This window comes from Amphiura filiformis, chromosome 15 (genome assembly GCF_039555335.1).
Source record: "Amphiura filiformis chromosome 15, Afil_fr2py, whole genome shotgun sequence".
Taxonomy (NCBI): domain Eukaryota; kingdom Metazoa; phylum Echinodermata; class Ophiuroidea; order Amphilepidida; family Amphiuridae; genus Amphiura; species Amphiura filiformis.
This window is the reverse complement of record NC_092642.1, coordinates 41,583,194-41,702,464: the sequence shown is the minus strand read 5'-3', so window position 1 is coordinate 41,702,464 and position 119,271 is coordinate 41,583,194. Positions and strand designations below refer to the sequence as shown.

General features: G+C 38.6%; 4 protein-coding genes across 4 annotated transcripts; 2 read left to right on the top strand and 2 right to left on the bottom strand.

Annotated features, from left to right (window-relative positions):
- Nucleotides 1-18,410: 18,410 nt before the first annotated feature.
- On the bottom strand, nt 18,411-26,282 carry LOC140171649 (protein fem-1 homolog B-like). Its single transcript, XM_072194940.1, is given in 6 exon segments — nt 18,411-18,954; nt 18,957-19,731; nt 19,734-19,799; nt 19,802-19,851; nt 19,854-20,615; nt 26,097-26,282. Coding segments are annotated over 6 exon segments (1,938 nt in total). The 5' UTR covers nt 26,200-26,282; the 3' UTR covers nt 18,411-18,772.
- Nucleotides 26,283-34,670: 8,388 nt separating this feature from the next.
- Nucleotides 34,671-75,330, top strand: LOC140171648 (myelin expression factor 2-like). Its single transcript, XM_072194939.1, has 16 exons — nt 34,671-34,864; nt 41,539-41,780; nt 51,055-51,107; nt 52,542-52,549; nt 53,126-53,219; nt 53,552-53,692; nt 54,829-54,982; nt 56,021-56,070; nt 56,619-56,682; nt 58,143-58,313; nt 59,443-59,589; nt 60,169-60,192; nt 65,167-65,615; nt 67,341-67,392; nt 69,204-69,305; nt 70,511-75,330. Exons 1-16 carry the CDS (start codon nt 34,707-34,709, stop codon nt 70,570-70,572), a joined length of 1,971 nt encoding a protein of 656 aa, XP_072051040.1. The 5' UTR covers nt 34,671-34,706; the 3' UTR covers nt 70,573-75,330.
- Nucleotides 75,331-83,230: 7,900 nt separating this feature from the next.
- On the bottom strand, nt 83,231-100,001 carry LOC140171999 (long-chain fatty acid transport protein 2-like). The gene is made up of 11 exons (XM_072195347.1): nt 99,793-100,001; nt 96,885-97,515; nt 96,240-96,455; nt 95,912-96,070; nt 95,250-95,402; nt 94,293-94,297; nt 93,916-94,116; nt 93,539-93,632; nt 85,981-86,179; nt 85,062-85,159; nt 83,231-84,265 (listed from the first exon to the last, which is right to left on the bottom strand). Exons 2-11 carry the CDS (start codon nt 97,381-97,383, stop codon nt 83,940-83,942), a joined length of 1,950 nt encoding a protein of 649 aa, XP_072051448.1. The 5' UTR covers nt 97,384-97,515; nt 99,793-100,001; the 3' UTR covers nt 83,231-83,939.
- A 273-nt stretch (nt 100,002-100,274) lies between these two features.
- Nucleotides 100,275-106,293, top strand: LOC140171647 (uncharacterized). Its single transcript, XM_072194938.1, has 2 exons — nt 100,275-100,302; nt 103,005-106,293. The coding sequence occupies exon 2, from the start codon at nt 104,469-104,471 to the stop codon at nt 105,549-105,551; it is 1,083 nt and encodes a 360-aa protein (XP_072051039.1). The 5' UTR covers nt 100,275-100,302; nt 103,005-104,468; the 3' UTR covers nt 105,552-106,293.
- The last annotated feature ends 12,978 nt before the right edge of the window (nt 106,294-119,271 follow it).

Sequence of the window (119,271 nt, the reverse complement as noted above, 5' to 3'; positions counted from 1 at the left end):
TAAACAGGGACATGAAAAAGACAATGGGAGTTTTTACTATCCAACCATGGACACACGTTTGAGGTTTTTTCCCTTACCTTGGATGTGGTCAAGTTTTTTGCTATCCATGTGTGGACTAGCCCTATACCTGTAAGTTCTGACAACTGCAACCTTTAAACCTCTGTTTTCTTATGGTGTTTTACATCTAGAAACACAGGAAGTGTGGACATCACAGTTCATGTGTTTTACATCTAGAAACACAGGAGCAGTGGATGTCCAAAATTCCAGTCCACAGTTGTACAAAACTTCTCATGTGTGTGTCCTTGTTTGCCGGTGTTTACAAATGTATCATTTTGTGTCAATGTGCTATTCCAGTTGAAATCCATACACCCACTATTACTTTGGAAGACATTACCTTAATCTCCCACACAGGGAGTGTGAATTTCAAAAGGAGTTACCTAAATGAGTGAGTCTGTTTAAAATTCACACCCCCATGTGCAAGATTAGGGTTGTGTCTTCCATAGAGCTACATATACACTAAGCCAAAAAAGAAACTTATAATTTTTCACAAGGTCATATCTTAAAATCCTCTCCATAAAAATGAACAAAAATTGTACACAGGATTACTTCAATACTCTACTCTAAACACTGGTCAGTAACCAAACAGTTGTCCAACTGACACAACAGCAAAATGCACTGACATGCAACACCTTCCTGGACCACATTCACAGCGCAACATATTTCTTTGGCTGGGTTCCAATTATTCGCCTGTACATGAACAAAAATTATGCACAGGATTACTTCAATACTCTACTCTAAACACATGTCAGTAACCAAGCAGTTGTCCAACTGACACAACAGTAAAATGCACTGACACGGAACAGCTTCCGGGATCACATTCACAGGCGAATAATTGGATCCCAGCCAAAGAAATCTGTTGCGCTGTGAATGTGGTCCTGGAAGGTGTTGCATGTCAGTGCATTTTGCTGTTGTGTCAGTTGCACAACTGCATAGTTAGTGACATGTGTTTAGAGTAGAGTATTGAGGCAATCCTGTGTGTAATTTTGGTTAATTTTGATAGACAGGATTTTAAGATATGACCTTGTGAAAAATTATAAGTTTCTTTTTTGGCTTAGTGTATATAAGGGGTGTATGGGTGTCAACTGGCAAAGCTCAAGGTTTCCCAGATGAAACCTAAAGTTAAGTTACAGATTAAAACTTCCAAGATTCTGTGAATAAACTTTATAGATCTACAAATTAATATTGTGTTTTTGACTGCTGTATCACTTGTCCTGTTTTACTGCTACAGGGTATATGGTCAAATACAGTAAGCCAAAGGTACCAGTTATGTTAACCCCTGTATAATCTAAACAAAGACAGATATGTCACAATTGGAACTAACAGCCAATAGCTGCATCTTTTAGCTCGAATTTAAGACCTCATTTGTTGAAGAAATAAGGACACAACAATCCAAAAACCCAATGAAGATGCCAATTTAAAAGTTGCAGTTTGCTCCATTGCAGGCCCTATTGATTTGTACACAAAGCGTTCGCGAACAAGAGAACTAACGCAGTGCTTCCATTGATTAGCATGTTAAAACTAGCGTTGTGTTTTCATTGATTAGAACACGGAAGTGCAACTTTTGATTTAGTTTCTTCATTGGGTTTTAGATCACCATTTCTTTAATTCTCAACCAATTTCAACAAATAAGGTCTTAAATCAGAGCTAAAGAGTACAGGTATTGGCTGCTTCTTTTAATCTTACATATTTGTCTTTATTTAGGATATACAGGGGTGAACACAACTGGTACCTTAATTCTTTGGCATACTGTAGATTGGCTTATTGTTACCAGACATCACAATATATGTTAATTTTCATGGGGAAAACAATTCTACGCCTCAAAATTTTAATTTTTAAAAAGAATTTTGGACAAATTGATTATGTGTATATTAAAATTTGTACATATCGTTGGCTGTGGTTTGGCCATTGTACAGCTCCGAAATGTACATGTTTAGTAAACATAGCAAAAGAAGGTGTATTTGGCGCAAACATTTGAAACGATTTTGGCCCTCAGTCGCCCACAAGCTAATATAATTGAGTACCTGTAGACCCTGCCTCGAAACAATTTAGACAATTTGATAGAACTAAAGGATCAGAGGGTAGTCTGCCTCAGGGGAACTCAACTGAGCTACTAGTTAGGTGAAAAAGTTCACTTTGGTGACCACTCTCTGGCTAGTAAGGTTTGACGATTGATTAGACTTCTGTGGACCATTTAGAAAAAAATAGCCACCATGTCCCTCATGAAAATCCCGGCATTTTTTAAGCTAGAGGCCAAAATCCAAAATGGCCGCCGCCACCATTTTGAAAATTTAAGTTTTGAACCAGAGCACCTATAATCATGCACAAAAACACTTTTTAGGATATGTCGAGTACAAGGATTCGATTCTGACATTAGTTTGACATTACGGCATCATTTTCACCCAGAAATCCAAGATAGTGGCCGGCACCATCTTGAAAAATTTAGTTTTGAACAAGAGGACCTTAAATCGTGTACAAAGACACTTTTTTTGGATAAGTCGACCACAAGGATTTCAAATTTGACATTACTTTGACATTACGAACTCATATTTACCCAGAAATCCAAGATGGTGGCTGCCGGCGCCATCTTGAAAAAAATAAGTTTTGAACCAAATTACCTAAAATCGTGTACAAAGACACTTTTTCCGGTAAGTCGACCCCAAGAAATCCTAATCTGACATTAATTTGACGTTACAAAATAATTTTTGCCCAGAAATCCAAGATGGCCCCCATTTGGTAGAGCGTAAATGTGATTTTTGAATGGGAGCAGAAGCATAAGTGTGTCATTTCCTCCTTATCTGGGGTTCATGTCCCTTATATGGGGATTAAACTGTCTTATCGTGGGTTTACATCCCTTACCTAGGGATAAGGCGCCTTACCTGTGGTTTAGACGGCCTTATCCTGGGTTTACGTTCATTACCTGTGGCTAAGATGCCTTAACCTTAGCATATCGCAGTCTAAACCCAGATAAGGCATCTAAACCCCAGATAATGCGCCGTAACCCCAGATAAGGGACGTAGACAGCCGATAAAGCAGTCTAAACCCCAAATAAGGCGCTTTAACCCTAAATGAGGAACATAAACCTAAGATAAGGCATCTAAACCCCACATAAGGTGCCCAAACTCTAGATACGGTCGTTAACCCCAGATAAGGGTCGTAAACCTCAGATAAGACATCTAAACCCAAGATAAGGCGCCTTAACCCCAGATAAGAGACGTAAACTCAGATATGACAGTTTAAACCCCCGATAAGGCGCCGTAACCCCAGATAAGGGACGTACACCTCAGATAAACCAGTCCCAACCCCAAATAAGGCGCCTTAATCATAAATAAGGAACATAAACCTAATATAAGAGAAGTAAAAACCAGACGGCGCCTTATCTGGGGTTTAGACTGTCATATCTGAGTTTACGTCTCTTATCTGGGGTTAAGGCGCCTTATCTTGGGTTTAGATGCCTTATCTGAGGTTTACTACCCTTATCTGGGGTTAACAACCCTTATCTAGAGTTAAGGCACCTATGTGGGGTTTAGATGCCTTTTCTGAGGTTTATGTTCCTTATTTAGGGTTAAGGCGCCTTATTTGGGGTTTAGACTGCTTTATCTGGGGTCTACGTCGCTTATTCTGGGTTACGGCGATTATCTGGGGTTTATATGCCTTATCTGGGTTTAGACTGCGATATGCTAAGGTTAAGGCATCTTAGCCACAGGTAAGGAACGTAAACCCAGGATAAGGCCGCCTAAACCACAGATACGGCGCCTTATCCCTAGATAAGGGATGTAAACCCCATATAAGAGACATGAACCCCAGATAAGGCGGAAATGACACACTTATGCTTCTGCTCTCATTCAAAAATCACATTTATGCTCTACCAAATGGGGGCCATCTTGGATTTCTGGGCAAAAATTATTTTGTAACATCAAATTAATGTCAGATTCGGATTTCTTGGGGTCGACTTACCGGAAAAAGTGTCTTTGTACACGATTTTAGGTAATCTGGTTCAAAACTTATTTTTTTCAAGATGGCGCAGCTGCCACCATCTTGGATTTCTTGGTAAGTTCGTAATGTCAAAGTATTGTCAAATTTGTTATCCTTGTGGTCGACTTATCCAAAAAAGTGTCTTTGTACACGATTTAAGGTCCTCTTGTTCAAAACTAATTTTTCAAGATGGTGCCGGCCACCATCTTGGATTTCTGGGTGAAAATGATGCACGTAATGTCAAACTAATGTCAGAATCGCAATCCTTGTAGACATATCCAAAAAGTGTCTTTGTGCATGATTATAGGTGCTCTGGTTCAAAACTTAAATTTTCAAAATGGTGGCGGCGGCCATTTTGGATTTTGGCCTCTAGCGAAAAATGCCGGGATTTTCGCGAGGGACATGGTGGCTATTTTTTTCTAAATGGTCCATAGAAGTCAATCAATCGTCAAACCTTACTAGCCAGAGAGTGGTCACCAAAGTGAACTTTTTCCCTAACTATACATTTAGGCAAGGGGAGCAGTGGTATAGCCAAGGAAACACCCCCCCCATCAGATGTCTTGCGGACTCTTGCCTCTCCTTATGGGATGTTGGCTGCTCTGATATTTAAGATTTTTTGGGCCTTTGTTGTACTTTTAGCCCATTTTTGTCGGTCCCCCTACCCCTGTAAAGTTGCCTTGCCCCCTATGAAACTGTCCTGGCTATGCCACTGCAGGGGAGGGATGCTGTTATGCAGTTAGCTCTTGTGTGGCTCCTCATGAGACTCTTATGGTTAATTTTAACCTGGCTGGCACCTTTGTCCAAAAATGCTGCACGAAAACCTTAATTAGAGCCAATAGACAGATAGCTACAGATGTGGCCTCTACTACGAAGAGGATATGGTGAAGATGAGCACATTGTGCATTACATCGTATGTCTGAGTGTCAAAGCATTAATTTTGCCAGGACCACACTCCCTGTCTAAAATGATGAGCAGACGGGTGGCTAGTTAAGACACTGATCTTCTCCCAACATTGATTGGTGAGGAAAGTGGAGGGGGTATACCAACAGGCATGAGAATTTTCAGGCTTTTGCCTGAATTCAGGCAGTTTTGTTGTCCAAATTTACGCTTTTTTTTTCAGCCTGTTTTGGGCCTTTTAAGGCTGAATTCACTCATTTTATTGGGCAAACAATTCTCATGCCTGATACCATTGTGAAAATTGCAGCAACACTGATTTGTGTCCAATGACTCGTATACCGGTACATGTAGTATACATGGTAAGAAGAACATGGGAATGAGTAAGTTGTGGGAATTTTTACACCAAAATATCAGATAATGAAACAATAATAATAAACCTGGAAATACTGAACCTTTTGGGTGAAAAACACAATGAACATTCACATACTTTACTTTGTAAAAACATAATACAATTTATTCAACTCTGAGCAAAACAAATTGACATTAAATATACACGCATATTTATTTGCATCCAGTCACCACCATGTGTACAGAACTTAAATTATGTACCATATTGCATTGATGCTGAGGCAGATGTACAATTATTATAGTAATTATAATAAATAAACAATAAACCTATATACTGAGTACCAACTACTATTTTAATTGCTTACAGTGTATGTGATCGTCATTGATCATGTATTATTAGTCCAATTGATTTCAGTTTTTATGCATTACAATCGTGCAAATCATGTTAAAGTTGTTACATTTGGCAGATGAATAGTACTTATAGTGGTAATCTACATGTATGCTATGGAGGCTATATTTTAACAGTACCCCCTAGTAGAAAAAGGTCATTGAACTTTGCAGAGGTTCAAGTTCAAAACTACTCAGACCTGTTCAAAACTCACACCATCATGATCCACTGGTAATAAGGATTCAGAAAAAGTATACTTTGACCTATCTATGGTGTACGGTTGTGGAGTTATGAGCAAAAGAGTAACATGTGACATCACCCTCGCTGATGGGGGCGAAAATGAAATTTGCTCCGATTTTGATGAAACTGGTCTAAATTATTTGTCTTGTTGCAAGAAATCAGAAACAGTATAGTTTTAACTATCTTGGGTGCTTTCTTATCCAGGTAAAATAACAATTTGTCAAGGTCAAATTGATTCAATATAGAACTCAATGCGACTCAAATAGTTATTGTCGATTTTGATGTGTTACAGAGGTAACGAAACATCCTACATAGCACATTCTGATTTATCATGCATAGAAAGCCCAATAATTTGGGACCATTTAAAACAAAATCGGAGCATTTTTCAATTTTGCTCCATGTGGTGCAAAAATTGGACTTGTATACATCACAATTTTACATTTTTGCTCATAACTCCATAACCGTACATCGTAGATAGGTCAAACTATGCTTTTTCTGAATCCTTGACTAGATGAACACATTGTTTGTGTTTTTAACCAAGTTTGAGCAAATTTGAACTTGACCTCTGTGTAAAGGTTCAATGACCTTTTCCCACCAAATAAGAGTGCTGTTGAAAGGCCTCCATAGCCTATAATGATAAGCGCTATAAATACTGTATCTCTGCCAAATACGGCAAATTTATTATGATTTGCACGATTGTTACAGGAATTATTGGAGTATGTAAACTGTCATGTAAAACAATCATTCAGTCTAGTAGTGCATATGGGGAAGCAGAAGGGGGGCAGATGCCTCTTACCAGGATGGCCAGCCCTATCTACTTGTACCTGGAAGAAATTGACCAGAATTGCCCTGTGTAACTTCTTTTTGGCCAAGTTAAGTGTGGCCTAAACACCAAATTCACCTCAATTTTGAGCTAAAATTGACCCTTGCAAAGATCTGCCATCTTGCTACCAAAACGAGGTCCTCCCTGCAAACACATGCAGCCATGCACAAAGAGTGCATTTTTGTTTCTCACGCTTTTCTAGCAACGCGCCAGAAGGTTTTTGAAAAACGTTCACGGTAATTAAAGCACGCATTTGACAGGCGTACACACATGCAACACACACTTTGCGGGTAGAATCTCGATTTGAAATGACCGTGCAATCGGCAAATAGTGTCAAACAAGTTGCAAATTTCAATTATACTGTTGAACAAGTCAGCAGGAAGAACAATCCCACCCTGTATGTGTATGTATGCTAGTGAGTGCACCAGGCAAAATGGGGAGGGGGCTAAAAAATGAGAAAGGGGTATCATCCATGAACATTGACTTTCAAACAGCACCCTAAAAACATGTTTACATTTTAATCATATTGCTCCATGAACAAGTATGGCAAGTCTCATTTCTACACTTAGTCCTATATCCTAAACAAGTATTGACATTTTTCTCAACTCTGGCCTTGATTTGAGACACAAATTCCTGATTATCCCAACTGTAAAAACACTTAAACTCACAAGGTCAGAAAGTTTACCTGATTTTTTCTCAAAAGACCATTAATACATTAATTCAAGCAAGGAAAGCCCTTCTGGATGAAGAGACCCTTATGCATGTCACATATCACAAGTGCTTTGTTCTCAAAAATAACCATTTTTGCATAAATCTTTGTTCATGGATGATACCAATCTGTTAATGAACAGTGCCCCCTGGGAGTCGGGACATAAGGGCAGTGGCGGCGCCAGGATTTTTTTTTGGGGGGGGCATTAGGGGCAAAGTAAATTTCAGGGGGAGGGACAAAATCAACAAATTTTGCACAAAATTGCCGCTATAAGTGGAAATTTTTGTAATTTTGGGTTTTTCCTGGGGGGCACTGCATAAGGGTCTCTTCATCCAGAATGAACCTGAAAGACAAATATTACAGCAGGTATTTCAAGTACCGGTATGTGTGTAATTGTATCAAAACTTGTATACCTCGTGGGGATATTTTAAATGTTGCTTACGTTCCTTGTTGAGAACTTATTAATGTCTTCACAGAGCTAATTGACAAAGTGTACAAATTTATGCTAAATAGTATAAGCTGATGCCAAGAGCAAATTTGCCCTCGTAAAGCCATCAATTGCTCCTGGTCCTTGTAAAATTCACAAGAACCAGGAGCAATTTTCTAAAACAAGTTGCTCCTGGTTCCAGTTTTGCACTTGACGCAGTAGTGCTGGTATGCTGTATTGTATATATATATATGCAGAAAAGGATTTACTATTTGAAAATTGCTCCTGTTCTTCAGAAATTGCTCATGGTTCTTGTAAAATCCCAGTGAACCAGGAGCAATGTTCAAAAACAAATTACTCCTGGTTCCAGTCTGCTTATTTCAAGGCTTGAATAGTATGGAATAAAACTAACTATATTACACTATATTCCATAATATATCAAAACAATAATTGTTTAGCCTTGTATGCTGTAACCTTAATGCAAGTGCACCCCCTCTCCTCACTTGATACATGTATGCAAGCTCCTGTGCGCTTCTAATAACTATTAAACATTCTTACAGTTTTCCACCTGCTTTTTAGATTGGCATCAAACATGTTTAAAGTGCTGTTTATTACTTGATACTAGGGCTCAACCAATTATCAGATCGGATTCGGATATCGTATCGGCATGATATTTGTAAATTTGCAATATCGGTATCAGATCAGATATCGGTTAAAAAAATTACTTTTTTAACCAAATTTTCGACGACTTTAGAGTAACTACATGTATTGGACCTATTCTGAAGTGCTAGGATCACTTTCAGGTAATTTGAAAAAAATTTGAAAAAAAAAATTATTGTTTGTTTATGATGTTATCCTTAATATGTGAAGTAATATACAGACACGGTTATGATATATAATAATGATATTTATTATCACTGCCCTGGTATGATGTTCATCATGATTGGTCTTAAGTTTTGGCTGCCCAGATTAGGTAGCTTCACACCTAGAGTTCTGTATGCGCTTACGGCGTAAGATAATAGTTCCTGGATGATATCACAACATCCCCCTTTCTTTGGATTAGCACACTGGGGAATAATTAAATTGAAATCATCAGATGTGAAATATGTTGAAAAACATTCTAATGGCAGTTGTATTGAATGTGATTGAATTGTGGTTACTAATATTAATTAGGATCAAAAGTTTTAAAATTTGTTGTATGAAATGCAGTGTATATTTGCGATTGAACTTTACCAATAAATTTTGATTTTGCTTAACTTTATTGTCATGTCTGCGTTGTGTATTTGCATCTTGGTAAATTGTGAATCATTTATGCACAACACTTTAGTAACAAATTCTAACATATAACAAGTAACGATTACAACGACTTGTTAGAACAGACACGCATTACGCGTAAACAACAGTGCTGCTGTTTCTGCATTCAAACAACCGATCGCTTGCAGCATACCGTGCAGATGAGGACACATACCACTCACATTTCATCTCTGAGTCGTTTTGGTTTACGGCTTAAGCGTCCATATCTGGTTCGAATTTGTTGATCTGGCGGCTTAGGATCTGCTTTCTCCTGCTGTGGTTGGGCGTCCTTGTTTGTGCTATGCGCAAGTAGGTCTGGTGCGAAATGCACGTGTTTGGAGATACTTGTGTCTTTAGGTGCGTTCTTGCCACTCTCCTTGACAGCACTTTGCACTTCGCGAATCTGCGACCTGTTTCTGCGTATCGTTGCCCCTCCTGGTGTTTCCACCTCATATGATCGTGGTTCCTTGCATAGTCTAGTGATTTCTGCTGGGTTCCACTTGCCTTGCTGGTCTTGTAACCTTACTTCTTGACCAACGTGAAGTGGCGGAAGCTCCGGACCAGCACTCCTGTCATGATCCTCTTTCATCTTCTCCTTTCTCTGGTGAAGTTTCTCTGCAATGTCTTGTGCTTGTTGCAGATTTCTAGGGTTCTGGTAGCTCGGTAGTGTTGTCCTGATTTGTCTTCCCATCAATATCTCCGCTGGAGATGGGAGATTGGAATTGATGGGTGTTGCTCTCAAGTTCAGCATGGCTACTTGTAGATCTTGTTTGGTAGCTTTGCATTTTTTGATCAACAATGCTTTCACTGTTCTAACCGTGCGTTCAGCTAGTCCGTTCGACCTGGGATACCTGGGTGAAGAAGTTGTATGTTGATCGCCCATTTCTACTTTTATGGCTTGGAGCGGTTGTCCTGTGTACTGGGGTCCGTTGTCAGACATGATCTCTGCTGGTGCTCCCAGTAGGCTGAATGTAGCTGCTGCTGCCCGTGACACCGTCTCGCTTCGGTGTTGGTTAGTTTGTGTAGCACGGAAACTTGGAGTGGTAGTCTGTGATGAGAAGGTAATCTTAAGTCATCCAGAGTGAACAGATCAGATGCTAGTTTGGTCCATGGGGTTGTTGGTATCTCGTGAGGTTCCAGTGGTTCTTTGCGTTGGCTTGGTTGGTTTTCCTGACATAACGCACAGTTTTTCACGAGGTTTTCTATATCCTGGTTGATTCCAGGCCAGTATACCGACTCTCTAGCCAGTCTTCTGGTCTTCTCTATCCCCATGTGACCTTCATGGAGTTGTGTAAGAATGTCCTGGCGTATTGGCTCGGGTATCACCACTTGGCATCCTTTGAATATTACTCCATTAGACACACCTAGTTCGCCCGACATCCCCAATATGGTCGGATGTCTTTTGGAAGTTCCTTGATGGTGTCTGGCCACCCATTGTTGATCACTTGTCCTAGTGTTCTAAGGACTGGGCTCCGTGCAGTTTCTTGCTGCATGGCTTCTTGTTTGTTGCGACCGAAGTTGATCAGATCGACTTTGTATACATCTTCCACATCGTCACAGTCTGCGCCTTCGACTTGGATGTCGGGTGGGGTGTCCGCGGATTTATTCGGGTTTGGCAGGCGACTTAGTGTGTCTGACAGTACCATTTGCTCCCTGGCTTGTACACCACCTCGAAATTGTATCCCTGGACCTTGACTAATAGCCGCTATAGTCGGGGTGGTGCACTTGCCAGGGGCTTCTTCCATATCATTTCGAGTGGTTTGTGGTCGGTTTCCACTATGAAGTCGATTAGCAAAACAAGTATGTATGAAATCTGGTGATTCGAACACAAGTCCGAGTGTTTCTCGCTCGATGTTTGAATAGCTGGATTGGCATTCAGTTAGGCTTTTTCAAGCAAACGCGACAGGTTTGTTGTCTTGTAGCAAGCATCGCCTAGTCCTTTCTGTGATGCATCTACTTCGAGAGTGGTAGGTTTCTCAGTGTCGTAGTATCGTAGATACGTTTCTGCTGACATGAGGCTCTTTAGTTCTTCATAGACTGATTGGTGGTCTTCCTGCCACAGGAAAGGTATGTCCTTTAGCTAGTCTCTTAGCGGGTTAGCTTTCGTTGCTAAATGTGGTATATATGCGGCTAGATAGGTGATTACACCTAAAAATCGCTGAAGATCTTCCTTATCTTGAGGTGTTGGCATAGCTTTCAGATCTTCGACCTTCTTGGTCCGGTTTGATACCGTCGGCCGTGTACACTGATCCGAAGAAACTGATCTGGCTCTTAGCGTATGGTGCATTTCACACTGTTAAAAACTAGACCTTCTTTCTTGGCCACCTCCATTAGCTGGACTAGGTTGTTATCGTGTTCTTCTAGGGTTTCCCCAAAGACTACGATATCATCAGCTATGCACACACATCCGGGGAACCTGCTCCACGATCCTGTCCATCTCCATCTGGAAGATGTCCTGGCTTATGGACAAGCCAAATGGGAGTCTCTTGCGAAACAGTAGCGTCCAAATGGTGTGCGGAAAGTGGTGAGGTCTTGCGAATCCTCCGTAAGGTGGATAGACCAATAACCGACCTTAGCGTCTAGCTTAGAAAAGTGTTTAGCTTTTGCGAGCTGTGGATTGATTTCTTCTAAGGTGGGCATTTTGTGTGGACACCTTTTGAGGCTATTATTGAGGCGCTTAGGATCCAAACACACCCGCAATGTCCCATCCTTTTTTTTGCTGGTGGTGATGCTGCTGCACCAGTCAGTGTGGTAGTTCACCTTCCTTATTATGCCTTGCTGTTCCATCTTGTCTATTTCGTCCTTTAGTTTACCTTTCAGGTGGACTGGATACTTCGGCGCGTCAACCGGCGCAGGCGCGTCTTCAATAAGATGGATCTTGGCTTTGCGTTTGAAGTTGCCAATTTTGTCAAACTGGGCAGGGTATTCAGTCTTCAAGTCTGCCACGGTGTTGATGTTGATGGTATTGATGCTGTTTGCATCAACTGCAGAACTATTTGCCGGCATGGCATTGATGGTCACCAGATTCGTTTTCACGCACAGGGGGAGTCCTGCCACTGCCGGCCCCTTCACGTCAACTACATAGAACTTCTGTGTGATCCACTGGGGGTCTACACCCCTGCATTCCAAATGTATGCTTCCAAAACATTTGATCTTTGTGCCGTTATAGGCTGTGAGCCGTGCTCTTGTCTTTTTTACGACGTTCTTCCATTGATGCTTATACATCTGCTTAGCCGTCCGCAGAGGTAGTGTGTTACCCTCTGCGCCCGTGTCGAGTTTCAGCTTAAGCTGGTGTTGACCCGTTTTCCTCGGGCAGGTTATATCTATGGTGGCGTATGCTTCCGTGTCGTCGTCTTCTAGACACAGGTTGGAAACTTTGGCGCTGTAGAATGTGTGATGTTCTAGATCGTCATCCAATTCTCCTGATATTTCGTTCACGGCAGTGTTTGTCTTGGACCCGTAGTCTTGTCGGCTTCTCCGGGGTTGCTGTCTTCCGAACCTTCTGTTACCAGGGCCTGGGGATTTGCTTCTGGGTCTGGGCCTCGGTTTCTTGGGACCCGAGCTGCTGGGGCGGGGTGGTTGGACCGTGAGTTCCTACACTTCTTCGCCCAGTGCCCCTTGAGCCACAAGACTTACATGTGTCCGTGTATGCAGGGCACTTCCTGGGTGGATGTGTGAGTCCACAGTTCCTGCACTCTATCTGGCGTTGGTTTACACCCGCGAGCTTTGTTTCATCCCTGTTGTAACTCCGTATCCTCTGGCCGCCCGGCCTGCAAGGCTTCATATTTGCGGCCCTCTTCTAGTAGTTTGGCCAGCGTAAACCCTTTAGGTTCCTCTAAGAGGTCTTTCCGGAATAGTTGGATGGGGGTTGATGCAATGACTAACTCTCTACGATGCGTTCGACCATCTCATCTGTCGTGAACTCACAGTAAGTTGCTTTGTTTCGGCATCGATTTATGAAATCGTCAAGCTTTTCTTGGGGTCGCAGTTTAAACTGCATCAATTCGAGTCTGTGTATTCTAAAGTTGACGTTGACATTTAGCTGGGCATCAAAGATCTTCCAGAGTTTTTCTGGGTCCTTTTGGTCCTCATCGCTGAGGCCAGAAGTGTTTATTTTTTTCAATCCTATGTTACCCACAGCGATTTTGATCTTCACTGCTTGTTTTTCTTTGTCCGTCACTTCTTTGTCCACCATCGTCAGTTCGAGTCTTTGTTTAAATAATTTAAACTCCTCGCTTCGTCTGGTACATCCCAGTTCATTACTGGATATTTGGATGTCATGTTGGATGGTATTTATCTCAAATACTGCGGCTGCGCAAGGTATGGTTTACCTGAATACAGGAACAGCAACGGTATTTAGGGGTAGGTTAAAGAGAAAACAAGACTTAAGAAATGGTTAGTACAAACAACGGGTTACAAGATATTGGTACCAAGGTCACGGTGTTTGTGCATAACTAAAACACTCAATATTGAAAGCATAACAAAATTAACTGTGTAAAATATTGAGAAATCTGGTTCCAAACAAAGAAAATAATCACTGTTTTTTATTATAACCACACAAAGGTTTAACTTTAAAATCTTTTCAACAAAGGTTTTTTCTTTGTTAAAAGTTGTTTCAGTAAAAAGTCTCTTGGAGCACAGTTGATCTAGTTCTTGAATATGCTCAATGTTTCTCTTGGTATCGCTTTATTTATCTGAGTAAACAGCTGACAGTCCGTTGGTAATGTTTATAAAGTCTCGCTATAAATAGATTGATTTCTCAGAATCCTAGTAGGTAACCATGGCAACATCTGTTAAGGCCTTGGAACTGGTAATCCACACAGCATGCCGTCCGTTTCTATGTGTAAAAGTTAGCAATGCATGTTCCTCCGGCTGTGCGTAGTGATCCTCTGTGATTAGGCTAAGGCGTGGCGCATCAGCTCTGGGCTGGGGTCTCCTCATTCCAGGCTCACTGCACTCGGCGGGAAAATTGGGGTTCGTCAGCACTTTGTCGGTGAAAAGTTTTCATGACAATTTATAGCAAAGTAGCTCAAATTCACACAGAAGATTCAAAGTTCTATTTGCTACGGGCTTAGTTGCAGTTCTTTAGTTCTATAAAAACTTACTCGTTAACTCGTCGAGTTTGATGTTTGACCAGGGCAGGGCACACAAAAAATAAGACCACGATGTACTATGATATGGTTGAAACTTTCTAAATCAACCTGAAGGTGACAATCGAAGCACAGATTTCGGCGACGATATAAAGTTCCTTTATAATCCGTTATAGTCAAGCGGTAACAAAATTTCCACCGGTATATTTCCATAAATACGGTACCGAAGGATGTGAGTGTTCGCTTTAAATAGTGTGCCGTCGTTACGTGTTTAAAACATGTTGCAGTTCAACTCTTGGTTCAACGAGTGACTCGCTCGATAGCAGAATTAAGTGGCCTGCGGCGATATTCCCTGTGGCGAGGATGGTCTGCTGAACTTGACCATGGTGATGTGGCGATGAGTCAGGAAATTGTCCAGATTTAGACGAAATCCTCCGTTGATTTGGATCAGAGTTCCTCTGTCAAATCCATGGAATTAATCCCACATGCTGCCACCATGAAGTAATATACAGACACGGTTATGATATATAATAATGATATTTATTATCACTGCCCTGGTATGATGTTCATCATGATTGGTCTTAAGTTTTGGCTGCCCAGATTAGGGCGCTTCACACCTAGAGTTCTGTGTACGCTTACGCGTAAGATAATAGTTCCTGGATGATATCACAACAATATGCAAACCACAAACTAATATTTAGCTCTTCATCTATCACATATATTATAAATGCATGGAAAACCAATGGAACTGTTTCCCATTTTTTTCCCAAATTAACTGTGAATGATCCTAATGATCTTAGCACTTCAGAATAGGTCCAGTGGTTCTCCAAAGTTGTTGAAATAAAAAAAAAAATTATTTTTACCAATATCAGATCAGATTGGGTATCGGCAGATATTATAAAATCGATGTTGGATATCAGATAGGTAGACAAATGCCATATCGGTTGAGCCCTACTTGATACTAAAGTTGGAATCCTGTAATGGAAATAAAGACATTGAAACTGCATCTGAAAGATTGACGTAATATGTTTTTTTAAAACATGTACAAGTTAAGAAGGTAATAATGTGACCTGCTCCCACAAAATGAGTAATGTTGCAAGTTGGGAGTTTTGAGGCGTTCCAATTGTTGAGTTGCTGTTCTTTCTTTGAAGACACCTGTATTGGCAGTGGTATGTCCTTTGTGAATGGGGACATGCTGTTCTAGCTGAACATCAACTCAACAGTTGGTACGTCTCGAAACTCCCAACTTGAGACTTTAGGCTCTTTTCGTGGGAGCAGGTCAATGATCATTAATCCTTTACAATGTTTACAATGTGAGGTGTACATGTACCAGTACCCTATTACAATGTAAAGGTATACATGTAAAGTAATATTCAGATTTCCTTTGACAGCATAACCATCGCGTATACGCGCGCGACGTCAAGCGCGTGCATTGGACCTTGTGCAAAATAATACGCGCTGGACAGCTAGCAGTACGCTTAATTTGTAAAAGGAAATCTGAATATTACTTTAGGAAGGTTTTAAAAGCCAATTGCTATAAGACTTTGTCATTACTGTTCTGGTTTTAGTTACATGTACTTTCATGTAAATGCACCATCATTCCAAATATTATTTCATTAGACCATTTGATATTAATTAACTAATTAAATTAGCCTTACATTACATAACATAAATTTTATGCATTTTATTTTGTATTACATACATTCTGTGGCAAGATGATTGTACGGTAACCATCGAGTTATAAATATCTTGATGATTTGTACACAGCAAATTAGTTACAAAACTTGAATTTACCATAAAACATCATTCTTTTTGATTTACAAAACGTTTGTGAAGGTTGTCATATAAACTCCTCAAAAAAAGTTTGGAAACTTGCAAAAACGGCTTTATATCAGAGGGATTTGAAATCTATTTCCATATTGTTTCATATCAATACAAGCATTGTTCTTTCCTGTCAAAAATGACACCAAATTTGTGACCGTAACCTGTTTTATTGTTGAGTAACTGTCTTTGAAAGACAAGGAGGTCTCGAACAAAATGTGCCAAATCTGCCATTGTCTGCGCCATTTGCATCAGTAAACATGAATAAGGAATACCACACTGTTTCATTAAAAACGGTTTTTGTACTGTCAGTCTCACGTACCGGTCTTCTGCAGCCATTGTTTTTCTTCGATGGCCACTTCTGGGTCTGTCTTTGACATCTCCGGTCTGACGAAACTTGACTTTTAGCTTGGAGATCATACTGCAGGAAAATCCAAATGTTGCCGTGATTCTGAGGTATGCCAGCCTCAAGCTGACCAATAGCGCAAGCCTTATCCAGGTCTGGTAATCGAACCATGTTTGCTTAGAAATTTCTTGCAAATGACCACTATGAAGAAGTGACCAGCAAGATAGGTTGACTTGCGTTGATCTGTTTGAATCCACAAGTAGTAGAACGGCTAATCCCATCCTAGCACTTTTCATTCAACATGATGTACTGCAAACAACTGTTCATTCATTCTTTTATTCATGCATTAAACCACTCGTTCATTCATTCAGAGCAATAAGATGAGCGCAGATAATGGTCAGTTTCGCACATTTTCTTTGAGACCTCTCTGTCTTTCAAAGCAAGTTACTCAGCTGTGGAATGGGCTATCGTCACAAATGAGGTATCATTGTTGACAGAAAAGAACAATGTTTTCGCTGGTATGGAGATAGATTTCAAAATTTTCTGATATACAACCGCTTTTGAAAGTTTCCAAACTTTTTTTTGAGGAGTTTATATATTCATCCTGGTATAATTAAATTAAATTGGAATCATGAAACTAATCAACTGGATTCACTTTTATTTTGAGAGGCTACGGTATCGCAGAATCTTCTGAACACATCAGATCCCTGTCTCGTCAAACCAACTAACACTAAAAGACAGAAGCTGGTTCACCCAAAAGACAAGCCGCATTTAAGACAAACAAAGCAACATAGTCTATGCCATACATGTACAATGGAAGGATGCTGATTGCCAGGACTTGTACAGTATAGGTGAACCAAAAGATGTGCTGGTGCTACATTGTAGTTGCGGGGATTCAGCCATGTGCAGTTGCGTAGCATCATATAGGGGCACGTGCCCCCCAATTGATCTGAAATTTTAAAAAATCCCATAGGAAAATTGCCAAAAAATGGCTTGTGCCCCCCAATCAGACCCAGTGCCCCCAATCATGGTCTGTGCCCCCCAATGTGATGACCCACGCTACATGTACGCCACTGGCCATGTGCACACATTTGATAGCACAAATCACACCTTTGACAAACACGATGAACTTTGTGATTTTGGACAGAGAACGCAGGTGGTACGACAGGGGCGTTTTAAAAGAAGCGATCCACATATTAACAACCTTCACTACACAGGGGAGGCGGTATGCTCCATTACTTGGCGGGGGCCTACAATTCTGTGATCAATAATAACATTCCTTAGAAGTTTGACTCAAAATCAATGACCTCTGGCAATACCACCTTGTCACAGGTCAATGATCTTTTGCCGTTAGATCATTAGACGGCCTGATGATGCACCTAGGATAAGGAAATAAAAGTGAGTCTAGTTGATTAGTGTTATGAATCCAATTTAATACATGTAGAAACTTTAAGAAACAAGGCTTCACTAACAGAAAATGGTCTAATTTCATGGCATATCCATCTTGGATGCATGACCTTGACCTCCAATCCCATTTAATGAGAACTCAGTCAATTTGTGTTAAATTTGTCCGAAAATTGTGACTTCTGGTATACATGTATCGATAGGTCCAAATTTCTTGAAGAATTGGTGGTACACAATGTACTAGTATATACACTGGTAAAGTTATGTAATAATCGGATTACCTACCATAGCAAAAGGTGAAAACAAGTTTTGAATACACCGCGCTGCACTGATACGTTCACACGGTAGCTCTTGAACCATATCATGCTGATCCCTTGCACAGTTGCACCTGTCAGATTAGTATCTTTGAAAAGACCAGTATTGTATTCAATCTATGATTGCAGACATACACACGTGATGAGTGTAACCTGCTTGCAGTGCAGCGCGATATGTTCAAAATTGTTTCACCTATTGCTATGGTAATTCATCCGATTAATTACGTAACTTCGTCAGCGTATTGATGGGTCCACTTTCAAATTCTCTGTTGCACATCCAAATTTAAGGACTCCCTCTTTCCCTGGGGCTCAAGAGGCTACAATATAACTTGACAAGTTTGTCTATCATAAATTGAGAGTTGAAGGTGATGTCAGAGCTTTTACATGGTTGCGATGCAGGTCTATCGACAAACCGCCCTCATACCCAGCTGTACATGGTATTTGCTCTGCACGATAACATGTACAATTTGAAACTGCAAACAACTAAATACGCACTAGCAACACCTTCAACTCCTGACGCACTAGCAACACCTTCAACTCCCGATGGTATTATAGGTTCTTGATAATCCAACGGTAACAGTAAGGTGCAAGAAATGGGGCATCTTTTTAAAACCGATTATTTCAGATATAAAATTTACCATCAATGCATCTCTATAAATTCTTCAAGACACACAGGCACAGTTCCTTTGTATTCTAGTCCATGTTTCCTAACAACTTTGGCGGCTATGCATTTCAAGTTCGGATGTACCTGTGCTTTAAGTATAATCTCTGCTACACCAGTTGTTGATGCTTCGATGGCTGTCTCGCCGCGTTTGTTCACCGGTCTATATGACATCCTTCCTCGGATAGAAGCACGATGATCGAATGTAGCGTCATGAAATCGCTGATTGGTTTGTTGTACTTCACAATCACATGAAGCGCTGTTTGGTTCTCCTTGTCGATCGCATCGGGATCGGATCCGCATTCCAGAAACAATCGTACTAGATCTATACTGGGAAACTTGCACACCGTATTTGTGTGAAAGTCGTCTATAGGTGTTTGATGGTTCACAACAAGGTGGAGTGGCGTAGCACCACTTGGTGTTCGTGGATCTAACATGAGAAAGCGATAAACCCATTTCTTGTACGTGAAATCTTGAAGCAGATTTCTCTAACTTCTTATCGTAAGAACGGACAGGAGATACAAAATGGTCAGGATATCATTCTGGTATACATTTTGAGCCTCAGGCCTTTCAGCTTCACTACACATTTTCAACTTCGCTTGATACGATTCCACCTCGGCTACAGCTACTTTGAGAACTTCGCAGACTTCAGCGAAATTCACAACTTCTCTGAGGTGGAGCATCTGAGAGAACACTTGTGCGAAACGTAGCAAGTCTTTCTGCACTGTTCTGTTCATGGTTTGTCGTAGATGCATCGCATGAAGCCACAAGGCAACACATTTAACAAATTGCATGCTATCAGCGCACACTGCGCCCCTGAAGACTATTGCATGTAGTAAATCGGGATTATTACGTCCAAGTATCCGTTCTCGTATCATAAGAGCTTCCATCTGCAATGCATACTGGTCACCTTTAATGCCTTTGAGTTCAATTAGTGTATACGCACTTCTGTCCTGTTGCCGTATGCTGCGATTGGATCTTTAATGGCTTTCATTATTATATCACCCGATCCATGATTCTATGTAGCATTGCAAGATACAAGTAGTGATACGTTTTGCTAGGTTATAATTGTCTTTATCATTAGCATAAGACGCACCTAGGAGCTCCAAAGCTTGAATCCTATCTTCTTTGGAGACATTCTCGAGGGACATCAGATACTCTGCAACTTCTGCTTGACTATTCTCACAGGCAACCATCAAGGGGGTTAAGTTCTGTTCGTTTGCAACATTTTCCGCTTTATAGATGATCAACTCTTTGACAATTTCCAGATGACCGCATTCGGCTGCAAAATGCAAGGCAGTCGCTCCGCAGTTTGCCTTCGCATTGACATCGGCACCCTGCTCCAACAAATACCGTATGACGCTCATGTGCCCTTTGTAGCACGCGATCATGAGACACGTATTTCCGTATTTGTTTGGAACGTGAATATCAGCATCGTGCTCTACGAGAAACCTCACAATAGCAAGTTTGCCATCGAAACAAGCCGATCTTAGCGGGGTAGAATTTGTTACTGTTGCATGATTTACGTCGGCCTCGTGTTCTAGTAGAATCTTAACCACCTCAAAGTGACCTGCTCCAGCTGCAGCCCACAAAGCCGATGCGCCCTCGATGGTATAACCATTGAACTTAACCGTTCCAGTTTGCTCGATATTCACCCCATATTGTCCGAGTAGTAATTTCACCACCGTGTGGTGACCATTTCTTGATGCTATAACCAATGGTGTGCACTTCTGTTCCTCACTTTCATGAATGTCAGAGAGAACATGAGCGATGTCAGGAAAAGATTTATCATGGAGGAGCGCACCCAGTGTGATTGGTTTGCCTGGAACAAAATAAGATAAGGAAACTTTGTTAAATTCATGCTGCTTATAATATGAAAAGTGTCTTCCCACTGTTGGTAACCCACGCTTTAGAAAGGGTGGGTTTGAAGGGTCCACAAAATGCTTTAAAAAGGGTGGGTTTGAAAACTTTCTGGTTAAAATGCGTGTCCAAATATAAAGCGCAATTGCAATCTCAAAGCTTACTGTAATTTCCAATGGAATGACACTAAAATGAAACACAAAAAAATATTGGAATCCCATTCTGTTTGGTAATCTAAACCTTATGTAAATCTCTTTGGATGCAAATCTGCACCTCCTGGACCACCATAACCACTTATATCTATGATCAGTAACCAAGCTTAGAAAGGGTGGGTTTCAGAGTTTTGGTATAAAGGGTATAAAATAAAAAGGGTGGGTTTGAAATAAAACGGGTGGGTTTGTATCACCACTGCCAACTATGGAATCTTCCACAGTGCAATGAGAACACATGTAGTGCAATGAGAACACGTATGTGCGCTGCCAGAATTGTGCAGTAATTAATTCTATAAATTGTGACTAAACCTTTACTCAAAACTAATCCTATATCCAGCAATATTGAAGGAAATTGGTCCAAATTTAATACAAGGAACTTAGCGATTACCGAATGGGTGCACCGTGCAACTCTACTAGTCTTACAAGACTGCCCTACCCCAACCCCAGACAGGGTCTAATTCTGCATAAAACCGGGCAACGTTATTTCTATAGATCTGCTGCGCATTCAAATTGCATTGTATTGCATCGTAATTTCATTTGTGTCTATGCTAATTATGTTTACACAACATGAACTTCGCGTGTTTTCAAGCAAATTCGCCGATAATAGGTGATCAAAAGCGATCGGAATGTTACAAAAGTACAGATCGCATTCAGCTTACTTCATATGAGATGATCTTTGGAAAAATACGGCATAATTTGTCTTGGTGTTTGCGGAATGCCATGCAGTAAAATATTAATACGTTGCGGCAATTCATGATTAACAACTAACAATCGGCATGTCCTTCATATCCTCCACTGTCAATTTCTTATCCACTCACTAATCCTCACAAAAGCTTTGTGTTGATTACGTAATGTGTGGAGGCAAATTGCAATAAGTACAATGAAATAATGAGTAGAGCGGGCTCCGAGGCGGGTTTCTTCTTCATCTTACGTAACAGTATTGTTCTCCAAAAAAACCCGGAAGCTTGTCGTTTGGAGCTCTAGCTGAAATACAGCAAGATAATGTAAGATAGTAAATGTAAACCTGTATTTTAGCTAGAGTATCTCGAGCTACCCAACCCTAAACCCTAACAAACTCCGTAAACAAGGACTGAACTCAAGTTGTACCCTAGTATTTGGTAATTGTACCAAAGGAACTAGATTCATGTAGCTGCACTTACAAGGAGTTTGTCAAAATGTCTGAATATTTTTACAAACCTGTATCAGGTTTCATGTATGCCACGGGTCACTAGCCCTGGAGGCACTACAACGATATCGGAGCGTGTGAAAATGAAATATCACCCACAGAGTGCTAGTATTCCTACAAAGCATGCACACCGTCATCATCCCTATATCTTCGTGTTAAAAATTGCCGTGGTAGTACGATAAATCCTCACGTTTTTCAACAACTACGCATGGTGATTTTGTTCGAGATAGGCCGTATGACTCAGGCTATGCATACAATTTGAGATTTTGAGAGCCGCCACACTGTTTCTATTCTATGTTTTACGATTTTCGCGCATGATCAGTATATGGCTGGCCGTAACCGCCACAACGTGGAGCTGCTACTCGTAGCTTACTTCTCGCTTCGCGGAGCTAAAGTGACCAATCACGCTAGATCTTCTCATTCCTCGCAGCCAGTTGATGCATCATCGTTCCAGAGAAAGAAAACTCTTGCCAAAATTAATGTTTACTATGTGGATTTTAAATTAATCGAATGTAAATAAACCACCAACAGTTGTACAGGATCAATACCATTGTTTGATTAGTGTATAGTCAATGTTACCTTGCATGCATGTGCCATGTGTGTGGCGTGTTTGTTTGTTTGTCTACTGTGTCAGGCCAGGATCACTGACACCCACGGTACTGATACTGTCATACTATCACGGTGATCATATTGTTGAATGTTGTTGACTTTAAAATAATCATGATGCAGTCATGTCTACAGTAGAATTCACCACGACCTTTGAAGGACTTAAACCCCATTAAAAGCTATTAAACCAAGATAACACTCAATGAAAACAGCTCAACTATGTTACATCAGATCTTCTCTGGTTATATACACACTGCACTTGTGTCTGTTTTACCCCCGGGGGGGGTACTCAAGTTTGGTTTTGGTAGGGACGTGCCGCTGAGATTTTGGAAGAGGACCCATAAATATACCAATTTTTCAAGAAATTTGGACCCATTTATATACCAAAAGTCAAAATTTTCGGCCGAATTTAACCAAAATTGTCTTAGTTTTTACAAATTTTCCCAAAATTTTGGGAAAATTTTGAAAATTTTGGCTAGATTAAGGAAAAATTGGGCTGTTTTCCGAAAAAAATTTGAAAAAAGGACCCATTCATATACCAAAATAGGCTTTGAAAAAGGGGTCATTGATATACCAGAAGGCCGAAAATGCTACCCATGTTTGCGGCACGTCCCCGTATGGTCATTTGTACTGAGTACCCCCCCCGGGGTTTTACCTGTGCAATGAACAATGAGCTGGTATTATAGTTTCAGTTGGGTGAATGATTATAAAGCTTAACGCATAAGGTAACAATACTGTCTGGGCTTTTGTTTACGAAATGAGACAATAGTCTGCTTATTGTTAACCAGCGTTCTTGAAAATGAGAAGCATAATGGTTTGCAGACTTAACACGGTTTAGAAATAATTTGTTCATATTTTTTGGTGTTATCTGTCGTTTACATATCCTTCCTAAAACACAAAAGTACCAATATTTCCAAACACCTAAATTAGCTAAAAATTTAGGAAATGTTACAAAACTATATTTTCTAGAATTTCAGAGAATACTTTAAATATTGACTGGTTATTTTTTACACAGTGACGTCATATATAGGCAATGGCATAATACTTCTAACATACACTAGGTCACGCGTCAATGGTGAGCGCACTGAGTATTGTGTATAGGAAAACGGGCAGTACCGTAACTACAGTATGTATGGCCTACTACTAGTATAAAGTAAATCCGAACTGGTTTGCTGAAGGTCGAATTCCACAAGCCACGCCGCGCAAGATGTACAAATCAGCTCCCGGCGATACACTGCAGATCGCAGAATTGTGTGCATGGTTTACCACCACTCTGCCTAGCTATATAGTTGTGTACAATACTGTATGAGTTTCTTGTGAGTGCATGTCCATCTTAATAATAAGTCGGTTCGTACTTTTCATAAATTACTTTTTGAATCATAACTATCGTCTCCGAGGATCTCTTGCAACTACGTGAAGCTCGTCTGGCAAATTCTTAATGACTAATTTTGCTTCACGTAATGAGTAAGTCGTACTTCATTGGTCAGTTTTACCTCCGAGTAATGAAAAACTCTAACATGATTGGTCAATTTGGCTCCACGGAACAAAAAGTCAGCTACGCGTAGCAGCTCCACGTTGTGGCGGTTGCGGCCTACCATATCAGTATCCCATATGATATTTCTATTGTAAGAAAATTTTATTTGTTGTCACGTAAATCACAGGTTTCGTTTAAATGTACTAACTGGAAATTAAATGTACTAATTAGTGAGGACCGGTATTTTGCTGTGGATATGTTTAACTGCAATTTTGATGTAAAACATTTGAAATCCGCTGTAAAAATTTTGATAATATTTAACTCTTTGAGAAAATTATTTTATAAAGGAATGCTGGTAAAACCAGGTGCAATACAATGTACATTATTGACACACTATCACGCTCTTTATCTTCGTCGTCAATAATAGAATAATCGATTTCAATCGAATTGAATGCATGAGTTTGTAGTTGACTACTGAGCGACCTAAGCGATCGATTGCTAGCCAATCAGATAGAACTCCTTTTCTTGCGTTCAGTGAAATACCACTCGCCTGTCGCTCACTACCACTCGCCCGTCGCTCACCAACGGAGTATTAAATTTATATTTATCGTATAGGACGTCGACGGTGTGGCATGGGTTGAATGACGCGCCAAAGATTCACAGAGGATGATAATAGTTTGTTAAACATGTTTGTCCTCCAGCGTCACTTGACCGACTCTCAATGCAGGTCATTTTTATCAACCTTATCACCCTATATGCCAGCTCAGGCATTTTAGGCATAGTTTAATTTCCGCAATGAACCATGCTGCATGAATGCACACATTCTTTTTTGGACAAGATTTTGTCAACACCGATCCTGGCATCCCCCAAATGAAAACATCAACTATATACATCATCAGTCCCAGAACAACGCCAAATATGGATTAAAAGACCTTTGACCTTGGATGTACAACAGCATGTTATGATCTAATGGGAAACTGTGCACATCAACAAACACCATTTCTATCAAAAAGGCAACGCCTGATATAATTTGAAACCACATAAATTACTAGAGTTGGTTCTTCTCTTGGATTTGGACCAAGCTTTAGAATATCGAATGTTCCCCTTGGAAAAATTGCATATTTGGGCCCCTGCTGGGAAAAAAGAGAGGCAAATAAGTAGTGAAATCCTAATTGCACAAAAAGCACCAAAAGTAAAAATACAACAACTATAAAAGGGTCTGCCTACCACCCCCCTCCCTCCTTTTTGACCTGCCAAAAAATGCTTTTTGCAGATGATACTAATATAATTTGGACCAATTAAAGATCCTAGCTGTGAAATCCTAAATAAAAGATTTTCAAATACTCTCACGGGGGGCCGGAGGGGGGGGGCATGGGTCTCGTTTTTTATAATGTGCATGTGTTGACAAACCCTTTGCAATTGCAATTTAATTCAGAAATAGTAAATTTGACATTTGTAACACATTAAAAACAAATAATATAAGGCTATTCGCCTCCCTCATCAGCAGCATGCATGTGCTCAGCAAATTTTGAGAAAGTCCAGATGAAATAAATGTTAATAATTGTTAATTATTTTTTTATATTAGGGGTGCGGGTGGTGCAATAATTATGTGTACCCCCAGGTGGTGAATTATAGGGGGGCATAGATTTTTGGCAGGCCACAAACATGCAAAAGGAGGGGGCAGATCATTTTGAGCCATCAACTTTGGCCTGCCAAAATCTCCCCCCTCTCGAACTCACTACCCCGGACATGCCGGAGGTACACTTTAATACTACACTATTCTTGCAACACTTGACTGAGCATGACTTGAGAGGCGGTTCATGCATGCCATGGGTTGAGCATGTTCATGCGTAAATAAATTGTCATGGGTTGTTGAGCATGTTGCATGGTTGAGTAAGCTTACGATTTTACGTTAGTGTTTACGATTTAAATCCGATTTAACAATTATTAACTTGGGACATTTACCATCTTTAGCAGCATTGAAGACTCTTTTACTTAATACTGCTAGATTTTGCTGTCGGTTCTCCCTAAGTGGGGCCCTTATATCGTAGGACGAAGTTCTGTTCATTTCTGCATTTCAGCTCACTGATCTTCCATCGCCCAAAATAATTTCCGGGTGAAAAACATAACAACATGCATGGATAATTTCCCTTTTGCTCAGTCCCACTTGCAGCCTATGTGTAAACAAAATAGTGGCGTTTTCAACGCACAATTATACTTGGTGACAAATTGCGTATGCTACGAATATTAAAGAAACTTACTTTATATCGCCACCACGTGGTTTGGATCTCGTCGTTGTATCGGTTCCCAAAGGTAACTTCTAAAAACAAACTCGTTCCAAACGAACTCGCAGGGGATGCTGATGCAAAAAATTTCATCGCGAAATTTTTCGGGGCCCCTTTTAGTCAGATCTCAAAACTTCAGGGCCTCCCTTTTGACATGCGCGGGCGGATGGGTCAACCCCCTTTATACCCGACCGAAGCATCATTCATATGGCCTATAAACTCAATTTTCCCAAGAAAATTTGTCAGTTTTTTCAGGGCCCCCTTCAATGATAGGAGGGCCAAAACTTCCCTTCTTTTTGCATCAGGCCCCCCTACGAGTGTTTGTGAACCCCAGTTCCGCAGAGACTATGTTCTCTGAAAGGTTCTTTTATTTTAAACCTCAGTTGTTGTTTTTTTCGGGCCTTTTTGCATGCGGCAATGATAAATTATATGAGGCTATTTCAAGTTGGGCCCGGAAAATCCCCTCGGGGGGGGTACAGTGTACCATCTCCGCCAATTTCCTTTTAATTCCCCTTTTTTTTAATTTCCCTTCTTTTTTTAATTTCCCTTTTTTTAATTTCCTCTTTTTTTTTTTAATTTCCTCTTTTTTTAATTTCCCTTTTTTAATTTCCTTTTTTAATTTCCCTTTTTTTAATTTCCCTTTTTTAATTTCCACTTTTTTTTAATTTCCTTTTTTTAATTTCCTCTTTTTTTTAATTTCCCCTTTTTTTTAATTTCCCTTTTTTTAATTTCCCTTTTTTTTAATTTCCTTTTTTTATTTCCCCTTTTTTTAATTTCTCTTTTTTTTTTTTTTTTTCCTCTTTTTTTTAATTCCCCTTTTATTTTCTCACAAAGCAGAATCTTGGCCGAGACACATACTCAATAGTTGTCCAAGAATTTGCTCGCACTGTAGTCTTTACGTGTGACAGACCATGGATATAGTATGGACAGACCCACTGTGTAGAAGTCAGTGGTCAGACCATGTGTGTGTATTATTTACACCACTGATATACACCTATCCGACTTCGCCATTACTGCGGTGTCCCCGATGTAAAACTGCGGTGTCCCGAGGTCGGGGGTTCCATCCATTATTTATTGTGTGCTATACAGAATTGTACCCGGGAATTGTACACAACAGTGATATTCAATACACAATCATGAGTATTGAATTACGAATTAAAGCTCCCGCTCTGGTACATCTGTGTTGCCGTCAATAGAGGGCCAAATACAGTAAACGCTTCTCGGATTGCAGGGTTGGTGTATAGCCTGTGCCGGAGCCTGTGTGCTAGGGCCGTAGACTTATTTCAAGTCACGGGAAAACCATAAGAATACTAGTATATAAATCGCAGTGGTTTTATCCCGGCCCGTGAGGGGGGGGGTGTAATTTTCCCAAGGCGTGCCAAAAAATTGCTTGCTTCCCTTCTCGGCCTGCCAAAAAAAATCTTCGCCCCCCCTCCTTTGCACATGCCAAATGTTTTAAAATTGCCATGTAAAGGGACGGCATATTCGTACTAACTAATAAGACACTGGTAAGGAACTGCATTGGCTTCCTGTGTTCCAATGAATTGTTGTTTAACTTATGTTGATTGTATATAAATGTAATAATGATAAGCCTATTGCTCCGTCATATTTATCTGAACTTCTTTCAAATTATGTTCCCACTCGTAGGCCTACTCTTCGATCTGGAAACATGCAACTTCTTCAAGAAACAAAATAAGAGCACATGAGTCATTTGAAATTGCAGCTCCACGTCATGGAATGAATTGCCTATATATTTTAGAACTGCTAAAAATGTAACTATGTTTAAAAAGATGTTAAAAACTCATCTTATGTCGGGGTCGGGTTTGCTCAGGGAAATTTGAAAATGCCACCAAATAGTGAAAAACTGTATAAAATGTCTAACTTTTGTGTTGATTTGTAAAATAAAACAAAGAAAAGTGATTATTTAGCAGTAATCAACCATTAAACAATCAATTTTAGCATTAATTTTAGGCCTACGATCCAAGATTCTGGCCATAGGCCTAGTGCTTTACAGTGGACACGGAAAATCACGGAATCGTCCAATTTGCAAGACGGATTTTAGATTTTGTAACACCATGAACACGGAGAAATCGTGGCTTTAGCTATATAGGCCGAATAAAGACTTATACAGTGGAAGGGTCTAAATATTTAATATATTATTAACAATTATTATTCTAATCTAATTCAAATTAGGCCTTCTTTAATATAAGCCTCGTGATCACTCTATTGGATTCGGATTGTTTTACTAGGTTTGGATTTAATTTTTGTCTTCACTATAGGCCAAGATATAAAAAAAAATAGAAAGCTATGCGAGCGCTATCCATGTTGGACAGCTGTGTTCAAATATAAAGTACGGACGAAGCCTTGACTAAGGCTAATGCTCCCCGCGGTATACTAACATGAATCCACTAGCTGCAACATTATACGCACATCAAAAAAAATATCGGGGAAATTAAAAAAAAAAGGGGAAATTAAAAAAAAAAGTGGAAATTAAAAAAAGGGAAATTATGTCGCAAAAAAAATGCATATTCATCAAAAAATTAAACTTTGTCCGATCGGGCCCAAATTTGGTGGGTGGCATCCTTGATACAAGGGGAATATAATGCGCGAAATAAAATCGAGGTCAACCAAGGTCAAAGGTCATTACGGAGGGGTCAAATTTCAAACTTTGTCCGATCGGGCTCAAATTTGGTGGGTGGAATCCTTGATACGAGGGGAATATATTCCCGAAATAAAATTGAGGTCAAGCGAGGTCAAATGTCATTATGGAGGGGTCAAATTTCAAACTTTGTCCGATCGGGCTCAAACTTGGTGGGTGGAATCCTTGATATGAGGGGAACACGTAAAACTTAAAATCGAGGTCATCCGAGGTCAAAGGTCATCCAGGAGCTACATTTTAAACTTAATCCCTAAGCTTCCTGGGTGGGCGCTTTATATTGGGGCATGGGCGCTTATTGGAATGAATAGGCCTACGGTTGTTATCAATTAATTTATTAAATGAAAACGATTAAATAAAGAAATAAATATAAATAAAATAAATCATTAATTGATCAATAAATTAATAAATTAAAGAATTCATTGATTGATAAATAAACACATAAATAAGCAAATAATCAATTACCGGTAATTGTTAAATAAATACATAAACAAACAAATAAATCAAGGCAGAGAATTTTATTTCAATTTTATAATTATATACGCCAAAATATTTTCTGAATTTAGTCAAAATTAACACTCTATTGATGGTAAAAATTTTATGTAAATTTTACGTAGGTCCTAGACTATGCCATAGTCGATTTTTGATAAATAAAACATGTTATTAATCATGATGAAAGCATTCAGTTGAACTCGAAATTATACTGATATTTATCAAAATAGGCCTACTAGTATAAAATGGTTCTGAAAAAGTTTATATAGGCCTAGCCTAATTATTAAATAGTGACAGTAAAGGTAAAGTAAAGTACAGGGTGTAACAATAAAATTTGTACAATTTTGAAAATAGAATGACACAGGTATGCCGCGTATTTTTTGGTTTGATATTTATATGTCTATCAGGATAATTTCTTTAGCCACCAGATAAGCTTTAGTAAAATATATGGTATACAAGTGAAGATATGGCCAATTATGTAACCTAGTCTTAAAACCGCTTGGGCCACTTTTGTCTAAGTGTTACAAAAGTGACTGAATAGAGTTGAACCACGGACCAGTTGGACGGTGCTCTTATGATAGGTAGTTTTAAACAATGGGGTATTCGAAGTGGTAGAAATGATTACATAATAGAACATCTCCTTGAGTTTTTGGAAGTCACAACTAAGCACTGACATAACAACCTCATTTGCTAGAAATCGTAGCTGCAGCTCAACAACTTCAACCCCAATTCTCGTTGGAAGAGCGTATTTTTATGTTTGTGACATTCGGTAGCACACGGAGCCAAGCAGAAACCATACGATCGTTTTTAGCTCATTTGCCAAACTCACGTCTTCCATCAAGGCATACAACTACATATAACTATGAGAAGTATCTGGAATTTGTTAACAGAATGCTGGCAATAGTGGTCGCCCCAGAACAGCTAGAAGCCCAGATGAACTTAATTTCAAAATTGTATTGTTTTGTACTTATGGATGCAAAAACTGTTCTCAGTTTTACCGATGATATCTCAGGGATATGAGAAATTACTTTATTTATAAGATTATTTGAAAGAAATGTCATGACTTCATTTATAGATTTTAAAGAAATAGGCCTATCATTATTAAGTTCATGTTAATTATATGAAGAAACACCACTTATAATTATTTTGTGTCAGTTCTTTGATGTTTAATGCACGATATGCATATCTACGCGGTTCAAACTTGATATGCGCAAACATGGCAAAAAAGTGGCCCAACACGTTTTCTGGACGATTTAATTAATCTGACATAACTTTTGAATCCAAGCTAGTAAAGAAACCAACTAAACGTCTTCTTTTAGCCAAGATATTACTGCTTGTATTACATATAACATTTGTGCCATAACTCATTTAGTTTTTTCCGGAGAAGCAAAATGCAATTGTATAAATTTTATTGTTACACCCTGTATACGTAGGCTTATATTATTGAATGCAACATCATGTCATTATATAAGCACTTCAATAACTGGAAGAAACTTTGGGGGACCTACGTGTAATTATCCTATAAATTGCGAAAATCCAGACCGTGTATGCACGAAAAATGGCAGGTTCTATAATGTGAACCACATGTATATACCCGGTATCCCGGCCCGGTATATAGGAGTATTATAGCACGTGCAGCCGGTGCGGCCATACGGCCTAGCGAGTTCAAATCGATAATGCATGTATAATAATTGCCCATTTATCATTTTTATTATTGTCGGATTTCTCAACAATTGAGCGCTATTAATACACATTAATGTTTTTAACAAATAAAATTCCAAAATATAGACAAGCGGCTAGGGGACGCAGGGGTAACCTTGTCAATCAATGGTTATTCTATTGTCCACCAAAGTTAAGCTTATGACATCACCAATACGTTTATAGCCATGATCAATCCAATCGATAGGCAATTATCCCCAGAGGACACTGTGCGAAATATACCAAGTTTAACGTATACGGGCCCGCTACTTTTGTTTGCATGGAATAAAAGTTAAATAATTATAAAATATTTAATACAATTTGAACATTAGTACATTTTCTCCCGCATTTTCTGCCTGTGCTTGTCACGTGGTAGGCCTATGTTGAAGTTGCGACCATATATTAAAATAATTTTCAACGGCATAACAATATGACGAGTGGACGACTGGTCTAAGGCGCTAGGCCCACAGAGTATCCAAAGCCCTGCGCCGTGAGTTCGAACCACGCCTCTGCCAAATTTTTTTTTTGCTTTTGGAAATTTAAAAAAAAAAGGTGAAATTCAAAAAAAAAAAGGTGAAATTCAAAAAAAAAAAGGTGAAATTAAAAAAAAAAAAGGGGAAATAAAAAAAAAAAAAAGGGAAATTAAAAAAAAAAGGAAATTAAAAAAAAGGGGGGAATTAAAAAAAAAGTGAAATTAAACAAAAAAGGGGGAATTAAAAAAAAGGAAATTAAAAATAAAGGGAAATTAAAAAGGGAAATTGGCGGAGATGGTACACCGTAGGGGGGGCATTTTTTAATTTTATGAAATGGATATGCACTGGGGCTAGGTCTAAGGGGCATTCGTTAGCAATGATGTAAAAAATATGGGGTCATTGGGTGATGCCTGCGTGATCTTTGGCATTCGATGAGAGCAAAATGTAAGAAATATAGGCCTATGATGGGGTTATTGGGTGAGAACATGACCTTTTTTAAATGGAACCTTTGGGTGAGAGCAGAAACAGCAGTCACAGAAACCTCGAACATCGAATTTCTTGTTCTAGGCCTAAATGGCTTCAAATTTATCAGAAAGGCAAAGGAAAAGAAAAAGGGCGAAGGAGCCCTTTTCTACCGAAATTCAGCCCGATACATGGGCCAAGCTCGTATCGGACATAGAGTTGGCTTTTGCTATAGGGGATTATTATAAATATAGGCCCAATTTATATACTGATAATTATGACCCCCTTTGGTCAATCTTCCAGCTGGACAAGCCCACCCCAATGATAAACCACACCAGACAATCCAAAAGATAGAAAATTGTTATGTAATAATGTTATTATGAAACCTGTTGGCACACTTTTTTGACCAAAAATTAGCATTTTTTTACATTTTTTTCAGAAAAAATAAAAATCGATATTTGTGAGCAAGGATGAGTGCTTGATTAATTTTGCAAGGGGTCAAATGTCACAAAAACAACAACTTGCCCATACAGCGAAGATCAATTTTTTTGATTTTTTTTTCTTCATGGAATGTAATACTCTGACCAAAGTTGCCGCAAATGCAGGGTAACTTTGGTCATATTTTTAACCCCTAGGGCACCCTTACAAAATTATTTTAAAATCTTTTTCAACTTCAAGGTGTAGAAGTTTACTTCAAAGATTGAAAAGTGCATATACCATGCATGAATATAAAACATTCCTCGATAATAACTTTATAAAATAACAACTCAGTTATTTTAGGGATGGGCTTTACCGGTGGGCTTATGGATTGGGCTATTCCAGAAAATAGATGTAGGCCTACACCCCCTATAGAGGAGTTCGGATATCCGGACTTTTTGGCCAGTCATGACTGTTGGAAATCCAGACTTTTAAAGTGCCCAAAGGCAAAAAAATCCGGCAGAAAAATAGTTCAAAAACAGAAATCCTCAATTTGAGATCTCATTTTCAACATTTCCGTGATTTTTCCTTCATTTAATTGGATTTCCAAGCTTTTTCCAGTAACATTGCCAACTGGAATTCCAATCGTTTTCAGATAGCAGACTTGGAAACTGCAATTTTTTTCGTCTGTGCACGCAAAATTTTATTTTGCCCCCCCTGACCAAGAAAGCTGGCTACGCCCCTGGTGGGATGGGACTTCAAGTTCTTTTGCTATAGGCCTACTTGCAATTACTTATGAGCCGATTGAAATACTTATTTCGGTTTATATCCTTCATTAATATATTCTCGTTCATTAATTGGTTAAACGAGTAGGCCCCCCTATCATGTGACAAAAAATAGTTTTGCTATTTTGCAAAGCAATCAAAAAGCCGATCGATGAGGGAACGGGGCCGGGGTACTATTCAAAGTAGGCCTACTATCTCCCCGCGAAATAGTTTTACTATCTCCCTCTGAGCGCGTATGACCGCATAGCCGCGTCGCAGTTCCTAGTGATCGGTGCAACTCGCCACATACGCGGGATATCAGTACCGGTTCCGGGGTATTAGCAAGTCATGTCAAGGATTCTCGAGTACTAATATACTTGGTCATGTTGTCTTGCGAAGGCCGAAGCACACAAGCAGCACAGAAGTGCAGCTAAAATACGGCGGTTTCATGGCATAAATCTGAGTTACATCAGGATCAGTAGGCCTATCTTAATTTTCATGGTAAAATAACAGAGAACATGGTTACTCGTTTCACTGCGGTATTGTAGAGATTTGCAACATTCACGGTAAGCTTTAGCCACTCAACTGTAGGCCTATGCGTGTTTTGTGCATGCATGCATGTAGGGGCCTACGTGCATTCAATCAAAACAAAGCAAGGCCAGCCTAGGCCTAGCCTACATTTATTTTAACCAATCAATGAACAAAGAATTATATTAATGATGAAGGATATAAAATGATGAAGTAAAAGAGTCCAAGAGCAGAAATATTTGGTGTCAAACCACATTTGTATAGATGAAGGATATAAAACAAATATTTACTGCTCTAAATTCGGGATCTGGTGAAATCTATTCGTCCCCTCGGTGAACTGGAGACCGTGAGCCTACTAGCCTATTTTCCCTCGACCTGGCGGTCTCGGGAAACTTGATAGTAGGCTCACGGTCTCCAGTTCACCTCGGGGACAATAGATTCCACCAGATCCCTCATGAGCAGTAAATATTTGTATATTATTAAAGCTAACGGGTAAAGGCTTGTTTGAACATGTACTTGATCAACTTTTCTCCCTTTTCTGAAATAGGAGAAAAAGAGGGCGCATTTTGAGGGTTTTTTGGGACACCCTGTAGAAATGGGCCAAGTTTTTTAATTTTCATAGCGCGGATGACGGAAAAGAACTTCGAACTCAGCGAAAAAAAGGCACGCGTTTCATTGCCCTCTTTCACGGGGCAGCTTTTTTTTCCACTGCGGCCAGCCGTGTTTGTGTTCTGTTGTGTTGTTTCCCAACATAAAAAGCTGCTCCATGATAAGTTTGTCTCAGTAGTCGGTACAGCAAGATGGCGGACGAAATGCAGACAGATCAGTACAACGAGTCATTCAATAATCAAGAAAATTCCAATCAAATTGGCAACTCTGCACAAGAAGGACTCGTAGACTACAATCCAAATTCACCCACAAAATCAAAATCACCCACTCCTACAAAAGAAGGACACAGGTAAGTTGGCAATTTGGAAGTCGGAAATCGTAATTGACTTGTGTCTTGTATTGTTGTGTTTATCATGTTTATCGTGAACCACTCATACAAAGTACACATCATGCATCACACACACATGCACACGCATGTACAACATTGTTCAATGCATGCATGTGCATGTTCATTGTTGTTGATGCATGTAATGATGTATACACATCTTCTCTGATGTATATAATTATATAATTGTTTGTTGAATACTTTGTATATTGTTATTTTCAACACATCTCATTGTTTGTCCGACACGCTTTCTACATCTGGGGGGGGTTTGGATTTCTGAAAATCGGTAAAAAGTTAAGGGTGGTGGGGGTTAAAATTTTGCTGTAAAAGGGTGGGTTTCTAAAAAGCGTGGGAGCAATTCTCTTGCGGTCGGGCTGACGTCACAAAGGGGAAATAGCCTTGTAAAACCAGTGTGCGCATGTGCAGCGCATGTGCAGTTCTCCTTTCTCGAGCTGGTTGCTATGGGCGCTTGTGCAAAGGGGACAAAGGGACAATATTCCCGGATGTCCGACCGAGTGAATATATAAAGCGTGTAGGTAAAGTCACCAATTGAAAAAAATTATAAGTAATTTGATGATCTCTTCAAAAACATTCACATTTTGTTCGCAAATTTTGAATTTATTAAAATTCCGGAAATTAATTTTCAACTTATAAATGTCACCCATCAGGCATAGTAAAATCGACGATCCATAAATTTTATAAATGGAAATGATTAAGTCAAATCAGTCTCTACACTGCAGCCGCTTATAGCCTTAGACTAGCCTAGCCCTAGGTATGCCAGGCAAACCTTAACTAGGGCGGCTTAGTTAACACATTTGCTATAGCTAGGTATGTGAGCATTCCTTACCTGAGCATGCGCAATATTCAGCTTCTCTCAGCATAGGGAAATCGCGCACCCGGCGCCATTTTGAAAATTCATTACCGGTAGTAAATTTTACGGCGATGTTTTTGAAAAAAAAAATTTTGGGGGAATTAGATCGAGTTAAAAACAGTTCCAAAGCTTACAAGGTCAAGTCAAAAGGTTGAACTTGATCATAACCCGGAAGAGGTCAGATGATTCGCACGTGGTCGCGGCAAATTTTGGCGACTTTCTAGTGGGTTTGAAAGTGACGATTTCAATCTAATTTTTTCGGAAATTACTCACCAAATATCTAATTTTACGGAGTTGAGCGGTAAGTTAAATGGAGCACGCGGTAAATAAAGGTAGTTTTTTGTACATAAAAATGTTTGATTTGATGAGATTGGATGGATGCCTTGCGCAAAAAGTGAGTGAACTGGGGACTTTGTGTAGTACGAATTCAATGCGACTTTTGCCAGTGAGTGAACATGTTTAACCTGGCATGGTTTATGATACTAATTGAATGGGCTCATGCTGTGGATGCTGGGATAGATTCTCATTCTGTGCCGACTATGAGTCGGGGAAGAAGCAAATCATGCATAGCGCTAGCAGATTTTTGCTATGATAGATGCATGAATGACTGTGGGCACATCGGGTATGATGGCCAGGGGGGACACAGGCCGCTTTTTTGGCCATTTTCCTATTTGATTTTCTAAATGTTCAAATTGATGGGGGGACGTACTTCTTATGAATTATGATGCTACGTCATGGGGGGGTTAAATTGAGCAGGAGTGACCCCATTCTGATGATCAAGTGAACTGGCCCTCGAGTTCCCGCAATGATCTTTGGAATAGGGAGCATGCGCCAGCCAGTGCTCCAAAGGGTGCCTGCTCAAAGACAAAACTTACGCTGGGGGAAGGGGCGGGGGGTTCATACTTGAGCAGGAGTGACCCCATTCTGATGATCAAGTGAACTGGCCCTCGAGTTTCCGCAATGATCTTCGGAATAGGGAGCATGCGCCAGCCAGTGCTCCAAAGGGTGCCTGCTCAAAGATAAAACTTAAGCTGGGGGAAGGGGGCAGGGAGGTTCATACTTGAGCAGGAGTGACCCAGGTTTCTGATGATCAAGTGAACTGGCCCTCGAGTTCCGCAATGATCTTCGGAATAGGGAGCATGCGCCAGCCAGTGCTCCAAAGGGTGCCTGCTCAAAAACATTTTCCTGGGGAGGGGTGAATGCATCAGCTAGTGCTTAAATAATTAAACATTTTAGGGTGCCCCTCAAACAAATTACCCCCCTTGTATTGATCAGTGAAAAGGTGTACTCGGGTGGGTAGTATCAAAACCGTTTTTCAATGACAAAAAAAAAAAAATAAGACACTTCAACACAAATTTCATTTTTTTTAATAAGTTTTTCTTTATTTTTTCATTTCTTTTGTCCCTCACTGTGGTTTCCCAGGGACTGCCTTTTGAGTAGAGCGAGAGCAATCGCTCTCTACTGCTCTCCTTAAATCGGATATAGGAGAGTGATTTTTAGCTTTCCTTAGTTGACCATTCTCTCATTACATTTTATTGTAATTGTTCTAAATTTAATGCTCTCCTGAAAATTCCAAAAGACAGTCCCTGGTTTCCATCCTCTGTCAAAGCTGGAATCTGCATCAGAAAACAGAAATAAAACAAAATGTTATTCATACATGTTCATTTGTATATTAGGGGGCTATCATTTTCTACGGGGCTCCCAAATTTACAAAAAGTCAGCATCAATAAAATTGCAACCCCCTATTTCGCAACAAAATTTTATGACCCCTCCCCCCACCACCCACTGATACACCTTAGGCTACATGTACCCCCTGAAGAGGCTAAAATTGAATTCAGTCTTTTTGAATAAGATAAACACACTACATGTATCTGTGGTCATCTTGCGACTTCCTACATTTTGGTCATCAAAAATTTTATGACCTCCCCCTATTTTGCTTTCCAAAAAATTATGACCCCCTGTATGTTTTGGACCCCCCCCCCCTTCCAAAGAAAATGATAGGCCCTTATGTTCACATCACTACAAATTCAATCAATCTAGGATTACATTTACAGTTCAGTACCAGTAAATAGCAAGACTGGGCTTGTTTCTTAAAATTGTGTACTCACAATGCACAGTATAGGCCTATAAGCATTTTAATATGTGCATGCACAAAAAGTTTGTACAGGAAATTGGCTGAAAAATTGAGACATTCAAATTAGCATATCTCCGCAACCACATGTCGTATGACATTCATTTATGCCTCATCAGTTTTCTTTCATTTAGCTCTTTAATATGAGATTACTCTGATGAGAATCAAAAAAAGTTCAATTTTTTTTTGTATTATACCTACTATAGCCAAAAGAACAAATTCTCGATCATGAGAGGATGTACCTTCTGCGTCAGCGTACTTTTCATAGAATAACACAATCGCGCGACCTGCATGACCGAACCTTGACCTTGCCTAGCAACGACTGTGTGAGTGGTCAATTCTCAAAAGCTGTGTTTGCGCCGTAAGCGCCGGTCTTTGCGTAGTACGCTCGACGCAAATAACTGTGCGAGTGTGCGTACCCAAGTTGGCTCTCATGATCGAGAATTTAATATTTTGGCTATAGTCGGCCAAATTCGCCAACAATGTCATGTCAATGCATATTTACATAGAAATTTAAAACAACTGGCCGAAGAAGGAAACCTGTATTTATATGTTTTCTATACTTCACTTGACCCAAATATATGATTTTTTATGGTGATAAAGACAATCGCACATGGAATTTTAGAGGGATTTTGATAGCAGTTCCATTAAAAAAAGCTGCTATTATAATGAGACTAAGATCTAGAAACACCCCTAAATGCTGTTTTGGGGAATTTTGCTAGCTGAATCTTTTTGATGGAAGTCAATCTTTGACAAGATGTAACTTTGCTACGGAAAGTGCTATGAAAAAAAAGGTTTTCAGTTTTGGCTTTGTTTACTCAAGGGCTTTAATTTGATATATAAAATGATGCAGTTTGATGGCAAATTTGAATTCACCTAGCATACCTACTTAGACCCGCTCCACACTAGAAGTGGAACGAGTGGAACCACAACGGCTGTGTAGAGACTTGATGTGCACGGCTATCGCCATCGATTCAGGATGTCAGCCCACTACCATTTGCCCAAAAAATGGCAAAGATCGTATTTTTCGTAAGATGAATGCAATTGCATGCAGTAATTGTGCCAATAATGTCGCAAATGTTTCAGATGAAGAAGAAAATCATGAGTGCAGGGACTGTCTTTTGTATTTTCCAGAGGAGCATTAAAACACTCCCCTGGCCTGGAGCTTTCAAGGAGAGCGGTGGTAAAAAGCTCCCTGGATATAGTTTAGAGAGTGATGGTTTAGGAGAGCAGTTTTGAATATTTGGCAAGGTAGTTAAAATGACGATTAGAATTAATCAAAATACTGTATTTAGTGTAGAATACATGGAAAGTCATGAGGGGTAGAAAGGTATGGAGTGATCATGAGGAAGGCTACATCCAACAGTGGATTGGCATAGCCTAGATAGATAGATAAATGGAAAGTCACTTCAATTTATAATCTCCAGACATTGATTTTAAAAGCATGTTATTGTCTTCATGATACAATGTACATGTCCGTGTCAATTGAATTGTCATCATTTAAAAAAAAATGTTGCGGGGCATGCATGCAATGATGCATGAAAACAAAAAATTGGAAACTACAAAATTTTTATTTCATTATTATATTGCTTATTTATCAAGTAATGATTAAATTTGAACTTAATTTGCCTCCGAGTCCGACGCATCTACGATACCAATGACAATGTTGTATTTTGTTACGAATTCGGTCCCCGATACCTCGTTAATACACGGGAATCTTTCACACCAAACTTTCCTGATAAACACTGTTCCATCGGATCACTTCTTTTTCATATCCTCCATGTATATCTTCGAATCACCATTTTTTAAACTTGATGTGGATAGCTGAACTTTGTAATTGTATGAAGCGGCCATGATAGTAAACACAAAAAGTTTACAAAATAAATCGGCTGTCAAAATCGCCTCAAGCACGCACATGGCCGGTCGGCCCAATCTGTTATTTTAACGTCCACTGAACTACATGACCCTGATGGCTATTGCCTGATGTATTGTACATGTGCACTGACCCCCAGCCAACAGCACATTGTTTTACCGACGATGAGTCGATGATTACTTGCACGGAAAAGAAGTTGTCATGTAGTTTCGCTCACAGAGCGATGGTTCTGCATCGCTTGACGTGTCGGACACATTATTGTAGGCCTACATATGATTGAACCATCATTTTTTAAGTCAAAAGATTCTCTTTTTAATGAAAGCAGTTTTAGATGAATTTAAAAAAAAAAAAAAATTTATGAAAATGCTTACTTTCAAGAGCGCCAAACTGTGCCGACCAACCATTTGATGCGTAATCGGCCAATCAGATTACTGGTCTGTTGCTATGATTGTCAGACCATTAAATCAGCCAGTCAGAACCCCACTTTCGTGTTTACGCTCTGCACGCTCTCAAAATGTAAACAAGTGCCGTTCTTCTTTGACAAAAACTTTACAGTACATTTGCTAGTCGGCCAAATTGGCCCAAATCTGGCCCAAACACAGTACATATTTTACATAGAAAATTAAAACAAAAGATAGGTCAACATGGACGGCGGTGGACGCACATCTGAAACTTTCATTCCCATTCTATAGAATTAGACATGATTTGCTAGACAACACTTGAACATATTTACCGGTACTATAGAAAAATTATTAAATTTGTGTACATCGTGGAACATTCAACTATGCTTGTTACTCCACGACTAACCATGCTAATACACGAGCGTACAACGCTACTCTACGCATCCATATTGCGAGGTTATTTGCGTACAACAGCTTACTACGCACAGCCACGTAAAGAGTATGTTTCACGATATACACAAATTAAATAATTTTTCTATAATCATGGACATTTGCTGTTTTCGTCCCCCTCTGTGTACCGTGTAGTCTGTATTTTACTTGTTTCCCCACATCAAGTTGGTGTACCTTGCTCTCTTTCTTTCCAGTAATTACTGTAGTATACAATTATAGTACATGTTGTTTGTATTCTCATGTGTATACATACGCATTTGCTGATAAGTTTCCGCTTTTTTAAGTAAGTTTTGTTTCATTTAAAAATATTATATTTAACTCATATACAAAATTTCTTGTCATTTGATTGGCCAGTTACTTATTTCTGATATTTTTAGCGGTCAGCTGCAAAAGGACTACTCCGACTATTACACTCCGCGCGAGTCCAATAGTCATTTTTCCATTGCACTGACGCGGAGCTATCATAGCAACGCTGACAGATGCATGAGCATATAGTGCGATGTTTCCACCTCGACTCGCCAATTGTAGGTGCGGGTGTAGCTTAATAAAATTAATATACATTTAGATATTCTTTTAATTTATGGTATTTTGTTTTAGTGATTTATAAAATAAAGCGGAAGAAAGAGAACTTGTATGAGTAATTAGTTATAATTATATAAAACAAATATTGAATGTTTTCATTTGTTCAAATGGAATTTGGAAAGAATATTTCCATTCGGTATTTCGGTGAAATATGAACTGTTCCATTCAACTTGGCAACAGTCCATATTCCTGAAAATATTCTTACCATTGAACTCATAAACATTCAATATTTGTATACTAGTTACTTTTTACTTTCACTTTTAAAACAGTAGCTCCAGATAGAAATATGTGTACATCAATACAATTTTCCAATTTTTTTTTAATTTGCAGAAGGCGATCAAGAAGTAGAGAAAGGAGAGGAGGAGATAGGAGGGGTGGTGACCGAAGGTGGGGCGGTGGTCGTGATCGAGGCGGTGGTGGAAGGGACAATCGTCGTTTCCAGCCATACAACCGCGGCGGAGACCGGCGTGAAATGCGCGAGCACAGATTGAACCATGATAATTGCGTTTTTGTTAGTAATGTACCATATGAGTTAAGATGGCAGGATTTAAAAGACATGATCAAACAAGAAGGTTAGTGCTGATTGGGTTATTCCAGTTGAAATCCATACACCCCCTGTGGGAGACACAACCATAATCTTCCATTTAAAAAAAAAAACCAACAAAAAAACGGAGTAACCCCTTTTAAAATTCACACTCCCTGTGTGGAAGATTCAAGATGTCTTCCATATGGAATGAATGGGTTTCAACTGGAATAACCCAATGTGTTTTATAGAGCCATTGATTGTATGATCACTGCAGTAGAGAAGATAATGTAATGTAAGTATTCATCATTTCAGCAAAATATTTTTAAGGGGGTACTACACCCATTGCATTTTTTTTTGCATTTTTTTCATAATTTGTGAACCGATGTATGTAGGGGTTTTACCAAAACTTCGCCCTGACGAACGAACTCTTGGCCTATTTGAGACAGATCGATCCCTACTTTGCAGAATGTAACCTGGGATTCGTTGAACATACGCACCAAACACTGTTTTCACTTACAAACCAATAATTTAATATCTCTTTAATACTCGTTGATAATCTATAATACTGTTAGATATCTATTTAGTCTGATATTAGTGATTTTAGTGCATTCAGTGGTACGACAAATTGTAATTACCACGGGTAACTTTCCGCCATTTTGTCTGTCTGATTTGTTTACAAGAACTTCTGCGCAAGTCCAGAAAAAAGCTAAATTTAGATCGCTTAATGAATTAAGGGCGCACCTCACATACAAATGCTTAAAAGCCTAAATTGGCACCAACATTCCGGCCCCTAATTGAACGCTGCGCTTTCAATTACTCCTAAATTGACTGACAACAATTGAGTGCCCAATTTAGAAACGGACACCTTGTAAATTCACTCCAAAATATCAAACAATGTGAAACGAAGTGACCAAAACTATAATGTGATCTGGCGGATCGCAAAATATAACTCAAACATATTTGACAACACTTCATGTAAATAGCAAACATCTGAATGCAGGTGAATGCTCAATAAAGAAACCTTTCATGAAGATTAACTCTGCTATGTGTCAAGTTGTCCTTCTTTCATAGACTGTTCTGGTTCTTTAAAGACCAGTGAGTAGCATTGCTACTTTGAAAGCTGCATTGTAAGCAGTTATACTATAGTGTCCTTTCACAGTTCATATGATGATATCAAAATCATCAAACTCAATATAACTTGGTCCTTTGAGCAGGTTTAAAATCTAAAACTGAACAATTGAAAAATACCTTAGGCTAAATATAGCCAAACCTCGAAAACACAATATTTTGTGCAAATTATTGACTTTACTTATTTGTAAACAAAGCACTTCACCATGTGATCTGGTAAATACTCAAAAACAATGACCAAAACAAGAACAGTGCAAAATGCACTGAGCAATTGGGATGAAACAATTGGCAGGGCAAACAAGAGCCCAGCAAATATACCAAGTCACACGGAGAAGCTACATGTAAATATACATGTAAATTAAACTTTACTCAAGCCTCAAGTGCACATGGGAAATGTTATAAAACCTAAAGAAGCACTTCTAATCTAATGAGGCAATAACGAGCATTACCAACATGATCTGTTAATTATAATCATGCTAATCCAATGAATGATGAATAAATGATCTAGTTCAAAGACCGGAGTAAACCAGAATATGAAGCTAGATTTCTAAAATCCTGATTGTTCTGATAAAGATACTTCATGGTGTGATTCAGTAAACTTTCCACAGAAAATGAATGAAACATTTCCCAAACAAAACAGTGCAAAATGCACAGAAGATTTGACAATTAATTTTGCCTGAAATGAAACCCAAATGTTTACTATATCACACTGTGAAGCTCAATTTAAACCAAAAAAGATTAGTTTAGTTGAACTCTGATAGAATTGTCCAAATTTGGACTAATTTAAACTCAACCAATTTCTCAATCAAAAATGTCAGTAGGCTGAAATTTAAAGCTGTCTTTATACAACTTGTTTGTAGATTTCTAATGTCCATCCAAATGTTCAATACATGTAAACAGTTCAATCTGTTGACTGGAGCACTGTGTGAATTTTACTACGCGTGCTGACTTGTGATGTGTGGCAATTTTTGAAAGTAGCAGGCTCAATCCAATGAGCTATAAAAACCAAATTTCACATGAATTATGCTGGATCTAAAATGATGCATTTACTGTCTCTCATTTCCAAAGTTTGTAACCAGCCATTCAAGCAAATGTCCAAGTTGATTAGTGGCTATGTACATGTTATCGTGTACCTGTAGTTCACACCAAGCTGCTGAAATTGTCCACAAGCTCAAATTTAAGTGACTTATTGCAAAGTAAAATGAAATATGATATGCTATGCCAAGGGCAAATGAAATATGACAAAAAGGCCTAACTCAGAACAAAACAATCCCTTTTGACATCCTAAGGAAACCCAACAAGGGCGGCTGCATATCAGGATTTCACTTTACCTGGCAAATTATCATTTTACCACATTTGTCAGCATTTTCACAGTGCAAATCCTAGGTGCTGGAAACTTCCTCAGTGGTTATAAATAAAAGTTTGAAGTTCACTTTGCTCGCCACAACAGTCAACATGGTAGACTGCTGTCTGCAAACCTGCACCATGTTGATCAGCAGTCGAAACTTCCACGGCTCCAACATCTGCATGTCTTCATGGTTCTCGTAGTTCACACTCACCCCACACTGGTAGGTTCACATTGGTAGGTTCACACTCACCCCACACTGGTAGGTTCACCCTGGTAGGTTCACACTCACCCCACATTGGTAGGTTCCCACTGGTAGGGTCACACTCACCCCACACTGGTAGGTTCACACTCACCCCACACTGGTACATGTAGGTTCTCGCTGGTAGGTTCCTGGTATATGTAGTATATGCATGCTATCACACTGGTATCTTATCTTGATGATGACTGGATGGCTGGATGGGCTCAAGGCCCTTAAAGTCAGTGTTGTTTTTCGTCTGACTTGGGGTTACCAGTACCCCCATCAACTAAAAGTAAACTTCCAGTTGGTGTCCCAGATTAGGCGCCGGGGCTCGCCGTGTCTTTTTAGTTCATGTCCTTGGGCCCTTGCACTGGGCTATCTTGCTCAAGTAGTACACAAAGTTTTGTGACTGGTCTCACAAGTTCTGTGGTTTGTGTCTTGATCTTGGCGCTTCGGACAAGTCCATTCTTGTCTGGGTATGTTTCTTGAATGCAGCCTAGAGTCCATGATTTGTGTGGTGCCTGGTCGTCGACTATTAACACCACATCTCTTGGTTGTAAATTTCTTTGGGGACACATCCACTCCTGGGGACTCTGTGTGACAGCTCCAGTTTGAATCATTGGATGCTTCACATGATCTGGCATAGGAGCGTTGCAGAGTCTTCCGCAACTCGTAGTATCCCAATAAGTATAGTAGGATCCAGGTTGTCTAAGGAACCTACTTTCTGTCTCTTCTTACACATGATCTTCTGATCTGGTGTAGCTTTCAGAGTGCTGATCTCCTTAGCAAATGCTTCTTGCTGGATGTAGCGAACAATCGCTTCCTTTGCTTCCTGGAGATCATCCGCTGACAGGTGGGACTCTCGAGTTGGTTCTAAGGATTGGGTTTCTTCTTTGTCACATTTGGCAGCTGCATTGCTTTTCCTTTTAGCTTTTTGCAGCAACATTCTTTTGAGTCTCAGTAGGTGTGCGACCGCTCTCTTCAAGGAATTCCACTTGGAATAATGTCGCAGTAGTTTGTCAATAGGATCTTCATCTTCCTCTACTTGAATGGCGCCAACGGATGCCTCGCCTTCTGGATCATTATCCAGTTGGTTCTCATCACTGTTACATGGTTGACTTGGCTGTTCAGTCTTCTTGCTGAGACAATTTTTACTGTTTGACCCATGAGGGTTCATCAGCCGGGTTCCGTGCCGTATCAACATGTCGCCATTGTGAGGGTGAAGAACCTTCTCTTATGGCTCTGTTCTTTTCTTCCCCGACCTGTGGTTTTCTCTTCAGGTGTGAGATTTCACTTTCCGACTTGTTGTTTGGGAATGTAACTTCCTGGTTACTAAGTGGCAGCTTCATCTGAGAGTCGCCTTCCTTTAAATGAATCGACTTCACCACCATGTTGTCACCTATTGAATTTTGCGGTCTGTCTTCTATCGTCCGCTTATTAATATCATGGTTGTACGGGTTGGCCAACTCATTTTGCAAGTCCTCCACAGAGATTCTATGTACAGAAGCCATACTTGTTGTTGTTGATGTAGCTCTTGACTTTGTAAGCCCATGTATCTCCCAGCCTAATGCTGATCTACATGCGTATGGACCGTTGTGTTGACTCTGGATGACTTCCAGTGGTTCCAATGCTCTTGGGACATTATTCCCAATAAGCAGGTCGACTCTCTGCCCTTTCAGCAACTCAGGTACTGTTATATCTTGCAAATATGGCCATGGGGTCAGATCTTCTTTGCAGACCATATCTTCCACCTTGACTGGTATAGAGTCCTGGGTATAAACGTTGGGTAACTCAATGTTGACTTTACCATCTGCATCTGTTACCTCCAAACCTGCTAACTTGTATGTGTCGACATCTTTGTCTCCATTGATGGTTCGGACCTTGATCTTTGCCTTTTTTCCTTTCATAGCTAATTTGCTCTTCAGATTCTTAGAGCAGAATACAGCAGTGCTCTTGCTGTCCAGCAGAGCATATGTCTTGACTTCTTTGCCTGTGTCTCTTGACAGTACGGTTACCGGCACCACCGATAATACCGATGCCTTGCATCCTGTCCCAGTCAAACCACATGTGGTTGATGCCTCTACTTCTGACTTCTGGGGTCTCTTTTCGCCTCGCTCACGGTGCAAAACAGTTGGATGTCTACCTTTGCAGATGATGCATTTGACTCTTTTTGTACAGTCTCTGACGAAGTGAGATCCTTTCTTGACACAGCCAAAGCACACACCCAGTTTCCGCAGAGTTGCCACCCTTTCATCATATGGTTTCTTCTGGACCACCCTGCATACTTCCAGTGTATGTGTTGAAGTATCACAGTGAAGACACTGTGTCTGAGGCGATTTCTCTTCATGTTGGGTACCGGTGACGAAACTTGAAGTTCTTGGCTTTGGTTTGTTGTCATATTGTTGATTTCTGCTATTACTCTTGGTGTCGCTACTAATTGTACCAAAGGCTGGATTAGCGACAATCTGTGCATGGCGACCCACAAAGTCGACCAAGTCTTTGAAACCAACGGTTCTCAATTTCTCTTCCTGTATATCATACACCTTGGCTCTCCATAAGTTCTTAAGCCTATAAGGCAGTTTACCAACCAACAGCTGCAGACTACTTGTGTTGTCCAGTTCTTTCAAGGGACTGTTAGCTTGCATCATATTGTGACACTCTAGCAGGAATAATGAAAATTCATTAAGGCAACTAGCCTGTTCCTTGACATCTGGCCACTCCTTTGCTTTCTTCAAAACAGCCTGCGCAATCTTGTGACTGTCACCGAACCTTTTCGTAAGGAGCTGTTTCGCCTTGATATATCCTTCATTGGCGTCTGTGTAATACAAGCAGCTGTTCACTAGGCTCTTTGGTTCACCTGCGGTGTATTGCCATAAGTAATTAATTCTGTCTCTGCCATCTAAAATTTTGTCCTCTACTCCGTATTCAAAGGCTTTCATGAATGTGGTGAATTTTAACGGATCTCCGCTAAATACTTGGATCTTCTGCGCTGGCAGTTGCGCTCGAACTTGTTGTGTGATGAGCAGTTGTGTTAACCTGCTGAGGTCACTGCCAGCTGGTTCCTTTTGTTGCAAACTCTCTACGTTTTGCATCTGTGTTGCCATGGCAGGCTCTGTCATACTCGTAGGTTGAGCTTGACCCATGCTTGCATTCATGAATAAGGATGAATTTCCTAGTTGTGGTTGCATGTCATTGTCCGGACTGAATTGTCTGGCTGGAGTTTTAATCTCTTTTGACTGATCTCTGTCTGTATTCACCGGTGCTGCTATGGCTGACAATTGACCTATGTCATATTGTGGGGGGATATTGATTAGCAATGGATTACTAATTGACAACTTTCTCATATCCACCGGCGCTGCTGCAGACGGTAATTGACCGGCGTCATTTTGTGGTGTGATGCCGATTTGCACTGGACTAATAGTTGACCACTTTCCCATATTCACTGGCATTGCTGTTGACGGCAATTGACCGGCGACATTTTGAGGTGAGGTGTCAATTTGCGCTAGACTACTGGTAGACAACTGTTTCTTTGGTTGCTGTAAATCACTGTGCACCTTAGTGATCATGTCAATTTCCTGTTTTGTTGTATTGTCACATGGACTTTCCCATGGATTTGGGTCTGTAGCGCCTTGAATTTCTTTGGTATCTTCTAACCAACGACTCACAGAGACTTTATCGTCAATTAAAATTTGTGGAAGCCCTTCTGATAACGACCTGCTTCGTCTGCTCTTTGATTCGTCATCGTATTTCTCTAATGTAGCTATTTTTGCTTCCTCAACATTTATTTCTGTCTCCATGGCTAGCAGCTCCCTCTTTTGTTGCAAGTCTTTTGCTCTAGTCTGTAACTCAAACTCTTCTTTTTCCAGAGCTTGCTTTAGGTATCTTGCTTTAGCCTGCAACTCAAACTCTTCTTTTTCTAGAGACTGTTTTAATTTGAGTGCCTCAGCGCGGCATTGCAGCTCCGCTTTTCTGGTGGCTGCCTCAAGGAGGGCATACTCTGTGGTTTTCGATAGGGAAGTTCTGGATGACCTTTTGCTACTCCTGTGAGCAGAAGAACTTGTACTTTTGTCACTCATTTTATTACTCTCCTTTGTGCCTCAACTTTATTTCACTATCTATTTGTTGGATGAAGGGAGCCCTCAATTGTAGCTTTGTCACACTTGCGATACGTGTGGCTTAATATGCAATGTTTATTTACACACAATTTCGACACAAATTTATTTTCGCTAAAGCACGCTAGTATTTTGCCGAAAAGCCTTGATTTATTCTGAAATCAAGAAAGAGTATGTCATGCATGTATATTGACCTTGATTCGAGTTCGCCCTTAAATCAAGAAAGGGGTAAGTATTGCATGTAAGTATGCCTTGATTCGAATATCGCCCTAAAATCAAGAAAGGGGTATAACTATTGCATGCACCCTAAAATCAAGTATATATTTTGTATGCGTGTATGTATGCCTTGATTCGTTACCGCCCTAAAATCAAGAAAGGGACGCGTCTTATTGTTACGCGCAAATTTGCGGCGTGCTATGCAGATGCAATATAATATGCGAAAAGCACCAAACTTAATTTTGCTTAAATAAGCTCCTCAATTGTAGCTTTGACACACATGCGATGGCGTGGCTTATAATGCCGTGTTTGTTTACACACGATTTTATGCGATTTCTTGTTCAGTCTGTACCGAATCCTACTGATGTAGGCCTATTTTCGCCAAAGCACGCTTATATTTTCATTCGAAAAGCCTTGATTTATGCTCGAAATCAAGAACGCGTATGAGGTCCGTGTATATCTGCCTTAAAATCCTAAAATCAATAGGAGTATGTCTGCATGTGTGTATGCGTTGTTACGCGCAAATTCGCGGCGTGCTATGCATATGCAGAATCTTAATTTTTGCTTAAATAAGCTTGCTCAAATAATTATTTGCTATACAGAGTTTACGCACACAAAACACTGTAGAGCCTCAATATGCTTGCTGAACAGACACAAGATGCACTGTAGAGCTTTGATTTTCATTTAAATGTTTGCCGAACAGACATAAGAAACACGGTCACATGACTGTTTCAGCCCTGATTTATTTATTTAAGCGTGTATGCTGTACAGTATGATGTAGATGCACTGGCATGTGTTAGCCCTGAAATAACTTTTAGCTTGTTTACAGACGTACTGTATTTCTATAAGCTTATTTGCTATACACATGTACATGTACCGATTGCTGTACAGCCCTGATTGATATCACAGAAAAGCTTGCAATACAGTATACACACACAGGCGTACTGCACTGTGTGTTGTCACTCGACACTGCACTGCACTGTTATAAATAGAACCTTGTTTATTTGCCATAAATCTCGCCAATTTGCGACTCTACAGCATTTTATGACAATGGTTCAACTTATGAACCTTATAGCATGTCATAAACCTTTGTTCAACTTTAGAACACTCACGATTTGTTCTACTTATTGTAGAACCTTTACACTTTGTTCTACTTAATGTAGGGGTTTTACCAAAACTTCGCCCTGACGAACGAACTCTTGGCCTATTTGAGACAGATCGATCCCTACTTTGCAGAATGTAACCTGGGATTCGTGAACATACGCACAAACACAGTTTTCACTTACAAACCAATTCTTTAATATCTCTTTAATACTCGTTGATAATTCACAATACTGTTAGATATCTATTTAGTCTGATATTAGTGATTTTAGTGCATTCAGTGGTAGAACAAATTGTAATTACCACGGGTAACATTCCGCCATTTTGTCTGTCTGATTTGTTTACAAGAACTTCTGCGCAAGTCCAGAAAAAAGCTAAATTTAGATCGCTTAATGAATTAAGGGCGCACCTCACATACAAATGCTTAAAAGCCTAAATTGGCACCAACAATGTACCACTTTTTGGCTTCTTCCTTTAAAAGCATGTAAGCTACATTGACACCGATGCCACAAATAGAACGAGAAGATGTGCCCCTTCATTTTGCATACCACTTTGTCTAATTTTTTTCTCATTTCTAAACAAAATGCAAAAAAAAAACTACGCAAAAAATGGAATGGGTGTAGTACCCCTTAATGTAATCAAATATCATGCAGTATGAGATAATACATTGTAGTCAAGTTGATTAAATCAAAGAAAAAGCAAATCAGGTTGTATTAATTTCCCTGGAGCTATTTTTGAAGAAACAGCAATTTTCAAATCCTTTTCTGCATATGAAATACAGCATACCAGCATCAGTTGCAAAACTCGATGGAACCAGGAGCAATTTGTTTTAGAAAATTGCTCCTAGTTCAAGTGAATTTTACAAGGACCAAGAGCAATTTGTGGCAGTACAAGGGTAAATTTACTCCTTGCACCCACTTATTTAAGGCTTGCATGCTGCAAGAATCTCAGAATTTGTGAACATCTTTTGATTCTGCTCCATTTACAATTTTACATGCACCATAAACTATTTGACAAGGATCTGTTTGGATTCTTGCAAATTTATATAGGGCAATTCTCACAACATTTCTAGCTACATGTACATGTATGTACTATAATCACTGTAATTAAACATGTTAATCCTAAATTGGAATGATTATACATGTAATATGTTACTTGTTCAATTAATTTTTTTCAGTGGGCGAGGTAGCATATGTTGAAATTTTTATGGGACCAGACGGCAAATCAATGGTATGTATGAAACAGAAAATGTGTACGTATACGCAATGTTAATATAAAAGCTTCCATTTAGAAATAAAGAATGTACTTGGATATTTTGTAATGGATGCCCCTTGAATTAATTATTACTTTACTGTCTTTACAAATAGAGTTCAGTTGCCTTGTTACCCACCTTGAAAGTTGAGTGAAGATTTGGGAGTGAAGATTTGGATGTGAACTCCATGGCCTGTTGAATGGCTTGGTTTTATTGCCGCCAAGTGCAAATTCTAATTCAGTTGGTGCGTCTTGTCAAGAATACACACAATTTGATTGGTTTTCACCTATAAATTATGACACTATTAGTGGATAGACAGTGAGCGCGCCGACACGCAACGGCGGCACATTTGCAGATCCTCAATGATCTCGTAATAATGCATTTGCATAATACACGTGCACGAATTAAGAACGCGGTTCGGCGGCTTAGATATTCGTGACGGTTTCATTCATTTAAAACAATGGGGATGTCCTGACAAAAGTAACTTTATTTTTTTCCTGAAAAAAAAGGCAGTTTTACTTATTACAGTTTTAAATTATACTAAGCTGAATAAGAATGAATCATAGTGGATGCCGGCTGCGCCAGCCCATCCATTATGACACGATATTGGATCTAGGCAAAAGTCAAAATCCTATCTTTTATTCTCGTAAAACACATTGGCATTGCCAGTCCAGAATAGCAGACATCATTCTCACCTTCATCATCATTCATTCAGCTGCGAAGCAGGCGACTACAAAGTTTCTCCATGTGCTACGATTTGAAGCCAGAGTGGTAATGACATCTGGCAGTAAAAAGTTATCGAAATCCCCCAACAGTTTTTGCACATAAGACAAGTAGGATGTTCTTTGCCTTTCAGGTCTTCTTTTACCATGTAATGGGTTGTAGAGAGCATATCTTCTGCATGGTTCATCTTCCTGCATCCTCAGGATATGTCCCAGGAATCATAGTTGTCGTGATCTGACATTCTCACCTTATCCCCATCAAAATAGCAATTTTCCAAACCACCTTTAGTTGAAGCCAACAAAGCATCTTTAACCTTACATCTATACCATTTTCCACCCTGATGTGGCAGTGACATCAGCGTGCCGAGGCAGCTGTTCCCCGCACGCATCTATGCGGCGTCTTTAAGTGCGTACGTGTGTATGCCAGCACTTTGAGCAAACAAGCGATTTGAAGCTTCACTCAATGATATGCGCACTGACGTCACATGAGGGTGAAAATGGTATATGGTGTTCAATAGGAGTTTGATTGCAAATTTTATAACAGACATGCCTGCATTTGATGAAATTGGACTGCCCCTGTTTTATAACTATGTACTCATCTGTGTAATGCAAATTACATTGTGTGGTTTTACTAATTATGGTGTATATTTGTTTGTTTCCTTTCATTGACTTGGATATTGCTGCCTTTAGGGTTGTGGGTAAGTGAATTTATTCCTTCATTACATTCCTTCTTGTGATTGCCAGAAAGTTGTACACTGGTATTGAGCTGTACATGACGTTCATAGGTTTTCAGTCTATATATCTTTATATTTATCTATTTATATTTATGGTCATCAGGCAATATCTGATTCTCAAGAAAAGAAATATGCGCTAGTTGGAGTTCAAATAAGTGCATGTATTGTACAATTTCACACAGTTCAATTAGGATTGGTCATCAAAATGTATGTAATTATATATCGAGAGATCAGTGACACAAAGACGTAACTAAATTGTTTGCAAAAATGAGATTTTGATATCAACATTTTCAGAAACATGAGCACTTAACACTTTCAAACAATAGTTCCATTGAAATCAATGGCCAGTGAAACATAGAATTAACTACATATGTCAATGTGGACCATTATCTGTAAACTAATTTTTCTCAGAATGTCCAAAATGGAGTTCCATCTTTGTGCCACTGACCCTCGATATATATGTTATTCTTAAACTTCTTATTTTCCATACATACAAGATAATGGTTTGGTGCATGTGTGCATTTCTCTTCCTCCCTACAGTGTTGTAGAATTCAGGAACAGGGACGATGTCAAAAAGTGTGTGGAAAAGATGGACAGACATGACATCAGTGGGCGCAAGTTAGTCGTCAAAGAAGTAAGTTAACTAGGAAGCAAGAATCCTACTGTAGACAAATAGCCATGGTCAATAAATGAAATCTATTATTTGTGCAAGGTTTGCTGTGATGACAAACTTTCTTTCCCCATCATATCGATAGATGCTGAGACTTAATGGCTGCATAGCCATATAAAGCCAAACCAAATCTGAGCAAACTATATAGCACAGTTATACAATTGACAGAATCTGCATAACAGGATCATTTAAGTAAAGATTTCTTAAATTTTAATATCTAATGTGACATTTTGTACTAGTTCAGCTTTTAATTTAACTTTTATAATATGATGTAACTTTTTGTGTCACTTTTTCAGGACAGAGACGGTCGTCACAGCACAAGATTTAGGAGGCGTCAGGAGCTAGACCAAAAAGCCAGAACCATGCTTACCCCACAAATCTTTGGAGCCCTAAACCTCAGCCCAGAATGTGTCAGTGATACAATATTCGTAGCAAATGTGAGTAAGCTGAAGAATAAGTCCAGCAGTAGATTGTTTTATATTCAATATTTCATCAATCATTTGTGACCCGTTACATCAAAAGGTACTTTAAGTCGGTCATTTTCTAGTACCAAGCACATTCTAAACCAATCATTAATTCTGTTGTTGAAGAGGATAATAAGCTTGTACCTGTGTCAATAGAAATGTTTGTCATACAGCTCCAGTCTTTTTTTACTATGGCTAATCCCTGTTTGAATTGGTAAAAGCATTGTATTGTATTCGTGTAGGTATGTATTAGCCACCCACCAACAATGAGAGGGCATTCTTTGACCTCGTTGACTTTGAGATGATTTGAAATCACTGCCACTTCAGATTGTCATGATTGTTTGACATTTTCATTCCAACAATTGGGAAAAGAGACACACATAGCAGCCGACATAAGGTACCATTTGTTGTAACAGGTCATATAGTTTTCCCCTGTTTCCAGTGTTTGAGTTTGTTCAACAAAGATCTGCTGGTTTCTTTGTTTCATCCAGTGCAAGCCTTTATTTCATGCCATTCTGTCTATGTTTTGATAGACTATGTATGGGCACCATACCCATTTCTAACACAACCGCAACTTTTTTGAATGTCAAAGGATGGTGATTACATGAGAGCCTTGTCCCTGAACATGTTTAAAACAAAACTGCCAACAGGTTACATAGGAAGTTTTGCTTTAAACAAGTTCAGGGGAGGTTTTTTCTGACCAACGGTGATATGAAGTTGCAACTCACTGACCAGTTGTGAACTCCTGTTTCTATCCCATGATTCACTACATTGGGCTATTCCATTTAAAATCCACACTACCCCTGTGGAAGATTTTGGAAATATCTTCCACAGGGGGAATATGAATTTCAAATGGAATTACACATTAGCAGCTCCATTTAAAACTCACCCTCCCTCAGGCAAAGATTCAGGTTGAATCTGTCTCAGAGGGTGTATGAAATTCAAATGGAGCTGCCTAATGTGCTCATTTCATTTGAAATTCATACTCCTCCTGTGGCAGATATTTCCAAAATCTTCCACAGATGTAGTGTGGCTTTTAAATGGAATAGCCCAATGGATATGTCACAAAGTATTGTTAAATGTGCTCATTGTACTATTGCATCTTACAGCTAGCGTACAACGTAACATGGAAGAAGTTGAAGGATGTATTCCGTATGTGTGGCAACGTTACACATGCTGATGTGTTCTTAGACGACAAAGGCAACAGCAGAGGGATGGCAACGGTCACCTTTGAGTCGCCAGTGGAAGCAGTCAATGCAATTTGTATCCTTATCTGTATTTTTCAATTCTCGAACAAAATCTGTAAGAAGTTACAATGTAGGTTAGTGGTTGAGGGACATGGTGCGTTGAGTTGTAACCTTCACTTGAAGTCAGTAGTGTAGCATCACCAGCAGGTGGAAATGTGCCCCCCCCCCAAAAAAAAACTATCATTGCCTCCTCAATCAGGCTTGCTAAACCCCCATCGAATGACTCGTATTATTACAGCAGTGTAGGAGAGAGCGAACTTCGGTTATTTTTAGCAAATTTCCTGGCACCTTGCAGCTGAAAAACAAATCATTCCAAGTATGCACTCGGTGCAGAGGGTTACGCTTGCGATGCGCAGTGGGCGCACGGTCCAGTGACTAAATTTGATTGATCTGCGCGAGTTGTTTTCACTGGCACTTGGTTATTTCACCGGCATGACGTAGCTCTGTCCCGGCCTATCTACGTGCTTTTATATTCAAGTAAAGTGAAGTCTTCCCAAAGCTCACACATTTTCTGCTCCAAAATCAGCATAACTTAATTTGATCAGAATAGCTCATCATTTCTTTCTTCTTTTTTTCCCCATAAAGTTTCACAAATAATTCCTATAAATGATATTGGGTATCCAGTTGTTCCAAAAAACTGCAACAATTTGAATTTGGAATAAATTTTTTGATGTTTTGGTCCAATCATTTGCTAGGTAGAACTTGCAAGTTTAAATTTCCATACATGATTTGGACAGTATTTGTGTAACTAAGTTCAGACTATTACTCTTTCTAACAGTATTATTAAAGACACACTACTGTAGCTCTTAGCAAGATCCTTTTGCAGGTTCTGACATGCATGCCTTTCAATGTCATGTGAAAAGAAAGAGGACACATGAGGGTCACACAATGCTAGGTGACGATCATGACGTGATTCAATTAGCCACTGAGGACCCCATTTCTGTATTTACAGTACTTTTGTTACATCAACCATAAAAACGCTAAGGGAAATGCAGATTGGGTCTGTACCCATATCTCACATTGTTGCATAATATCCTTTACATAAAATAAACAGCCATGATGGATGGGGTAGACTTATACGAGAGGAGGATGGGAGTAAGAATGGTAAGTCCAATGCCGTATATTAAGACACAGGGATATCAAAACACCTTTGTTTACTTTATAAGACTCTGTATTATCAGGTCTGTATTTATAAACGTAATAATTCACTTAAATGGCGTTAACAAGAAGGAACAAAAAAAAGTTACTTTTAGGGACGTATTATTATAGCTTCTACAGTCGTATTGGACACAATATTTATTTTGGCCAATCGGCAGGTAGTTCTCATGGGGTTAATATGATGTTGGAAGAAAAACCACTTCTGAAATGGTATTTACTGTTCTGAAAGTTCAGTATAATGGGAGCCGACTATTATAGTTTTGATGACTGTGGGCAGTGTCCTAACAAATCTTTTTCTCAAAATGAATATGTACGTTTAAGGACAAGGAGACAATTCATTAAAGTTTTGAACAAAATACATATTATTATTTGGTTCCAACACACGCATAAATCATGTGTCTGTAAATTTGTATTTGTAACTCCAAAAGTGGTCAAAATTCTGACTTGCAAAATTTTAAATCCTTCACTAGCACTTTCTTTTTTCTTTTGTACAGGACAAAAGTAAAGCTGATCCAAGAGCAAGAGACCTAATTCAACCAAGAGAACCTCAGTTACCAAGTAAGTAACGGGTGCAACATTCCATGGTATGATATTAAATTGGAATTATAAAACTGATCAACTGGACTCTCGTTTTTGAGAGACTACAGTATCACACCTTATCCTGGGTGCATCTTCAGGTCGTCTGATATCTGTCGGCAAGTGAACACTGGCCAGTGGTGAGATAGTGTTGCCAGAGGTTGTTGATTTAGAGTCAAACTTCTTAGAAATGTTCTTGATTACGGACTTGTAGGACCCTGCCAGATTGTGATGAAGGCTGCATCCTCTGTTGAGTGAAGGCTGATCTTTCTTGACACCCCTTTCGTACCACTTGCGCTCTCTGTCTAAAATCACGACATCCTTGTTGACGAAGGTGTGATTCGTACTGTCCAAATGTGTGTTCACTGCGGAAGCTGTAATCAAGAACATTCCTAGGAGTTTGACTCTAAATCAACGACCACTGGCAACGCTATCTCGCCACTGGTCAGTGACCAATTGTTGACAGATATCAGACGGCCTGAAGATGCACCTAGGATAAGGTGCGATACTGTAGTCCCTCAAAAACGTGAGTCCAGTTGATCAGTTTTATAATTCTAGTTTAATATTATATTATACCTGGATGAATGACAACCTTCAAAAACGTTCTATGGTATATTACATTTAGAATCGCATAAATGAACCAGGTGAGGGGATGTTAAGCTGTCGGCCCGTGTACAGAGAGCTTGCAGTAAATTTGAAAAAGAATAGGATGTTATCCACAGGCTGTTCCAATACGTCAAAGTGCTGTTTGAATAAGTACAGACACATGATGATCGCCGATGAGCTGATGCAGATATATACTGTAAGCAGCGGAGCTTCGAGATATTTGCAATATATTCAAAACGCTTTTACAAAATCCAGTAAATGATTATAATTGCTGTAAATATTAACAGACAATGTTAATACATATCTGACATGATCTGGTCCATGGGGGCCAAAGGTGGCAACTTTGAAATCAAGATAAAGGCAAAAATATGGAGTGAAAACAATAAAATACACAAGAAAGTAGACCTCACAAAACCAAGTATGCTAGACCTTTGGTGTATTCAGTATATGATAGCCTAATGTTTGTGTACGGTAATAATTATTGTAAATCAATTTTCAAAAGTGCCTCCTTTGGCCCCATGGAACAGATTGTGTCACATATAGGCTAATGTTGTGATGAAATCTTCAGGTCAGACCACGGTATTAACCCCCTGAGTACTACCTGCCGATCTAACATTGCCTCTGATTGGTCAATTACATGATATCTTCACTTTAATCACCAATCAGAATGGAGCTTTGCAAATTTTTTTGTGTGGTGAAAATATTCTAACAATGTTGCTAATTGGTCCAACTGATAATGAAAACTTCTTTTTGGCCAATCGGCAGGTAGTTCTCATCCATTGGGTTAAGTTGTTTCTTCTTACAATTTGAATTATGTATTTTCTTGCACATGACAGCTGGGCTTGGCAGCGTTGGACCAAGTTTGGAGGTTCTGACAGGAGGCGGCGGCGGTGGTGGTGGTGGTGGTGGTGGTGGTGGCGGCCGTCGTGGTGGCGGCGGCGGAGGAGGAGGAGGAGGCGGCGGCCTTGGAATGGGAGGCGGCATGGGAAGCGGTATGGGCATGGGTGGTGAGTGCATTATGTAATTGACGCAGTAACGCACCAGTATTGAAAGCAATAGTATCATGGAATACGAAATGTACTGATATTCCACACTTCACACATTCCAGTACAAGTATCAAAACTGACTGACTATGAATTCATTTCTGAGGGTTTATGTGGCACAATCTGATCCAAACAGAAGATAGAGTTATTACTATTAGGCAAAAAAAAATTGTTTGTTTGTCCACGTCCGACCGACCGTGTACCGGGGTCCCGACCGTGTTTTTTGGGGTTTTTTTTTTATTCGTGTTGAATGGCTAGTAAAACAGTGGTTAGTATAAATTTAAAGAAAGAAAATCTAAAGAAAATGAACAGTATAACATGCAGAACCATCTCAAGAGTTAAACCAGTAAAGTGCTGTGAGTTTTGACTTATTTACCAGTCTTCAAATTGTCAATTTCAAGTGCAATATCTGTAAAAAGGAAAAAAAAAATCCGACCTACCGACCCAACTGTTTCATAAGCCTCTATGGACAAACAAACCTTTTTTTTTTTTTTTGCCTTACTCACATGCTCAGTACCTTAATAACTGATGTTGAAATCGCCGAGTCAGATCAGGTTGTGTCGTACAGTATCTATTGCAAAAGGCACTTGTCAATAATAGACGATCGAACAAGCTTTGTAACTTGTAAGCATGATTTTTGAGCACTCTAAATGTAACTAAATTTGCCTGTTCTCCTTGAATAAGTTCATCAGGATTGTTAGATATCAAATATTGGTAAATTGTGCTTCACAATTGTGCTTTAATCTAGTGGATTTGTAAAGCACAATTTATCAATATTTTATATATTACCTGTTCTTGTTTTGTTCTCTGCTGTTTTAAACAATGTGTATTAACCAGGAACGAGAGGAGGAAGAGTGAGCAAGAAAGAGAGAGAGAGCAATGCAACTTGACAAGATATTAATGAGACAGATTCTTTCATTATCAGGCTACCAAGTCGAGACTACCAGTTGATGTAAACGTGACATTTTGATTGAAACAAAAGTTATTTGCCAGTTACTGGTCTTAATGCTTCAAGCGCTGTAACGACTAATCATCGCATAATACGCTTTAAATAAGGATTAATTGACTTTGCATCTTCTAATTCCTTTTCCAGGTGGCAGCATGGGCGGTCTCGGGGGCGGTGGAGGTCTTGATCGTCTTGGTGGATTTGGAGGTCTTGGGGGTTTGGGAGGCGGTCTTGGGGGTGCATTGAGTGGTCTGGGTGACCGCTTGAGTGGTCTTGACCGATTGAATCTGGGAGGTGAGTCTATAATTTCAGTTGTATAGTGTCTTCCATAGGAGGCATGTGCAAGCAGTTGTGTTCTCTGATGTTTCGTATCCATGGTGATGTCTATCATATTGGATCATCAGTGCCTAATGAACATGGCTAATCCTTCCCGTAGAAGACATATTATCGTGTAGATGCACCATCCTGTCACACTTAGATGTAGTTTTCACTGTACAGCAGCACTTTTCTGAACACACTACTGTCTTAATACTTTCCATTTAGTAGATGTAGATGTTTCATCCAACTTAGCTGTTGTAGATGTAGTTTACATTGTATGGCCATTGTTAACAAATCGCTAAACATGTTGTCCAGTCAGCTCAAGATTTATGTGTAAATATAATAGTGTCCAGGTAGCGGTTCATACTCTTGATGAAATCACGTGTTGAGATATGACCAACGTTGTTGCAAAGATGTAGCCTCATTTCTATTGGCAAAGCGCAATCTTCCAAACCGGTGTCGTAGATTTGATAATGGAAGCCAGAGTAAAGAAAGATCCTTGGAAATTGAAGTTGATTGGTCAACATTCTTTTGTTTTCTGCTTGTTCTTCCCAGATGTGTTGCAATCTATGTACGAGGGTGAGTCAGTAGATGTTTGGCACATTAGGTCATAGTTTGTGTTTCTGTTCTTTTGGACATGTGTCCCTGTAACATAACAAAACCTGGGACTGCAATGTCGAGTCATAAACCAGCGATCTGCACTGAAGCCCTCCCTAGCACTCGGGTCACAATGTACATCAACACAGTGCTTTTATCTTACGGATGATCCATTGCCCCCACAATGTACACACAGTGCTTTTATCTTTAGGTGATCTATTGACTTATAACATCATGTACTAGCACTTTCACAGGTTTCAAACATGCCTTTACAGCAAAGATGTGTATGTGTCTTGTAGGGATGTGTGTATTATGTCAACTGTTTTGACATCACATAGGTGATGTATATATGTGGACCAGAAAAGTAGCACTGGCATGTTCAAATTCAAGGAAACTCTGAGACCCAGCTGAACATGATTTTGAAGGGCAGAACACATGACTCGTATACTATTCCCAACAAAATGCTGCCATGTTGAATTTCTTGTTGTTCTTAAAGCCATTACAGAAAAAAACAGATATAGAAGTGAGGGTTGAAAAGACTTGTTGTAGTCCTACTAGGTAGGGCATAATTGGTGGCTGTGGAAAAAAGTAACCCCTAATTCAGAGAATTGATGCGTTCAAAGTGAAATTTACCGTTCCTCTAATGGGAAATCAAAATTCTTCAGTTGCTCCTTAAAAGCAAAAGGTCCACAGCATGTTTGGATTTTAGTTGCCATACATAGTATGTAGTGTATCTTGATGTAGATTATTCATCCAGTAGTTTAAAACATTTTGAAATATACTGGAACTGAAATTTTTGTAACTCACTTTGCTACGTTTCGTGTATAGTTAGTCAATGTACAATGTATATGGCTTAGAAAAAGACCAAAACAAAATATAAGGAAATAAAAAGTTGTTTGTAAACAGCCAATGAGTTTGTTATGGACCTCTATTGCTTCACCCTAGGTCAATTTAAAAAGTATGTCTCTTTCATCTTTTCCAGGAAAAATTCAATGTTTTTGCCAAAAAGATAGGACCTGTCCAGAACAAATTTGTTTGATATTATGCTCAAGTCTCTCAGTGTTCCAAGATAATTTAAATTCCTGTGTTAGTACAGCTGCTAAACACCCAAACTGGGAGCCAGAGCCATTATGCACTTTCTGTTAGAGTGCAATGCTTCAGGGTTACCTGTGTGTACATGTCTGTCTGTGTCTCAATTGTGCTTGCATTACTTAAAGGAACACTCCTGCAATCACAACATTATGCCTTATATGTTAGAAAAATAATTATCAAACACAAACCACATGGTTTTATTTAAAACAAACTCATATTAACCTTAAAAATGAATAAAAACAGCTGTCTATCACCATGCGATATTCAAATTTCCCAGGCAATGACGTCCCAGTAACACAATGAAGGCTGACGACAATTGAGCACAAATAACCATGACGTCATTGCCACAGGCAATTTCGGCACAGGAATTTTGAATATTGTGTGTTGAGCGCTGGCTGTTTTTATGGTCAATAGGAGTTTGTTTTAAATAAAACCATGTAATTCCTGCTTGATAATTGTTTTCCTAACATAAAAGGCATAATGTTGTGATTGATGGAGTGTTCCTTTAACTTGTTGTCATCTCTATGTAGGTCATGGTCATGGAGCAAATCTCAAGTTCAATAATGAGGCATGAACATGCTTAAAGCAAAACCTCCTATGTAACCTGTAGGCAGTTTTGTTTTAAACATGTTCAGGGGCCACAAGCACATAGGAGGTTTTTCCTGCCCAATAGCGCACTAGTTTTCTATTAAACATTATAAACTGGTTGTCTTCAGCCTTCAGAAAAAGAAATGGGCTATTCTAGTTGAAATCAATATACACCCTATGGAAGACATGATCTTAAAACAGGGAAGGTGAATTTGAAATCTACGCACCCTGTGTTGGAATTAACTAAGGTCATGTCTTCCATAGAGGATGTGTGGATCATTTCAACTGGAAGAGCCCATTTCCCCCTTGTCTTGTCAAGCAAGCTTTTTATTTGCTGTTTTAAATTCTTATTTACAGTGTAATAGTTGTTGTTATATACCTCATATATAGATTCCCGTCATCTGATTGGTTAAAAGTGCATTAATTGAATTAGCTATGCCCCCATTTTAAGAATTACGTCAAAAATGAATATCTTTTTTTAAAACTATTCCTGAGGAATAGTCATTTTAAAATCTCATTCTCGATTGAATAATATCACTGTTTACAATGCCTCACTGCTAATTGCGACATTAAGATCATAGAAGATACTGATTTTTGTTTTGACGACGCCATGCAACATCGCTAGTCCGCCGAGCTGGTGAAAACAAAACAAGCAAGCACTGACACAGAGAAATTGTGGCCAAATAGACTGGATCAAAAGAGAATTACGCTTCCAACTCGGGGGTAGCGCTAGAACAAATCGCTCCAGAGTCCACAGGGACCCCCAAACTTGCAGAAAATCTGAAAGTTGGGGGTCTGAATTGTATTTTGGTGAGTCAGAGTTGCACAAGTACAGCATAAATAGTATGACCTAAAAACCAACTTGTTTTTAAAATGAATCGGATGAAGATACTCTACAAGCTGTCAGCATTATGAAGTGCAGTGAAAATAGGAATGGAAGCTTAAACTAGGGATGACCAATGAACCATCAACTTGATTAGAACACTCCCATAGACATGCAGGGAGCTCAACTGTGCACTGCTTGCACAGACATTTCTAAATTGATCTCATTCTTTTATTTTTCAATATTTGTCTGTAAAAATTGAGGAAGTTAATGCCAATTATATTTTGTAACTATCTTGCAAATTACAGCAACATAACTTATTTAATTTTCCTGTAAGTGCGAATCAAAATTGGTCCATCACCACAGTGCGCTTAATTGCCAGTGGCTGAGTTCAGCACTGCTCAAGAATGGCACAAAATATTCATGTCAATAATTTCAGGTGAAAAACGTGGCCTACTGAGCTGAAATTTGGCAGAGTTGCCAGTAATACCTCTATCATACCCTCTGTACAAAGGTTAAAATATTGAACAAGTAGATCTCGAGTTAAAAATTAAATCACCAGCTTCCCTTTGGAATTTCCATATTCCTTTCGAATCATGCTAAGAAGACACCTTTCTGAACATAAATGTGAAGTTTCGTGCTCATTTGATGTATTTTTCACCTGATTTCAACCCTAAACATTTTCTTATATTTAAACCATCTGCACTGACTTGCTGCTATACACGTTACAGGAGCTGTACTTTTAAAATACGCTACTAAATCAATAATGAGTCTTTCACTCCATTGTTAAAGTATTGTGCTCCCTGTAGCATATAAAGTGACCAAGCCCTGGAGTGTGATGGTTTTGTAGCACATGACAGTATTCATTCAAGCCTATCAAGGTCAGTTATTAGCCATTTGCTGAATGGCTGGGCATTATCAGCTATCAAAGAGATACCTTATGCTGCTGCCAATCACAATAGAGGTTAAACATTTTGTTAAAACCCCAGAAGTGATATCAGGACAAAGCTGTGCATGTTGGTACTTGATTGTTTGGATTCCTATGTTGAAAATCTCTTGTAGTACATTAGTATTTTTCTTATGTGTAGTGTATATTGTTGTGGAAAAAAAAGTTCACCTGGACTTTTGATTTTGTGCCACTTTGGCCATTATGCATGATTTTTGGCAAATGTTTTCTAAAAGCATGATTTCAGTGCCTCGGTTTGAAGAAATACTTAATGCTATTGACTAGTAAAGTGCCATTTCATAAGAAACCCTTTGATACTTTCACAATATGCTTGTTTCATGTTTGCATATATATTAAAATAAAGAAATATAAAAGGTAAATATATGCTTATACCAAGTTTGCTCACATTGCTATATTTAGACTTTGTCAATTTATTTCGTTCCAATGACCGGTCAGAATGGGAAACTTTGAAAATTCATAATTCGAAAAGTTTTTGACCGATTTTGACCTTTTAACCACCAAAATACTTCTGTTGATGAGTTCTTTCCATAAAACAATCGTTTGTAGCAATAGGGGCAACATGAAATTATGATGGTCATCCCTACTTAAACTTGCTAAAACTAGGCTTAGGCCTAACTTCTAAGCTTCAAAGTCATCGTCACAGACTTAAAAAATCACATTGAATGTGCCCATTATATCGATTGAATGATAATTCGCAAATATAAGGATCATCTGGAGGAAATAGTTGGTAAGAATAAATAAATGCTTGCTCCTAAATCCAACCATAGGCCCTAGTTCTACTACTGAAGCCTTGCCGTGGTCTACGGACTGCGGCCAGAGGATGGAAGACATTCCCATAACCCAATGGGGTTTCTGACCTTGGTATGTCTGGCTTTTGTACACATGTGGCAAGTTGACCATACCTTGCATTGGGATTGTGTGCAAATATCTGGTGTTTTCATCCTATTATTTAACATTGAAAACATTGAGACTTATAAATAAAATTAATGCAGTGGGACAATATGAATGTTTCCTGTAAGAAAATCGAATATCAGTCTTAAGTCTCAACTATTAGCTCGTTGGCTGCAGTTTTAAAATGACCATTTTGTGTGTGTGGCAATGGGGACTTTGCCTTTAAAATTAGGTTATATTGATCAAATTTCCCAATCATAGTGCATTGTATGAATGCCTTTAAGTCTCCTCTGGTCTGGGGCCTAGTCGTCACTCTGACAAACTTAGACTTGTCCTATACATCCTAGTCTAGCCTAGCATATTCTTTTAACCAATCAAATGACAACCTATTTTATTTGGTATATATTATTGTTGAACCCGTCTCTAAATGTGAAATAGTTTGTTTTCCTTGACCAAGAAACATTGCTGGAGTTGTAGAATTAATTGCAGGTAATCTGTATTTGCTTTTCAGTTCATATTGAAAGCAGCACGGTGTTGACATTATCATCTGTAATTAATAGATTACACTGCATGTGTTTTGTTTTATGTACTACAGGACTTGGCAGTGACCGCGGTTTGGGTTCTTTGGGAAGCGGTGGTCTAGGCGGAGGACAAAGCTCACTGGATCTTGGTGGGCTTGGAACCGATTTACTTGGAGGTGGCGGCAGCATGGGCCTTGGAGGGTTGGGTGATTCTGGTAGCAGCCTTGGGGGAGGAATGGGCATGGGTCGTATTGGAGGGATGGGAGGACTAGGTGGAATAGGGGGAGGTGGTGGTCTCCTTGGAAACTACGGAGGAGGAAACAGTGGTATGGGTGGAGGACGAATGGATGATTTGCTAGGAGGCGGCGGTGGTGGCAGCGGTGGCGGCGGAAGAATGGGACGGGATAGAGACAGGGACAGGGGAGGACGGGATAGGGGGGACAGGGATAGAGGAGGCAGAGGAGAACGTGGAAGCCGATTTGGAACACCTAAAGAAGGAGGCTGCCAAGTCTTCATTAGAAATGTAAGTATTTCTGATATACCTGAATAACTATTTCAAAGGTGAAAAATTGAGTTGATGTAATATGATTATTTGTCTGTTGTGGAATGAAATAAATATTGGCGATTTAACGTGCACTTCACTGTAGGGTACCAGTACACTTCAACAAATTATTCCACCACCACTGATATACATCGAGGCAGGGTTCGCAGGTTTTTGCCGCAGGTGGAAAAAAACGTGGTTTTAACCACTTGGCAAAAACAGTTTTTGCCGGCAAAAATGGCAAAAACTAAAAAAGTGATTTATAGTTCAATTTTTTCATCTCAAAACAAATTATTAAGTTACAAAAATAAGTTCCCGAGTGTAACAAGGCCAGATTTTGTAATTATAAGCAATATATTAAGAAATTAAAGGCATGCGTTTTCATTGCTCAAGTGCATTTAATCGAAATGTGGCATGTATCAAATTCAAAACTTTTTCATTTTAAGGACTTGATGAAAAAAAAATATGTTGAATGATTCGTTGAAAGATGTGTGTTACTGTTTATGAGCTTTCTGTGTCACTTTTTAATATTTGAGTGACTATGTGTGAGTTTTTGCCAGTTTTTGCCATTTTTGCCGGTTTAAACCGGGCAAAAATAGTTTTTGCCAGGTTTTTGCCACTTTGCCTGTTTTTGCCAGCAAAAACCGAACCCTGCATCGAGGGGTCAGTGACGCAAAGATTAGCTTCATTTTTTGCAAATATGAAAATTTTCAGAAACATGAATACTTTCCAATAAACACATAATAGTAACCCCATTTAGCACCCCATTGAAATCAATGGCCAGTGAAACAGAGACTTTACTACACAAGTCAATGTGGACCATTATCTTAATTTAAACGTATTTTTCTCAGAATCGCCAAAATGGAGTTACGACTTTGTCTCACTGACCCCTCGACATCAAAGTAATTTCACTTCAATGTGGGCAAAACCATAGTGCTACTCCTCTCGGTACTTAGACTGTAATTATCCTGTAATAGCTTCCCATGGGTGGGGTGAGGCAAGCGAGGTAAAGCACCATGTCCAAGTGCACAACATGTTGGCACTGCTGGGACTTGAACCAATGACCACAAGCTAGCTTGCAATTATGAGTCTATACCGCTGCGCCTCCGTGCACTCCTAGTTACATAGGGTTGCTTGAAATTTTAATAGATTAAAAAGTGACCCTCATTATATGAGAACATGTTGTTGTATGTCAATATATTAATGGTAGAATGGTGTATCATGGTAGGCAATGTATGTGGCACATTTTGTATACTTTTAACAGACCTGGCTCTCACAATGTCATGTTACGATATATAATATACGATCTTATAATATGAAATTGGTTAATTTTTTTTAAACTTGATTTTTTGGCATATTAGTAATGTTTACACATGTCCTAACTTGCACCTAAATGGAATCAGTCAAATTTGTTGTGTTTGTGGGTCAACAGAGCAAAGTTCGACATACAGTCATAATTCATGATTATGACTTTATGTCCTTCCATAGAACTGCATGTTAAACAGCCAAAATAACCAGTAGGGTTTCTTTCACTTTACCTTGTTATATCAGCTCAAAATGGACAGAAAACCCTTTGCGTCAATTATTACTTGTATTATTTCAGCATTTTGAGTATAAAATAACAAATTTAAAATTGGAAGGAAATCGTACATTAAGGCTTTAATTGACTGACTGCAATATTTTCATTTTGCCTGATATTTTTGACAGCTTCCATTTGCCTATTCGTGGAAAGAACTGAAAGATCGATTCAAGAAAACAGGTAGGTATTGCAACTTACAGAATCTTCACAATACTATTTTGACCAATCAAGATTTATTCAAGAGTAGTTACACAAACTTAACTCAAGTAACCTTCTAACTGCTCTGCAAGGAACCGGGCCGGTACTGTGCAGTACCACAGCTGGTGGGTCCTATGCAGTAGCAGCATTGGTACTGTGTAGGTACTTTGTGTGTTCCAGTCAGGTACCTTAGCGACAGTGTACCTGTGCAGGCAGCCACAATAGGAATCTTGTAGTGCAGGTTATAATGTGGGTTACACTGTGCAATCACCACTACGAACAGCTCACAAAACTGAAGCATCACACAGGAATACATTGTGAAAAATTGTTTGTTTGTTTGTTTTATTTCTTCTTTAACCTGGGACACTCAATCAGTTGAAAACACAATTAATCATCTGTTCTTCCTTGAGGCCCATTGTTTAACAATCTTCCATCAGAGGTATCTTTTATTAAGGCACCAGAAACAAATTTGTTCAATCTTTGGATCGACCGTCGATGTTGCTTCGATGCTTGTTATTAATGAACTAACAACTAATTTATCAGAATTAATGCTAATTTTATATCTTTCAATATCAATACAGGCAAAAACTCATGTGTTATAACAATTAACAATAGTCAATTAATTGATTTCATAAATATTAAGGATCGACCAAGCATCGATGGTCAATCGAAAGATCGAACCAATTTGTTTCTATTGCTTAAGAAGCCTCTGTTTCCAGATGCCTTTGAGTTTCCAGATGCCTTTGTGAGAGGTAAAGGGTTACTGGAACCTTTGATGTGGATTTCATAAATGGTAAATGATTATGCTCAAAAGTTGCTTCTGCTTCAGGATTCTTTTGTGAGAGGCCTCTCGTAGAACAAGAAACTTCCATGATCTGAGTGTATACGCTGGCAAAATTATGTAATAATCGGTTTAACTACCATAGCAATAGGTGAAAACAATAATTATTTTTGAATATACCGTGCTGCACTGGTACGTTCATGCGGTACCTCTGCATTGACCTGTATCATGCTGATCACTCACACCTGTAAGGTTAGTATCTTTGAAAAGACCAGTATTGTATTCAATCTATGATTGCAGACATACACAGGTGATGAGTGCAACCTGCTTGTAGTGCAGCGATGTATTCAAAAATTGTTTTCACCCATTGCTATGGTAGTTATCTGATTACATACATGTATTACATCACTTCGCCAGCGTATAGGTACATGAAAATGCTCAGTCAGTAAATGCATTCATACAGCTTGCACAATCATCAACTGTAAAGTATCCTGCTTCTAGGTTCTTATAATCTCAGAAAAAAAATGTTCAAACATGTTATAGGCCTAATTGGAAATAGTCACATTTATATCTCAAACTGTGTAATGTGCTTATCTTCATCATACATTGATTGGTGGGGAGGGGGTATACGGAAGATGAACATTGAGGCAACACTATTATAATGCTTAGATTTTATCTGAAGTAGCTCTGATAATGGGCTATTCCATTTAAAATCCACACTACCCATGTGGAAGATTTAGCTGAAGTCTTCCACAGAGGGAGTATAAGTTCCGAATAGAACAGACAATTGGGTAACTTCCATTTCAACTACTCACTCCAGTTGTGGAAGATATAGGTAAAACCATTTCAAAATGATTAACTTTGACCAATTCCATTTGAAAAACATATTCCCCCTGTGGAAGATATTTCCAAAAATCTTCTACAGGGATAGTGTGGATTTTAAATGGAATAGCCCAATCACTAACACCTGCTAACAGTATAATTAAGTGATACATTATGTTTACTTCCGCAGCTCCTGTTCGTTATGCTGAGATCGCTCAGGATGAGAAGGGCAAGTCCCGTGGTTTTGGTATGGTCCGATTTGAGGAACCAGAAGACGCTCTCAGGGCTATCCGTATCCTTTTGATTTCTGATTCACTAATTTGATACATATGGTTGTTATGTAATTATTGGCTTCGAAGAAAGATTTTGATTGGTTACAAAGAGGCCTATGTCATAAATTGAACCAATCACAGATATGATAAGAATGGCCATTATAGTATGTGAGCTAGAGTGGCCCCTTAATCTTCTTAAATGGGGGATTTGGTATCACTAGCGGTTGAGTTAACGGGACCGATTACTAAAACGGGAAGAATCGCTGAACAGATAACATGATGATAGAGACTATTTATAGGCATAGGGCCTAATGCTTCCTTCCTTCCTCCTGTACCCTTACGATATTTAGTAGGCCTAATCACGTTATCCCATCCCATATACCATAAACCGTACCCGTGTGCAAGTTGGCTATGCGCACCCGCGTGCGAGTCAAGTCGCGCGCGCGGTACGCCGAACCGCTAACGAGGGCGCGATTTCTGCTAGCCAAGTGGACGCGTTGGTTGGCATAGCCCGTAAACAAACAACCGCTAGGGGGTCTATATATTTGCCCGGATTTTGAGGCCAATACTTGACCGTTTTCAACCAAATAAACTTTAAACACATTGTCGTATATTCCTTGATCTCCCGTGTGAATTTGACGACATTTGGATCGAAACTGACGGAGCTGGTTCGTTCACATACACACCCACAAACACACAACATTCGCCTATTTATAGTAAGATGATGGGGGGGGGTCTGCACTGCTACCGGAGATAGTTGACATCATGGGGTATACAAAAATGAAATGAAGGAAAAGCTCATCAAACTATACATAGGGTCAAATTTCAAACTTGCTCGTATTGTGTTCAAAACCATCAATATATTACTTTAGTATGAAGATAAAGAAAATGTATTGTTTGACTTATGTATGGTGTACAATTCTTGAGTTATTTCCAAAAAGATCAAATTTTGGTCAAAAATATAAAAATTCTCCAATTTTGACTAAAGAGATGTCAAAATATCCGTTTTGATTTAACAATTCAAATATAAAGACAGCATTGCACAATCAGAGATGTTTAGTTACTGTGGGCAACATAGCAAAAATCAATCAACGTTGAAACTGAAAAAGAAATAGGCCGGGATCTATTGAGGCCTATTGACCAATTTGCTGATAATAAGGTGTTCCCCCCAGGTCTGTTAATCTTTCTCTTTCTGTGTAGCATTCCTTGACTAAGCTTTTTACAGGTGAAATGAACGGTGCCAATCTGGATGGAAGGAACATTGAGGTTCAGCTGGACTGTTATTGATCATATCGGTGGAATTGATTTCTTGGGTTCCCATCGGGAGGCAGCCTCATCATTGTACAGTCACATCTCGTTTTTGCTGCAACGGTCTCGATCTATGTCAGTAGTTTTGTAAATCGCAGCCGTAGTTCTCTTGTTTTAATATAGTAACTCAGAATATTTGGATTTCTTGCACATCTGTAATGTCTGTTATCGTGGTCGGTGGTTTTAGCCATTGGATCTTGATTTATTGTGTATGTCCCGTCGTCGTTCGATTCAGAAGTAACCCTGTAATGAATGAGCAACAGCAAAATGAGAACCCGTGTTAAATAACTATTTGAGTGTTTGAATTTTTAACAAAATTATGGTCGGATTTTGCTGGGTGTTATTTTTGGTAAGTGGTGTTTTGTCCTGTTGTAATATATTCAAGGCATCTATCACATTGTATATTTGAAGGCCTTTGGCTACTTATAACAGTTTCTATGTAAGCAGATATTTTGTATAATGTTAGTATGTTGCCATCACTATATCTAATATGTAAGCTCGCTAGGAGGTTGAACCTTTTATGGGCACAGTCGTCATTATGCTGATTATGTGTACATCTTAAATTGTTGCGTTCACAGGCACTTAGGTGTAGCGTGTACATTTTTTATGGTACTATTAAGATTAAATTGTTATTTTTGCTGACACATTGTATTTGGAGATTGGGTTGTGTCGACGTATCTGCTAAGATGTTACTTCGCAATGTAAATTTGAGAAAGACCAAGTCAGCAGGTTTATGGTTGTTGTTGCAGGAAGAAACTTTAGCAGTTTTTTAGGACATGTATTTGGAATTTGTTTTTGGAAAAAAATGTGAATTTGATCTTACGTCTCTTTAGAAGGGAAATGAGAAAATATCCAAAATCAAAGTGTGGAATATAGCCATTCAGAGGTGCATAGATTTGACAAAGTGCTTCAACGATTATATTTCTCTCACAAAAAGAAGTAGTATGTACAACTGCCTTGCTAAAAGATTGAAACCAAAAATTGGCTTGACTTATTTATACAGTGCTCTTAATCATCGATTTGAATATGGAAGGATATGATTTGGTTTTACTTTATTTTTCAGCTTTGTACCATTTTGTCAGCGTATTGAATCACCATATAAAATTTGTATCATCATTAATGAACTAAATTTGGTTATGTTGGGCAGCGAAGTAAGAAAATTGGAATGGCAATCCTGCAATATTGGTTGACAGCTGATGTTTTTGTAGAATTTTGTCAAGAATTGTATATTTTTATCATGTAACATGGGTATTGTCTGTCATTAAAGGATTTTTTCAGCATAGTTGGCAGTGAAATTCAGCACCATAAACAGCACTTCATGTAGAGTGTTTTTACCATTGTTTTCCAACTAAAGTTAATTTGGCACAGTGGGCAATGAAGTTAAGTGAAAAGTGGTATTTCTTGCAAATGATTCATAGCCGATTTCAAAGTGCAAGTTTTGTTAAGAACTGTTCAGTATTTTGTAACATTTGAACTGTCGTAAAGGATCCTTGATTTGACAAAATGAACGCTGAAGTTTGGCTCATATTGGCTTTTTTGCAAAATGTTTCACTGCTGTTTTTCCAAGTAGAGTTTTGTTAAGAACAGAATTGTATTATCATGTAACATTTGTATTGTCATAAGGGATTGGTATAAATCTAGCAATGTTGACAAAATGGCCTATCTTCCAACTGTTTAACAGCTGTTTTTCCCAGTTTTGTCACCAAATGTAACATTTGCAGTGTCTGTCATACGGATTCTAAATTGGGCAAAGTGGATACTGAAGTTCAGCAGAAATGGGCATTTCTTCCAAAACAATTTCACAGGCCGCTTTGTTCCGAAATCCGAATAGTCTTGTCAAGAACTGTGTAGAATTATCACGACAAGCTTGTATTGTCATTAAGGATATTATTCAGTAAGTTGGCAGTGAAATTCATTAGCATCAATAACATTTCTTGCAATATTTTTTCAGTTGTTTTCCAGGTAATAGTTTTGTCAAGAATTGTTATTATGTAATATTTGTATTGTCATAAGGGTTTGGTAAACAATGAAGTTTAGGGCAAATGGCGTATCCTGCAAAATGTTTAACAGCTATTGGTCAAATGTAACATGTATTTTCTGTCATGAAGGATTCTAATTTGGCAAAGTGGGTACTGAAGTTCAGTGCAAATTGGCATTTCTTGCAAAACAATTTCACAGGCTGCGGTGTTCCGAAGTTCAAATAGAGTTTTGTCAAGAACTGTAGAATTACCATGACAAGGATCTTATTCAGTTAGTTGGCAGTGAAATTCAGTAGCTTCGATAACATCTCTTGCAATAATGTTTCACAGTTGTTAACCAGGTAAGAGTTTTGCCAAGAACTGTTATAAGGCTCCTAAATTTGGCAAAGTGGATGCTGAAGTTTGACGCAAGTTGACATTATTTTGCCAAATGTTTCGCAACTGTTTTCCAAAGTATTTTTGTCAATAGCTGAATAGTAAGTATTATCACATATCAATTGTATTATCATAAAAGATCATTAATTTGACAAAGTGGATGCTGAAGTTATGCACAAATGGCATTTCTTGTAAAATTGGATGATTCACAGCAGTTTTCCAAGTCTAGTTTTGTGAAGAACTGCTTAGTATTATCATGTAGTATTTGTCTTGTCATAGAGATTATTAATGACGTTAGTACAAAGTGGCATTTCTTGCAAAATGTTTTACAGCTGTTTTCCAAGTGGAGTTTTGTCAAGAACTGAAACCTAGTATTATCATGTAACATTTGTATTGTCACAAAGGCTCCTAAATTTTTGCAAAGTGGACACAGAAATTGATCACAAATTGGCATTTCTTGCAAAAGAAATTCTCAGCTCTTTTGTAGTTTTGTTAAGAACTATATGGTATTATCATGTAACATTTGTATTGTCATGTAGGATCATTAATCCAGTTATTGTGAGTGATGACGTTAAGCACAAGTTTACATTTCTTGCAAAAGTAGTTCCAAGATGATTTCCAAGCACGAGTTTTGGCAAACATTGTGTAGAATTGTTGTGTTTAAGGATTGTTAATCTGGCAAAGTTGATGATGAAGTTAAGCACAACTGGTTTCAATATTGGTTCACAGCAGCTGATTTCGCAATCAGTCACAGGTATTAAAAACTTCATGTAAGATGCTTTTGATTTTATGCAATATGATATGATTGACATCAGCAAAGTTGTTCCCTTGTAGGGTCTGCATTTAATCAAATGGAATATGTTTGAAGCTACAGAAGAAGTTATACAAAAGTATGGTGATTAAATCAGATGATGATGCACATGTGTTTTAAAGGAAATGAGCATGGCAGGTTTGCAAGTATGTTTACCTGGTTATAATAATGCAAGATTTGATAAGTATTTGTGCTTCTGGCTTTTGGATGTTCCTTTTGATTGATGTAATGTTATATAAAAACAAAACAGCTGGAACCAATGATTAAATGTCGGTTTTGGATAAGTTATCAGTAATGTTAAAATTGTTAAAATTGAGCTTGTCGTATGGAATTTGCACCATTTCAGAAAACAACAATTCCGATTTTCCAATGTCGATTGCAAATTGAAAATAAAGGGTTTTAAGAGGTATTGTCGATTTGGGATGGTACTTATTTCCAGTATATAAAACCTCCTTCATAATGTTTAGTGGATGGTTTCAGATGTGTTATGGTTGTCTCCACTGAAGATATTTGATCATAATTGGAAAAATAAGCTTTCATTGCCGGTGACTATTTCATTAACGTTTTTATCCTAGGAGTTAATGGATGTCAGGAATTCCAAGATGAAATGTCATTTAATCGCATTTGGATACATATGATATCAATATCATTTACAGAAAAAAAGGATATGGAGACTTCATGGTTTCTAAGCTGTGTTTTGGGTATAATTATATATCTTGTTGTTACTAAGTACCCGGTATGTGAAACTTCTTGTTTGCCAAGGAAAAATATTGTATCTGTGTCATGGCGACCAATGAGTGAAATGCAAAATTTGAAATGTCCTGGAAATGATGTGTATTATTGTGCATTGCATTTCGATTGTAGCAACACTGATAAAATCGTATGGTGTATTTTGTAATCTGCGATATAAGTATAGAAGCTAGTATTTTTAAGGTCATGTATACTTTCTGTTAGCACGTATTACTATTACCAGATGTATATATCGTTTGCTGGTGTGTGATCTAAACATCGTAAGACTTGTCAAGGATTTGTTCGGGAGAAGTAATCATCAAATTCACAATGACTTGAGTATATTATTGGAATTGAATGTTGAAGTCCGATGTTTAAGATCAATACTATGCTATCCACTATCCATTCAGTAACACTTCATCAAGTCAACTCCAAAATGGAATACAGCAAGATAGATTTAATGTTGGCATATGTGGGAATGTTTGAAAGATTCATTGCATAGATGGTGGTTCGAAGGGTATATCTACCTTATCCAAGCTGGGTAAAATGGAAAACAAAGATGTGAAAATCGAAAGATGAGTCTCTGAGAGTCTTTTATGTCATCAGCTGTTTGGTTATTCCTTTCCATGATATTTCCAACAGTCAAGACATCAGAAGCGGGGAAATTTGATTGTATTTGCCAATTGCTTAACAGTGATGAAGTGAGATTGAGCGACATAAGGAAAATATTATAGTTATCAGATGTTCTGGATCATGTTTTAGATTTTGTTAACTTTGTGGAGATTCTTCCCACCTGTAGTTTGCAGCTTTAAGTGTTATAATAAAGAAATCGTAGTAAGTGAATTTCTGGACGTCTTTGGTGTGAACATTTCTGTGCGATATCCTCTTGTATGTTACGTAACGTGTTTCTATTTGCACAGAGAGGAGAGTGAGTGAAATTTTAGATGCAGGTTAAGGGTGTTTTTATATCTGTGGAAACTTTTTTATGTGGTCCGATTATTTCAAGAAATGTGTTAAAATTGTCATTCATGTGATTTTCAGACATTTTAAAACGAAATTGATACAGGTGATGTTCTTATGAAAGGGTTCCCACAGTTTAGAAAAGTCATAGAATTTAACAAATTGGCAGAAATGTGATGAGATATTGAGTTTGGTCATGGAAATTCCACAGAAGGGTCAAGAGTCACAGAATTTTGATTTTCGTTATTGAGATTCATGGAATTAATTTCCAGACTTCAAGAATGAGCAAAAAAATAAGAGTTTGTTCTTTTAAAATTCGGAGCAAGCATGGTTGAACAAGGGATGGCTGGAGGCCAGTATTTATTGTCATATTTGTCAGAATTTTGGGATTGGCTCATTGAGAAACCATGGAATTTCAAACTTGAGTCGATGGGAACCCTGTACAAGTTGCTGAAGAGATGGATGTCAATCAATAAATTATGAAGAAAATTTGGGTTTGTAGCACAAAAGCAGGCATTTTGATCACACTTTCTTGGTGAAGGATGTTACGATTTCTATGTTCAACTTTAGTAATCTTTTGGAGCTAATTTACAGGGGAATTGGAGCCATTTTTGGTAGGACCATATAAGAAATTTGTCAAACTTGAAACCGTGAATATCAAAATTTGGGATGGTAAATAAATAAATTGCGGATTTATATAGCACCTTTTTACCAGATCTCGGAGGATTCATGGCCTGGTATTGTTCTGATGAGGTTTTGAGACTAATGAAATATCAACTATTGTAACTAAAACTTGGGTTTGGCACACAAATTTGGAAATTTCAATGACATGAATGTCTTTTTTTTAGAACAGTTACTTTTTGGGTGTTACAAATTCTTCAAAGTGTGAGTATGGAGAAGTCAATTTCGGAGATCTTAACTTTTGATTCTCTAGCGACTGTCCGCCTTGGAGCAACCATAGAGAGTTATTTTGGCAGATATTTAAATGGTTTCAGGTTGGTCACTAACTTCAAAATGGGTGGTATTTGTTAATATCAAGGGATTTTCTGCAATCAGTTGTGTGAGATTTGGGTGCAGTGTTCTTGTCGTATTTTTGTAGTATTTGTTTGCAGGCTCTGGTATCTTACATCTGAAGTTGGTGAAGCTGTTTCACCTGTCTGGATCATGGAAGGCAGTCAAGATGTTTCACCAGTTACTGCTAGCCTGTCCAAGAGGCCTCTTGTGAAATATGGATTATATTTGTACATCATGTCAGGCCCTTAGCCATGGGAAGGGGATGCACCCCCACAAAAAAAGTCTGCTTGTTACTGTGCGACTTTGCATACATATGGTCTATTAACCAATTTACCAATAATACCATACTGAAATGTGCACCAAATGGCTTCAATTGGAGATTCATGTTGAAAATGTGTCCCAACTACTGAGATGGCAACAGATGTGCACCACAGAATTCCACTTTTTAATGCTCTTCGTGCTAGCCATGCGCTTGAAATATTTTCTCAAAATATCAAGAGCTATCTTAAGAACTACTGAACCAATACTAGGCTTGTTTGTACTCATTTTAATACATTTTTCATGCTGATTCCAAATATGGTCATGACAATTTACATTTCTGAAATTTTTGAATTTTAAAAAAAAATTTGAAACATGTCGTCTGCAGTCGACACCCCCCTCAAAACCCCAATCATTCCTGGCTATGGGCCTGCATGATATCAACAGGATATTGTGGTAAGTTGATTGGTGAGCTGGGTTCCATCGCAGGCATCAACAGTGTGGCATCTTGCGTGCCAAGAGTACAATGTGAAGTGTAGTTTAATTTTTTTTAATGTGGTTTGCAAATTGCATGGAAAGATAATTATTTTGTCTTGTGAAGAAGTCACTTAAAAGTTGCAGACAGTGTCATATTTGGAAGATACCGTGGGAAATGTAATCCACAACTGCACATTGCACAGATATAATGCAGGCTGCAAATATAGGCTAATTGCATCATTAAGACAATCTGGGATTTCAGCAGGGAATTAATGTTGCGACTTTGAGCATTAATCACCACCATGTGGTGTAGATTAATCATTAATGAATTAAGCCTGATGAATATGTAATTATCTTGTTAATGGGGTTCCTACAGAGTTGGTATAAATTTCTAGTTGTCTTTTAAACAGGGTTCCTATGGAGTCAGAAAGATCATGGAAATTTACTGAAGAATTGGTTCAAATCGTGGAACTTAGAATGGGTCGTGGAAATTCCAGAGAAGATTTTGAAGTTGTGGAAATGTTATTTAATTATGGTCCGGAAATTGAAACTTTCTCAAAATGATGCGAACAGATGAAAGATATAAGTCAAGCACCTTAGATTATTAATACACAGATTGGAATTTTCCATGCCTGTGCGCTCTAAGCGTACTCGAATTCAGCTGACGCCGGTACAGCGTACAGACCTGGCGACATCGCTTTATCTTCTGCTGAAGTTTCTTTTGTATGCGCTTGCGCTGTTTGCGCCATTTTGAGTTTGCTCACGCGGTACCTGACTTAGCGTCGATCCCCTGAGGCAACATGCCATGTTTCCGCGGTATGTCAAGCACAGTCAACTTGAATGGTTGGAGGACAATCTTTGATGTTGCTTTGTCTGGAATTCTGTGATTAAGCTATGGAAAAGTTTGGAAATTTAAAATGAAATTCTATGGGAACCCTGTTTGAAGCTGTATTTGGTGATCTTGATGGAAACTGACATTTACCCTGCATTGACCTTTTAAAGACAAGTCTATGTGGAGCTAACTAAGTGTATATTTAAAGCAAGAACATTGGGAAGGAGAAAGAAACCTGCAATGCTCTATGGATTTTTGTTGGTAGCCTGCTGAATCTGCACTATTGCCTCCGCTTAACACATCAATCATTGCTTTGCATTTTCACCAGCTGTCACCTTCATATTTTATGATTTATTATGATGAATATTCAAGTCATTGTGATGATTGGCAAATCTATTAAATCGAGTCATTAAACACTGTCATCTCTCATTGGCTATCAGGCAATCACATGATGTGATTAGGTCTTCTAAAGGCATGCATAGGGTTGTAGCGCAGGTCATGATCTGAGTAAGTTGGTTGCTTTCAATTTCAATGGAATTTTTATGATGTCCTGAAATGCAAATGACTGTTTCATTGAGATTCTTAATCCCTCCATGAAAAGTTGCAGAAAACTTGGTGGTGGTTATAAAATCCCCGATAAAATTCTTGAGATCTGTAATGTCCATGATTGCTCGAAGCATTTCCCATAATGTTTGTGATTTTTGATGTATATAATGCTTACAGAATTTGTATTGCAGCTTTCAGTAAGAAAAATCATAAGATTTGAATGTTCATGGCTTTTGCACCTGCATGGAGAAAAACATTAATCATGTTGAGTGGGCAATAACAGATGTGTAGTCACCAGAACTTGTGCAATTATTTCTTCAAGAGCAGAGTGGGATTTTATTTTTCAGTTTTCAGCAATTGATTAGTTCCAGGCTCTACATATTTGGGAAATATCAGACAACTACTGCAAATCTTCTACTTTTTGTGCTCATAATGTCACAAATTATCATGGGTTCTGCTTGCTTATTGGGAAAGCAGGTCGGTTTTCACATAATGAGGTAATTTGAATTTATCCGGGGAGTCTGTAGCTATATTTGAAATTCCTAAGGACCTGAAATTGGAATACATTGCCTTACATTTTGCTAGCAATGATTACTCTCTTTAATAAGGTGTTGAAATTGTAAGTTGAAATGTTGGGAAGATTTTGCATTTTGATGAGGGTTTTTTGAAGATGATATTTTTACACTGAGACTAGTCTCGGCTTTTTACCAAGTGATCATGGTATGCTTGACTTGAAAGATACATACATTGAAGGTAAGTAGTCATAAGTAAATTAATGACATAAAGAATTTAGTTTTATTAACACCCAATATCTTTCTACTTCACATTTTGAGGGGTGAGTGACACAAAGGCGTAACTCCCATTTTTTGCGAAAAGCAGATTTTGATATCATAATTTTTAGAAACATTAGCACTTTCAAATTAACACGTGGAAGTAACTCCTTTTAGCACCACATTGAAATCAATGGCCAGTGAAATGGATAAGTTAATGTGGACCATTTTTTTTAAACGGCGAAAATGGAGTTACGTTTTTGTGTCACTGACCCCTCGATTTGTAAGATGATTTTGTTTCCTACATTTTGAATGCATGGATTGGGCTATTCCATTTGAAATTCATACACTCCCTATGGATGACATGACCTTAATCTTCCACACAGGGAGTGTAGATTTCAAATGGAATCACTCGTTACGTAACACCCCAATTGAAATTCACATTCCTTGTGTGGAAGGTTAAGGGCTTGTCTTCCATAGGTATATGGATTTCAACTGGAATAGCTCATGACAAGAGGACTTATACTTGTCTCCAGGAGAAAGGGGGGGGGGTGCATATAGGTTACGGGTGACGGGTATGTACCTACCAGCAGTAGGGGACTCCTGGTTAAGATTTTCTAAAAAAGTGGAAAGATAAAAAAGATGTTCTAAAAAAGGGTCATTTGGAACAGCATTTAAAAATGGGGACTTTGAGTAGACTTTCAAATTGGGTTGCAGACTACTCAAACTCAAGGGGATGTGCAATAATTATGAGCCCTGGATGGAGGGTAAAACTGGGGGGACAAGACATTTTTTGCGAGCCGAAAAGGGCGGGGGAGCGATTTTTGATACATTCATGGGACACCTTTTAAATAAAACGCTCTAACAAAGCTTGGGAAAACAGTACAGAAACGCTTAAATATGCAAGGTGCAACATATATCTAAAAAGGTTTGCAAATTGTGATCCTAAAAATTTGGCTTGTACCGGGGGATTTTTTGCAGGTCAAGAGGGCTCATAATTAATATTGCACAGCTCCTAAGGCCAGTGAGGGTCATGGGTAGCCGATTTGAAAAAAAAAGTAGGTAGCAGGAAATAAAAAAAGGGGGCCATTGGAAATAGGATTAAAGAAAGGGGGTCATTGGGTAGGGTCCGGTCTAAAAAGAAGTTTGCTCAAGGTGGTTTTAGGCAGGGTATCAATAACAAGAATTGCAATACCACAGTTTGTTTCCTATACATAAGGTAGGTGGTCATAACCAGGCTTATAATACACTGAAAAAGGGGGCAACATCAAACATTTCCACAGTTGGGAACTCCATGCTGAATTAATAATTTTGAATATATCTCCTGAAGTATCAAACGTTATGATTTTTGAGCGACCAACTGATTGACGGAAAGAATATATTATGCCTACTGCGTGTGTGCTATATATATACATATGTACCGGTATTGCTGCCATATAGGGAAATCGAGGAAATTTATTTGCAATATCTCTGAAATTTCATGCATAAACTTGGTATATTTGTAGCTAACCCTGGAACAAAATATGCTTGTGCAAAAGATAAAAGTTGAAATAAGATTACAGCATGTCTAAACAAAAGCAGGCTCAACAAATGTAATGTTGGTTTTCTTTTCAATAATTTTTTCCAGTTCAAATTATGCTGTGATGAAGCCAACTTAAAATGGTTAGAAGACGTATTGCAAGAGCAATGGGTTAAAAAAAAGTTTAATTTTGAAGAATTTTGTTTTTGGGTCTCAATGCAAGTATATATAGCACCAATGCTTTATTGTTTCACATGGGTGGTAAAAGTTTGCTTTTGTTGGGACACCCTGTATTTAAGTAATGTAGAGTAATAACAAGGAGACGAGTAGCAGGTTGGTATTTATCAGGTTGGCATTCATCTTGGAAAGTAGTAGGTAGGTATCAATTCCCTCCTGTGAGAGGGGGCTATACAAGTTTTTGTGTATCACTGCATTCATTATGATCATAAAAATCGGGTTGGAAAAAAAAATGAAAAATGAACCCTTTGGACGAGTCAATTTGATTAAAATAATGGGTTAAGCTAGACAACATTGGAACACCATGTTTTTACTTGCAAGTCACTCTAAATATCCTCCTGAACAATATGTCCAAAAAGGACTTGGGGGGGGGGGGGAAATGGTAATTTGCATATATCCAAAATGGCTGCTATTATGCAGGGCTCAAATTTCAAAATTGGGTGAATTTGAATAAAAACCATCGAATTGTATCCCTCTCATTAGGGTTCAGAAGAAGTATAGTTTGAATATTTCCGATGTACAGTTCATAAGTTACATAAAGGTAAAATGTCAAATGTTGGTCTCCATTAAATGTCTATCAAGTTTAAAAAAATCTGAAAATAAGAGTCTCATATTGTTCCGCTTGGGAAAACGTTTTAACCAAAGAATAGTTTGTCATATCTCAGATATTTCATTACCTGGGTAACAGGGCAAAAAAAGTCGAAGCCTATTGACCATAGGTGTAGATCTCGGGGGGGGATAAAAAAAAAAAATATTTTGTCAGGGGGCCCCCAATGTTGGCGCCTGATAATGGGTTTCTGACCATATTAACCTCATATTTGCCCATTTTAGCCCCAAAAGTGCAAATTTTCGCGTGCTTCGCGCAAATTTATTCTCCTTTTACACCGTATTTCATCAGTTTAGCTTCTAAATAGCAAAATTTTTTTGCGCATTTGTACCATAAACTTCTTCTTTTGCCAAAATGTGCTGCATTGACTATACTTCAATAATTTTTTTCCCAACTCCGTCCCCCCAATGTCAAAAAGAAATCTACGCCACTGCTATTGACCTATTTTCTGATGTTACCCAGGAAACAAAACATCTGAGATATAGTTTTAAAAGTTGTTCCAAGCAGAACAATCTCGGACCACTTTGATCAAATTTGGAGCATTTTTGATTTTCTTTTACCCTGTGGACAATGGTGAAGACCAAAATTTGACCTTTACAAACTGTACATCGGTGATATACTCTACTTTTTCTGAACCCTAATAATGAGAGGAATACAATTAGATTTTGAGACATGCATTTATCAGCCATTTTGGAAATATGCAAATTACCATTTTTCCCCTGTGTCCTTTTTATATCATATATTGTTGAGCACTGAAATCTGCTTCTGATTCTTTCGTCAAACCATCTACTAGTGCCAGACGCTTGCATCAATCTCGACCAAACTTGGCCACAAGAAGCACTGACCTAAACAAAATAAACAAAAACTATCCTTCCATTTTTAGCATTTCCACATTTAATATCATCAGCTGTATCAGCTGCCACCTGATATTTGTGCTTCTTGAAGCACAGTAACTCTAGTTCTTCCTCTTTAGAGTCAATAGCAACATTGATGTTCCAATTTTGTCTTAAATTGACTCATCTTCTTCAGACCTGCAGTTTTTTTCTCTTTGCCAGGCCCATGCATCACTCTCTCAATATCTAATTGAAATAGTGAATCTAAATTTTTTGATTCCATTCATTTTGGATTTGTTACTGCGTGCAATCGCTTCAGATTGATTTTCAATCCAAGGAATTTACAGGGGTAATTAATTACAGGCAAGAAACCAGATTTAACTTTTACCCTGATGGGATTATCAGCTAGATAATAAAGTTATGAACAAATTTGAAATTAATAAATTGAATAATGCTCTTGGCTTTTATAACACTTTTCTCCCTGCTTTTAAAAGTGTTCAAATGAAAGACAGGTTTATTGTATAGAATTGCAGATTCACATGTAGTGGTAATAAAATGAGAGATTTAAAATTAGACTTCAACACTACTTGTTTATTTTACTTGCCGGGGCTCTTTCGAGAACATCCTCGGCGTCAGCCGATATTAGCTCTGTTTTTGTTCTTGTTTTTTTGGCCGTTTCCAAGAGAAACAGAGCTACATGTAACAACATCAGAACTAACAACATCGGCTGACGACGAGGAAGTTCCTCGAAAGTGCTCTTGGTAAGCCAAATAAACAAGTTGTGTTGAAGTCCTTAAATTATTCTCAGGTTTTATTGTACTTTTGTGAAATGATGTCATAACGAAACTGCTATTTTTTTTAAAACTATTTTTAATAAACTGATCAGTATGAAATCTAAAATACTTAATTTGTGTTGTCTTTTGTCTCAAAGTATGTGGTATGTGTCAAGTTTGAATGAACTGACCCCTCTTATGACAGGGAGTGACTTGGTATTGTCAGGATTTTGACCATTGTACACAGGGGCGGATTTAGGGGCGCGGCAGCGCGCCCCTCTATTTTTTGACTAGCAAAGGGCGCCGGTAACTTAAAAATACAAAAATTGTAAGAAATTTAAAAAAAGGAACCAATTCGGCCATGAATAGCAAACAATGGGCCAAAACCGTTGAGTTTTCGAGGGGGTAACCCCCTTTAACACATTTATTTCGTCGTCGGTCAAAAGGCACTCCTTTATCAAAAATTCCTGGATCAAGTTTTTATAGGAAAAATTCAAAATAGGTTGATAGAGACATGCCACTGATCGGTAAATCAATGTCAGCACCAACAATTCAGCCGATTTCAGAGGCCACTTTCTCGCGCTCAACTGGTGCTTGAAGATGAGTCGACGTCTTGACAGCATCAATCACAACCTTGCTTTCCCAATCAAAACTTCTCTCAGTTCCCTGGCTGTCAATGAGACATACGTCTTTCGTTTCAAATCCATAACATACATTGGATCAGAGATAACATCTAAATCATACCCTTCTCTGCAAAATGCTGATTTCTGATGTTTGAATGTTGCTGTCAATGGCATTGTAGGCACTATGCGTAGAAACTTGGGGCATGCGTATAATGGCAGATGCTTGGTGATGTAGGAATAGAAATTGGTAAGGTTAAATGTCAAAGTGGAGTTGCCTTTGAGCGAAGCTTTTAGCATTATCGCTGCCATGCCAGCCTTCCCTTCGTTACCTGAAACACAACAAAGAATATATGTAAGTTGATCTATAAAATACAATTATTGTACAAACACGTAACCTTCCATTGACTGCATTTCTCATTTGAATGTTGTGGATACACTGCAAAAACTCAACAGCTGAGTACAAAATTACTCAACATTGAGCTCATATAGCTAGGTCACAACTCAACAAATGAGTAAAAAAATACTCAACATTGAGCTCATTTTTTACTCAACTGTTGAGTTGGGACCTTTTTATTCAATGATGAGTAAAATATTTTTTGCAGTGTATGGTGTCCAAAATGCGCTATATTATAACTTATAATTTTTCACAAGGTCATATCTTAAAATTCTGTTCATAAAAATGAACAAGAATTGCACATAGGATTACTTCAATAATCTACTCTCAACACTGTTCAGTAACCAAACAGTTGTCCAACTGACACAACAGCAAAATGCACAGACATGGAACAGCTTCCTGGACCACATTCACAGCCCAATAATTGGTACCCAACTCAAGAAATCTGTGAGTAAATGAAATACTAGTAGTGTGGAACAAGACCTGTTTCTTGAAGAAAGTGTGAAAAGCAGAAGCAGCCCTGTTCCACACTATTCCACTTATTCTTTGGAAATAATCACCTGTGTAAGGATCTTGTACGCATTCTTACAGATTTCTTTTGCTGGGTTCCAATTATTCGCCTGTGAATGTGGTCCCGGAACCTGTTCCGTGTCAGTGCATTTAACTGTTGTGTCATTTTGACAGCTGCTTGGTTACTGACAAGTTTCTTTTTGAGGTCAGTTAATAAATACCTGGAACATGAACACCGTATACGTTAGTGTCAAGAATGTCTGGAAACTTGTTAATTATTTCTGCTACCTCGGTTGTTGAAACATTCTCCCCTTTCCATCTGAAAATAATAAGGCATGCAGAATACACATTACATTGAAGGTTGCAACAAATTCATTAGGACATGTCCGGACATCCAAATAAGGCGTACCGTGGCCGCCCCAACCCCGGGGGCTGAAGAAGAAACAATTTTGCCGCCCCTTCTTTAACAGCCCGAAAAGGTTGACCCTATTTTTTTCACGGTCGTTTGAAAAAGTGAAGAGCAAAAAAAAAAAAAGGATTTTAAAAGCAACCTTTTTTCAAAATTTTTTATGCTTTTTCAATTGTTTGCGCCCTTTTTATTTGATAATTCGTTTTGCCGCCCCTGTTTTTGCCGCCCTTCTTCTTCCGCCGCCCTTCGTTTTTGCCGCCCCTACTTTGACCCCGGGGGCTGGCGCCCCAAAGCCCCCAAAATACGCGCATGCGTACGGTACATAAATATTTGGTTACAACTTTGACTTTCATCAGGCGACTGACAAATCAAGGATGACATTGCCTTGATCGTACACAGTCGGTAACTTGTACCGGCCCCCGTCACGGTAAAGTTTGGGGTCAAGTGTCCAAAACGTGTGCTGATCTCTATAAACTTGTGATTGCCAGTGTCCTGCATGTGTTTTCTATCCAGTATGCCTATATAAATTACGAGCCTAACATTAGATCGAACGAAGTCGGGTCGATCCTTCACGTAATTATTTCGTGTAAGCTAATCCTAATCTTAACCCTAATCCTAACCCTATAATCCTAACCCTAACCCTAAACTAACCTTAACCCTATAACCCTAATTACTGGAAATCAGAAATCAAAATCAGTATTATAATGAAATCTGTAGAAATGGGCCTATACCTGAACGTATCACCGGCTCTGTCATAGAAATATAGATATCCGTCGTTATCATACGTGATAAGGTCTCCAATGTTGAAGTATTCATCGCCAACTTGCTTCACATTCCTTGCAATCTTCTTCTCATTTACTTCTTTCGAAGCTTTATATCCATTGAAGGGAGTATCTTTCGTGATCTTGCACAGGAATACGCCTGGTTCTTCTGAAAAGATAAGAATGAAGAAGGATGAGTTTTGTAACCACGTTTTTAATGTTAAGCAGACAATATCTTAGAAAAAAGGTTCAACTCAGAAACTTTTTGTCCCGTATACAACACCCTATTGTTTAAGCTCTCTAAAGAACCTAGAACCTTTAAAGAACACTTTCTAATTCATTAATTCAGGGACTTATCACAAAGGTAAGAACAGTGAAAAGGATTGTTAACCCTTTTTGGTTCAAAAAATCATTTTATTTTATTTTGTACGGAGAACCCTTGTTCTTTCATAACGGTTCCTTAACGGTTCTTCAAGCTTAAGGTTCTATAAGAAGAATCATTTTCGTGGCTAAAGAAATACGTTTTGGTTCTACAAAGAACCCCATAGGTTAGAACTTTAAGCTTTAAGCTTGAAGGACCTTTAAGGAACCTTAATAAAGAATACTTCAAAATGTTCTTTTGAAAAAGAAAAAGATTCTTCAGCCAAGGAAATTGTTTTATAGAACCAAAAACGGTTCACAATGCTTTTCACTTTGCCTAACTTTGTGATGAGTCCTTGAATTAATTAAGAGTGTTGGAACAATATATCGGATGAGTAAATTTCGAAATAATTATATCAAACAAAAACAACACAATAGAAACTTAAGGGGGTATACTACACCCCTCGATAAATTGTGTCTATTTTTGCATTTTTCTCAAAACTAATAACACAGTGGTAACAAAAGTTATGTATATTATAGGGCAAGGAATCCAATTACTACACTGGAATTTCAGTGACCCAAGACAAGCGGTTTGTTATTTATGATCAGAAATAAGGTACCGCTAGGATGTACCTCGTTTCTTATCATATATACTGAATCGGTTGTCTTGAGTCACTGAAATTTCAGTATACATAACTTTTGTTACCAGTGTGTAATTATTTTTTGAGAAAAATGCAAAAATAGTCACAAATTTACCACATGGGTGTAGTACCCCTTAAATAAGAAAAAAACGTTAATCGCAAGTACTTCTTGCTCAGAAAGATAACATCAGACTTTTATCAGAAAAAAACCCCACAGAATATTAAATGATCACTAAAAGAGAGTCCAGCGCACGGTAAGTCGACGTTATGCTCCAGTTTAATTAACCCGGTGCTTTACTTAAAAGAATATTGTGTTCATAATAATCACAAGTTGTGGCAATGACGGGCATGATAAGAGAAACTTTCACCATTTTGTGAACCGCTCACAAAAGTCACTTCCCCTGAACCTTTGAAATAAAACGGAGACACAACATTGCATGGATCTGGAACAAAATGACTGTAGCCAACATGCATGGTCAACTATGATTTACTTGTTGGTAGGCTATTTCTAAATTTATAATTGGCACTTTTCTGCCATTGATTGGGTGAGCACCGATATCACGTGATTTTAAACTATCAAAAGCGAGTATTAAGGCGATTTAATACCCTGATTTTCATCAGTACCCATCTTCTTTTTTTGTTGCAAATTTATAAAGTATATAAATATGTTCATCATCTCATGTCCTGAACTTATAAAATATCTCTACATAAAAAGTGGTTTTAAACCATTTTAGAAAATCATTTTAGCCCTATATATTTTTTTGTTTACTGTATCCTGGTAACTGAGATGTGTGTTTCATAACAATCCATAATTTATTCTATTGAACATGTCCAAGTAGAATACATGAATAGAATACATTAAATCCTTTGTTATACTATCTATAGAAATATACTCACTGATTATAACACTGAATAAATTAAAATATAGGCCTAAATAATCTCTTCCACATAGACAATTTAATACTACATCATGTATGTATCTTCTATAATATGTTGTTAGGAAAAGAGATTAAATATGTTGTTAGGAAAAGAGATTAAAAAAGGCTATAAGGTCATCAAAGGTCAGGTTATAGGTCAATTGGTTCAGGTCAAATTCAGGCATCAATTTTGAATACATGTGATAATCTGTGATATCATACATGTCATAATGAGGCATCAATTTTGATATTTTGTCTGTTACTGGATAGGCCTATATAATGGAAATGTGTGAGGTGGATATACTAAAATACCTTGGGATGTAAATGGTGAGTACAATTTAGATTGCCTAGTTGAGTTGGATTGGGCAAATAAATATAAAATAGTTACCAAAATCACAAAAATGAAGCTTACGGAAAACTACCTAATATGGTGGTATAGGTGACAAAAAATACAATCTTTTTCAACATTGCTGTAGTGTCAGTGTGGTTGTGGTAACATGTTACCTATGGCTCACACGGCTTAATTAAGTTTCAGTGACATAGTGTTGCAAGTTCAAAATACAAAATATAGCTCGACATTGAAAATAGAAGCATTTTAACCGGTTCGTTTTTTGATAGTTGTGGAGCACCAAGTTCATGAAGTCATTAAAGAAATCAGGGACCACTTATTCCCATCTTAATACTAATTACGGCGTGTCCGTCCGTCCGTCCTCTGTCCGCGCGCTATCGCGTTCGCGTCCGCGCGTTTCGCGTTCACGCGGTGTACTATCGCGTGCTCGCAGTGCGCTATCGCGGAGTATCAACGGGAGTGTGCGCGAAGTACAGTGCGCGCATCGGAAAAGCATTACAGTGTGACTAACAGGTGCATCTCATCGGACCAATAATTATAGGCCTTTATTTTCAACATATATTTCAATACCGAACACGTGCACACACCAAACACGTGCATATAGGCCTATTTCAGCAGAACATGACTATTTCCGGAAGGCATATGAACCGTTTTTGCGTTCACGTTTCTCGCCATTGATTAAGTTGTGTCAAGTTGGGTCTTGATCATTGAGAGACGCATTTCATAGTTTAAAAAATCAGGGCAGGTATTTATGGGTTTGGGTAATTAGAAATAGGCCGATCACGAGAAGCGCCCGACCCGAGAACCGCGAAATCTAGTTTTACATATCAACATTATTTCCCTAATGTGTTAGCAACACATATCCAACATTTAACGAAATCCGTTGATAGTAAGCTTTCCAAAATGAAGTGAATTTAAATCATCAGTGATGTACCTCCTTTTGGCTTCTATCTTCAAAAGCATGTAAGCTACATTGATACCAATTCCACCAATAAAACGAGAAGATTTGCCCTTCATTTTACATATCACAAAATGCAAAAAAATGCAAAAAAAAATCAATGGGTGTAGTACCCCCTTAAGCAATGATATAAAGCGTAAGCGTAGATGAGAAACTCGCAGTTTCGAATGAAGTCAGGCGCACTACTCCGCGTCGGGATATCTGTCTCCCTGAAAAGGGTCCAAAGTGCCATCGATTTTCAGTTGTTTCTCTACATTTATGACGGTTTTTCACAGGTTTTTGTGTCTTAATCCAAACTCCAAAGGCATTTCCTCGGTGGTGGGATATTATTCTTACAGATACGACGTATTTTTAGGCAAATCATTATGATTTTAACATAAAATTGGCAAGAAATAAAATTTTGGTCAAACTGTCAGTTACACCCTTTTGACATAAAAACGGCCGTGACAGCTGGGTACCAAAAAGTACCCAGCTCAGATGAGTGCGTAATGTCAGGAGGAACGCGCGCGTAGTGCTTGCGTTTACCCAACGTGGTGTTCGCGGTAGCTGGCGCATACTTTTCTCACACTGCCGGCCCAATAACTGGTAAAACTGGTCAAATTCCTGCACAGCTAGTAATTCTGATTAAAGGTGACAAAATTGGGCGGATTTAGGCATTAAAACGACCCGGAAAACCATTTTGGTCTTTAAATAAATAATGATTTATGAAATGGCATCAATGTAGCAAGAAAGTCTAGGGTTTTCAAGTTGTTTTCACTTCGGGTGATCGAGTATTTCAAATTCGCCTCAAAAAAAAATTGCGTTCATCACAGAAACTCAAAATTAATTTAATTAATCTTTCATTGAATGTAAGTTTTTCATTTTAATGTAATTCTTTGTTTTGTTTTTTCATTTTTGTGTCATTGATATTTGTCATAGGCTAGGCCTATTCTGAATCGTCTGTTATATGTTCCAGTACTGTCTTGTCTATAAAAGAAAATTCATTATTATTTGCTATGCTTAAATATTTTGTTATAGGTCTTATAGCCTACTTAGTTATATTTTATCTGTTTGTAATAGTATAGGCCTAGGCCTCATTCAAATTAGTTTGGTCTATTAAAGTTTAAGAAAATCATGGAATAAAATCTAAGAACCCTATTTTGCAAATTACAAAAAATTTTGTTCAAATTTCGTTATGAATTACGTTCTTTTAACATTAAGTTCCTTACATTTTTTAAAAACTCACAGGCCTGCGCTTTTAAATTACTGATTGAAATATTTCAATCTTGTATAGGCCCTACCGCTTGATTGTTGATGATAATTATTGGAATATCTAAATCAAATGGATTGAAAAAGGACTGAATTTGATTTTTGGATTTTTTCATTGCGTAGACTTGTTTCACCATCAAATCAAGTGATACTCCTATATAGGCCTATATGCAAAATATAATGTGTACATATTTGTGATGCGATCAAGCAAAATCAGTCGGAACTCGGAAATATTAAATTTTCAGTTTCTTATAGGATAGTAAAAAGCATTTACATAGCTACATGTTGCAGAAAACCCTGTCGAAAATAAACAAGCAGTTCCAAAGATATGAGCAATTAAAGAGCTTCCAAAACATAAGAAAACAAAAGGAAATATCTCCTTTGTATGGCTATATCTCAAAATCAATATTTCCGAGTTCCGACTGATTTTGCTTGATCGCATCACATTTAGGTAGGCCTATAGGCCTAATGTGTAAATGTAATCTGTCGGTATTTTAAGTAGTACGAGTAATGAATTGATAATAATGTACAGGCCCATGACCACGATGACTGTATATTTAGGCCTAAATAATTATGTAAAAAAAGATTTTTCTTATAATACGGTAACATTGATTGTTAAATGACAATCTAAATCTTATGACGTAGGCCTAATGTAAGTATAATTAATATAGGTAAAAAGTGTGAAACTACCGTAAAATATATAAAGTTTGGTGAGCTTTCGGCCATAGGCCTTTTTCACAGCCATAATAAAATACTTTTAACTTATATATTTTACGGTAGTTTCACACTTTTTACCTTTATATACTATTTACACTGCCGATGCAGCTGATTACTAAATGTAAGTAGGCCTATGTGAAATATGAAAAAATAATATGAATATAAGTAGGCTATATCAAATATTTGAATGTACAAAATAGTGTTCGTGCATAGGCATATTTGATTGTTAAGTCTTATAACTTGCCAAGTTATACAAGGTTTGCTGATTTTTGTATTATACTAAGATGGTGTAGGTAGGTAGGCCTAGTGTTTACTTAAAATAATAAAGATCCCGGTCTAAAAAATGAACTACCTATTGAGAATTATTTAAAAACTAGCGTTGTAAAAAAGACATTGTAGGTAGGATACAAGTTTTACAAGTTTTATTTGTCTCTATGCCACCAAAACATTTGGTAGGGTAGCTGCAGGTAATATGGGACAGCAGGTAATATGGGACACCTAATTTCATTTTAACAAAAAGTAGCTTAGAGAAGGTAAACACTTTAAGTTGATTTGTTAAGTGTTTAGAGACATCAATTGTGCTTCTAGAAATGCAGTTTTGGAGTCTGTGTATCAAACTCTTGGAAATCAATGCCAAAAAGAGTGAAATTGCCCAAAAATTATGTCGTTTTTTGGCCTGATATAAAATCAATGACGTCACATTTTATGATTGTGTATCCAAAAACTCTGGTACTGAGGGGCATTTGTCATTTTTATGATCTTTAGGTGATGGGTTAAGCTTATCAGCAGGTAAAATTCCACTGACAAGTGGCACTTTCCTTTTATAAATGATTATTTTCTCTGATTTTCAACTGAATGGGTGCAGGTAATATGGGACACATAGGAAATTGTGTGATTGTCAATGCGAAAAGCAAAACTATTTAGAAAATTGAATTTTCTTGTAGAAATTTGCATTTAACATTCAAAATCATGCAACAAAAATGTTTTTAGAACAAAAGAGTGATTTTCTGAACTTTTTGATTTTCACCATAGAGATAACACAGTGTCCCATATTACCTGCACATGCAGGTAATATGGGACACTTGACGATGACGTCATTTTGACGTCATATCGTCCAAACAAACATAAAAACAAGGTAACATTGCCTGTTTTATTAATCTTAAGGCCGTGTAAAATTAATATTTTGGTTCTCGTCCCTCCCTCCTCAATTTCTGGGATTTGTCAGATTTTTTTTTTTTAGATTTTTCAATTTTTTTAGACTTTGGAATGATTTATGAAATCTTCATACATATAGATAAGTTTATTAGAGAACAAGCATCACTTCCAAGTCTTTTTGTGGTACTCTAGGGGTTTATCCCTCAGAATCACCTCCCTCCCTCATCAATTCATGAAAATCCTCTGGACTAGAACCAAAACATTAATTTTATACGGCCTAAAGGACAGGTTGTTCATCATAACAATCTCTTGTGGGCATATCTTCTTTAGTTTTTATGCAAATAAGCTAAACGTCCTTAATGGTCCCATATTCCCTGCAGAGAGTTACAATAAGAGCAAGTTTTGATAACTCATTTAATACCTCTTTGGTACCTCTTTACTTGTGTTATCTATAATATTTCGAGCTAGGCTATTATGACCTATAAAGTGAATAATGAATTGAACCTATAACCACTAAAAAATAACAGGAAAACGATCATTATTAACGGGTTCTTGTATTATTTACGGGGTAGGCCTACAATCCATTCAAGACTCATCAATGTTGACCAAATGTAGTGGCAACACGTAAATTTATCTCCCAATATTGCGTGCTGACTCATTTTACGCTCTCACGACAGCATCGTCGCACACTCACGGCGTGCTCAGTGCGGAGATCGCGATGGTTGAAATCAGCACGCGAAGATCAAAACAAAAAGGTTCGACCTCACTACGCACCGGCCTACGCGCTATATGCGTCCTTTCTAGCCTCCTTCGGAGGCGAAGGAGCGTTCCGATTTCAATGCCCTTAAGTATCTTTTAGAAAGAACAGCTGTAATTATGTGGTCAATTATGTCGTCATTTATGTCATCATCATGTCATCATGACAACATGACATGTCCCTTCAGTGCTTCCGTAGTAGCTGAGCTATAGTAATGAATAAGTAACAAAGAAAATGCATGAGAATGAGCGTTTGATTCGTCAATGATTAATTAGCAGGAGTACGGTTGCAATTTGTCATAAATGTTTACCGAATTCTTGTCCTCGCTTTCTTTATTTTATAATTTACGTGATATCATCAATGTTCGTCCCATGCACACAACGGCAGGAAAGTGCCAATTATAGAAATGGTCTATAATGGTCCTACCTGGTTTGACTGGAATGCAGAAGCCATTGCTGTTTCTGATTGGTTCAGCTGTTACATGATCACATCGTACGATTTCAAATGAATCGCTCCAAGCCTGAAAGAGTTAGAATTGTATTTTCTGACTTCTTCAGAAACCTTTGTTATTGATTTCCGTCGTGAAAGCATCTGCTTACAGATCAAACTACAATACGTAGCATTGTGCTAATCACTGAGAAAGCTCGTTGACGGGAAGGCGAAGATATTAACATTATATTTATAGGCCTACAAAGGTTATTAGTTCTAACATGCTTCAGGTTTATTACAATCCACCTGTTCATGAGAATTTCCGATGAAAACTATAACTATGATGACGACATAAGAAGACGAGCAAATTATACCTTTAATAACCCAGTATATCGACCAACAGCTCCAACTTTTCCATCGAGGTTAATTGTCAAAAAGTTTGACTCCGATGCTCCAAATAGCTCGGCTATGTGACCAATGTTAAAGCGTCGTTGAAATTCTCTCCATATATCCGGACGCATTCCATTGCCTATCGCATACCTAACTTTCCTTGGGTATTCACCATCAATGTCCCTCTAAAATAGAGAATGGAAGACATGATAGATGTTACGAATCAATTACGGTGGTCTGACTCGATCCGTTTGTAGTGTGAATGTCGGTCAAGTAACCCCTCTTCAAAATTGGTGACTCTGAAAAGAGCTGTTATGCGCATAATGAAATTGTCTTGATTTCCCAAGAGATAACCCTATACATTGACTGATTCAATTACCATGATTATACTTAAGAAATAAAGGGTAATGCATGATCCTTTACACGAAAATAATGTGTCCGAGGCAGTAAAAACGTAAATAATGGGTGAGGCGCAGCCGAACCCATTATTTAAACATTTTACCTGCCGAGGACACATTATTTGCGTGTAAAGGATAATGCTGCACCCTTTATTTCTATTCTATTACCACAAAATAGTGTGATTTAAAGAGAAATATCAAATTTTTGCCCAAATATTTCAAGTTGTTTACCTCAAGGTGGAACGCATACGCGTAGCCAAAGTGTATGCACATTCCAATAACACAACCTAACATTCCATTCTCCCCTATAAGCAGGTATGCACATACAATAACACACCCCTGACATTCCATTCTCCCCTACATAAGCAGGTGTGCTGTGCGCTCTGCTGTGCGCTGTGATGATAGAAGAACATACATTTCGTTGCCCTTGACACTTTATCGCTAATCACAACAAATCACAGTGCGCGATTTTGAATAATGGGTCGTGGGGTAATAGAATTTTAATACGGCGGTGATCTCCGTTGAGAATATGAATTCGTTCTATAATTTATTATCTGATCTGAGTTGATCCTACCCGTTGTCAAAGTATGTCTATACTTTGATCAGCTCGTAATCAGCGGGCCTTATAACATCGCGGATTAATATCAAAATATTGAGAATTGTCTTGTGACATCTCGCCAGATGCATCACAAATTATTATTTGAAGTCCTGTACTTTGTCTACTAAGCATCGACCTATTAAAAAGTAAGCCAAATAGGCCTAGAGTTTTGTGATTTGCGTTAATTCACTGTTACTAAACATGCTAAAATGTTTTTCAGGGCTATTCGTCTTATTACTTTTGTATTTCACATTAAATTAATCTTAAGCTCCAATGACGAGCGATTGACTTGTGACCAATGCAGCTCATTGGTCACATGTACAACCCATCTCGGAATGTTTTTTTCTTTTTTTTGGTTGGGCTAACAGATACCGGCACATTTCCCCTATGTATTGAATTATGGTCGCTCCATATTTGCGTACGTCATCCCAGTATGAGGTGGCTGAAAACTTGTACGCCAAAGCTACTGTAGCTCCTGCAAAAGGACAAAATATAGATATTAGGCCTATATTATGTATATACATACACACAAGATATATAGCTTATTGTTGGTATGTTGCAAAAAGCAAGTAACGTTAATATATAAATATTCAAATTTGCAATGAGCGACCAAAGGCATGTGCTATTCCGTGTACATACATACGTAACCCGATAGGTTAAGGGTGAATGTTTCGTGTATACGTTTAGTCGAGTATACACCTCTTGCAAGGAAGACATCGGAACATGTAAGATTTAGACATCGCCCATGTTTTTGGACCCGCGATTCCCCGCGCGAGCCACATAATAATACTGTGAAGTACGGTTTGATGGGCCACTATAAATGTTGTATTTATCCATAATGTTATTTTTTTTGGCAAAACAGACTTCGCTGGTTGCATTGGACTTTGTCGAGGGCCGCGTTGATCATGTTGATGCTGGGATTTTATAATGATAACCAACAATTACGCATAATTTCTCAAATTTGATATATAAAACTAAACGTACCATTTCTAACAGTACCCATAACTGCGAAAGCGAATGCTGCAGTGTGATATAGTGGCATTGGTGTGTACATGACGTCATCTTCACGAATGCCCAAAGGAAGCTGAAGAAGACTCTGAGCATGCAACTTCCTATGTGGAATGTTGCATGCGTTGGGAAGACCTGGTGGTGTGGTATATAGCAATACATTAATGCATTATTAAAAAGTCTCGATAGCTTTAATAATCGAAACACTGCCAATATGTGTCAAGCAAAAGATTAATGCAATTATTTTAATTCAACATTTCGTATCTTTTAGCCAAGTTACTTGTCACGCTTCGGTAGATATTACCTGTTGTCCCGGAAGTGAAAATATGGGTTGCCATGTCATCCAATGTCAAATCTTGTCTCACGTCAGAAGACAACAGATCTGCAGAATAACCTCTGGTATCCAGATGTGAAACGCAGCCTGGGAGGATGTCACCAGGACGACCAAGAACCCAGATGATGATTCCGTGAGATTTGAGGTCTGATGAGATTGCCAGCAAGGCGTCCAGAAGTTCAGGCTCTATGGACGGATGAAGAGATCTTGTGAAATCTGAACATTAACTCTGGGAGCCTTTATTAAATGTGACATCGGAAAGGGACAGGGGACGACGTTAAATTTCACACGGGGTAAACAGGCTGGAAAAAAACCCCGACCCAAGATTTCCAATTTTTTGGGTCGGTCGGTTGAGGGCAACCAAAACATATTTTGTTTTAGCCTAGTATGAATATCCAATCTTATATTAATAGTAATGTAGTTCCTGGAATACACAAATCGTCCTAGGTCCCTTTGTTACAAAACCATCTGAGCATCTCAATTCTATTTTATTTAGTATTCACCCAATCAGATAACTTTGTATTATTTAATCATAAAATGATAAAAATCTTAAACACGACTTGGTTTCCGAGTGAAAGCGGATTTGTTTGTATCCGATATAGATAAATGGCTTACCTTTCCCACATACAACGACTTTTGCTCCACAAACAAGAATGCAATGAAGAAGTGACTCCAACCTTAAACTAGTGTTCACAAATGCTGTAGCAATGCCAAGTTTATTGAATCCAAGCCACGTCCAAATAAACGCAGGGTCGTTGTGCAGGAAGACTGCCACAGTCTCCCGAATACGGACGGCTCCACGGTGTTGAATAAAACGAGCCAACTTGTTGGCTTCTTGATCGACTTCTTGATAAGTATAACTTCTATCTTCAAATAACATAAAAGGTTTCTGTGGCCGATTCTGCGCTTGTTTTTCAAATATATCAACCATAGTGATGTTATTAACTTCCAGTTCATGCATTATCCCCTGTTTCTTTTTCATTACCTGAATGGCTTTAATATCTTTCCAGAGAGTCGGACCATATTTAAGACGAAGGTACGCCAGTAGTGATGTCGGGATGCCTACCGCTGCTCCAAAGAGAATCTCCTCCGGTTTCAGTTTTGTACCAAACATTATTAGAATTGTCTACAAAACAATTGACTTTATTATAGTAGATTTTGGGGAGAAATAAGACAACTAGTTGTAAACCTCCAAAGGCGAAACAACAACGTGTGTGTGTGATGAAACTGGATTGTCTGTTTTTGCCTGCAACATGAACAAGAAAAAGTAAATGGCTGACATGAAATTCGAACTCAATCACAATTACATGTTCAACAAGTTCAATGCATCGTCACTGAAGACAAATGCATGTGTAATGGAACCAATTCCATTTCCCAGGGACCAAATACCTCTAAACCGATATGCCCAATTTTGCAAAAGCCCCTTATTACATGCATATTCCTGACATATCTTGGAGGTTTGGGAAGAGGCGAAAGAGCATGGACCACATTCGGTTGTTTCAAGTATTGAGTTCAGTATTGGTTTTGGTTTTGGTTACGTGGTTTCCTATCCTGCCTAAACTCTTGACTGACGTCATTACCGATATCTTTGTTTGTACTCTTTGTTAGAAACTAAAACTTGTAGCAGCACTCTCAACAAGGACAAAGGCCGCCACCAGCTACCACCGGTCTACGAACCTGTTCTGTCACATGACATCGCCAGCTCGTCATGTGACAACCCAGATCAATAACCAGTTTCCATCAGTTTGAAAAAGACACAGAGTCGTCGTGTCGAAAGCTCACGTAAGTGAACAAAAATAGTTGCGTGTATCGGTTTAAAATTCTACCAATTTGTAGCAAGTAGTTTCGGTTTTCATTTCAGTTTGTTACATAATCGCGTGAACGCAAAATCGCTTGGTTTGAGGCAGAGAAGATTTGAAGTTACCTGATCTAAATCTAGGCCTACAAAAGATATCAAATTTCGCGGTGATTTCATGTGCTTATCGATAGAAAGTTATGTGACTTCCAATATAGGCTATTTGACTTTTATTGAAGTTATTTATTACTCGAAAGAAATGAGAAGAGAGATATGAAATGGGAGGGGTGTGTGTGTGGGGGTGTGTTTGGGGGAGGTAAGGGGAGGGAGAAAGAGAAACAGATGGGAGAGAACATTGGAAGTAGAAAGGGAAGGAGGGGAGAGGAGAGTTCGAGAGTGGAGTGGAATAGTGTGTGTCAGAGGGAGAGGAGATATTGAGTGTAGGGAAGGCGAGGGGGGGGGGGGGATACTGAGGAGAGGGAAGAGGAGGTTATATAGATGAGGGAGAGGGGAGCCTAGGTAAGATGTATGGGTTGTGCTTTCCGGGGACAATAAACTAATTCTCAATACAGTACTTTCTTATTTCATCACATAGCGGTTTCTTTCTTGTACACCAGTCCAGTTAAGAAATGTTATCTTTAGGCCTATATTTACGAGCCTCATCACGTTTGTTCTTTCTAGTAGGCCTATACATAAATCCCGTTCAGAAATTTTAACTTAATATTATAGCATCATCAGTCATCACGTTTCGGATCTACACCTTTCTCTATTTTAGATTTTTAAATTGCTCAGCATTAGGCCGAATGTCCTTTTTTTAGCGCGAGCAGAATGCGTGTTAGGAACTTGCTGTGTTTTGATTTTCATGGTTTTTTCGCTATCTACTGAAGATAGCATTGTGCATCTCATCCCGATTCATTGTCTCTTTCTACTCCATAAGACATGTTTCAAATTTCTTTCTCAATATGTTTATTTCATCACGTTCTGGACCTGCATCGTTCTATTTTAGACTTTTTTTTTTAATTTGCTCAGCATTTAGGCAAAAAAAGAACATGTTTGTTTCCTGTAGCAGGTCAAAAGCGAAATGCGGGTTTTTTTTTGGTTTTTTTTTATCCATGTCTTCAAATGACAAGATGACAACAATAGCTATTTTGCTGCAAATTGGAATGGGAAAATTACAGTGGGTCTCACCGACACACACACAGAAATCATATTTCTTCATATTCAGCGGATTTTAACTTGAGACCAATTCTGATTTTACAAAATAATATTATATTGATTTAATAGTTTATGCTGTCTTTTGACCCTTTTCAGTATTTTCAATTCAATAAATTAAAAGTATTACGTGTGCATTAACAATACCTTTTTGAGCTAGTATATAAATCATATTCTATATAGGCCTAATGGTGCCAAAATTGTGCAGTATAGTTTTCCTAAACGGTTCATTCATATGCAGCAATGTTGTATTATTATAAAGGCAACAGACCGGGCAACAGACATGCACTCGCATACTGGTGTCCCGTGAAAAACACCTTGGAGCTCCTTGGTCAGCACCTTATAGAAGAGTGTAAATTCATGATTACTAGATTCTGATCCTTTAAAGTATTTGAGTGTAGTAATATTGTGTATTAAATATCGTAAAAACTATTAGGATATCATCACTATCAAAGAAACTTTAATATTTATAAGTTAACTTTACATTACTATTTATAAAGTATGATATTTACTTACGATACTACCAGCTCAGTACCAGTCTACTAAACCGAAACAATACTATACCTATGTGCTGCTTTGGGCATGCTGGTATCCAATGGCAATATTATATACTACTACTAGGAGGCCTAAACAAAGCAAATGACCGTGACCCGATGCATGGTGTCACGGCCACCAGGCCTAGTCACGGCCACTTTCCAAGTTCAACTCAGCTCCGCTGACCTGGAACTTGAGCGACCTGAAAAAAAGGTGTAATAGAGTTGCATTGCATGATTGAGCAATAGCTATAGATATATTATGCACACTTCCTGATTCACTTCCTTTTATAGTTATACCATGAACATGAACACGGCACTTGGTAGTTGGTGAATGGTGCTTACAGCAAGTAGCGGTTTTATTCACTTTTCTGATACATGTTTTAATGGTACAAGAATCACACCTTGAAATCAAGTTGTATTTTGGTCTATGAGGATTTTCCGGCTTATTGTGAACAGCGGTTGCTCGATTCGCTATAGAGAAGAAATTAAGGTTGGTCAAAAGTCTGTATGATTTGCTCCCGGGGATTTGCTTCATTGTTTTGAAGTGGTTTTTTTAATCGTCTAGCCTACTTCTATTTTTTTATTTTTAATGTCAAAGCATTGATATCCGGACATGATTGAATTATAGGGGGGCAAAGATTTTGGCAGGCCAAAAGGGAGTGGTGGGGAGGGGCAAGCATTTTTGACACGTCGAAAGGGGGGGGGTCGAGCGATTTTTGGCAGGTCAAAAGGGGGGGGGGGCACCATTTCTATATACGCCCTAAAAAGGTGTAGGAAAACGCTAGGAACACAGTCAAATATATGCAAAATTTCCTGCTCGCTGCGCTCGCATTATATGATACCCGGGATATGATAAGACAAATTAAGGTTTTAAATTCGGGTTCCCCAAAATCTTGCATGTGTAAGGGGGGGGGGAAAAGATTTTTTGGCACGTCAAAAGGGGGGGCAAAGGTTTTTGGCACGTCAAAGGGGGGCACGATTTTTGGCACGGCCAGGGGAGGATCAAGCGATTTTTGGCAGAAAATTCACCACCCCGGAGTACACATAGCCTACTTATTGCGCAGCCCCTAATTATGAGCTCCCCGGGGGAGGGGGTAAAATTCTGAGCGGTCCAGAGCCATAGCCAGGGGGTGCGGGTGGTGTGACGCACCACCCAAAAAAAACTTGCAAAAGTATACAAAAAGTCCCAAAATTTAAGAATTTGCGAGCGTAGTGAGCCAAAAATCAAATTTTGGGACGAAAATCCACTTTTCACAAAATTGCCCCCCTTGGAAAAATGTCCACTTTTTAAAAATCAACACCCCCTCCCGCACAAAAAATCCTGGCTACGGGCCTGGAAAGGCCCACAAAATCGCTTGCCCCCTCTCTGCCTGCAAAAACCGCTTTACTCGGGGAGCTAGGACCACTTTCTGTGCACCCCACAGGACCAAACAAAACCAACTTTTTTAGGTTCCTGAGATGACCCCACAACATAATCAGGATGTTCCCAAAAATATAAACTGGCCCCAAGGGGGGTAAAAGGTCATCGAACTTTGCATAGAGTCAAAATTTCAAACTTGCTCAAATTGTGTTGAAAACTATTCCAATGTATTCCCCTAGTCACAAGGATTCAGAAAATGTATAGTTTGACCTATCTAGGATGTACCGTTCAAAAAGGTCAAAGGTCATGTTTTTGCCTCTATGGGGGTCGAAAACATCAAAGTGCTCCGATTTTGCCAAAAGAGGTGTCAAATTGTTCGTTTTGGTTAAACAAATCAAATAAGGATAGGATTGTAATATCTTGGATGCTTCGTTACTCAGGTAACACAGCAAAATAGGACAAGGTCAATAGGCCTCAATGGTAGGGCCTACTTGACCTACACATTTTAGCGCTCTAAAAAGGTTAGGAAAACCGTACAAAGACGTTTAAATGTGCAACATTTCCTGCTCTCTACGCTCACATCATACAGGGTGTCCCATAAAAAATTACCGAGTGAATAAAATTGAACGTAAGGCGAGAATTAGACATCAGAATCAACAAATTTAAAATGTAGCGCATAGCCTATTTTATGGTGCATCATGTACGAAAATTTCGTTTGATTTAATCGACTGGTTGCGAAGAAATTAACGATTACATAATGAGCGCACCAATGCAGTTCATTCCAAGTTTGATCACAGACGCTCACCGCTTCCTAAAGTTTGTGTATGTAATGTTGAAGTTCTAAAAGATTTTTAAAAACTTTGCATTACAATTTCTACGAAATATTCCGAAAACTTTAATGTGTGTGAGAAGCCAGCTGGAATTCTTTAATGCAATAATTCTTTAAGCAACATTTATATATCAACATTAACGAAAAAAGATATTTACAAGTACCGAGCATCATCTTGCATGCAAGCTTTCATTTTCAATATCGTGCAGGTTTTCAAATTTGACTAAAACCAAATTAAATGTTTTGCAAGAAACAGATTGATTATAAAGAACGAAAAGGATTTCACAGAACAACATGAAGCCCATTGAGTTAACCAAAGCGCGCGTTGTATTGAATGGTCTTTCCTTCAAACTTGGAATAAAGTGAATTGACGCATGCGTTATACAATCGCCCATTTCTTCGCATTCAGTCAATCGATTCCAGTAAAATTGACGTATATGATGCAAAAATGTCCACTTTTTAAAAATCAACACCCCCTCCCCCTCAAAATTTTCAATTGATCGTCGTCTTTTCATCCCACCTACATACACTTTAAGTATAAATCATCCGATTTATAAAGTTTACTTCGAATACTGTTAAATATCAAAAATATCAATTTTTAATCATTTGCCATAAAATGTGCATTACATTGTGAATTTCACAAAATCAAAATTATTTGATACCAGAAGGACATTCTTCGTATTCAGAATGCAATTCGATGTCTGATGTGCTCTAATGTCCCATAATAAATACTGTCCAAACGTTCATACCCCACCCCTTAAGGAGTTAAAATTGAATCCTTAAGGAGTTGAAATTTGAAAATAATAAGCTATTCCTAAAATGATTCGATCATCCTCTCAAAATCTCCGATTATCTTAATTTCCTAGTCTTGGTACTTGTGAAACGCAACTTCAATGCAACTCAATTTCCCTTTCGAAATAAAGAATCTTAAATTTGAAAGGTTAATTTATTAGTTTGTCAATAATTCGATTTACTTCCTTATACTTTTATATTAATATTACAGGTTTATGCTCATCTGAGAAATATGGATTCTAAATGTTACTTGAGACTGTATGTATGCAAATACTGCACGAAAGTCTGCACCGATTACAACAACTACCATGCGCATATGTGGCGACATAAAAAGAAAATACATCTGTACAGGTATGGATCTTTCTACCGCTTTATGCAAGTAATGAAACATGACGAATATAACAAAGGCTGGTACTCTGGTATCAAGACTAGACGTGGCAGAAAGTTTGTCCGGAATTCCAATAACGCTAGCAACAGGATCAGGACAACGCATGAAAAGATTCACTCGTATGTATGCGCCCAGACCAAATACGACGAAGAGATTCGTACTAAAAAGAAGCTTAACCAGTTTAAGCGATGTAGCAAGCGTTTCTCAACTTCAGGTAACAACATTGAACACACCAAAGAGAAATCAAACCACGCGATATTGTCAACTTCAAGAACAAGACATAAGAGGGTTCACACCAAAAAGAAAACATACCAATGTCAATACTGCATCAAGAGTTTCTTACGTGTAGGTGCTAAGGACCTACATGAAAGGGTTCACACCAAAGAGAAACCATACAAATGTCAATATTGCAAAAAGAGTTTCGCGCAGATAAGTGCTAGGAAGAGACACGAAAGGTTGCACACCAAAGAGAAACCATACGAATGTAAATATTGCAAAAAGAAATTCGCACAGTTAAGTGGTAAGAAGATTCATGAAAGGATCCACACCAAAGAGAAACCATACAAATGTAGATATTGCAACAAAGGGTTTACAATTTCAGGTACCAGGGCTAATCATGAAAGGGTTCATACTGGAGAAAAACCGTACCAATGTAGATATTGCGATAAGTGTTTCACATGGCCAATGCGTAAGATTACACATGAAAGGACTCACACTAAAGAGAAACCATATGAGTGTAAACATTGCAAAAAACGTTTCACGATCTTATCTAATAGGAGCAGACATGAAAAAATTCACACCAATGAAAAGCCACACCAGTGTAAATATTGCAAAAAAAGTTTCTCACAGGCACATCATAAAATTAGACATGAACGGATTCATACAAAAGAAGAAGGCAACCAACAGATACAATGCAATAAGAGTGTATCCGACTCAAGCACCAAGACTGGACATGGACGTGATCAAACCAAGGAAAAAGCACACCAATGTAAACATTGAGATAAGAGTTTCAAATGGCCTAGTGACAGGAATAGACATGAAAAAATTCACACTAAAGTCAAAATATCATACCAATGTGGTCACTGCGACAGGTGCTTCAAACGGGCAGGTGACAGAACTAGACATGAAAGGATTCACGCCAAAGAGAAACCATACCAGTGTAAATATTGCGACAAGGGTTACATACTTGTAAATCATTTGAATGCACATGAAAAGCTCCACACCAATGGAACATCAAATACATACCAGTGTAAATATTGCAACAAGGATTTTTCACGGAAATATGATATGACTATACACGAACGGATGGTGCACACTAAAGAAAAACCATACAAATGTAAATATTGTGACAGGGGGTTTTCGACTTCCGGTGAAAGAAGCAGCCATGAAAAGATTCACACCAAAGAGAAACTGCATAAGTGTACATATTGCGGCAAAAGCTTCTTGCTGGCACAGCAAAAGACTATACATGAAAGGACTCACACCAAAGAGAAACCGTACCAATGTAAATATTGCCACAAGAGTTTCGCACAGTCAGGTGGCAAGACTATACATGAAAGGATTCATACCAATGAGAAACCATATCAATGTAAACATTGCAACAAGTGTTTCGCACGGAAAGAAAACAAGAAGGAGCATGAAAAAATTCACACGAAACCATACCAATGTAAATATTGCCACAAATGTTTTACAACTTCCGGTCTTATAGCTAAACACGAAAGGGTTCATACTGGAGAAAAACCGTTCCAATGTAAATATTGTAATAAATGTTTCTCACAGGCAGGTCACAAGACTGTACATGAACGGAACCATACCACAGAAAAATCATACCAATGTAAACGTTGCAACCAGAGTTTCAGACTGAAAGAAGACAAGATTGAGCATGACAGAATTCACGCCAACGAGAAACCATACCGATGTCAATATTGCAACAAGAGTTTCTTACGTAAAGCGGGTAAGGTGATGCATGAAATGGTCCACATCAAAGATAAACCGTTTCCATGTGAATATTGCGAAAAGAGTTTCTCACATGCATTTGCTAAGAAGAGACACGAAAGGATTCACACCAAAGAGAAACCATTCTCGTGTAAATATTGCAACATGAGTTTCACACTTGCAGGTAATAAGAAGACACATGAAAGGATCCATACCAAAGAGAAACCATACAAATGTAAATATTGCAACAAATGTTTTACAACTTCAGGTAACAGGGCTAATCACGAACGGGTTCATACTAGAGATAAACCTTACCAATGCAAACATTGCAACAAATGTTTCACACGGAAACAACACAAGATTAATCATGAAAGAACATTTCACACCAAAGAGGAACCATCAATGAGAACAATGCAACAAACGTGTCCCACATAGTACTGCTTTTTAAAGACACAAACTACGCACGTGCATCCACTCCAAAAAACAACAACAACGAAACGAAAACAAAACATAATAATGTCAATACTGTATAAGCAAGAAAACCCTGTCTAATACCTGGAAGTCTGGAAGTAGCCACAGGAATATCTGAACGCAACCTTTATAGCGAGGGCTTAGAGCCAGAACTAGCTATGTCCATTTGTTTTCTCAATTGCGTGTTACTCATTTCGGCAACAAATGTACGATTAATCACATTAACTTCCATAATAAATGCAAGTGACTTTGGGGTATATGCATGTTCACTTGAACAGTTAGTTAGACGCAAGTGACCGAAAACGACTTTTAATAAAACTGCGTTTTTGATCAACTTTATTAATGTCATTTGTTAGTTGCAGTCCTAAGGTAAGATTATAAACCTAAAGTTTTGCCTTGCCTTGATTTGTAATCATATTTGGGCTGGACAAAAACTTTTGGTCCACTTTGCCTCGGTCTCCCCTATTGGGTTTTTGTTATGTATTGGACTCTTACATAATGCTCTTATGCATAGGTGAAAGTCAAATTTGAGAGAAGGCAAAAATGACCCATCCTAATTAGGGTTGGAGTAGGGCAGTCTTGTAATATATAGTAGAGTTGCACCCTATTCGGCAATCGCTCCAAATTGGCAATAACATACACGCCCCCTCTTGTTCAAGTAAAAAAAACTACCACTGAAGTATTACAAAAACGAAAATAAGCAAATTGAGCATGTTGATGCCATTTACCAAAATCAAAGTTTGTTTAAGTGTTGTGCATCCTTAATCATTGCATTCCTATGGCATGTTTGTTTATGTGATGAGCGCCCTTGAAGTATAAGCTAAACATAGCCTGCAGCCCATCAATCACATGTAATTTGGTGCCGAATTTGGCACTGGAGGCTGTCATCTTGTATTTTGAAGTATTGTAGTGTAGAAGCTCTCGGTAAAGACACAATTAATCTTTACCTGAACCAACATAATTAGTATTTGTGACAAGAACAAGAAGAAGAATAGCAAGTGAAGATAATAAACATCATCAAGATACGTTTCAGCTAAAGTGTATCCTTGGATTTGTGATGATTTGTGTCACTTTTTGTTGTTGGTTCCGAGTCATCGAAGATTGTATTATTTAGTACCAAGCTTCTGCTAACCAGGGGAGCAATTCAAGTTTGCCCCTACATTTGTAAAGATTAATTCTCTGTAAAAAGATGCTATAGTTGGTAAATAGTTACCAAATAAAGGTTCAGTTGAGCGTCTGTTTTGTAAGCTTACCTAAAAATAGCTAAAAGCTTAAGGTCGTGTCAGCAGTGTAAACATAAACATTGCATTGGCACAGACAGTCACCACAGCCTCCAGTCATGTCAGACGTCACTGAATATAGCAAATATTAATGAGTGTGCATGTAGATAAATGCACACTTGGTAGAAGCTTATAGATTAGAACTTCAAAGAAGTTATCAAGGCCTATGAATCCGATTCGTAGAAATCAAATAAAGATATCAGTAGTAGTGCCTGCATGTACATTTCTAACACTCCCACGAGTCGCTTACGACAACACAAGCACAAACTGACACGGGACTACTACTGAAAAATAGCTTTGTGGTATTTTTTAATAAATATCTAATAAAGGGGTAACAAGTTTACTCCCACCCGTCGCGAGTCGCTTACGACAATTCAAATAAAGTTTGGTAGTAAAGTGCCTGCATGTACGCCTCTAATACTGACATTTATAGTAATCTTGCAGTTGCACAGCTAGTGCATGCAGGAATAACTCATAGAATCATACAACACTGACACAGGACTTCTACCTAAAAAGAGTTTTGTGGTATTTTGTTATCAATAAACGGACGCAAAGAGCTTACTCCCGCCCGTCGGCACACAATAAACGGGTGCATCGAGCTTTCTCCCACCCGTCGGTAAGCAACGTAGGGCCTGCATTCAAGCGAAGTTTCGTGTATACTGACATTCGCAGTTATTTCAGGTTTCGACACATGTAGCCTCACAAAGCACACCTTACACAGGTCCTACGTATAGTTTCTCACATAAATTTGTGAACCGTTGTTCACTTTGAAAATATTTGCGCTTCGTTGCTTGCATCGGCGTCGTTTCGTTAATTCGTTCGTTTCGGTACTATCGAAAACATCATGTCGAGTCATAAAAGCGGTTCCGAATTAAGAAGCAGAAGATCTTATAAAAGTGATGCACTATCTAAAAGTACAGAATATGCATTATTGCAAGCTGCAACTCGAAAGGTTGAACTAGAATGTCGAGCCAAAGCATTGAAGGAAAAACAAGCTTTAGAAAGTGAGGAATTTAATATCCAAGCAAGGGCAAGAGACTTGGAACAAGAAATGCAAGCCAGGGCAAGGGACTTGCAACAACAAAGAGAGTGGTTGGAAATGAAGACCGAAATAAACATAGAGCAAGCTAAAATAGATGTATTGGAGGATTATGAACATAAATCCCAGAGCTTAAGAAGTAGACCAAAATCGGTGCTTGATGACCTCACAGAAGCTCAACCAGATACAAACACATCAGTGAGGCAGTGGTTGAACCACAACACTAGAGAAGGTCAAGAAATTGATGGCAAGTTCCTAGCTAAACAAGATACAATTGGTGCTGTAGGACTAAATCCAGGGGTAAGACCAAAATACACTCACATGGATTCGGGATTTGCTAAAGACCAGCCAGCAGTGGGTATGACTACTGATGGTAAAGTACATGCTGATTTAGGTCAACAAGTTCAACCTAGAAGCATGTTAACAACCAGTAAAACTATGCAAGTCAATTTTCCACCACAAAGTGAAGTCTTGTTTCCTGCAGCAGCACCTGAGGAATCAGAAAGTACAGGGGACAGAATACCCCCACATTATTTGTCAGCCACGAAATATGAAAATATTGATGAACAGTATCGTCAGTATGGTCAAGAACAGTACAGTGAACAGTATGAACATGACGGGCCTTCATCAGTAAAGTATGGTCATAGAGTAACTTCGTCACCAGAGCCTGATGTGAAGAAAAAAAAGTCATGTTGCCACGGCAACATACAACAGAAGTGAAAGAAGAAGATAAAGATACCAGTATAGAAAATTTGGCACGCAACCAAGACAACTTAACAAGGCTGCTGGTGGAACAACATAAACAAGCGAGTCTACCAAAGCGGACATTACAGACATTTACTGGAGACCCGCTTCAGTATGTTACTTTCATACGAGCCTTCGAATTCATAATCGAAAATAAGAGCAAAAGCAATAGAGACCGTCTGTACTATCTTGAACAGTACACAAGAGGTGAAGCCAACAGTTTGGTGAAAAGTTGTATTCACATGGATGATGAGGTTGGTTACCTGGAAGCAAAAAGGTTGCTGGAAAGGAAATATGGTAATAAGCACAAGATTGCAGAGGCTTACTTAGCAAAGATGAGGCAGTGGCCGAATGTGAAAGGTGATAGTTCAGGGCTACAAGATTTGTCATTATTTTTGTTAGAATGCAAAAATACCATGACCAGCCTGGGCTATACAAATGAGTTGCAAAGTACAGCAAACATTAGAATGTTGATGATGAAGTTACCATATAGTATGAGAGACAGATGGAGGAGACAAGTAGATTACGTAGAAGAAGAAAGAAACAAAGTGGTAACATTTGAAGACTTCACCTCCTTCTTAGAAAAACAGGCTAGAATCGCAACTAATGCTGCCTACGGTAGAAGTGTGACGGAGAAGGAAGATAGTACTAAGAAGGAAGAAAGGGTAAAAAACCCAAACTATCAGACTTATAAAGCTAGAAGAAATCTAGCAACAAACACAGAAGCTGTGTCGGCAAGTGTGACATCAAATAGTCCAGGAGCCAGACCAAATGTAATGTCATATAGTCCAGGAGCCAGGCCAAATGTGTCGTCAAGTAGCCCAGGAGCCGACAAGCCGTGTACATATTGCAAGGGTAAAGATCACACTTTGGAAATGTGTAACAAATTGAAGGAAAAGCCTATAAGTGACCGGTTGCAGTATCTAAGAGAGTTGGGAGTTTGTTTTGGCTGCCTAAAGAAAGCAACACATTACAGTAAAATCTGCAAAGACAAGCTTACCTGCAAGACATGTAAAAGGCGCCATCCAACAGTGCTGCATGTGAAACAGGAAGAGACAAAGAAGTCTGGTGAAGTTGCCAATCAGACATGTGGGCTTACAGGCGCCGGAGTTAAATCTAGTGAATCATATCCCACAATAATACCAGTCATAGTCTACTCAAGAGTTTCCAGAAGGTCTGTAGAAACTTACGCCTATCTCGACAACGGCAGTGATGCTGTATTCTGTTCTGAAAGGCTGCAAAAGGAACTGCATGTTAAAGGCAAGAAAACCAAATTGGAAATTGAAACCATAACAGATTATATCATAGTAGACAGTGAAATCATCCAAGATTTAGAAGTTTCTGACATGAACAGAAATAATATCATCTCTCTTCCAAAGGCATATACACAAGATAAGATCCCTGGTGACTTGGCTGACATCATCAACCAGGATGATATTGATGCAATTCCTTATATGGAAGAAGTTAAGCTAGGAAGATTAAGTGATGAATCTCAATGCCATATTGGTCTCCTCATAGGAAATAATGTGCCTAAAGCATTTGAGCCAATACATGTAGTAAACAGCCAAGGTGAAGGACCTTTCGCCTGCCAAACTAGACTCGGATGGACAGTGTATGGTGTCCAAAATAAAGAACACAAAAGGACATCAGTCATCCACAGAATTAAGGCACATGACACTATTGACCAGCAATTAGAGAAACTCTACAACGCTGAGTTCAATGAGCGAATCATTGATGATAAACCAGAGAGAAGCGTGAGTGAAGGACAATTCCTAAACAGAGTAGAAGCATCAATCAAGTATGTAGATGGGCACTACCAAGTAGGTTTCCCGCTCAAAGATGATGACATGAAATTGCCGAACAATATACATCAAGCCGAACAGCGGGCATGCCATCTGAAGAGGAAGTTAGAAAGGGACTCGGTTTTCAACGACCAATACACTGCATTCATGAATGATATGTTTAAAAATGATTATGCAGAAGAAGTGCCCAAAGATGCATGCAATAGAAAGGATGGCAAGGTGTGGTATGTCCCCCACCATGGGGTGTTTCACCCCACCAAGGGCAAGCTGCGAGTTGTATTTGATTGTGCGGCGAAGTACATGGGCCAGTCTTTAAACTCACAATTACTAAAAGGACCTGACTTGACAAGCAACTTGGTAGGTGTGTTGACGAGGTTTAGAGAGCACCCTGTTGGAGTTGTAGCAGACATAAAAGCAATGTACCATCAAGTGCGTGTACCAGAACCAGACAGAGACTTAGTAAGATTTCTATGGTGGCCCTACGGTGACCTGAGTCTGCCTCTGAAGGAATATAGGATGAATGTGCACTTGTTCGGCGCAATTTCGTCACCTTCATGTGCAAATTTCGCACTGAGAAAGACCGCTGATGATGGTAAGGAGAAATACAGCGAAGAAGTATGCAACACAGTGATGTCCAACTTCTATGTCGATGACTACCTCAAATCTATCGAAAGTGAAAGCAAAGCTATTCAACTCGTCAGTGATCTCACCAGCTTGTGTAAGGATGGTGGCTTCAAGTTGACAAAGTGGTTGAGTAACTCAAGAGAAGTGTTGCAGTCAGTCCCTGAAGACGATAGAGCTGAGACTACAAAGACACTAGATTTGAAGAATGAAGAATTACCATCAGAAAAGGTGCTGGGGTTGCTATGGTCACCACAAACCGACAGGTTCGGCTTCCATATTAAAGTAAAGAGAGACCTCCTACCAGAAGAGGCATCCTAGCAACTGTAAGCTCCATCTATGACCCGCTAGGATTTGTTGCTCCAGCAATCCTGCCAGCAAAACAAATACTGCAGAACTTAAGCAAGCTGCAGCTTGGTTGGGATGAGTCTATTCCTAGTGAGCTTCTGACCCGTTGGGAAAGATGGCTTGATGAAGTACCGAAATTGTCAGATTTCACCATCGAAAGATGTTTCAAGCCCAAGGACTTTGAAGAAAGTGAAGTTCAGATGCACCACTTCTGTGATGCAAGTCAGAAGGGGTATGGTTCAGTGAGTTACTTACGATTCGTTAACGAGAGTGGTCAAGTGCATCTTACTCTCCTGACAGCCAAGGCAAGAGTTGCTCCTTTGAAGATCATAACTATACCTCGCCTAGAGTTAACTGCAGCTGCAATGGCAGTAAAGGTCAACAACATGTTGCAAAAGGAACTACAGTTGAAGGTCGAAAGCACATACTTCTGGACTGATAGTCAGACCGTGATCAAGTATATTAACAATGACACCGCCAGATTCCACACCTTTGTGGCTAATCGAGTCGCACTGATTAGAGATGGCTCCCAGCCACACCAATGGAAGTATGTAGGAACCAGCTTAAACCCTGCAGACGACTGCTCAAGGGGCTTAGCCGTTGATTGCTTCCTCAAGAATAGAAGGTGGACTGATGGTCCAGACTTCTTACACAAAGCAGAAAACCAGTGGCCAAAGACTACCATTGGAAACAGCGCTGAAGAGCTAGCTGATGATCCAGAAGTTAAAAAGAAATTAGTAGTCAACACAGCGTTGACAGAAGAAGCAACAGATACAATGGAGAAACTACTTACACGATTCTCCTCATGGTATCAACTTTGTCGTTGTGTTGCATGGATCCTCAGAGTCAAGAAATATCTCCGTAAGATCTGTCATGATAGAGATGATGATAGAGTTGATAATGGAGATGATGATGGTAGAAAGAATGATGAGAATGAAGAGCATGGCAACATTACAGATTTGCTTAATGTTGCTGACATGCAAGAAGCAGAAAGAGCTGTGATAGTATATGTCCAAACCAAGGCATATCCAGAAGAAATTATGACACTAAAAGAGCTGCAATTGAGAAGTAATGACAGTCAGCCAGAAGACGACTTGCGACAAGTTAGCAAGATTAAGAAAGCAAGTCCTCTCTACAGACTTAATCCATTTATAGAAGATGGAGTAATCAGAGTAGGTGGTCGACTGGCTAAGTCAGCTCTACCTGAAAAGACAAAATTTCCATCAATCATACCAAAGAAGTCCCACATTGCAAAGTTGATTTTACATGACGTCCATGAAGCAACTGGACATGGGGGCAGAAACCACATGTTGGCTCATCTGCACAAGAAGTACTGGATAACAAATGCCAATGCAGCAGCTAGAAAGGTTATCAACAGTTGCATCACCTGCAGAAAGAGGAATGCAAAAGTACAACAGCAGATGATGAGTGATCTTCCCAAAGACAGAGTCACTCCAGGAGAGCCACCATTTTCAAGAGTCGGAATGGACTATTTCGGTCCACTAGAAGTTAAACAAGGCCGTAGTATAGTCAAGCGATATGGTGTAGTGTTCGTCTGCCTTGCATCCAAAGCCATACACATTGAAATGGCAGCGTCTTTGGATACCGATGCCTGCGTAAATGTCATACGACGATTCGTGTCCAGAAGAGGCCAAGTGAAACAGATCCGCTCTGACAATGGCACCAATTTGATAGGGGCAGAAAGAGAGTTACGCCGAGAAATTGCAGCATGGAATCAAGACAGAATCCATGACTACCTTCTGCAAAAAGAGATTGAGTGGACCTTTAATCCACCAGCAGGAAGTCACCATGGAGGCATCTGGGAACGTCAAATACGAACAATCAGGAAAGTGATGTGCTCTGTTATAAAGGAACAAATACTAACAGATGACTCTCTTCATACATTACTGTGTGAGATAGAAGCCATAGTTAACAGCCGACCACTCACCAATGTTCCTGGAGAAGTATCTGATTTAGAGCCACTTACACCAAATCACCTTCTTCAACTAAAGAGTGACATGATCTTACCACCAGCCACTGCAGGAAAGCTGAGTCAGTATGCCAAGCGTCGGTGGAGGCAAGTCCAGTATCTGGCAGACCTGTTTTGGCGCAGATGGATCAAAGAATACCTTCCTCAGTTACAACAAAGACAAAAGTGGATTCACCCACAGCGAAATGCCAAGGTGGGAGATGTCGTCATGGTTGTAAATGAATCTACACCCAGAAACGTCTGGCCGCTAGGAAGGGTGATTGAAACTCTCCCAGCAAGTGATGGACTGGTTCGACGTGTGCGAGTGAAAACTAGGACAAGCATTCTCACCAGACCCATTGATAAACTGTGTTTGCTGTTGGAATCAGAAGTCCCAGATCAAGATATAGGAGTGAAGAAAGATTCTACTTCAGCTCATCCACCAGTACCAGCACTGGGTAACCCAAGTACCAAGCCTAAAACTACGTCCAGTGCTACCAACAATGAAACTGTATCAGTGTCAGGTACTCCAGAATCAAGACCACGACGAACATTGAAACCAGTGAAACGCCTGGACTTGTAAAGAACTAAAGAACTAATAGTGTTATAACAACAAGTTACTGAAACCGTTATAACCAAAAGGTATCAGCTAAGCTAAATTGCCACTTAGTCTGGAGGCTAAGCTACGGATCAGCTGATATATAAAATAAGACTAAACATCAGTTTACGTTAAATTGCCATGAAAGGCAAGCTGACACCTTGCTTTCACTTTGGAACAACTGATGCAAACTGTCAAATTCATCATGAGATCTACCAGATGTGATGACGGATGAACCTACCTGTACTACAGATGTGAAGACTGCAGCGACGTGTCTGCGTTTAGTGTGAAGTTGCCAGATTCGTATACAACTCATCGAACCCCATGGTGATTCGTCTCTACAGCGACGTGTCTGCGTTTAGTGTGAAGTTGCCAGATTCGTATACAACTCATCGTCAAGATCAAGAATGAACATGTTTGACACCTACATCACCACATCTGTGAATTTGATTTTGTAAAGAAGAATCCTATGCATGCAATTTGTACCGATGGAACCAGTGTGCATCATTAGCAAGTTTGTTAAAGTTTGGTACACCACAGGCCCATGGAGTTTTAATTTGCAAGATTCTACATCGTATTCTACTGCTTACAATGTGTGCACAATTTGTGGATGTGTACAGTATAGCATGTAAACCATATGTGGGATACACATTTGAAAGTAATGTTCTCTGCGTGTATTTTGGAATCTCGATAATGCTCAAATTTGATTTCTCTTGAAATTGTTGCTCTGCTATTAATCAAAGGGTATGCATGATCGAGGTCTGAAATAATTTCACTCAAGTTTGTAATTGTGTATTCCCTTCTACATGTACTTTGCAAGTAAATGCATCAAGTAAATCAGCATCTGGTGTTTTGACTATAACCTGGATTGACTGAATTTGCAAATTTGGGCCATGGCTGCTATGGTTGTGCACAGGCAGTCATATTATATCAAGTTGTGTTTTTCTCATGGCTGCTATGGTTGTGCACAGGCAGTCATATTATATCAAGTTGTATTCTCATTTACAAGGTGTACCAAACAAGATATTCGCATGCAAGGAGTTATGTACTCTCATCTAAAGGACAGCAACAGACTGCATTTCTAGTTTATAAACTAAACATTGTTGTGTTCATGTTGATATGTTGTGATCATGTTGCACTTGAATAGTATCTCCCATGTGTTCTGTTGGCTTTTCCAATCTCACCAAAATGTGCCTGTTGTGTGGGCTTTTGTTTGGTTTTGTTTCAAGTAATTTTGGTTGGCATGGGCAGTTATCTCTTGAGTGCAGCATCATCTATCCTGTAAAATAAAGCAAAACAATTCTTTCATGTGAAGCTAAAATCACTTTTTGAAATGTCCAAAACTCAGTTTATTTTTTCTTTTGGATCAAATCACTTGAAATTTTTGAAATGTTTTTTTTGTTTTGAATCATAGCATTGATACAAGTTTTTATCACACAAGTGAATCAGATAAAGGTTTTTGATTTCATAAACTTTATTCATGTTTCAAAATCAGTCAAGTTTGATGTTTTGAAGTTTAAGGGGTCACAAAGGCACCTCTTGTAAAAGGTTAAGTTTTGTCAGTAAATGGCACACCAAAACTATGTTTTAAGAAGTAATTGTTGCTGGTAGCAGACAATTAGGCGCCGGAATGTTGATGCCATTTACCAAAATCAAAGTTTGTTTAAGTGTTGTGCATCCTTAATCATTGCATTCCTATGGCATGTTTGTTTATGTGATGAGCGCCCTTGAAGTATAAGCTAAACATAGCCTGCAGCCCATCAATCACATGTAATTTGGTGCCGAATTTGGCACTGGAGGCTGTCATCTTGTATTTTGAAGTATTGTAGTGTAGAAGCTCTCGGTAAAGACACAATTAATCTTTACCTGAACCAACATAATTAGTATTTGTGACAAGAACAAGAAGAAGAATAGCAAGTGAAGATAATAAACATCATCAAGATACGTTTCAGCTAAAGTGTATCCTTGGATTTGTGATGATTTGTGTCACTTTTTGTTGTTGGTTCCGAGTCATCGAAGATTGTATTATTTAGTACCAAGCTTCTGCTAACCAGGGGAGCAATTCAAGTTTGCCCCTACAGAGCACTATCTGCAACTTTTATCTTAATTTGAGCCTACGCCGACTGTGATTTTGAGAAATTTTTCATGAAAAGAGCGCATACGAAAAAGTCTTTCTTTTTTCCAATGGGATGAGAACGCTTCAAAACAAGCGTTGCGTGAAACCAAACCGATTATTTGCGCAGCAAGCAATTGCGACTTTAAATTCAGGGATCTACCATTAAAATATCACATCGATTGGATTTTCTGAGTATCGTGGTAATGTGCATTAGGGTTTAATGCAAAACTAGGGTTACTGGCATGTATTATATCACAAAAAATGGATTGATTATGGTTTAATGCAAAACTAGGCTTACTGGCATGTATATATCGCAAAAATGGATTGACTATCATTTTGACTCACGTGTGATCTCGACTTAGTTTCTGATAAAGAACCTAGAGGTATCATGTATAAGATATGAATGTATTTATAACATTTTGCGGTCGGCTAAAAAACACTCGTCATCCTGTTAAAAAAAATATTACGACCTGATTTTAATTTCGGTAATAGTATCACCAAAACGTGTCTTTGGTTGGATTTTTCAAATTATATGAAGATGCATTAAGATATACTGTCAGAAATGTTGATTTTTAATTTCTTTTTGCCAATTTTGACACCTCATAATTGAAGCCGATATTGTCTGATCACTGGGGGGATAACGCTGGCATCTGCAACCACAGTCGGCAGGTGCACTCCATACAAAGGCGATATATAACCTAGATACTTTGCATCGGTGAAATATAAATAAAGATGCATTTGTAGAAGCGCAAAATGCAGAATACTGCATGTGCTGCCTCGTAGCATTTTTTTTTTATCAATATTCGTATGCAACTGTATGCATAGTTTTATGGTTTAGTGTTATTGAGCGTTGGGATAAGGTTATTGGCGTTGGACGTCTACTATTTCTCGAAAAAGGAACGAAAGGAAAATTGATCACTCCACTCATCAGCCTCTTGACGTGACGCAGAGGAGGTTGACAGAAAAATTGTTTACTAGATTGTTTGTTTGTTAATTATTTGTTCAACCCTTTTGTCTGGGTCGACACACGCTTGGGTCTTGATGGGACCAGGCCTTAATAAAAGCTTATATAAGCATGCTGGCCTATATGAAAAGAAAAGAAAGAAAAGAACAAGGAAATGAAAATCAATTCGGTCGATTCACAATACGATGCGCCTCCAGCGGTCGATGGGAAAAGCCAAAATACGCAGTGCATCATGGGCAAATGTCGACATCCATAGCCCGCGTAATACGAATACAACACAGGAACATGTCAATGTGTGTTTAAATGTCAATATAATTATGGCACACGCGTATGTTCACTAAACAGAAGTTTACAATAATTGTAGTAGATCCATTTCCGATCAATTGATCACACGGAATCTTTTGTGGAACTGTTTTCAGCATTATTATTATCATACTCGCGTAAAACCCCAATGGTGGTTATGAAGGCGATGTCGACCCTGGAGGTCAAAGTTTGGACTAGCAAGAGCAACCGTTGGAGGCGCATTGTATTGTGAATCGCGAGAATTGTAGAACTTTGCTCTCAGCCCTTGGGTCGAGAAATAAGTAATTGGGAATTCTTATTCCATATACCCCGATACAAAGGCTATTATGTTTGGAGTGCCTCCTTAAACTTGTTTTCTATCTTAAAATCTGTTCATATAGGCCAGCATGCTTAGATCCCGGCTTAGATAGGCCTATATATTTTTCATCTGGCTTGAGTATTCTGATCGAGCCTACACTCCTCTCCGCACATCGAAACCAACACTATGTAGAACAACTGCCCAGCGCTCAATGTGAAGTTAATATCTAACCCTTTATTGAAAACCTGTACAAAATGCTGGTTACTTGTAACATGTGGAATGTACCCGGGGGGGGTACTCAAGTTTGATTTTGTTAGGGACATGCCGCTGAGAATTTGAAAGTGGACCCATAAATATACCAATTTTTCAAGAAATTTGGACCCATTGATATACCAAAATTCAAAATTTTTGGCCAAATTTAACCCAAATTGTCTTAGTTTTTACAAATTTTCCCAATTTTTATTTTGGAAAATTTCGAAATTTTGGCTAGATTGAGGCAAAATTGGGCTATTGAAAAACGTTTTGAAAAAAGGACCCATTCATATACCAAAATTGGCTTAGAAAAAGGGGTCATTGATATACCAAAAGGCCGAAAATGCTACCCATATAAGCGGCACGTCCCCGTATGGTCATTTGTACTAAGTACCCCCGGGGGGGGGGATGTACAGCTAAATTTAGTTGTACCCCTCATTACATAACAGTAATTAAATAAAAATGTATACAAGGCAGCTTTTGCATATGTTATTCTGCATCTGAGTTCTTTATTTTCACTATATACACACATTAAAAATTTACATCTGGCGGATAATTAAATTTGAACGTGGAAGTATAACAACAGACACCCATTTTCAAAGCTCATGAGAAACTATATCGCAAACGCAACTCGTTAGATTAAAGCAAGTAGGCCTATACCGCAGGCCTGTGCATGTCGACGGTCAACGTTTCTTGACTTTCTGTTTTAAATTTCTAATATCATTTTCTCAGAAATGTTTGGGATGAATTGTCGGTTTTCTTTGTTCATGCACGACTTCAGCAGACAACTGAAAGGGAAAAGAGGTACGAAGGCCAACAGTGAAAGGTGTGCATGAGGAGAAGCAAGAACGGAGGAGAAAACGAAAGATATGAATAGGCTTAGATAGAAAGAACGAAAGCAAGAAAGAGAAGAAAAAAAGAAAAACAGAAAGAAAGAAAGAAAGGAAATAACGAAAAAGAAAGAAAGAATGAAAGAAAGAAAGAAAGAAAGAAAGAAAGAAAGAAAGAAAGAAAGAAAGAAAGAAAGAAAGAAAGAAAGACTAGAAAGATACACTCATAGAAATGACTTGTTCGCCTTGTTGGCGCAATTCAAAAGGAGTAAGTTTGGACAACTCAAAAATAGTGTAAAAGTTGCCAAAACAAAATTCATTTTAGTTATCCGAACTTAAAAATGCTCAAAAAGCTCAAAAAGTTCCGTCAACTAATCAACTTTGTTGGCATTAATTAAAAAGTTGATGTAAGTCGTTGTGTCAACTTTTTAAGTAATGCCAACTTCTGAATTCAAGTTCATGGAACTTAGAAAAATAAACAAGGTTCAAAGAACCAATTAGTTGCGTTATTGTAACTCAA

Bases quoted from the DNA above. Each gene is read 5' to 3' on its own strand.
- LOC140171647 (XM_072194938.1), top strand. From the start codon at position 104,469: ATGACTATACACGAACGGATGGTGCACACTAAAGAAAAACCATACAAA.
- LOC140171999 (XM_072195347.1), bottom strand. From the start codon at position 97,383: ATGTTTGGTACAAAACTGAAACCGGAGGAGATTCTCTTTGGAGCAGCG. The intron at 96,071-96,239 runs GTAATATCTACC...CCACACCACCAG, and splicing joins TTTCACTTCCGGGACAACAG to GTCTTCCCAACGCATGCAAC. The intron at 84,266-85,061 runs GTATTTATTAAC...GTTGTGTTTCAG, and splicing joins ATACGGTGTTCATGTTCCAG to GTAACGAAGGGAAGGCTGGC.
- LOC140171648 (XM_072194939.1), top strand. From the start codon at position 34,707: ATGGCGGACGAAATGCAGACAGATCAGTACAACGAGTCATTCAATAAT. The intron at 54,983-56,020 runs GTATCCTTATCT...TAAAATAAACAG, and splicing joins GGAAGCAGTCAATGCAATTT to CCATGATGGATGGGGTAGAC. The intron at 56,071-56,618 runs GTAAGTCCAATG...TCTTTTGTACAG, and splicing joins GGAGGATGGGAGTAAGAATG to GACAAAAGTAAAGCTGATCC.